This window comes from Neltuma alba, unplaced genomic scaffold, assembly GCF_004799145.2.
Source record: "Neltuma alba isolate B1F8T4 unplaced genomic scaffold, ASM479914v2 tig00002809_pilon, whole genome shotgun sequence".
Lineage (NCBI taxonomy): Eukaryota > Viridiplantae > Streptophyta > Magnoliopsida > Fabales > Fabaceae > Neltuma > Neltuma alba.
The window spans coordinates 99,722-243,900 of NW_021633025.1; the positions used below are offsets into that span (position 1 = coordinate 99,722).

The following is a 144,179-nucleotide window of genomic DNA, read 5'->3' on the forward strand; positions in this document are numbered from 1 at the left end:
CGGCGCCGAAGGGAGCGGAACAAGGCTGCTGTGGCCATGGCAAAGGGACGGAAATTGAAGAGAAATCAACCAAGGAGGAGACCCAGAAGAAAGGAATGCCAGAAGCAAGCAGAGAAAAAGAGAGAGAGCAACTCTTTAAGGAGGGTTTAGGGTTTTAGACTTCGGCAAGGAAATGAACGGAAATGGAGGATTGTTCTAGCAAAAAGGGTGAGAGACAGACGGAGAAATAAAGGGAAGGTTCTAGATGAAGCTCGAAACGGCGCCGTATTTTAGTAAATATTCTCTGAATGCGTTGATGCCAAGTGGTTGTAGGAACGTCTTATATTTGAAAATCCTGTTATTGACCCCAAAAAAAAAAAATCCGTTAAACTTTCGAAATTAGATTATTTAAAAGTAAAAAACTGATAAAAGGGAAAATTGGTAAAAGATCTCTCGTCGCAAAATTTATTATCTAAAAGCATGTGAAATTTATTTAATGACCCAAATACAACTTATGTTGCATCAAATTTAATATATATTACTTATAGTTAAAGGAGAGGTGCAAGTGAGTTGCATTCTTCAATAACCTAGGTGCTTAGATACTTTTAGACAATAAATTTTGTAATAAAGTTTTTTTATCAATTTTCCCATAAATATGTCATGATATGGTAAGTGGGTAAATACAACTTCCGGTTCCAATAATAAGATGTCTAGACTATAAATGAAATTTTATAATTAAAACCGAAAAGCAGTATTATAGAGTTGATATTATTATGAATCTATAAAAAAGATGGCTTATGTTTAAACTGGATTCACTAAGATTATCTTTAGGCACAATGTCTTTCATTTTTAATGTTATTTTTTTGGTTTTGCAGGGTTAATTTAATTTTTTCGAAATATTAATCTCAACTTTTTAAACGTAGTATTCCTTTAATTTTAATATTCTTTTTTTTTCACTTATCAAATAGTTTTTAATTTCGTAGGTAAACAAAAATTAAATCTTTTTCACAATTAAAAAAAAGACATTATATTTCCAGTAAAATATAGAAGATCATACCGACAAGTTATTTGTGGAAATAGTTTTAAAAAAAAAAAACAGAAGTTTAAATCTTGAAAAATGTGCTAGTAGGCGTGACTGAAAGAGCAAACCTGACAAGCTATATATTTACCATCATCTAGTTTTGTTAAAATTACAAAAATTTTCCATCTATTTTTCTAACCTTAAAAATATTTTGTTAAAATTTAGGATTTTTTTTTGGAAAAATGACAAAAAAAGGACTGTTGAAATTTGAAATAACAAAATGGGCATGCAAATAACTGAAATGACCAAATGGGCATGAGATATCAATCTGGAATTTTGTCAATTCGGTAGAAAGACTAAAACGCCCTGAACCTCTCTGAAGATATGAACTGAAAGAAAACACATAATATACTAGAAGAGAGAGAGAGAGTTGAGAAGACGAAGCTGGAACAAGAGTCGAAATGTGGAAAGAGGAAAAAGGTAAGCAATTTTTCCGTTAAAATGCTAGTATCGCTTGATTTCTCGACTCACTTTGTTGCTGCATGCTCGAATGGAAATGGGCTTGTGAGTGTAAAGGATTTAGATAAAGAATTTAACCAGGATGAGAGAGTGACGCGTTGGAAATGAAAAAATGGCGGCAAACAGTAAGCATGAGGTGGTCAATGTTGTTAAATTCATTAGTGAAATTGTAAAATCCTATATTTAAGTTGTTAATGGAGTAAGTGGGTGTGTGTGTGTTTTTTGGGTGTTTCGAAAGATAAATGAAATTGATTATTGGGGAACTAAAATATTGATTTATACTTCTTTGTTACAGGTTAGCAAGCTTTGATGACATCTAACATTGGGTCTAACATTGATGAGTAATTTTTTTGGTATGAATAGAATAACTTTTGAACCCTTAATTTTTTTGGGAGAATAGTTGATATAGGTTATCCTTTTTGTAAATGATGTTAACTGAGTAGGATATATTTTGTAATCTGAATGACAAGAAAACATTAGGTTGTGGTTTAATCTTAATGTTAACTTGTCATTTAAATATAAGTTATGTAACTTCTATCATAGACGTATTGATTTTAGTAAATATTATCACTTCAGTAGTCAATTCTATTATACATGTAGTAAAGTCTGAATATTAATGTAGACATATTATGATGTTCTTCAGGTGTACTTGTATGTTATTTTGTCAACACATTTTACCATTTGCTTAATTCCTCCAAGGGGGATGGTGGAAGTTGCCAATAGGCATGACCGAAGTGGTTAATTTGATTACAAATGTTGTTATTCACATTACAAATATTGTTATTTTCATTATCGGGGTAGTGAGTGGCTATGACATGTCATCTTACAAGCATGTGTGTTTGTTCATTGCTACTGGGGCTATTAATTCTTGAGGTTGCGGGATTCAAGTTTTGGAAATTTAGAAGCTGATATAATGGTGTTCAGAGACTGTTTAATGAATCTGAATTATATATTAGCATATTCTGAAAGTAGAAATAATTTACAGATTATATATTACTGCTAGTTGAAATGTTTTGAAGGTTAAAAGCTGATTCAATACGTGTAAAATATTTGTATATATATGACTATGTGGGTTATTGCTTGTGAATTGATGCTTGTGGAATTAAAGTATCGAGGCATAAAACTGATTTTCCTTTCTTCTTTTTTTTTTTAAATCTACTGGTTTGAGGATTGGAGAGCTAGAGATTAAAAACTGATTTGGACATAATGATTTATGTCTCTAAGTGCTGAATTATGATTGTGCTATTTGAATCAAATTGTTTTATAGCCTATGAGTTCAAAGTAGAAGCTGAAAAATCAGTTTCAAGTTACTGAATTATGCATTCATGTGGTGGCTAGTGAATCATGACCTTAATTCAAGACGTGACGAAGCATTGAGCTTGTTTTCATCAAATGAAGCCACCACACTGACCAAAAGACAGCATTTGTGATAGTAGTAAAGATTACGTAAATTAAACATATAGTACTTGTGAAAGTAGTGTCTAGATATTGTCAAAATACTTGACTTATGGTTGTAGGTTGTAAGTTATAATATTTGTTGGCTTAATTTAAATCTTTTTTGGGATAATCTCACTAAACAAGTAATGATAATTACAGCATGCATAATGAAAGTTGTAACTTTTGTCATGGCATTTGCAACTCAATTATTTGTACCCCAAATTACATCTACTTGGACCCAAATTTCACTACACACATAATGGGATTAACAACATTCGTAATGAAAGTGACCACTTCCATATTGCCATTTGCAACTCGTTTATTTCAAACCCAAGTAACATGTATCTGGAGCCAATTTCACTACTTTGGTAATGATAATGATAACATTTGTGATATGAATTACAATTTTTGTAATGAGAGTTATCATCTCGCTATTGCGGTTTGCAACTCGTTTATTTCAAACCCAAATAATATGTATTTGGAGCTAATTTCACTATCTCGATAATGATAATGACAACATTTGTAATGTGAATTACAACTTTCGTAATGAGAGTTACGATTTCGTTATTGCCATTTGCAACTGGTTAATGTGAAATGAATTTAACATGTATTTGGAATCAATTTCACTACCCTGATAATGATAATGACAACATTTGTAAGGTGAATTACAACTTTTGTAATAAGAGTTACTATCTCGCTATTGCCATTTGTAATTCATTTCTTTCAAACCCAAGTAACATCTATTTTCAGCCAATTTTACTACCACGATAATGATAATAACAATATTTGTAATGTGAATAACAGTATTTGTAATCAAATTAATCATTCCGGTCATGCCCATTGCAACTTCCACCATCTCCCTTGAAGAAATTAAGCAAATGGTAAAATGTGTTGACAAAATAGCATACAAGTACACCTGAAGAACATCATAATATGTCTACATTAACATTCAGACTTTACTACATGTATAATGGAATTGACTACTGAAGTGATAATAGTTACTAAAAACTAGTGCGCATATGATAGAAGTTACATAACTTATATTCAAATGACAAGTTAACATTAAGATTAAGTTACTACCTAATATTTTCTTGTCATTCAGATTATAAAACATACCCTACCCAGTTAACATCATTTACAAAAAGGATAACCTACCTATCAACTATTCTCCCAAAACAATTAGGGGTTCAAAAGTTATTCTATTCATACCAAAAAAATTACTCCTCAATGTTAGACCCAATGTTAGATGTCATCAAAGCTTGCTAACCTGCAACAAAGAAGTATAAATCAATATTTTAGTTCTCCAATAATCAATTTTATTTATCTTTTGAAACACCCAAAAAACACACACACCCACTTACTCCATTAACAACTTAAATATAGGATTTTACAATTTCACTAATGAATTTAACAACACTGACCACCTCATGCTTAATGTTTGCCACCATTTTTCCATTTTCGACGCGTCACTCTATCATCCTGGTCAAATTCTTCATCTAAACCTTCTACACTCACAAGCCCATCCTCATTCGAGCATGCAGCAACAAAACGAGTCAAGAAATCAGGCGATACTAGCATTTTAATGGAAAAATTACTTACCTTTTTTTTCTTTTCAGATTTCGACTCTTGCTCCAGCTTCGTCTTCTCAACTTTCTCTCTTCTGGTATACTATGTGTTTTCTTTCAGTTCATATCTTCAGAGAGGTTTAGGGGCATTTTAATCTTTCTACCGAATTGACAAAATTCTAGATTGATATCTCATGCCCATTTGGTCATTTCAGTTATTTGCATGCCCATTTAGTCATTTCAAATTTCAACAGTCCTTTTTTTGTCATGTTTCCTTTTTTCTTTCTTAAAATTTATGTTGAAATGTCACCGCATGATCAAATTGCCTACTTCATATGATTATTTTATTGTGTCTAAAGGGGTGTTTGGATAGAAACCAAACCATGGTTTCAGAAGTGTTTTCACGGATTACGAAGTAAATATGTGGAGGAGGTTACCTCGTTTTGCGGAAAAGTGATTCTGAAACCGTGGTTTTGGTTTTACCAAACACCCAATCAATCATAAAGCTAACAAGCTATTTCTATTTTCTCTTTGTTAACTGATTCATATCATACTAAATGATACTATCTCAGTCCTTAATATAAGACCCCGTTTGACTTTTAGTTTTGTCCTAATTATAAAATCAAAATCTATTTTGTCTCTCATATTTATATATTTTTTTTCAAAAAAATCCTTCTAATAATAATAGTTTTAGCCAATACACTTAATTAGCAAGAATATTTTAAGAATGATAACACTTATTTATTACAAATAACTAACTTAACTTATTTTCTTAATCCCCTCAAATTAGTCAATTAGATCTTATAATTAATACTGTATCTAAATTATTTGCCGCACCTTAACGCGAAACCAAAATGCATGAATTGAGGGGCAAAAAAGGAAAAAAAAAGGCACAAAAGAGTGAAAGACACATCCTTCACTATAACTAAAAGAATACACGAGGATGACAAGCAACAGATAAATCCCTCAAGGGCAAAATTTCGCTCTTATTAAGAGCTCAGCTCAATGCTCAACAAGTTTTAAACAAATGAAAATGCCTCAATTATGAATGGCCCTATGACGTGTTTAAGAAAAACAAGAACCTTATCCTTTTTCCTTAATTGTTTGAATTATCAGGGAAGAAATTACCCAAAACCAGAACCTACATCTCTCACTTCTTGACCTCCTCATATTCTGCTTCCGGAGGCTGATCACCACCCTGAGAACCGCCAGAAGAGGAGGAATCGCCGCTCGAACCACCTGACATGTGTTGGCCAATCTTGGAGACAGCCTTGTTTGCAGCATCAACCTTGGCCTTAATTTCCTCCACATTGTCCCCTGACATTGCTGTCCTCAAATCTGCAACTGCATCCTCAATCTCCTTGGCCACTTCACTTGGAATCTTGTCTCTATACTCATTCAAGCTCTTCTCAATGCTGTAGACGGTAGTGTCTGCACTGTTCCTGACATCGATCAATGCTTTTCTTTCTTGATCTCTTTGGGCATGCAACTCTGCTTCTTTGACCATCTTCTCAATCTCATCTTCAGAGAGCCCGCCAGATGAGCGAATAGTGATTTGTTGCTCTTTGCCAGTGGACTTGTCTTTGGCAGATACGGTGACAATTCCGTTGGCGTCAATATCAAAAGTGACCTCAATTTGAGGCATGCCTCTGGGAGCCGGGGGAATGCCCATGAGCTCAAATTCTCCAAGCATTTTGTTGTCAGCCGCCATTTCTCGCTCACCTTGCAACACCTTGATACCCACCTGCGTTTGATTATCCGCTGCAGTAGAGAACACCTGTAAAAATAACTTCACCAGTTAGGAATAGATTCCACCACATCTTGAAAAGATTTCAACTGATGTTTAGAAATTATTCCACCAGTCAGCTACAAGAAACACAAAATAGCAAGTTAAGGAGCACATTTGCAACAGTCTTCTTTCTCTCACATTTAATAATACTTGCATGTGCAGTGCCATGGAAGATTTATCTTGCGGAAATTCCATTTAAGCGTATGAAAGGATTAGTTACTTTTGAAACAATATGGTTGACGGAACCCAAGAAACCAAATATGAAATTGACCAATAATAAATCAAGGAGAAAATATAACCAGACACTGATTGATATCATAATTCGAAATAGTCTCCTCTTCATTGATAAGAAAGACAACTTGCAGCAGAAATCTCACACATAACGGAGATAAGCTACTGTAAACAAAAGGAAAATAAATCAGAAGTTCAGCACACTCAAAATCAAATAACTGAACACCCAAAAAAGAAAGGATTGCAATGTAAACCTTTGAAAATCGAAGATTTATCAGAATAATTAGTAATTGGTAGTTTTTATTATAGATGAGTTTGGCATTATAGATAGGACAGTCGTATCAGGAAAAGAGTCCACCACATTTTAACAACTTCAACTCATGTTTAGAAGTCACAACAGTCAGCTACCAGAAATACAAAATAGCAGTTCCCAAGCATATTTGTGACAGTCTTCTTTCTCTCACATTTAATACATGTTAGTACAGTGCAGCGGATGAAATATCTTGTGGAAATTTCATTATCTTATGAAAGGCTTAGTTACTTTCGAAACTATAGTACTTACCTGAAGGCTTGGCGGCTTGAACAATATACTAATAAGCCCGCTTTCTTGGATGTGATAGTTATGATTCATGCATTAAAAGACAATTACTAGCTTTAATATTTACCTGACTCTTTTTCGTAGGAATGGTAGTGTTCCTTGAGATCAGTCTAGTGAAGATGCCACCCAAAGTTTCAATACCCAAGGACAGTGGGGTCACGTCTAGGAGAAGCAACTCTTTAACATCTCCACGAAGGATACCACCTTGGATAGCTGCTCCCATTGCAACTGCCTCATCAGGATTTACACCTTTGCTAGGACTCTTTCCAAAGATCTCAGAAACAACCTCTTGCACTTTAGGCACACGAGTCATCCCACCAACCAGAAGAACCTCATCAACATCTTTAATGGAGATGTTGGCATCCTTCAAGCAGTTCTTACATGGTGCCTTTGTCCTTTCAATCAAGTGATTCACCAAAGTCTCGAACTTGGACCTAGTCAATGTGATATTCAGATGCTTTGCACCAGATGCATCAGCAGTGATGAAAGGCAGGTTGATTTCAGTTTGAGATGTTGAAGACAATTCTATCTTAGCCTTCTCAGCGGCTTCTCTGAGTCTTTGCAAGGCAAGTCTATCCTTTGAAAGATCAATACTCTCAGTTCTCTTGAATTCACTCACTAGAAAGTCCAACAGGGCATTGTCAAAATCTTCTCCTCCCAAGAAAGTGTCACCGTTTGTGGCTTTCACCTACATACATCAAGGAATATTATCACCAATAGCCAAATTAATCCTACAAGTTCCAAAAAGAATAAAAAGAGAGGACATTAAAATAAGAAAGTTTTCATACCTCAAAAACACCATTAGAAATTTCTAATATGGAAACATCAAATGTTCCACCTCCAAGATCAAAAACTGCAATCAGTCCCTCCTTGTTGTTCATCCCATATGAAAGTGCAGCTGCAGTGGGCTCATTTATGATTCTCTGTACATCAAGCCCTGCAATTCTACCAGCATCCTTTGTTGCCTGCCTCTGCGCATCATTGAAGTAAGCTGGCACTGTGACCACAGCTTTTGAGACAGACTTTCCAAGGTATGATTCTGCAGTTTCCTTCATCTTGGTAAGAACGAAAGCCCCGATTTGACTAGGAGAGTACTGCTGCCCATTAGCTTCAACCCATGCATCTCCATTTGGAGCCTTCGTAATCTTGTATGGGACCATCTTCATCTCCTTCTGAGTTTGAGGATCGTCATATCGCCTACCAATCAAACGCTTGGTTCCAAAAACTGTGTTTGTTGGGTTGGTTACAGCCTGCCGTTTGGCTGGCGTACCAACAAGCAGCTCTCCTTTCTGATTGAAGGCAACCACAGATGGTGTTGTACGAGCTCCTTCAGAGTTTTCAATGACTTTAGGATTCTGCAAAGCATGTAATATTAGTCAAGAACACCACATATAAAAAATAAATATGTACACTATTTGAAAAAATCCAAGAGATGAATGAAGAATGTTCTACCTTTCCCTCCATAACAGCAACACACGAATTGGTAGTACCCAAATCAATACCAACAACATCATTACCAGCAGGCCTTGAACTGAAATGCACATGAAACGGTACCATAAGTAGACATTCTTAGAAACTGAAATGATGAACATAGAGCAACTCTAGTAATAATTACTTAAATTAGGACAAGAAATAAAACCTGAATGGCCGAGACAAACTCGTCCAAATTTGACTGACATGTGCTGGTTTAGAGCTACCTGTCAACTGTATAAAGTACAAACATTTGTTTAAGAAAATGTTTTTTTTTCTTCTCTGTGCAACTCAATTACACGATATAGCGGATAAAATTAACTAACGACATAACTAAGACAACGATGCTATGGCATTGACATAAAATCACATTTACATACCCTCAAATTCAGATAATTAATCTATATAGGCTAGCAGAGCCTGACCCAAAATTATAATAATAATAAAAAAAAAAGAGGGCTGGCAGAGGGAATGGCGAGAGGTTCAGATTTGAAGGTATTACAGAGACGCCACTAAGAGGGAAAAAAACAAGTCCTCGGAAATGGATTCAGCACACAAAGATAGGCTAAAATTAAATAAAATACTTCATAACCTCCATAATCTGTAAAACAATAAATGAACAATACATCTATATCCATAGAAGCAAATTTAGCGCTTCCCACAAACAAACCTGTTTTAACTTAGTGTTTAGGAATCCAGCAAATATGAGAAATGAGTCATTTGACAGGGCCCTTTTCCCTTTATGTATTGTGCCAGTGTAAGGCTCAGATATTAAACAGTGACTGTAGGTCAAACTTGCTCAGAATCAGTTAAAGAAAAAAGATGCACTGCCTTCGCAAGACACAAAAATGAGCATCAGAGTAGAAAGTTCTTCATAAGCCCCACATCAATAAAGCCATTGATAAGCTCAAGAAAACAAGATAAAAGGCCAGAAATGGATGAGATTTTACTTGGGTCTGATCATAATAGCTTAAATTATTTAGAGGAACAAAAGATATTCCTGTCGAAAGTCGAAAAGCACCAAAGCCAAGACGAGTGATTCAAATGAATAATAAATAATACCATATCAGGCAAACCATTCATGAACTTCTGAAAACAACACAAACAGCCAATAATATATGAAATGCTACACTGATCAGATCATTGCAGGTTAAATCACTTGCTAGAAAACAATTCATTCGTGGCGAAAAAAAGAAGCTCCTCTCAACAAGAAACCAAACTCCGATAGACTAAAATGTGAATTCCGCATCATAATCAGGGGCACTTAGCAAGAGCAAGTGAGGTAATGGTACCGATCGATAGGTGGCAAAAGAGGCAGAAGCTACATCACGCCTTCGTAGAGAGCGGAGCAGGGATGCGGCAGCCATCACCAGAAGAGAGGGGAGCTTGACGGCAAAGAACCGAAGAAGGCAAATGTTGGAATATGAGGAAGTGAGGCTTTAACTTTGCCGTTAGGGTTTAGTGTCTTTTTTTTTTTTTGGGTTGCCATCGGTCAGGGTTTAGGGTTCTACGGAAATAATAAGGATAAGAATTTCTTTTAAAAATAGTTTTTTTTTTTTTCATTTTGTGAGATACATGTGTGTGCATTCCCTATGTATTTTTGAATAAATATAAGCACAATTAATATTTTACATTTTTGGCCACAAATTAAAATTTTATATTGACACATTAAATCCGGTCAAAAAATATTAACACATTAAAAAGATAAAAATAATCACAGGAAGTTGTACTATTTATAATTATCTCTCTAAACTTTTACTAAATAAAAGTAAAATACTAAAGTTTCTAATCATCCCACGGTAAGATGAACAATACAATGAACAATTGCTTCCACAACAAATAAAACAGAGAACTTTTGTTTGCATTTTAATTTCCGCGGGATGATAAATCATAAGATAAAATAATTTTTTATTTAAATTTTAATATGTATGGAACTATCAATTCTAAAAGAGAATAAGTTGCTTATGTTTCATTTTTACATTTTTTTTTAATAGACAAGAGTAAATACTTTAAAAACAATTTTTTTTTAAAAAACAAAAGTAACATGGGCATAAAACAGAGTGATGGCCATGAATTTAAAAAATAAATAAACAAATAAAACAACAGAGAAGCTTCTAGAACGAGGGGGCGGTGCAGCAGTATAAATGTTCTCCTATCCCAACCGGAGAAATAATAGGCCGGAGGAAAAATGATGTTTAGGCTCACGTTTTGTGTATCGGATTTCTGGCTTTGAAATGGACTTATGTAATAAGTTATTTGAGGCTGTTTTCTTTCGGTTGACAGAGCAATAAGGAATACTGTTAGAGCATTAATTTGGTTTTAAAATTTGTCACCTACTTGACCCTCTCGTATGTATTTATCCATTACATATATTTAATTAAGTATTTTAGTATTTTTCAACTTCCTTATAATAATAAATTTAATTTTTTTTATTTTTAATAATTTTATTTTCAATACTTCTTTTAAAATGGTCACATTATATATATAATTTTTTTATAATAATAAATTTAATTTTTTTATTTTTAATAATTTTACTTTCAATACTTCTTTTAAAATAATCACATTATGTATATAATTTCTTTCTAATAATAAATTAAATTTCTTTATTTTTAATGATTTTATTTTCATTATTTCTTTTAAAATTGTCACATTATATATAATTTCTTTCTAATAATAAATTAAATTTCTTTATTTTTAATAATTTTCTTTTCCTTATTTCTTTTAAAATAGTCACATTATTTATATCTAACATTAGATATGTACTCCACTATTTAATAAAATTCATGTCCTTTTAAGTTATTTTACATTCAAACAAGTTTCAGCTTCTCAAACTGATTTTTTTTACAAAACCTAATCTAAATATAAATCACATTACACTATCTGACTTTTACTCAATCTGACTTCTGTAAAACTCAGCTTGAAAAAAAGTTACTTCTGCTACTACTAATCCAAACACACCTTTTGTTAGGGAGAAAGTTTCAAGAGCAGTGAAAAAGATTCTTTTTGTTGTATTTTCAAAAAAGTTATAAATAAATTAGATTTTGATTTAATAATACAATGGGAAAAGTGACATTTATTTTAATATCATAAATCCCCCATATTATAAACTAATAGTATATACTATCTCTCATTCTAATTATAAGATTTTGTTTATAAATTACAAATGTAGCCTTATAAATAAAATAGAAATAGTATTTTTTATTAGAACATCATATTTGAGAGAATCCAAACTCTCTTGCCAGCGAAAGAAGATAGATACGAGGGCAAAAAAAAAGAAGAAGAGAGATAAGGTCAACAAGTGGCTGCTTCACTGACAGTACCACCCACAACATTTAGAAAATGAAAATTTCTAAATATTTCGTCAAATCCAAAGAATTTTTCTAGTTATATTTCAATAAAACGATTTTTATTAACCATTACATACATTGATTTATTATCATCACCACTGATATAAAATCACTCTAAGTTTGCGATCAAGAACAAGACAACTGATAATGCATTTTTTCAAATAGCTATACGAGATTCAATATCACCGAATCTTGATGAGTATTATTAAATCTAATCAATCAAAACTAATTCTCACAATATAATTTTCTTATTCATAAGATTTAAACATTTAATTTTATCTAAGTACAATCAAGTTTCTTCCACCATTTACACAATAATACATTTTTTACTTTAAAAAAATATACTACCTCCGGTCCTTAATATAAGACCTTGTTTGACTTTTATTTTGCTCCTAAATATAAGACCTCAATCCACTTTGTCTCTCATATTTATGTATTTTTTTCCAAAGTAATCTTTCTAACAATAATAGGTCTAGATAACAAACTTGATTAGTAAGGATATTTCAGGAAAAACAATACCTATTCATTACAAATAACTATCTTAATTAAGTTTCTTAATCTCTCCAAATTAGTTAATTGGGTCTTATAATTAGGACTAGCTCGTATATGACAAACAATATGGATTCTGCTTTTCCAAATATATCTACAAAAATTGTTCCCCTCAAGCCGAACCTTTCCCCGGCTCCATGGCCACTCCTCACTTATCTCACTCTTCATGAGGGAATGCGGCTTACAAAAGAAATTTTTGGACTTCATCCATAAAGTGTGAGAATATACTGACATTACAATGTCCACATCAGGTAGAAACAAAATACTGCATCTGAAAGCATATTTCATTTTCCTGTCATCCTTCAAGTCGCAGAGGAAAATAGCTATAGAGCTTAACAATGGAGAGGCAAACCAGCAGAAGTCACAGAATCACGAAATCACGAATGGTTGTTCTACATCTGCTTGCCAGTTATGAAGTGGGTTCTGTGCAGAGGGTAGAGGAAAGAAGCAACAGAGCTTAAGATGCTAGCAACGGCAGAATGAAGATGACGACAACGTCACTGGGTTTCTTCTTTTTCCTGGCTCTTTCTCTCTTTCTTCCCATCCAAGCAAAGGGTTAATCCACATCTCAAAATCCAATGTATCCCTCATCGCTTCCTTCTTTTTCCATATGAATGGTACATGCAAATCATATAAAAATAGCAACAAGCAATACAGATTAATTACATGAACCACCAGACACATTAAGTTTCAGATTCAGGATGCAATAAGATTGATTTTTTAAACATATGAAAATGACTCCATGTCTGCTGGGTGAAATTTTACCAGACTAGAACCGTAACACCCTGGTTAGACTAACTAATTCACTCTCTTTTGGCTGTGGAGCTGACCAAAGGAACCGTTTTTCAAATAAAAAGGGGTAGGATGGAGGATAGAAGCTAAGTATAAGTTCTGCATTAGTTTGTGGAGTGAGTAAAATGCGACATAAAAAGTAGACAAGGCATCTTCTTTGGCTCTCGAGCCAAAAAGAGAGAACACTCTCAACTTGAGAAAAGGAAATTATTATTCTTATTTGCTTTCAAACAAAACGCACAGGCCTTATTTATACCCGTCCTAGAGGGTACTTTCGTCCAGAAGATCATCAGACGAACCATTAAAACTTACAGAACATAGTATGGAACTCACAAGAGTTACACACACCCAAAAAAAAAAAGAACCATTATGAGTTTGTTCCCTAACTCATGTAACTACTAGGAGCTGTAAATGGAGTTTGTTAATGGGAGGGAGTTATGGATCCGCATCATTCACTGTCACTGTCAATTTGAGTTTCAAAAGGTTGTAAAGAAGTTCATTAAATGGTTCAGTTTGCACCATAGGACAAAAGCTGGCAATATTCAAAGAGCAACTGGCAGAAAAAGGACACACCGACTAATCAAATCATCAGGAACATTGCTTCACAAAACAAACAGTGTGAAGAATGAATCAAATGAAGCCCCTTAGGCAACTGAATTACAGAAATTGTATTCAAGAACACTTCTTATGCAATCTCTATATCAGGTGGAGAAAGTTTGCTCATCAACACAAAAGGATGTTTCCCATCAATATTAAAGTTTAACATTAGACATGTACCTTGAGATGATATTGAATTCATCGAATCCATTGGTTATACTCATCCATCCTTATCATGAAGGAGCTTGAACTTGGGGAACCTCCTCCACCATATGCCTTCAATTTCAATTTTAACAAAACTCAATATATATCAAAATATTGAAAAATCAGAAAGAGATAAGCATGGAACACACTTTTGCAACTTCAGACGTATCTGTGGCATTATCAGTGCTTCTCAGGCACATTTTAAGATTAGTCCGCTGCATGAATATCACAGCTCCTATGGGCCTGCCTTACATACAAGCATTCAATGCATTAAATCATGCATACATATGAATAAACCTTAGGTAGAAAACAAAAGATCTAATCGCAATGAAGCAGGAAGACAATCAGGCTGGAAGGACTTGTTAAAAGACATTTTTCAGATACTTCGCTGCTTACCTTTTTCCGGGCCAAAATTCTTCACTGTTTATAAGAATATGAGTAAACAAAGATGCTTGGACAAAGGTATGTATAGTCAATGCTTAAAATCAGAGAAAGAATCAATATAATTATAGAAACGGCCAAGGATCTTGTTAAATTTTCCCGAGTCCAAGCAAAATATGAAGCCCCTCATCCCTGAGACAGAATTGTTACAATATCTTTTTATATGTATGCTTATGAAATCCCATATCAACATAATTAACATGCTGACACATGATCCATGCCAAAAACCTCGCATCCATGATTGACAAACCAAACCTAAATCAACAACATAAGATGAGAGAAAAGCAGAACTCAATAACTCACGAAGCTGTCATTAGGTAATTGTTTATTCTTTTACTTTATATCTTCATTTTAGATTGCTAGAGTAGAAAGAAGTTGGCGAGAAGATTATGCCATTTTGTTCCACAGAGAAATTAATTGGGGCAAACCAGTTGTGGGTATTATCGTCAAGAACCATTTGCCCACAAGTGTGTTTAATTTAGTTTGGGATAGGTTAACCACATCTGCTATTGTGCCCAACCAGTCCTTCATCCAAATGATCCCAACTCTAAAGAAATAAATGAAAGGAGCCTTGCACTAATGACAAATGGAATTATTGGGTCATAATTCATTGGTAGACCTACATTTATATTTCAGTCATTACCGACTATGGCTTCTGTTTTTTTCCCCGAGCTTTGACTTCCCATGAATAATTTTTTTCCTCCATTTCATGGTCATAAATTTCCAAGTTCCACCTGAGTTAGACATTAAGCATGGATCGAAGTTTATGCTTCTGTCAGCAAACTAATGGAGAATTATTTTTCTAATGAACTAAAAATATTAAGACAAACAAAAACGTAAGGGCATTTTTGTGAATAAATTACCTTAGACCAGCAGCAGCACTCTTTACGCTCAGGAGCTTGCCGATTTCATCACTTAAATTTGAGTTCTCATCTGCCCTGACTCCCTGAAGCAATAGAGAAGGAAACAAAATTTGATTACAAACTTCAATCTCAAAGTTGGGTGTGGGAGCACAATGTTGCAGTCACATGATGATGCCACTGTAATAAAACTCAATGGTGAAAGCTTTTATATGCTAAAAAAAAAAGTAGAGACAAATATGAGTAACAATTATGTAAAGTTAGGTTATGCTAGGACATGGTCAATGAATTAATTACAAATGGCAGTAGAGAATGACAGTATAATGATGATTAAATCTTGGAAGACTACCAGACACTCTCCATAAAATCCTCTACCCAGCCGAACCCTGAAAACTTTTCCCAGCAATTTATTTGCAGCACTCTGGCGGAATGAAAGATGTGAGTTTCCTTTAGCAATTAAATCTTCAGCAGTTAACTCCAGCAACTGTGACAAAGATTTTTTGGAAGTAAGAGAAACGTTTGGCGACAACATGATATCAGGAGTTGAAGTTAGAACTATTTTGGGTAAGAAAAGTAACAAAGCGGATTTCAAAAGTAACATACACCCAGGCTAATCATGCCATAGTCTGAAAAGTTGCAACACTCGTGTAGTGTAAATGAAACATATAACCTCTTGACATTGTGTGTCATGTAACTATAATTCCAATTGTTTGTGAAACACATTTTTCAATAAAGAATTATTCATTGTGCCCACTTCGCTATGAACTAAATTCATATTAAAACCTACTCAAAATTTCTCAGTAATATGAGATCTATAAAGGATCAAACCTGCTCATACATATATGGATTAGCAATGCAATTGAACCTTGAGCGCCATTCACCCAGTCCAAAGTTAAAGGCCCTGATGTTGGGCAAGCTCCACCGACGAAGATCTCCATCCTCAATATATTTAAGAACAAGTTCCACACGGTCTCTTACTTTTGAGTCCAGCAAACGTGGAGCCGCACCCTTTATGATATTCAAACATCTTTCTAACTCAGTAATAACCATATAAGATGCTGGAGAACAAAAGCATGTAGAAGAGCCCTAATTCATACTTACATCAGGAACTGTAATATCTCCATGTTTGGCAGAAAAGTATTCATAAACAGCACTGGAGCTACTCTTCTCAAGGTTTACAAGAATAGTGAGATTCTCAGGGCAATCATTGACATCGGGAATACATGGAAGTACTGATTTCCGGTGATCAAACCCAACAACCCTGAATGAGTAGAGATGTTAAATTAATATGCAATTTATGACACTCGTGTGAGGAAAGGAAAAATGATCAACATAGAGGCAGTCAGAAAGGATGCATGTTATCATAACAGGAGTTCAATCTCCGCTTACTTGCATTCTAATTGCTGTGAAAGTTTCAAAAGAAACTCTTTTGGACAAAGAAAGTCAAGCAGATAACACGTCTCAAGGCCTTCAATGTTCAGATCTTCAACCCTGACGTACATTTGTAACTTCATCAACAGAACACCCCAGACAAAATGTTTCAAGTTCCTATTTCATTCTAAAGAATTTCGAAGAAGAAATAAAGTCAATCGATGAATTATACCTCGGTAGAGGTTCCCATAATAATAACTTTTTAATAGAGCCAGATAGACAACTTTCTGCTTTCAAAACTAATCCGTTGACTACCAGTAGGAAATAAGCACATGAAGGTCCGTTATACTATAAATTAAGAATGTTCTACACGACCGCTGTTTTATTCTTATGCTACATTTCATAAACAAGGAGACAAAGCGTTATAAGGAAAAACAAAAATCTAAAACCCCGTAGTGAAAAATAGAAGCGTCTGATAGCTAAACCTGAGAGGCTCAGCAGAAGAGAAAGGCAAAATAAGGCATGGCATATTATGATAAGTGTGGAAGAGGTGAGCAAAAAGAGCCGAGTAAGCTCCAGAAAAAGAGGGGTAATTGTAGAGCACAACACTGGGAACTCTCTCTTCCGAAGCTTTAGCAATGGCTTCCAAAACAGCATTTGATCGTAAGCTCCGAACCCACAAAGATACCGGATTGCGAGACCAACTCCTCCATTTCCGAACCAGAGACTGACCCACTTCACAGTATCCTTTTAAGCCCATGATTTATTTGAATATGAGGTTGAATGTGATGATTTGAGCAAGTGAACAACATTAGCCCGAAATGATAGCACAAGAAATCGAGAAGATTTACGAAACAAATTTTGGCTTTATCTCCATTCTCAAGGTTCCGGGCTTAACAGGAGGGCCATGAGAATCCGATCGCCTGTGCAGCTTCCCTGAAGTGAGTTGAAGACGATGACTTTCAGCCGTTCGATTGAGTGAACACGGTAAATTGTCTTCGGTGGCACAATTTTACCCTTCTTTTGTGCCAAAAAAGAAAAGAGTTTATTTGAATATGATTAAAAATATTAAAAAAATACAATGAGAACCCATAAAATTATTTATATATACAAAAATGATTTTTTTTTTCGTTTTTTGCATCAAATAATTTAATAGAAATTAAAAAATGACAGAAAAAGAAACTAAAAATTATAAATCCCAATTCAAGTTTACTAACACAACTTTATTTGCTATTAATAAATCTAAATTTACAAATAATAATTAATTTTTGTTGATATTTCTTATTTAGTATTTATAAAATTACAGTTTCTTTTTTTTGTTATTGTCTCTAAAAAAAAAATACAATTAGAACGCATACAATTATTTATATATACAAAAATATGGAGTGCTTGTCACAAAAAAACTGGTTTTCTCCCCATTTGGGCCTTCTAATGGGCCAATGAATTAACTTCAGATCCTTTTTTGGGGCCGGATCTGTTTAATGTTTCCTACGTGGTATTATGTGTTGGCCCAATAAGTGCATTGGAAAATGAAGAAGGACATTTGCCGAATTTGAAAAATTTAGTTTAGGGGCTGTATTGCCAATATTTTTGGACAGAATTGACCGTGTAATTATTTATTTATGAGTTTTTGTTGATCTTATGAAGATTTTTAAAAATTCATTTTAATATTAGGTCAAATTTTTGAGCGCTGCAAAATTATTTTGAGTTATTATTAACCTAAGTTAAACAATTATTTGCCACATAAAATAGTTGGAGAATTCAAATTGAACATATATTGTTAGTTGATTGAATTGATTAATTAAATCATCATAAGTTTTTTGCCTTCGTAATTTTTCTAAAAATATAAGAAGAGAAAACGTTTATTGTCACTTTTCTCTTCTCTCTATTTTTCCTCCTCCCATTTTTTTATACCTATTTTCTCTCTTTATCCTTACAAAGTTTTAGAAAAATATTTGCGTTGCTTTAATCAACATTATTCTATATCTCCACCTCAACCAATAAATAAGTCACAAATCCCACAATTAACATATTACTTGACACAATTTCGTTGTCCTCTAGACACGCATTTTTTATACTCTTACATTGCGTGGAATAGACCCTTGTTCATGGTTATGCACGTGATTTGTTCAATTGTTATTTAATAACTTTGAGGCATATGTGACGCTCAAGTTGTGATATTGAAGATAATGAAGTAAATGCTTAAATGATGAATTAGTAGCACATATTATGAGCTAAAGACTCTTGGATTTAGTAGCACCAATCCCCCCTTTAGGTTGGAGGTCACAAGTTGAAACTCATGCTCTGTGTTTGAGTGTGTTGAAATATGTGTATGCACTCTTCATTTGACTCCTATAAAAAAACCTAGAGAAAATTCTAGAAAAATGATAATTGAATTTAAAACCCCATGAAGCCATTGGATTTTGCAAAATTTCAAATCAGTCATAATGACTAAATTAGAATTTTATAATGTTGGTGACTTTACAATATTGCTCTTTATTTTTTTTAAGAAAAAAATTCAAGTCACTCTCATTGGCCAATGGCCGTCGGCGAACAGCTCAGAGCTCTGGTGGACTGCTGGTTGCAAACTTTTTTTTTTTTGGATTTTTCAACATTTGTAGTATGATTAATAACTCATAATGCTATTTTCTATGTGTTTTTTAGGTTTTTAAAATTGAAATTTTTTCAACATTCGTAATGTGATTAATAATTTTTATAATGATATCCACAACTCCATTAACACTATTTACCATGTGTTTTTAGGTTTTTAAATTGCGATTTTTTCAATATTTATAACGTGATTTATGGCTCTTATAATGATATTTATAACTCTATTAATGTCACAAGGTTAGCCACTAACTAAATTTTTCAAGTTTAAAAGCTTATCATATAAAGTGGTTAATGACATTAATAGAGTTGTGAATATTGTTATAAGAGAGAAAAAAATTCTAGTTTAAAAACCTAAAAAAATACATGGTATATAGAATTAATGGAATTGTGGATATTATTGTGAGAGTTGTTTCACAAATGTTGAAAACCCCCCATTTAAAAGCTTAGAAAACATATGGTAAATAGTGTTAATAGAGTTGTGAATATTATTATTAAAGTTATTATTATAAAAGTTATTAATCACATTATAAATATTTAAAAAAAAAAAAAAAAGAGTTCCTGGCTACCAGAGCTCCAATGCTAGTTGCTGGAAGGTGGCCCACTGGAGCTCTAGATAACATTGGATTTTTGCAAATTCAGTTGACTTTTTGGATTTTGGAAATTCAACTATCATATTTTTTTAAATTTTCCCAAAATCATATATAATGATTAAATATTTATTTTAATAATATCCAAAGTATTTTCATAGTCAAGAAGGTTATTGAAGTTAAAAGATTTCTACGATAACATGATAGTTTAATAATTTATGGCTTATCCACAAACTTGGAGTCACATCTGACCATCAGTCTCCTTACTTCAAGCCACTTAATATGTTTATTAAAACTTAAAAGTAATTACAAACGAATTTGAAACGTGATTCTGATTATTAATAAAGCTAATCCTATGGAGGGAATTAGAGACGTGGAGATGAGAGAAAAATTTTGATGAACTTCGATTTGAAAAATTGAAGCAGTGAGGTTGTAAAATTTTGGTAAAAAAAAGATTTAAGATAAAAAAGTAAGAAAAAATAATTAAAAACTTTTGACCCCACTTCTTCAATTTTTAAAATTGAGCTTATTAAAATTTTCTCCCCCTCATCCCTTTTCCTCATACTCATTAAAGTCAAGGGAGGGGCTTGTAACCATAAAATAATTTTACAGGTTAGTGCTTTGTGATTCGTTTCAATTAAACTCATTTTTATGACCAGTTTTTTGTTTTCCTCCGCCAGAAAAACCAGGAAGAGGTAAATGACAAACCAGTAAAGAACAGTTTGAATCATATAAATTTTTTTTTTGAAAAAACAAATGTTAGGAGAACTACTTTTTTTTGGTTGTCCAGAATATCCTCTCATCTAAACGGTAAGAGACTAATCATCTTTTAGGGTACTGTCAGGCGTCGTAACGGGAACCCTGACAATATTTTTGGGAGATATACCGTTAATTAAGAGACATAACACTTAAATATGATAAAACATGTGTATGGGTGCGTAAAATAATAATTATTTACTCACATGTGTGATATCTACTTATTTTTTTTATTAAATATCCGCTTATTTTTATATATACCTAATTTGATTTCTTAAAGTAATTCAAAGTACGTGCTTCCATAAAGTCACAGGTCCAAAACACCGTCGTTATTATATCCGTTTCGTTTCGTCAGGAAGAAGAAACTCATGCCTCTATTGAAGACACATGCACATCTAGACTTATTCCTCATAATGACTTTTTTTTTTTTTTTGGGTATCTGCTTCTATCATTCATTTTTTAATGAAATTATCTACTTCAAATTTGAGAATGTGTGTGATCCATTTTATAAATTTCAATTTAGATTTGTCTTAATATTTAATGCATATTTTTCAATATTACTCTTAATTATTTCTCTCTTGTCACATTTTTCACACATTTTCTTTTATTTTTTTCTCATTTATTATAAGAGCATATTTGAAAAGAAAAGTATATTTCTAACATATTTATTATTTTTAACTAATGTTAACTAATTATTTGTTATCCATGAATTAATTATTTGAACCTTATAATAAAATATTTTAATCAAAGGATTCTCCTGTTGGGACCTGTAACTCAACATCTCCCTTAAGGTTCTCTTAAATATAAAGTTGTGAGATTAGTTTTTAAAATTTTAAAAACATAAGCTAATTTTAAATGAAATTTGAATTTAAATTACTAATAAATCCTTATAATAAGGACTGGGAAAGTATTTTTTTTTTTTTTTATGTTAGGCACAAGTACTCTTTTTTTAAAAGTAATTCTGTTCGAAATACTATTGAACACTATATGTTGACATTTTTTTAAATAAGAATTCAAATTTTAATTCATATAGGAGATTAACCTTCTTTTAGTAGATCTAAGAACCCCCTTTGGTACCAGGATAGTATATAACTAGTAATTACTAGCAGATTGGTTTAATTTCCATATTCTTAAGTTTTCTTCTTTGCGTTGCAGTTGGACTTGAGGCCTGAGATCAACACTAGAAAAGGTAAATGACAAACCAGTAAAGAAGAGATTATTACATTACACAACAGGACTTTTTGGTAATTAACCAACGTAACTACGTAATACCTTGATGTAATCACCTAAGAAACGTATACATATAGTCTACTTCCTAAAAAGATAATTTCCTATATATTTTACACATTTTGTTTTTGAATTTTTTTGGTTTCATGAAGCCATATTTATCTATTGTATATGGTGGTTACGTTTGATTTATTGTGAATTAGACTAATTATTTAACTGATAATTACTTAAATATCTTTATGTAACATTCTCGATATACAACAACAGTGAATATCCATGTGTTTAAGTTGGCTGGTTCATCAAACTCACTATATGCTGGCAAAAAAGGAAAATCAAACTCACTATATATTTACGTCACTGACCTCTCAACTTCTCCTTTTATTGAGTACAAAAATCTCTTGATTATATTGCTAATTTGACCTAAGATTTTATCCTTTTATTGTGTCATTGTAAGAAAAGTCAACCTCATGATACTTTTCATTTTAATTAAGCACCAGTATTTTTCCATTGAAAACCTATTTAGGGTACTATCTAATACTATATGTTGGCACTGTAAAATTGGAAAATAGGTATTAAATATACTACAAGTGACTCACATTTAGCATCAAAATTTTTTTCCTGTAAGTGACTTACATTTAGAACTAGAGCGACATAAGAAATGATGTGTCTTAAATTTACGTTAGTTAGGAACAAGGACTTGGGAAAAAACACAAAAAAATACCTTTAAATCTCAAAATTTCAAATCAGTCTTATTTCCTATACTTTAATAACAATTGATAACATTTGAAAAGCAAATAATAATGTATTTTTATAATTATTCCTGATTTGGGATTTTAAGCTTTAATATCGAAATAATTTACAGATATATCCAATTAATGTGTCTGATCCACATACATAACACAAATGATTCCTGCTGGAAAATCAACTATGCTTTGATGCTATTCCTGATGCGTTTATTATCTACTAACTAACTAACTATCTTTTTGAATTGAAACATACCTATCTCTTCCCCATAGAAAAAAAGTTGATCTTCCCACAGGAAAGTTGTCGGTAGCAAACGGTGTCTGAAAATCCTAAATGATCAAACAGCTATTGCTAAATTAAAGCAGCTGTAATCTGTAGTCATAGGAATCAAATGCTTAGTTGTAATTTTAAGAATGGACAGAAATATATATATTTATGCGTGTTGAGTGTTTATTATATTAATGAGTTGGAAGGAATATAGCATACCCCAGTTCCATTGCTTTGGTTGGTGGCTCACTAGCTTCATCAGATTGCGGCTGCTGGCTCAACTGCAGGTTGCTAGTGTATGGTGCTTTGAAACTCTCATTGTCGTCATTCATAGCTCTTTCCTCACAAATCTAATTAAAAGAAATAAAACTTTATTTAGACTTTGAAACATAAGTCGAAACATTTAGCTTTTAAACACATATATAGCACAGGCACAATGGATGGTGTGTGTCTATATAGGGTTAATGTTCAATTTTACTTCGAAAGTTTTCATGTAGAAATTGTGGATATCTAAAAGTATTTTCAGCATCAATATCATTCCAGAAGTACTAAAAAAAGAGCCAATTCGCCTTAACCTCAAAAAAAAAAAAACAATGTTGATTGTTAACGTTTTTAATGACCAAGAGTGATATTGCTCCTTTTTCAACATTTTTGGGGCTATATATGTGTGTGTATATATATTGATTCCCAAAAAAAAAGAAATTCAGATATCAACACCTCTTACGTGAAAACATTCATGGCAAAATTGATCTTCAACTCTATATGTGCGCACTCTATTGCGAGACTGAAGTAATTAAATTATATGAATGAGAAGATGAGTGTATGATCTAAGTCGATGACATGCTTTTTCATCAACTTAATCACCTTTTTTAACTGTGCATTTTCCTTCTTGATTACTTGTATCCTTTGACAGAGTTCAACATTTTCTTGACTAATTTGATTTCCCTGCAATAGCATCAATAAATTAGTCAGAATTTGTGGGAATACCTTTCATACATACATGGCAAGATCAGAGGGAGAATTTCTTGAATACCTTTTGTCGTCGCTCTTTAATCTCATCAGTTAATATTTGATCCTGAACATGGGGATAATTTAATGATCAAATTAAGTACTTGTTCTGTAAAATGGTGAGATATATGTTAGATGAACTATCGTACCTTTTTGGTCTGGACACGTTTTAAACTCATCTTCAGTTGATTTTCCAAATTGTTCACTTCGTTAATGCTCAAACCAGAAACTTGTTCACCCATCAATTGCCTACGTTTTCCAAGAGGAAATAAATTACTTGGGATTACTAAATAATAGTTCCAGTTTGTCATATTGCAAAGTGTGTGTGTGTAAAAGGAGTGAAATAATGGCAGTTTTGAATAAACCTCATGATAGTTGAGTGAGTTCAGAAGTAGTGTTAGTGAAATTGCTGCATTTTCTATGTTGAGATCAACATTTTGTTACCAGAATTTAATAATTCTCGTTCCAATGTATCAGTTTTACTTATTATACCTCTGCAACTCCTGCAAATGTTGAAGTTGTTGCCTCAAGACTGTTGCTTCTCTTTGCCAAAACTACCAAGTGCAACCACACACACACATATATCAAACAAATGTTATACTATCTTTGACCTTAATATAAGAGCTAGTTGACTAATTTGAATAAATTAAGAAAATTAGTTAAGTTAGTTATTTGTACTAAATATGTATTGTATTCTCTAAAATACCATTGCTAATCATGTGTATTAGAACTACCATTTGATGAAACATTTAATGTGTGCAACTACTATGAGAAAAAAATAGATAAATATAAAAAACAAAGTGGATTTAGAGTCTTCTATTTAGAACTAAATTGAATGTCAAACTAGCTCTTATATTAAAGATCAAATGTAGTATTGAATAACAAATAAAGCAATTTTATATATTGTGTAAGGAAGAAGAATGAATGAAACAAAGATGATTCATCTTTCATATGGATTGAATTTCCAGGAAGCAAGAAGTCTATGATTATAGCTAGCAGTCCTGAGAGAGTTTACAATGACAAAAATTTACACAGGAATAAAGTTTTGAGAAGGACTGTTGAGAGAAGTTGATGGATAGTTATGTTCATTTAATTTGTTAATAGGTTCAATTCCTATTGGATGCACGCCAATAAGACCTTCTAACAAGTCTATTGGAATTGGTTTTGTATCACTGGAATCTCGTACTGTTGAGAAATGTGTGTGGATAGAAACAAGTAAGGCCTATGCTACCCTTGATATATCTCTGTTTCTCTCTAGATCCACTTTAGTTTCTAATTCATATCATTATATGTGTTTTTTTCCCCCGCTAAACTCAAGTCTTGAATTTCCCCCCTTTTGGTATTTTTTTCTTGCTTCTTCTCTTAATCTAGCCTCTCATTTATCACTCCTTTCTTTTTGTAGTATAACCTTGCTTGGAGTTAAATGTAACACTGACAAGTGCACGTATACATGTATTAATGATTGGAATTATTTACACATAAATTAATTTAGTTAGTTAAAATTAGTTATTTCTTGCAAAATATTAGAATTATCCTCAACAAAAATCATTATTGGAGAATTCTGGTTAATTATTTATGAAGTTTTATACCTAGTTACGGATACTAAGTGGAAAAAAAGTGAATATTTCAGACAAAACATATTATATTATAAAATATAAGGGAAGTCGTTATAACAAGTACCAGAGACATAGGGACTATGATTTATGAATGAATGTCTAGTAACTAAACATGGACTTATGTATGAAGAAATTAAACGTTAAAAAACTATTTGAGGAGTGGTATTAATTCGTCCTCGTACCTTGGCTTCCGAAGCTGGATTCATAAGTGGATGCTGTTCCTCTTTGTGTTTATTGTGGCGGTCAATAATTGACTTAAGACTGCCATATTAAGCAGAGATAAATTCAATCAGTAACATGAAAATCAAGTCAACTTTTTGTCAATGTAAACTAACACTACCTTCGTTCCTTAATAAATGTAAGAGCTAGTTAGAGATTAAATTTGGTTCTAAATATAAGACTTTGATCCAATTTTATTTACCTAAATTTTTAATTCATTCTCTAAAGTATCTCTATTTCTCAAAGGGTTGCTACTAAGAATAGTCATGATTAAAGAAGGTACTTTATCAACATCAACTCCTATTTGCTAGAAATGACTAATTTAACTAATTTTCTCAACTAATTCAAATTAGTTAAGCAACTTTTATATTAATGAAAGACTGGAGGTAGTATTAGATAATCTTGATCAGTAATCAATGCAATAATCCCACCCTGGAAACTCATATATATATAAATGATATAGATTTTTTGTACGTATAAAATACTGCTTAATATAAAATACTACCTTCGGTTCTTAATATAAGAGCAAGTTTGACATTTAATTTGGTTCTAAATATAAGACTCTAATCCACTTTGTGTCTCATATTTATTTATTTTTTTCAAGATAGTTTTTGTAGTAATTGCACATGTTCAAGATTTTATTAAATGGTATTTTTAGGTAAGACACTTCATTAGCAGGGTATTTTAGTAAAGATAACACATATTTATTACAAATAACTAACTTAACTAATTTTTTTATTCTACTCAAATGAGTCAGCTAGCTTTTTGTATTAAGGATCAGAGGTGGTCTTCACCAAAAAAAAAAGAAGGATCAGAGGTGGTATGAAATATAAAATCTACACTAAACTGCATTATTCACTGGTCGTGAATGACATGCATGACTACTTGTTCATTAAATTATGCAATACAGACCGAAACCTGTCCAATCGTAAGCATTTATGCTAAATAAACAATTAGCGAAGTGATGGATACACACACATATCATTTCAGGATTAGATAATACTACTCGGGTTTTAAATATAAGTTTCATTTCACCCTGCAGCACTACCGGAATATTGCTATGTTTAGAGCTAACTCTTGATGTAAAGCTTATTTATACTACAAATAATTTGGCTAATCCTTTTAGAATAATAGACCATACATTTTTTGAACTCATTCATATATATCTAATCAAAGTCGCAGCGCAGCAACTTACTCTAGGAAGCAAACCTATCCTTGGTAATACTAACCCAAACCATGTTTCCACTATGAACAAATCCTTTTTCGTGATTTAAAACCAACCTTAAGATGATACACACACACACAGACACTAACAAGGACGACTAAGCTGCATCAAGTGAAAATTCAGGAACTGGATGATTTTAATCAAATCAAATTATACTTAAGGATCAAATAATCAATTTTCCTTGTATAGTTATGTACAAGAGATATCTTTTTATGTGTGTATGTTTTTGTAGTTTTGAGGATCTATATATGTATATATGAAAGCTAGCTAGCTAAAAGTGCGTCATGACAGTGCAGTTCAGTTTAATCAGGAAGCCAGGTGAAGTTTGGTCTCACTACTTCACCTATATAAGTACATATATTATATATAATTAACATAAGTTATCTTATACATAAAGTCTTAAGTTAAGAGTGACCCACGACAGAAAGAACAAAGGTAGGAGAAAAATGAGAAAAACAAACGTCAAAGATCAAGTCTGTTTACTGATAACTACACTATGCAGACAAGGTAAATTCTGAAAATGACACCATTCAAACACGTATGCACGCATGCTGATCTTGTATATTCTGATATTATGCAGATACATACACATACATCCATACATATGTGTGTATCTAAATATAAAAAAAAATATATATATATATATATATATATATATCAAGCCTAAGCAAGCAAATACAAGAGGAAGAGAGTAGCCCAAAGAAATCACAGAAAACTAAAGCATCAATACAAGATCGCATGATATGCGAAAAGAGGTTGATTTCTTCGAGTACAAAAAAGCTACACAGTATCCGACGGAATATCATCACATTCAAGAAAGTTTAATTATCTCAGAAAGAAAGAAGATCCAAAATATATATTATTTAGATCAAGAGTAAGGGAGAAACACACAGAAAATACTGTGAGCTGGGGGTTCTTCTGAAAAAACAAAGAAAAGAGTAAATTAAGATGGGAAACAAGATACACACACACACCTGGAGCTTCCATATTCATGGAGCTTGCCGGTGCTGGAGAAGACGATGACCCCAACTTGAGCGTCACAGAGGATGGCAAGCTCCTTGGCTTTCTTGAGCAGACCACTTCGTCTCTTTGAGAAAGTGACTTGCCTGTTTGTTAAATTGTCAATCCTCTTTATCGCAATCTTCCCTCTCCCCATTCTTCTGGGGCTTATTCACACCTTCACCTTCCAGATCAACCACGGCTCACAGCGAATCAGTAAAGCTACAAAACTTCATCAGGAAAAAAAAGATAAAAGTAAAAAATCTCAAACAAAAACACCATTCTCAACCAGGAAACACAGATATAAAAATAAGTAAAAAATCGAAATAAAGAGAGCTTATTATATGATCGGCAAGCTGGAAATCATAGAACAATATTATGGGAAGAAGAAGAAGAAAGAGGAGGAGGAGGAGAAGAGGTGGAAGAACCTAATGAGAGAGGCTTTCTGATGAATGATGCACTTTGAATACTTTAGTTGGAAAGCTTCGAGTGGGTTTTGTTTTGTGTGTCTCCATTCTTATCATTTTGAACTATAAAAACAAAAAAACCGGTTCCTGTTTTTCGGGAAATGAAAAACAGCCAGTGGTTTTCTTTCGAAGTAGTTGGCGGGGCGGCGGACCCAAACCACGCGCTCGAGTTTGGCTTAGGTTGACCGTCATTGAAATTCCCAATAGGACGACAAAGATTCCCGGGACAGATGTTGCTCGGATGTGGCGAGTGTTTACCACGTGAAATATCTACGGGTGGCGAAGCCTTTTCTCCTCGGACTCGTTCGGATTCAAGAATGCTGGGGCCCGAGAAAGGGATGAATAAATCCGATTATGTGATGAAGGAGAAGACGACACGTGGAACGTTGAAAACTGAGGGCGCTTATATTTCCGGCTTTGCTGTGAGGGATTGGGGGACAAGCAGCCAACAGCGAATGGGGACATGACTTCTACCACCCACTCGCAAGTCACAACATCGGTGGTATATTTAGATGGCTTGACATGCAAATTTGTTCGGACCTTAAAGGTAGCGTTCAAAAGTACTTATCAAGAAATAAAAAATTAAGCTGGATAGTAAACTGATTGAGATAATAGTTCAAAAGTCAATTAGTCATATTAGGATCAACTTAAGCCAAACCAGTCATATTAAAATAAAATAATTTAATTGAATATAACAAAATACAACAATATTAATAATAATTAATAACAAAATACAAACAAATATAATAATAATGTGATTGTAACAATAATAAAGTACAATAACATTGATAATTTTGATCTTTACAATTTATTAACAACTAAAATTAATAATTATTAATACCGAAATCATCACTAACATTTATTCAAATCTATAGTGACAAAGATATTAGGAGCTGAATAGGAAAAAAAATAAGACCAATAATGTCATAATAAGTCAAACAGGTCTATCACTGGCTCACACTGATTTTTATTGGTTTTCATCAGTTTGGGTCAAACCAGTCATATTAAAATAAAATAATTTAATTGAATATAACAAAATACAACTAAAATTAATAATTATTAATACCAAAATTATCACTAACATTTATTCAAATCTATAGTGACTGAGATATTAGGAGTTGAATAGGAAAAAAAAAAGACCAATAGCATCATCATTATTCAAACCGGTTCATAATTGGCTCACACAGATTTTTATCGGTTTTTACTAGTTCACATCGGTTTGACTTATTCAACTCTTGACCGGTTCAATGCTTAAACCAAAGCAAACCACTGGCTGCTGGTTCGGTTCCATTTTTTGGTTGAATTAGCAGGTTCAGTTTTTTGTTCTGTGGCACCTATAAGCACATTTTACATAAATGGAGATAAAACTCCTCTTGCACCGCAGCAATATCACTTCTTAATATTAAAAAAAGTAACATTGATGGTTAAAATGGTTACATTGACTATTAACACTTTTAATGGTAAGGAGTAATATTATTATGATTTTAAATCTTTAGAAAAATTTATAGTGACCACATTTCATGCCCAATGGTATCTGAAACATGATTGCCTCCAAAGTATAGATGTGCTTAGCTGGGGAGGGGGGGGGAGGGGGAAATACAAGTTGATGCGCAAAACATGTGCTGTGCTGTGGCTTGTTATTCTGGGACCTCCCCATGATAAGTGGCAAACACTATCTTATCATGGCCACTTTGTCCTCCCCCCCCCCCCCGGCGGGGGGATGCTAACTTCTATGAAAGATTCTTAGGAAAAAAACAGGTGAAGTATAAAACAATTGCAACTATCTTTTTAAAAAAACATGCACAAGCAAGAGCATAATAATTAGGAGTATAATATATGTAGAAATCAGTAAAATATTGATTTTAAAAAAAACGGAAATAATTCTAATTAATAATTTCATAGCTCCTCGAGTTCCAAGTTAAATCAAAAGCATTCGGAATTTATAATATTCAATGCATAGAGCGTGCTCCTTTGATTGTGTCCAATAATAAAAGACAGCTAGATGTCATATGCACTAATATGACATCCAAAAATAAGTAATATTATTGAAGGCTAGATCTTTACCCTATGAAACAAAATTTAAGTCTAAAGAAGTTTTAACTTTTCATTAGTGGACGTAACGTGCAATTAGTGGGAAGGAAATTAAAACAGTGGCTTTATAAAAACGTATTGTTATGTGTCAGTTTGGTGTTATCAAAACCTATTAAAATATGTTACCAACCAACAAATTGTTGGTTGAGACAATAAATGGTCTTACCCCTGCAAGGAGAAAAACACACGTTCAAATCCTGAAAGTACATTTGTTGGGAGAGGGTTTTAAACTTAACACTCCTGGCCTGACAGAAATTGGCCTCAAGTCCAAAATAACTTGAGGATACTTTGAGTTATATGGGAAAAAAAGTGTTGTTATGAAATTTAATTTAAAATTTAAAAATTGTAAGCTTCTTTTTTTGTGAGATTCTTCGTTTCATTTATATGTGGGTGAACAATCCAATGGAAATGCAATTACAGGCCTAAAACAATTGATGATGAGTTAGGAATTAAGAACATAAGATTTTAACTTTAAAGCCTCAATATATTTCAGTTGAAGAGTCATTCTACACACATTTATTATTAAGCAGGTGTTTGGATGAAAATTAAATCATAGTTTTAAAAATAATTTTACAGTATATGAAATACATATGTAAAAAAATTTTTATCTCGACTAGAGTGAAAGTATTTTTTTTAAAGTGATTTTGGGGTATCCCAAATACTCCCCAAGTTTGGTTATGTTTTTTACATCAAGCCAAATATGCACTTACACTTAATATTTAATTTGTATCTAATTATTTTTATATTTTTGTAAGGAATTAAATGAAATGGGAGTGAGCAACATGAGCAAAATAGGGGAGGAATACAATTGAGTGATGAGTAAGGCTTTTGAATAGTTTTGTTTTCCAAGAGGCAAGATAAAAACACAATTTCTTGTAATTAATTCTTTTATGAGACGAGATTTTTCTCTTCAAATTTCTTAAACAGAAATCAACATAACCACAAGGTTTGGAATATTTTCCTTCATAAATTTAAAAACAATCAAGGAATTAATATCATGGCGCTAATTACTATTACGGTTCGTTTTTAAAGAAATTTTCGTGGAGACGTAACTATAGATCTAGTCAAATTTTTTTTAAGCAAGTGCCTTCGTGCATCCTTGCTATGGATTCACAATTCTAACCTTCTTGATATTGCTTCAAAAGTCCTATCAATATCTGGCATCTAGAAAAAATTCATCCTCATTCCTACATCCCTACCCTCTTTGGCAAATGTTATTATTGGCAGGAAATTTTATTTCTTTTATTTAATTTCTCTTTTTCTTCTATTCATGTTGTTTCATCGCCCTTTTTTGTTAGTTATTTAAAGTAATTTATCTGCTGGTTATTTTATTATAACCTTGAAACACTTCTTTTGTTATATATTATTTTGTCTTGACTTCAAAAAAAAAAAAGTAAATTAAATTAATCTCTTTCACAGCTCTTATGAGACGTGTGATCCATAAGGTATTCAGGATCCATATGAAGTGACGGAAGATGCTACATCTAGAAGAAATATTCATCATTTTAAGCCTTTGATTCTTTCACGATAATGCCATTGATTAATATTAACTAATCACCCACTACTCTGATCTGAAAAGTCATTTTTATTTCTGATATATTATTTCCTCTTATTTAAAATATAAGTATAGAATCTTTAAAGAGGTCTGATTTTTTAGTAAGCATCACTTTAGATTTATTGGATCATGTAATGCATTTTTTACATTTTTATCCATAATTAACTATATATATGCCTCCCTCATATTTTTTCTATTTATTTTCTTTTTTTCATTCATTTTTTCTTCCATCACCATCTCCATAAATGAGTTAATTTTTTATATATTTAATTAATTTTAACTAATTTTAATTAAATTTTTAGATGGTGTAAATTAATTATTTGATGTTTATGTTTTGAATTTCTAGAGTATTTCTCTTAGCCAGCTATTTCCACCCTATTGTTTTTATTATTGTCCCAATCAATCGCCTGCCAGGCGTGGGAGCCCGTGTTGTGCTTTCTTTTTATAATTCTTAATCCTTAATCTTGGTCAAAACAATTTGATTTGAAAAAGTATACCCGGCTAAGAATGACTCCGTACGAAAATTAGTACATAGCTTGAAGCTTTCCAAATATCTATGTCACAGCATTTTCTATTTCGATTAACGTAATAATATATTGACCAAATATAACATAATTTAGATGAGTTATACTTTTTACAAATTTATGGACGGAATTTTTATATTATATCTAAGAGTGAGTGAATTAATTTGAACAAATTAAAAAAGTTAAACAAATTACTTAATTCTATCAAATATGACTTGACCTTTATAAAGTACAGTATAATATTATATTTTATGCAATTTTATAACTTTAACAACTTAATTTGAAAAAAATGATAAATATAATAAAGAAATGAATTAAGAAACTAGTATCATATTTATGACCAAAAACTAACTCTCTAAATTAGCTCCTATATTTAGGAGAGAAGTGTATATATACATATAATCACTTGTGAACCCAAAAAACAAATATGTAATCTTTTTTATGAAATGATGTACCGCCAAATACCTGCGTTTTAATAGTATACCCATTTGATCCTGCCGTAGTTGCTTAATTATTATGTATTTATATATAAATCATGAAAATGGTATTTTCTTCTTTAAAGAGTGTTCTAAGATAAATCAGAATTATATCTGTTGTTAAGAAAATTATATCTATGAATAATCATGCTCATCATGGCTTCTAATAAGATATAATAATTTCAAGTATTATATTATAAGCTTAGCCTCAAGAGGGAAAAATTGGGTAAAAAAAAGAAGCTCTAATGATTAAATGATTGGGAAAAAAAAGCAACTTCTGTTATTGTTAAAGCAAAAGATGAGGGATTTGATTCTTAATTATTTTTGTGCATGGAGCAAATATGGATTATATGAGATATGCTGTTTTTCCTTAATTAATATTCCGAGCGAGATTAGGCTTAATGGTCAGTGTAAGATTTTCTATCTTGCCTTAAAAAATGAAGAAAAGAATTAAAATCCGAAACACAAACTATTCCAAGCTATCAATCATAAAAAAAAAAAAAAAGATGTCATCATGACATAAAGACAATGGAATTTCACGTTTTTGAAAATTTAGTAGTGATCGAGACAACCTTGGCAAAAAAGTGGAGATTTGGAGATTAATTAAATGCATAGATAAAGAAATATTCATCATATGCATTGGCAGTTAACCTTCTTCACTTGGAGTACGATTAGTTATCAGGAGAATCACATCCTAAAAATTACTTAACTGTTGAAGTTAAAAAACCCAATGCCTGATATGACTATTAGCAAAAGAGGACGAAATAGACAAATGGAAAAGCAAAGAAATAATAAACAGGTGCTTTTTATTGCTTCTCACTTAGTGTATAATGACAGCATCATAGGCATCTATATATGGGCTAAGGACGAACTGAACACCCCATATATCTCAGTCTTATAACCCATTAAGTTGTACATTATCACCTTACTTGAGAAACTAAAGGACTCTTGGAGAAAATAAAGAACTCTTGGAGAAAATAAAAGACCACTAAACGCATTGCTAACAGCCTTGAGAATAAAATAAAAAATGAATTAAACAACTAAAAACTTGGAGAAAAATAAGGCCATCAATTTTGAATTATTCTTCAACACTTTCCCTTAATTCAAAACTACAAACACCAAGTGATTTTCTGAAGTAGCAAAACTTCACTTTTAATAAAGCCTTCGTCAAAACATCAACCAATTGCTCTTGTGTGTTGCAATATTCCAATGCTATCTCCTTCTTTGCTACCAGATCACGAATGAAATGATAACGAATATCAATATAGTTGGTTTTGATGTGAATTGTTGGATTCTTTGTCATGGAGATAGTTGCCTTATATTCACAAAATATCTCTGTTGGTCCCTTTTGTTCTTGTTGAAGATCCACAAGTACTCTTCTTAGCCAAATAGCTTGACAAGCTGCTGAAGTTGCTGCATAAACCTAAACTTCTAAGGTTAACAATGCTACAGTAGCTTGTTTTTTTGAACTCTAGGTGGTCACTCTTGAGCCAGGGTGAAAACATTTGTTGAAATACTTTTTCTATCATTTAGTGAGCTTGCCCAATCACTATCTGTGTACCCACATAGCCTGAAATTAGGGACTTTCAAGTACCACATGCCATACTCCAAAGTTCCAGCAATATAGCGTAGGACCCTCTTTGCAGCTTCATAATGAACTATTGAAGCTTGCTGCATAAATCTAGAAATAATACTAACAGGAAATGCAATATCAGGTCTAGTGCGGCTTAGATAAATTAGACCTCCAACCAAGCTCTTGAATCTCCTTACACCTGCTATCTCTCCTCCATCTTCTTGCTGCAATTTTTCATTTATATTCATTGGAGTAGTTGTAAGTTTGCAATCAAGCATGCGAAATTTATTGAGAATGTCCTTGGCATATTTCTTTTGTGAAAGAAATATTTCATCTTTAGCTTGATAAACTTCAAGACAAAGGAAGTAATGTAGTAAGCCCATATCTGACATTTCAAACTCATTCATCATTTAAGACTTAAATTCATCTGCAAGAGCAGCAGAGGAGCTACTATAAATAATATCATCACCATAAAGACAAATAATGATGAAATCATTACCTTCCTTCTTTACAAACAAGGTGGATTCATTTTCACATCTCATATACCCCCTTTTCTGAAAATATCCATCAATTCTACTGTATCAAGCTCGAGGAGCTTGCTTCAAACCATACGATGCCGTTTTCAACTTTTACACCTTTGTTTCACTTCCTTCTTTTATAAAACCTTCTGGTTGTACCACATAGACTTCTTTTTGTAAGTCTCTATTGAGGAACACCAACTTGACATCAAATTGATAAACTGGCCATTGTAGTTGTGCAACTATTGCTAGAACTAATCTCACAGTTTCAAACCGGACTACTGAAGAAAAGGTTTCTTTAAAATCAACACTATATTGTTGTGCATAGCCTTTTGCCACAAGACGAGCTTTGTACTTTTGTAGGCTTCCATCTGCAACAAACCTTGTCTTGAACACCCACCTTAAGCCAATTGCATTTTTACCAGATGATAAGTCCATCATCTCCCATGTTCCATTTTTTTTTTCAATAGACTTCATCTCTTCCACCATTGCTTTTTGCCATTCTTCCTTTTCAGCTACTTCTTCATAGCTTAATAGATTTGAAACAACAAGAGAAAATTGACAATTAATTATATATGTAAGTATTATATTTGGGATTTGGCTTTTTAACTCTTGTTGATCTTCTCAATAGAATCGATGCAACAAAAGACTCTTCAAGAGTTGTTGAGGAAGAGTTTCTACTAGATGAATTTGTTGTAAGTGGCTCTTGCCCTTCCTCTTGAGAAACTTCTACTTACTGCACTTGTTTAGCACTCCAATCCCACGTAGCAACTTCATTGAATACTACCTCTCTGCTGATGGTAATTTTGCCACTTATGGGATTATATGGCTTATATGCTTTGGATTCAGAGTAATAGCCAACAAAAATATGTTTTTCAGATTTCTCATCAAATTTTTGATAATGAGTTTTAATTAAAGCATAAGCTATACAACCAAAAATTTTGAAGTGGCTTACCGTTGGCTTTCTACCAATCCAAGCTTCATATGGTGTTTGATTATGAACAGCTTTTGTGTGAGATAAATTGAGAAGGTAAACACTTGTTGCAACTGCTTCTGTCCAAAAAATAAGTAGGAAGTTTTCTCTTGCATCATACTTATGGCCATCTCTACTATAGTATGATTTTTCCTTTTTACCACACCATTTTGTTCTGGTGTATATGGTGGCGCAAGCTCCCTACAAAATCCATTTTCATCACATAAATTCTTAAAACTAGTTGAGATCAATTCATCTCCTCTATCTGTTCGAAGTGTCTTTATTAAAAGACCACTTTTTCTTTCCATAAAATCTTTCAACTTCTTAGACCTATCAAAAGCTTTAGACTGTTTTCTTTGAAGTAAACCCAAGACATGTGACTGTAATCATCTATAAACAGTAAAAAAAAATATCTACTGCCACTAAGAGATCCTATGCTCATAGGTCCACACAAATTAGTATATACTAATTCAAGACATTCAGAGGCTCTCTAAGTCTTACCAACAGGAAAAGATCTTTTACTTTGCTTTCCATAGACACATCCTTCACAAAAGTCAAGAGAATCAAGTTTTGGTAAACCATAAATCATTTCTTTTTGATTCAACAACTTCAAACCACTGATATTTAGATGCCTGTATTGTAAATACCACAGTCTAGTTTCATTATCACCACTAGCAGCTAAAGCATATTTTTCAAGCATTAAAACATCCAATGGAAACATTCTATTTTTGGCTATAGGAACTCTAACAATGATTTGCCCAGATTTCTTATCTCTAATAGTGCAACAATCATCATCAAACAAAATTGAATATCCACTAGCCATTAATTGTCCAATACTAAGCAAATTATGAGATAGACTAGGAACATGCATCACATCCTAGACAATCTTAGCATTACCTTGATTGGTTTTAATGCTAATAGTACCTCTATCTTCAACTTGAATATGCTTGTTATCACCAAGGGTCACGTTTGATTTCTGAGACTTGTCAAGCTCCTTAAGTAGAGACTTTGTTCCTGTCATATGATTGGAACAACTGCTATCCACAAACCATACATCATTAGTTTTTTCTTTTTAACAAAATAAGACCATGCATAGCTTACTTTTGACATCTGCATTGTCTGCAAAATTGGCTTGATTGTTCTCATCTTTTTGCTTTTTGCAGTAGATAGCTTCTTTGTGACCTATCTTTTTACAGTAATGGCATTGAAAGGTTTTCTTCTCTTCATTTGAACCTCCCCCTGTCTTGTCCACTCTGCCACGACCACGACTAGCAGAGTTTTCTGGTATCTTTTCCTTCACCTGAAAAACCTTTTTCTCATGCTTTTCATTAGACCTAAGCAACCTTTCTTCATGGGCTTGCAAAGAGCTCATTAGTTCATCAAATGAGTAATCAGAAAAATCATGAGCTTCCTCAATCACAGCAACAATATGTCCAAACTTTAGAGTGAACTCCTTAAAACTTTTGCAACAACAGTTTCTTTAGAGATATTTTCTCCATAAGACATAATCACTTTTGAAGAACTTTGAAACTCCTTCAAAATTTGCCAAGCCTCTAATGATGTTGCTGCTGCTGCAGTTTTTGAAAAAATCGTCTCATGAACAGCTTGTTGAATAAAGAACAAAGCTTTGGCATCCCTCTTTTTGGTTTCTTTCAATCTTTCCTTTGCCTCTTCATTTGAATCAATGTGATCCACAAAGCCAAATTCCACCAAGTCCCAAAGGTCTTGAGACATAAACATTGTTTTCATCTTGATACTCCAAAACTCATACTTTTCACCTGTGAAAATGGGTATAAGTGGTTGTGAATAAGAAGAACTAGCACTCGCAATGAAAGCCACTTCACTTTTCATCCTTTCTCCCTCCTCTTGTGTTTCCCTTGCTCATAGATGCTCAAAAAATAGAGAAGTGTTCTGCTTAAACCCAAAAAGTCTTTCATACTAACATCCAATGGCCCCAAACCTTACTCTATTGCCTGTAGAACCAAACCGTGCTCTGATGCCACTTTTGTTAGCAAAAGAGGACGAAATAGACAAATAGAAAAGCAAATAAATAATAAACAAATGCTTTTTATTGCTTCTGACTTGGTATATAATGACAGCATCACAGGCCTTTATATATAGGCTAAGGACGAACTGAACATCCCATATATTTTAGTCCTATAACCCACTAAGCTGTACACTATCACCTTACTTGAGAAAATAAAGGACCACTAAATACATTACTAATAGCCTTGAGGATAAAATAAAAAATGAATTAAACAAATGAGAACATGGAGAAAAATACAGGCATCAGTTTTTTTTTTTGGGTGTACAAGAGACAAGCTGGTTGCTTGAATAAAACTAACAGAGTCTAAATAGACTAGTCACTATGTGGCAAGACATCATTCCTCCGACGCTGATTATGTACCACAGTAGCTCTGCATTCTTGTGGTATCTCCCCAAGGAGGACAAGTTGATATGTACCTATATGGGCTGCTAGTGCAAGAATGTCTACACATTCTAGAACTTCACGTCTTGCATAGGTAATTTGAACATCCCTATCCGCATAAAAAAGTTGTCTGGTGTCTTCAATTTCCTACCTAAATGGATGATCTGGTCTACTATCTCTTAGTAGAATATTTATAGCTTTCTTAGAATTCGAGTAGGCCTGAATATCTTTGATATTGAGAGCCTGACAGAGTTGCTGTCTAGTTTTAAATGCCAATACCTTTGCAATTGATATAAAAAATGAGCCTAAGTTCTGTTTAAAACCCATAATCCAATGCCCATGTTCATTCCTTACTATTCCTCCACAGGCCGCCTGATTGAGTTCTTTGACCGAGGCATTAACATCCAGCCATACTGTCCCAAGTGGTGGGGGTTCCCATATGTCTCTCTTCAAGTCCCATGCTTTGAATATCTGATGCTTGTATAATCTATTAGCGCTATCCTCTCGAAGATGGAAAGCACACTATTGGATTACTTCATTTGGTGATGCAACTAGTCTGTCAAAGGTCTGGGTACACCTAGCTTTCTAGAGAAGCCAACATGTATGAGCAAAGACAATGGTCCATGGCCATTTGCTAAGAGGAGCCCGTGTTGGATTGTTCCTAGAGTTCCAAGCTAGCCAGTCCTGAAAATCACAAGAAAAGAATATAGAAAATACGAGCATCAGTTTTGAATTATTCTTCAACAATGACTTTCTTTTCATGGTGACCCTCCCAATTCAAGACTCATGAGACAAACATACTACCTTCGATCCTTAATATAAAAACTAGTTTGATAATAAATATAAGACACCATTTCATTTTGTCTTCAATATTTATCGATCTATTTTGCCTTGAAGTAATCTCTATAATAGTTACATATATTAAGAAGTTACTATCAATAGGTAATTCAAACACATAAACATGATTAATAAAGCTATTTTAGAGAAGACAACATCTATTTACGATAAATAATTAACTTAATTAATTTTCTTAATATTTTTAAATTAGTCAACTAAATTTTATATTAAGAACCAAAGATAGTATTTGAAAATTTTATAATTTGTTTTTCATGTTCTGCATCTTTTCTATTCCATGCATCATCTGCATGTGTTCTTTAATCCAGGTCCTTTTCCCCAAATATATTTGTCAATAAGTTCTGAATCTCAATTTCTCCAATTAATTATTCTCTACAAAGCAAAGCATGTGGTTCCGTACGCATGCTCTTCTTATAAGGTCATCAATACCAAAGAGGGAGGTTGCAATTTTCAAGACAATAATGTTTACTTTAATTTCACAGCTTTATCTAAAATCTAATTCTGATAAATGACCGCATCACGTTTAAAAGTTGATAGGTGCTTAGCCCATTAATACATTTCTTTAAAATAACTGACTAAATTAATGTTTTTATTTGCATGAATTAGTTCTTTAACTCTTATCTTTAAAACAGCAAAAATAATAAAAGTTGAGATTTTCCTTTGATAATATGGTAGCCAGAGCTAAATGAAAGATTTAAGATCGATCTGGAGCAGTGTGACAAAAAAAAAGAAGAAAGGAGCGGAGAGCTGGAAACTAATCAAATATAATAAAATATTCATCATATTGTTCAGAAGAAGAATGGGGCGAGAGAATGATTCTTGCTCACTTAAATTACAAACCAAAACCCTAAAAGTTAAATCAAATAAATTATTCTTGAACAATGCAAAAGCCTGTGAAGTTGCAGTGGGGAGGTTCCAATTTTAAGACGATAGGTTAACTTTCAGTTTGTCAAAAAAACTAATTCTGATAACTGACTGTACCATGTTCATTTGTGGATGATAAGTGCTTAGCCCATCTTTTTAATTGAATATGCTCTCTGTTGGATTTATGTCTTATTGCCCGTAGTTGCTCCCCATAGCACTCCCACGAAGATGTGTAATAATGTTTTTTTAACTAAGAATAACCAAATGTAAATCATCAGCAAGTGATGAGATAAAGTGGTCATAGTGAAAATGAGTCACACTAATTTCTTTTTGATATGACTATCTGACTTGATAGATTCGAGCATTATCAGGCTCAACTAAAAATAGTTTTCTCAAAAATATTTTCTGTATTCATACACAAACTTAAATTCAGGATCTTATATTTAAGTAGATTAGTAGCTTGCCCTATTTCTTTTATTTAATTAATTGGTGAAAAGTAGATTGGCTATTAACTTGACTTTTTTGTTTGTTGACATAAGAATTAGATAAACAAATTATTTCTTCGATGAAGTAGATAAACAATCCTCAATTTAGTATTTTGGTTATGATCTACATTTCTAGTACATATATTTGATATGCTCCTACAATAATATATTGAATTTTAATTTAAAAACTTCAAATCTTTGTACACTATTTGGTGTGTATATATTTTTTTTATATTTATTTATCAATATTGACATCAATTCTTAAGTACTTATGTCATTAATTTGACGAATTTCCATTTTTATCATGTTCTTGAGAGTATATCGAATTCTTTACGTGTTCAAACGGTTTAGATACAGAAAAATAGAACCACCCCTGCCTTGGTGATTTTCCCATTTGGGCTTTCTAATGGGCCGATTTGAGGTTAAAATCTGAAATTTGTTTATTTAGGCTTCACTTTGAGGTTAAAGTTCATTTCAAGCCCATTAACGACATTTTCCAGATTTGGAAAAATTTGGTTTGGGGGCTGTATTGCTAAAATTGATTTTTATTTTGCACCGAATTAATCATGTATTTATTGAATTATGAGTTTTTTTAATTCTCTGAAAATTTGCGTTTATATAAATGTTTAAATATTGGTATAGTAAAAAAAGGGTAATTAGGTGAAGACAAAAGTTAATATTTTACATAAAATCTGGGGAAAAATTGTTTAGTTTGAAGAGGTGGGAAATTAAAGCAAGGAAAGAAATAAAAAGCAACGCTGCGCTTTTGCCATTGCACCGAGGATAGGAACTGTTAAAAAGGAAGAAACTTTAAGAATCATATTTAACCATCAACTAATAATATGTGAATGAAAATTCAATTTCAAATACACAAGAAAAGTTTGTGTAACATACATTTTAATTTTAAAAATTTATATATGTTTTTAAAATAGATGAGATGCCTTGTAATTTAAATAAAATAAAGACTATTATTAGTATATTTTACTCTAATATATATACATATATACATATAGTCTCCCTAGTTCTCATTATAAGAACCCTTTAACTAATTCATACATATCAATAAAAACGTTAAAAGCATTAAATTTGTTATAAAATATATTTCTATATTATTCTCATTAATTATACTAAATTTCACCATCACATTAGTTTCTACTCTCTCACTATGCCCTTATTAAATGTGGGCATATATAAAAAAAATATTTAATACTCATTAAAACTAACAAAGATTCTTATAAAAAGGACAAAAAATTTCTTCTAATCAAAAGAGCTACTATAATAAGAACTAGAAAGCGGGGGTACATGTGTGTATGTGTATACTATAAATGTAATCTTACATAGTGCATCATTTCACGCATTCATAAATCATGAACGTTAACCAATGTCCAATACCAACATCCACAGTACAATTATAGAAGTAATCATGACTTCATTGGATACAACCTCCCTTATATATAGTATCATCTGTCTAACTTAAAAGACCATGGCCTAATCCCCTCATCGGATTAAACAAAGCTCTCAGGTGCAATTGGGATGTACCCAACTAAAAGTATAGAGCATAAAATTAAACTATATACATGACTCACCTCTTTAAAGAAGCACATTAGAATGTGTCACCACATTTTCCCTGCTACCACCAAGCCACTGTTCGTGGAGTTGGTTGCATACTACGCGGTCTAGTTTTTACAAGTCTTCATCACACTTTTAATCACTCACTAAAGTTTTATAGGTCCTAAAATATAGGAGCTAGTTGTGGATTTATTTTGGTCTTAAATATAAAATTTCAATCCACTTTGTCTGCTATATTTGTTCATTTTTTCCAAAATAATCTTTATGGTGATTGCACATATTGAAATGTTTTTCATTATGATATACATATAATTTAACAAGGATATTTTGAGAAAGACAACATCCATTTATTACAAATAACTAACTTAACTAATTTTTTTTAATATTTATAAGTTAGTTATCCAACTTTTATATTAAGAATCCGTAAGAAGCTTGACTAAGGGATAACGATTCAACGCTTTCACATCTCCATTGGCATTTACAATCCAGCGGCCTTAGCAATTTATGAAATTATATAAATAGACACACGCACAAATATGTGTTGTATCCATTTATAACATTTATAAAACAAATTAAATTATATAAGTCACTGTTAAGTTTGATTTCTAATTTTTTTTTTGACAGCATCAGAATTAATCAAACATTTATATTTGTAAAAAAAATATATTTCTAACACATATTTTCAAACTTTTAATAATGTTAGAAAACATTAATTTTGATTATACTATAAAATTTTATGATTTTAATTTTTTATCACATTTGTTGAAACTTATTTATTTAGATTTCTTTTGAATCGATAAAAACACAGTTTAAATTCATCATATACTATAAATGATGTGAGTTAGAGACGCTTATTTATCTCGCCTGAACTCTTTATCGAAGATTAAGAAAGATAAAAACAAAAAGATATATAAACGAAAAGATTTCTGTGTTCAAACTCCATCCATTTGATCATAACAGACGTAGAAGCTACAAGATTCCACATGATTACAACACATTTGATATGTCTATGATATAAATTACAGGGATATATCCAATATATGTGATCCGCATGCGTTTATTATCTAATATCTTGTTGAGTCGAACATTTCTGCCCCATAGAAATTGTTGTCTGAAAACCCAAGAACATGGTCAGAGCTATTGCTAAAGCAGCTGTAATCTGTCATAGGAATTTAATGCTTAATTAGTTGGATGTTTAAGAATAAACAACATATCCACATACAGGAATATAATATACCCCAGTTCCATTGCTTTGGTTGATGGCTCATTAGATTGAGATTGTGACTGCTGGCTCAGCTGCAGATTGGTACATGGAGCATTGAAACTCCCATTTCCTTCATTCAGAACGACTACTTCACAAATCTAATTGAGAAGATAAAAATTTATTAAGGCTTTGAAAGAAAACTTGAAACACTTGGCTTATCAACTTAAATAGTACCTTTTTTAACTCTGCATTTTGTTTACTAATGAGTTGTATCCTTTCATGAAGTTCAAAATTTTCTTGACAAATTTGATTTCCCTGCATGAGCATCAATAAATTAGTTAGAATTTGTGGGAACACCTTTCATATATACATGGTAAGATCAGAAACACAATTTCTCGAATACCTTTTGTTGTATCTCTTTAATCTCATCAGTTAAGATTTGATCCTGCGGACAATTTAATGATCAAGTACGCTACATGTCCTGTAAAATGGTGAGATGTTAAATTGAATGAAAATTTGAGCTGAGTTGAGCTATCATACCTTTTTGATCTGCACACATTTTAAACTCATCTTCAGTTGACTTTCCAACTTCTTCATTTCGTTGATGCCCAAACCCGAAAGTTGCTCACCCATCAATTGCCTGCATTTTCCAAAAGGAAATAAATTATTTGGGGTTCATTGCTACATAGTTCCAGTTTATTATATTCAAAAGGGAATATAATGAACAATTTTGAAAAAAAGCTCATGATAGTTGTGTGTGTTGAGATCAACATTTTGTTACCAGAATTTAATAATTCTCGTTCCAATGTATCAGTTTTACTTATTCTACCTGTGTAGTTCCTGCAAATGTTGAAGTTCTTGCCTCAAGATCGTTGCTTCTCTTTGCCAAAACTACCAAGCACAAAAGTGTAATATTGAATGTAAGGAAGAAGGAACGAATCTCTAGCTTATAAGCATAAAGATGATTCTGGCTAGCCATGCATGGAAGCAAGCAGACTATGATTTAGCAGTCCTGAGAAAGTTTACAATCACATCTATAAAACTTGGTAATCATGACGAAAAGGACCGTTGAGAGTAATGGTAGTTATATTCGTCTAGTTTGTTATACTACTTCTAGTCTTTAATATAACAGTTAGTTTTATTTTCAATTTGATTCTAAATATAAAACCCCAATCCACTTTATCTCTCATATTTATCTTTTTTTTTCCAAAATAGTCCTTATAGTAATTGAACATGTTAAAGGTTCCTTCAAATGGTAGTTCTACCTAACACCTATGATTAGCAAGGGTATTTTAGAAAAGACAATGTCTATTTATCACAGAAAACTAACTTAACAAACGTTCTTAATCTATTCAAATTAGTCAACTACATCTTATATTAAGAATCAGGGGTAGTATATAGTTGTACTGTGTTGACAAATATCTATGTGCGTGTGTAATTAAGAATGGCCTGTGACAATATGCAGATGTGGAACGTAGGATCAATATGTAGTATGTGGTTCTCCACGTCTTCTCCCATCTTGATCTTATTTATTGTTCTCTTTCTGTAGTAAAATCTTGCTTAGGACAAGTATATATACACTAATAACCATTGGAATTATATATATATGACTTGTGAATGTCTAGTAACTAAATATGACTTGCATATGAAAAAACCTTAGAAGTATTAGAGGAATGAGGTATTTGGTGTCGTACCTTGGCTTCTGAAGCTGCATTCATAAGCGGATGTTCCTCTTTCTGGTTATTGTAGCGCTCAATAATTGACTTCAGGCTGCCCATAAGCAGAGGATTTAATCAATAAGATGAAAATCAAATCAAGTTTTAAATATGCAAATGGGGAGGCTTTAGGACTGAAATAGAGGAGAACTGATGTTACATATGAGCTGCTAATTAAAGAACAAAACATATGCACAGGTATAGAAAGAAAAGGAGAAATCAAAATTCATGGACATGTTCATTATATGTATGGCTAGACACAGACCAATTACACACACATCCCAGCGGGAATTAAAATGCATCTTGATGACTTATTCAAGTATTTCAATTCTTACAAAAGCAAAATACTTTTACATTACCAACAAAAGTGGGTTCATCAAGTGATTTAAGGCTTGTTTACCTTGATAGAGTCTTGGGTTGAAGTATTATGTATGGACCAAAACTGTTTGTCCGTAGAAACTAGTGTAACCATTTTGTCAACTTTTACACGACCAATTCAATTTCAATTCAAATTAAGAGTTGCAAGGATACACTTGATAATTTTATATCTATATGTTTCTCTTTCAAGGATATACATAATTTTAGAATCACATCATTATTTAATTTGAATTTGTAAGTTGTTTTTATTTAAAACAGGTTAACCTACACGATGCTCAGGCCTCTATTCTAGATAGTTAGATATGGGTCATATTATGAACGGTTTTATTAAATTTTCAGATGTATTATAATTCTACATGATATCTTTAGAGCTAACTCTTTATGTAAAGCTTATTTGTACTACAAATAACATTGTTTATCCTTTTGGAACAATACACCATACATTGTTTTAAAACACAACACTCAAGTCAAATTCATGAATTTACAAGTGCACATATGTGTTTTAACAACCAACAATAACAGCAGAACAAGTGTCCATATTTTATAAGTGAATTTAATTACAATTGCGCATACATATAACAATTAATAATAACGAAATAACATGTGTCTAAATTTACATTATAAGATCCTGTACAAAAATTTATAACAAGCGTGTGAATTTGCAAATACAAATATAAATTTTAACAACTAACAATAACATAATAACCCAATCATACATAAGTTTTGTCTTTTATTAAAACTCAATCATACCTGTCAAAGTGGAAGCATTTAGATCTTTAAGTATTACTCTAGAAACCAAACCTATCTTTGTTAATACTAACCCTAACCATGTTTCCGCTATCAGCAAACCCTTAGCTTCTCACAATTCACAACCAACGCCTTATGTAAGTATGTATACCAAGTGAAAGTTCGAAAGATGGAGTTTTAATTAAGTCAAAACTATAAGTACTAAATGATTAATTTTTCCTGTATAGTTATATGCAAAAGATATCTTTATATGTGTGTATGAATTTGAATTTTTGCGGATCTATGTAATGTATATAAGTTATCTAAATCCTTAATACAAAGAGAATATAAATGATAGGCTCAAATCAAGAGTGATCTGCAATAGAAAGAACAAAGGTATGTGGGAGAAAAGGAGAAAAAACAAGCGTCAAAGGTCAACTCTAGATTCAGAGAAGGTAATTCTGAAAATAACACAACACAAACGCGCGCGCGCGGACATATATATCAAGCCAAAGCAGTCGTGTAAAAGAGGAAATTAGAGAATCAATTACAAGCTCGCATGATACACTTAGGTATATGCAAAAACCTAGAGAGTTTGTCTTAGAAAGAAACAATATCTAAAGGCATGTTATATAGACGAAAAGAGAGAAACGCAGAGAAAATGCTGTGAGCTGGGCTTCTTCCGAGAAAACAAAGTAAATGAAGCTGGGGACAAGGGGGGTGTGTGTGTGTGTGGACATATATATACCCACATACCTGGAGCTTCCATATTCGTAGAGCTTGTCGGTGTTAGAGAACACGATAACCCCAACTTGTGCGTCACAGAGGATCGCAAGCTCCTTTGCTTTCTTGAACAAACCACTTCGTCTCTTTGAGAAAGTCACTTGCCTGTTGGTCATATCATCAATCCTCTTAATCGCAATCTTCCTTTTTCCCATTACTTCGTCTCCCAGATCAACTACACAAGAAATCTGTAAAGCTACGAAAATTCATCAGAAGAAAAACAAAAACGCCATTCTTAAAGGAATCGGAGAATAATTCGTTCCAAAACCTCACATATGACACTAAAAAAGAAAGAAACAAAAATACAAAATCGAAATAAACAGTGCTTATATGCTCGACAAGCTGGAGGAACTCACGGAAGAATAGCGGGAGGAAGAAGAAGATGGAGAAACAGGTTCGTCTGGGAAGGTCCTAATGAGAGAGGCTTTTTGGTGAATGATGCCCTTCGAATGCTTAATCTCGAAGGCTTGGGATAATAATTAAAAAAATAGTCCCATAGCTAAGCATAGGAGATGAAATAGAGCATAGAGGTTGGGCTGTTGACTAACTGTAACGGCCGGGCAGTGGCCGTTAAATCATATGATGGGTGATCTGAGCGATGTGATGTTACATATGTAATCTTAGATGGTCTATAGTTGGTTCATTCTTATCCCATTGACTGAAGCCATAGGCTAAACATAAGGTCTACAGTGATGCAACCCACGCACCCAATTAAGCAAGCTCTCTAGTATACTCAAGATGTATATAGGTAAAGGCATAGAATCCAAGATCAGACTATGGCTGAAGCCATAGGCTAAACAGACATTCATAAATCATTGTTATCATGTTCGCTGAAGCCATAGGCTAAACTTAAAGTTGGCAAAGCATACTGGTGCTCGAGATATACCTAGCTAAAGGCATGGAGTCTATGATCATATTATGGTTCTCCTTCTTAATTAAAGAAGCAAACTAGGTCTTGCAGTCCCGTGTTTCTCCCGTAATGACCATGTAAGTATAATGGAAGGAAGTCATACAAAATGGCCAACTAGTATGCACTGAGTAGTGGCATACCACACGGTCAGGCTAATTAAAAGAGTTCATCTCACCTTAGCCCACCAACACTGCACGTGTCATTTATCAAATCGTACGGACAAATACGTTTATATAAGTATGCTTGAAAAGGATAAATTCTGTTTTGGAAAGAAAATAAGCTACATTAAACTTTTATAATATCAATAATATCATTATGGGGGAACAAGCTTGGTTAAGAAGCTTTAAGTAAGGTCGAACGATTCAATATTTAACATATTTTTAAAATTCAGCTGCTTCAGCAATTTATGAAATTATATATAGACACAGACAAACATATATGTGGTTTCCATCTACATAATTGAATTAAGAGATATATAATATTTTATCAAACTAGGAGCTATGGATTCATGGATTCATGTTTATGATTAATATATGTTGATTTGATTGAATAATAATTAAAAAAAACTATTAATTTCCATGTTTACTTTAACAATGGTTTTATACATATGAATATATAACCACCCCACCTATCAATATATATAATAAAATCTATATAACGTTTTTTGGCGGGTCTTTTTACCCTCAAGACATGCAGAGCCTATAACCTTATTCTTCCTCCTTCATACCATAAGGGAAATATATGGCTAGTTTTTATATATTCTTTTTTTTTTTGGGAACAAATAGTTTTTATATATTCTCATCGCAAGAATGTATCAATAAATTATAAAACAAAACCCTAAAACGTAAATCCAATAAATTAGGGAAAAAATGAGATTGAGATTGGCAAACACATTTGAAACTAAAGCCCTAGGCAAAAAATTCTACAGTTTATCTTTAATTTTCTGTATCTTTTCTTCCATCGGCTGCCTGAATGTTTTCTTCCATATTTTATAATTCAACTTATTATTTTTAAAATATGTTTGCAAGTAAGTTCTTAATCTTAATTTCTCCAATAAATTATTAAATACACAATGCAAAGCCCTGTGATAACGTACGCATGCTCTTCACAAGGTCATCAATACCCAAGAGGGAGGTTGCAATTTTTAAGACCGTAGGGTTCACTCTTACTTTGTCTAAACTCTGATGATAAAAAAAAGAAAAGACCGCACCATGTTTAATTATATTGTTGATAATTGATTTTAAAAATTATTTACTTATTTATTTATTATAAAACGACAGGACGGATCGAATAGTAAATACTCTTGTAAGTTCTTAACTTGCCTCATTCCCCTGTTTCATTAATTGGTAAAAAGCAGACTGGCAATAACGTGACTGCTCCATATAATTTATTATGCGTTCACATTGACAACCTGACAGTTTGTTTCTTGGGGTGGGTAAAGTAGTTTGAAAAAAATCGACAATTTCGTATTTTAATTATCTACATTTTTATTTCATATACTTGATACGTCCCTATAAATTTTATTGAAGTTCAATTTATTAAACTTCCGCTGTACGTCCTTTGATTGGTATATTATTTTTAATTTACTTATCAATATTGTTTACCGAAAATTTTTGGCAGAAAGTAGGTAGACTGGTTATAGATTCACTGCTACATATAATTTGTTATTCGTTCACACTTGCGTTCACATTGACAATTTGTTTCTTGGGAAAAGTAATAATTGAAGAATCCTCGATTTATTATTTTGATTATGTGCATTTCTAGTGCATATGTTTTGTACGTTCCTCCCAAATTCTTTTGCTTTCTTAATCTTTCAAGCAATATTTCAATTTTCAAGGATCAGGCATTCGCCAGTTACGTACTTTGGTGCATCTGAAAGTTGAATGAGGCCATCATTCCACGCTGCATTTAAAATCAGTCGGTAAATCGTAAAGGCCATTGATATAAATTTGAGCGATTTTCTTTTGGTTTTGGGTAGATTTTTATGTCTTGCCCCACCTGATGGCTTGAGGGAGATGAAGTGTGAAACCAGAGTTTTGATATCTGAAAGACTTGAAATTTCTGTGAGTGAAGGAGGAAGCAACTTTGTGTCAAATGGAAGGAAATAAATAAAAACCAACAAAGGGATCTATATGTAAACATAGAGACATTTAAATCAAGAACTGGAACATAATTAATAACCAATTAGTCCAATTCGTCTAATGATTCTAGCTGACTTTGTCTTTCAATGCTTATATCGGGCACTAGCAGAGAATCCACCTATGTATCCTCACCAGTTCTTCCGCAAGCTACTTGATTTGGCATCTGAAAGGTCCTCCAAATGAGAATTTCTGCACAGTTCTTGTCAAAATGCTTGGTATCTGTTACTGTGTGTATTGTGGCGTACAGATAATTATTCTAGCCTTCAACAATGGTGGTTTAGTGAATGTTGACGTTATTTTGTAAAAATTATAAAATGCATGACGGTGGTTTGATTCATGGGCTATAACTGCCTAACTGGCGCCGTCTTGAACTGAAAAGTTTGCTGTTTTTCTATATAATTATATTGTGAAAACAATAATACAACGTTAAGAGTTGTGAAAAATTGTGTAAGGTCCTTAACATAAGACATGTTTAACTAATTTAATTAGATTAAAAAAGTTTAGTAAGTTAGTTAATCACAAGAAATATGACATATTTTTCCTAAAACACTATAATCATCTTTCTTAATATTTTCCTTCTCTCTCCTACTTAATTATGGTTGAGAGAATATCATTAAGAATAATTTAGAAAAATTGATAAATATGATAAATAAATTTTATATTCAGAACCGAAATTAACTGAATAATTAAATCCTACATTTAGGATAGGAAGAGTATTTTATTAAGAGAACCTTAAATAAATACCTAAAAAGTTTTTATTTTAAGGTATGTTCGCGATGTTAAAAGGGAAGGGAAGATTTGGTCATCGTTTTTTCCCTTTATTTGGAAGTTAACAAATAAGAAGGGATAATGAAGGCGATTTTTCACTTGGCCTTTAAAATTCTTCTTTTATGTGTCTTTTTCTTCCTAAATTTCAAGCATGTCCTAGATCTTGTCCTTCACGGACACCTGTAAGAATGTTAATGAACGAAGATCAAGCAGTCCCCCAACAAAACTTGGCTTGTTTAAGAAATTAGTTGTTCATCCTCCACTTGTAATGTTAATTAAATGATTTCATGGATGCTTTTAAGCTATTGTAGGATTCAAATGGTTAACCGCATTTTTTTATGTGTAATATTAAATCTAAAAGAACAAGTAGCTCACGGTTCATGGTTTATTTAACATTTAATATATTAATATTAATATTAATAAATTGTCAATTTATGGTCAACGACAACAACCTTGAAGATTACGGAACCAGTATTCGAATTTAAGATATATCATCAAATACACCAATTATAACATTGCGTGTGTTGAAGAGAAACAGAGATTAGGATATGCTTAGCCTCTCATTAATTAGGAGGGGGTTGTTCTTGTGGCCGTCTTAAGAAATATACCTTTTTTATTAGAATCCTTTCTTGAGCAAAATGTTAAAATCCCTAGCTACTTGCTTGATTAATTGTTTTCTTTTATTTATGCTCACTGGGCAGTTAAATTAAGGGCCAAGCACACATCTAACACCATATTATTTATTTAGGCGCAAAAGTTCCCTAAGATTCTAAAATGGCGCAAAAACACTATGACAGTTAATTTAAGCTAGTATCCATTAATTTATAAAATATAAATGGACATGTGGCCCACCACTAAAAAGTAACCAACGTTCGCTTAAATAAACAGTTTTGAATATTACTCTCGTTTTGGCATTTTTTTATAACCAACAACTACTATTTTTTTTAATTCCTAAATATAGAAAAATTCTTACATATACCTAGTGTGCCACCTCATTTATGTACTGGCCAATAAAATTTTGACAGCTCAACCAATTCTTATCCTAAGTGTCTGCCCTCATGTCACTACTCCTTTTTTTTTTTAATTATTTTAATTATTTTAAAAAAAACCTGCTTCTTTATCCTCTCCTCCCCTCTCTCTCTCATCTGCAATTTTTTTTTCAAAAACTTTCACTCTCCCTCCCTCAATTTCCGCCACTCCTACTTTCTCTCTTCCTCTGCCACGTTACTCTCTCTCTTCCCCACTCCCTCCCATCTTTCTGGCCGGCGAGTTTAGTCCTGGGCCAACCCAAGAGAACTATTGTCCGTTGTTTCATTAGCCAGTAATCTCCTCTTGCGATGGGTTTGATCTAAAGCGCAACATAATGTTGATGGCACTTGTGTTTTTTCTTCTTCCTCCCTCCTCCAGTTGTTGGTCCAGAGCCTCAGATTTTTTAGAGAGACACAGAGGAAGAGGACCGGGGGGGAAGCGAGGGTGAAAATGAAGGACAAGAAGCACTATTCAAGTGGAAGAAATGCAAAGAAAACAGAGCACTTGCTTTTGTAATTTGCAGAGCTCCTGGGGATAAAGTATCAAGATCACGTATAAAAGAGGGAGAGAGATGGTGCCATGGAGGGGTGAGAGGGGGTGGGGGAAGAGAGAAGGGAAGAGTAGCAGAAATTGAGGGAGGGAGAGTGAAAGTTTTTGAAAAAAATTTTGCAAATGAGAAAAGAGGGGGAGAGGATAAAGAAGCAGATTTTAAAAAGAAAAATTAAAATAATAGCAACAGGAGCAGTTACATGTCGGCGAGAAATTCTTGTATGCTCTGGGAGTACCAGCTCACATCAACTCTGGCCAAACAAAAAATAACATCTCGTTCAATTTTAATCCTAGTTGGCTCGACACCTCAACAGACCACAGACGGCGCCACAGGAAACGTGATTCCCATCCCTTTCCTTAACTTCTCCAGTCACCGTCGTTATTTACTCTTCCCTCCTGCTGCATTTCTCTTCAATCACCCATGAAACCTTGTTCCTCCATCTTGCATTTGCATCGTACACGCTTGCCCATAATTTCAACCTTAAAAATTCCTTTTCCCACAAAAACTCCTAGACCACACAGAACCAAACCCACACAAATATGCATGCCTTGTGCCCCCGTTACTATGAAGAGTGAGACAGTAGAAACCTTTGGCCCTCCAAGCAGTTACCCACAAACCCAAAAAGCCAAGGCCCTGAAGGAATCAATTAAACAATGTCTAAAATTTGTAAAGTTCAGAATCTGGGAATCGCCTTGAGAAGAAAATGAAAGGGAAGGAAGGGAAAAAGAGATGAATCTGATGACTTGGTGATGACCTTTCCAATAACGCTGCAATCTGCGGTCGATGAGAGAAACCACTTGATTTTTTATTGGGGGTGAAGGGGGTAATCATAGGAAAAACCAATTCGTGGTCAGTGTAGTGAAAAAAGAAGGAAGAGGTAGTGTAGGAGAGTGAGCGACCGTGTTAGAGAGAGAGAGAGAGAAGAAGAAGAATGGGTTCCCTGGAAGGAGGAGGACAAGAAGGTAGGAGGAGGGAAGAACGATGGTGACTAGAGAAGTCAAGTAAAGAGATGAAAATCATGTTCCTATAGCGTAGCGCCGTCAATCCTCTGTTGATGAGGAGAGCCAGCTAGGATTAAAATTGAATGAGATGTTATTTTTTGATTGGTCAGAGTTGATGTGAGCTGGTTCTCCTGGAGCATGCAAGAATTTCTCCATGTCGGCAGACACCTAAAATAAAAATTGGTTGAGCTGTCAAAATTTTATTGGCTAGTGCATAAATGAGGTGGCACACTGGGTGTATGTAAAAATTTCTTCTAAATATAAGCAGCATTTGCAATTGTTTTAAAAACTTGTAGCAAATTTCCTATTTTACCTAATTAATTGCATATTTTAATACTCAATATATTTATTATCTCATTTTCTAAACCACTATCTCTCCCCATCACGTATTCTATCTTTTTTACACTTCTCTTTATTATAATATTTTTTATTTTATTTCTTATACTCTCTCTCTCTATAAATAAGGGTATTTTAGAAAATTTTTTTCAATATTTATCTATTTATTATCTTTAACTAACTTTTTAATCCACATAATGGAATTCAAAGTTGCTTGTAAAAAGGGATGGAGGGAGTATTACAGTGTCAGGCATCCATTCGCAAATACTTTACGGACAGATTTATGCCTCAATTCTTAATTAAATACAAGTGCAAATGATTTATTCCATATGTATGTGTGTCTGTAGACGCTGACATACTACTCATCTGGTTCTTAATATAAGACCCAATTATTAAGTTGGTTTTGGTCCTAAATATAAGACCCATTTCTCATATTTATTAATTTTCTCTAAATTACCCCTATGTATACTCCCTCAACCATAATCAAGTAGAAGAGAGAGAGGGGATATTAAGAAAGATGATTATGGTGTTTTAGAAAAAAACGTGTCACATTTCTTATAATTAACTAACTTATCTAACTTTCTTAGTCTAATCAAATTAGTTAAATGGATCTTATATTAAGGACTGGAGGAGTATTTATTTAATTATTCATTATAGAGTCATATGGCCAAGCTACTCACTACATTACACGCTGCGAACGCCCTCAGCCTACCCAAAATTTTTATCAAAGTTCTTTTTTTTTTTGCATAAAGTTCTTTATTGTTATTAGCATAAAAACCAAGCTAAACAGTTGCAAGTGAGATCAAATCTATAATATTTAACCCAAAAAACCGAACTTCTTACGACTCAGTCATAAATGCTTGGGTGTTATTTGTTTTTTCCTTTTTAAATGCACACATATTCCTTTAAGTCAAACACTATGAAACCTCTACATTTGACATTTAACATGTTTCAAATATGAGTTTATAAGAATCTGGTTCCTCTTTTGGGGTCAATCCCCTTGTAAGAGAGGGTGCATCTAATGGGATGATGGATCCTCTAAACTAAGAAAGCTAATTCACGATAAATGACTTCACTCTTTCCACAATAATCCAAAAAAGGCCCTTCCAAATAAGAAGCAAGACACAAGGAAAAGGAAGGTAAATTAAACATTTAAAAAAACAAGAAGATATATTCCATGTCTGCTACGGTATATGCTTCTTCAAGCCTCTTTATTCTTCATAGTTTCTCTCCCTCTTTTTCTGACACAATCATTATTGTTGTTTTCTCTCAAATTTATTTTCTCGAACACTTGACGGTTTGACCCACATCTGCCCAACAAAGTACTGAACTCACAATGCTTCACGCTATTTGTTGAGTTTTTGAAAATCAAAGTGTTATTACATGCTAAGTACAACTTTTTTTGGTTTATAAAAAGATCAAAATGATGATATTATTGTGGCTAAATGGCTAAGAGTAATCCCGGAAGGGATCGGCGATAGAGATCACGAGGCTGACTCTGCCACAACGTCATCTTCTCCACCTGCTTTTGATCTTCCACCCACGCCACTGGTGCCGCCGGAGTTGCCCTCAGATCCCTCACGACCAGCCAAGTGTTGAAGTACTCTCTGAACTTTGTGATCAACCCACTCTTCAACGTCCAAACGTGCACCCAATACGCCTGTCCTTCCCAGCCCTCCGTGATAACGCAGTCGCTGATGGCCGTCACTCTCCTTGGCTCGAACTGGAAGCCGGCCTTGTTCAGCACTGTTTCGCCGGTCAGAATCCTCATCATATGCTGTCTCCCCGGTGGACCATGGAACCAATACTCCAGGTCATTTGCTATCAACTTGGCCACTTTGTCCATGTGCCCTTGTCCCAGCAACGCCCTGTACAGTGCCTCCACCGTTGCCCTGTTATGCACCGCCACGTCTAACCTCTGGTTCATCCCCGGCGCAGCCTTCACCGGAGTGGTCAGCTCCACATCGCCGTTGGCTGGCATTTCTTGGGCTATGATTATTGGGAAGTCGCTTACTCTTTCTTAGTGCATGGGCATGCTGGTCAAGTGCTTAATTATATTGGATGTATTTATAGGACTATAAGAGGGAGGAACGGGTCAAAGAATGCATAGACGGTGGAGATTGGTTCGACCATGAGATTGGAGATCGGACGGTGTGGATTTTCTCCCAGATGACAAATTAAGTTAAACATCCAAAAAAGCATTGATCATTATTATTAAGCTTCTCGGCCGAATTTATGTGCAAACCAAACATGGGAATACCCAGTACGTAGATACCCCCAATATTTTGTCACAGTATTATTTTGAAAGCAACAAAACAAAATGGAACCCTCAAATATTCATCATCACATTGTTAATTAAATGATTATTTAAATTAAAATATGCTTTAATTGGATGGGATGTTTTAGGTATAATCTAAAAAGGTTAATTATAATTAGGACTTCAGTTTTGGAATATGAAGGATCGATGTTCTCATTGTTTTGTCCAGTACATGTTACCTATTTGATGCCAAAGGTAGTCTGGAAATGAGTGAAAGAGATAAATCCGTTGCTTTCAATATCCTTTTTTCATTAAGTATGAATTCTTAGGTTTGGGTCCTAATAATAATATTAGGACTCTTGTCCATCATAGTCATAGACAACGTACAGTTTCCCAATATGATATCTGTTAATTTAGTTAGTTATTTGTTGATATTGCACTCTTGTCCATCATATTACCAAAGAGGATATTTTAGAGAAACTAATAATATAGTAATTATAAATAATTAATTTTACTAATTTTCTTAATATTTAAAAAATAAAAAGTAGTAATATGTAGTAGGGGAGTTTGGGAACCCTTTAAAAACTCTTAAAAAAGTGCTTTTATGCAAGTCAAAATTAAACTTCTCTCACATATTTACCTCCAACACAGCAAAATCATTTTTAAAAAAATTAATCCCAACACCAAATCAAACTGTGAAGTGCATTTCCTTGGTCAGGAATACAGAGGAAGCAAAAAGAGAGAGTGGAAAATATTTTGTAGCCAATGATTTGGTCTGGTACGTGTATGAATTAAATAATGAAGGGGCCACATATAGATATATGTGGAAGAAATTCAAGCCTCCTATAATTGAATCACTCACATCGAAATCAACATGATTGTAGTGGAGCCCTTGTAAATGTTTCTCTTTACACCAAAACAATAACTTTAGTGTTATTCACTGCATTTCACTTCAAAATAAAAGTCCCATGCGCATCCCACAGATTTAACGCCCGTATGGATCTGCTTATATAACTACTTATAAATACATTTTATATAAGTCAAGATAAAATCTCTCTTACATACTTACATCGTATTTCACAAATCATAATTAAAAGCTGCTTATAAAATATTTCAAATAAGTTAGACAAGTTTATGCTAGGTGATGTGTGTGCATTAAAAAAAAAATCGAATGCTTAACATAAGATAATGTTCGTTTTATAGAAGAAGAATCCATATATACAAGGTGTTATATGCTATCTTCGGTCCTTAATATAAAACCAGCATAAGATAATGGTATATTATATTGTTGATAATTGATTTTAAAAATTATTTACTTATTTATTTATTATAAAACAACAGGACGAATCGAATCGTAATTACTCTTGTAAGTTCTTAACTTGTCTCATTGCCCTGTTTCGTTAATTGGTAAAAAGCAGACTGGCAATAACGTGACTGCTCCATATAATTTATTATGCGTTCACATTGACAACCCGACAGTTTGTTTCTTGGGGTGGGTAAAGTAGTTTTAAAAAAATCCACAATTTCGTATTTTAATTATCTACATTTTTATTTCATATACTTGATACGTCCCTATAAATTTTATTGAAGTTCAATTTATTAAACTTCCGCTGTACGCACGTTGGTAGGTATATTATTGTTTATTTGCTTATCAATATTGTTTACTGAAAATTTTTGGCAGAAAGTAGGTAGACTGGTTATAGCTTCACTGCTACATATAATTTGTTATTCGTTCACACTTGCGTTCACATTGACAATTTGTTTCTTGGGAAAAGTAATAATTGAACAATCCTCGATTTATTATTTTGATTATGTAGATTTCTCGTACATATGTTTTGTACGTTCCTACGAAAATATTGAATTTTATTTTGAACGTCGAACGTACATTTGGCATATTGTTCATTTACTCATAAATATTTGTCGATTCTTAAGTACTCTTGTTGCGTTGTTTGAAAATTTTTTTATTATACTTGTATATGATTATTTGCATGGTCAAATTTGATGAGATAATTTGTCCATTAGTAGGTATGAGACGTTATTATGTTCTTTGAGAAGCTAATAAAGAAAGAATTAAGTCAAGAACTCATTGATAATTTCCATTATTTTCTTATGTTTTTCTTTCGTATGTTGGGCTTTTCACCCTATAAATTAGTTGTTAATTTAGTCTTAATTGTGCAAGGGTATTTTAGAAATTTCAGTGCTTAAATGCATATTTTTCTTGAATTTTAGTTCCTAATATTTTCATTTCCTTCGATTATGATCTTACATGATATTGTTTCTATGTGTAGGTGACAATTGCATCTATGACACAACTTAAATCAATTGGAGAATGGAGATTAATCTAAGGGCTTATATTGCACAAGAGGAAAGAGACTAACCTCTCGGACACACACGTCAATTCCCCTATAGTTGTCATTTAATTTCCCTTTTACATATATTTTTAAACTTTATTAGTTGTCAATTTGATTTTTCTTTTAGGTTTTATTAACTATAGTAAGGACTGGAAAGAGTAATTTCGGATATTTTACCCCTTTTTTATTTTTTGGTTTGCTATGGCAATTTGTATATATTGTATGGTGGTTATTATGCCATACAATATAATGTTGATTTGGAAAGAAAAAAATCCATTGTTTCGGTGTAAATAATGCTGTTATTACTATGCCATGCATATTGATAAATACGAATTAGACTAATTATTTAACTAATAATTAGTTAAATATCTTTATGTAAGATTCTCCATATATAAGACGAGTGAATATAAAATTGAAGAGTTTCTTTTTTCCAGTTTGGACTTGCGGCCTCTAATGTGCTTTTTTCTAATGAATCTCATAGTGTCTCCAATCTTCCAAACATGTTTTTCCTTTTTTCTTTATTAAGGAACCCAAGCCCGACTTGATATTGAGCTCTTCCACAAAGATATTGCTCTGTTCTTATATGCAAGTCGCCTGTATCTCATTTTTGTATATCAAGACATGCATTAAATTGATAATATTTTTCACATCTGCCCCTATTAAAGAAAGGGTGTTAAAAATACGTTGTACATTATCTCTCACCTGTTTTCATTACATTATTCAATAGGAGTAAAATTGCCCCCAAAAAAAAAAAATGTCATTAGTTACCCTGTAAGTGACTTATTTAAAAACAAACTCTTTTCCTATAAGAGACTTGCATATATGAACAGAGTGGTATATGTAAACAAAGATTCTTCGGTGTCCGAATTCCATCCATTTGATCACAACAGATGTAGAAGCTACGTGCATAATACCAGACTAGAAACATTCGATGGCTTTAATATATCTATATAATTTACAGAGATATATCGAATGTGTCTGATCCATTTATAACAGAAACATTTGATCAAATTTGCACCGATGCTATTCCTGATGAGCTTATTATCTAATAACTATCTTTTTGAATTAAAACATCTATCTCCCACATAGAAATTAAAACCTGATCTTCCCACGGCAAAGGTGTTGTCTGACAACCCTGGACGGTCAAAGTACTGCTAAAGCAGCTGTAATCTGTCGTATATAGAATCGAGGGCTCAAATGTAATTTTAAGGATGAACAACACAAAAATATTTATGTGTGTGTGTGTTCAAGCTGCATATTTATTCGGCAGTTTGAAGGAATATAATATACCCCTGTTCCATTGCTTTGGTGAGTGGCTCACTAGATTGAGATTCTGGCTGGCTCAGCTGCAGATTGAATCTCTCATTTTCTTCATTCATAACCCTTGCTTCATAAATCTATCTAGATAAAAACACTTCATTAAGCTTGTTCATTGGACACACACACACACACACACACACAAGCGCACTTGCGAGAGGAGTAAATTATTTGAATGAAAAGATGAATATATGGTCTAACTCGATAAATTTGTTTTTATCAACTTAATCACCTTTTTTAACTCCGCATTTTCTTTAGTAATAACTTGTATCCTTTGATAGAGTTCAACATTTTCTTGACTAATTTGATTTCCCTGCAATATAGGATCAATAAATTAGTGAGGATTTGTGGAAATACATTTGATTTGTACACGGCAAGATCAGAAACAGGATTTCTTGAATACCTTTTGCTGTAGCTCTTTAATCTCATCAATTAAGATTTGATCCTGCGGATAACTTAATGGTCTGAGTTGTTCAATTGAATGGTGAGATGTTAAATTGAATGAAGATCTGAGTTGAACTGAACTATCATACCCTTTTGATCTGCACACGTTTTAAACTCATCTCCAGTTGATTTTCCAAATTCTTCACTTCATTAATGCCTAAACCAGAAAGTTGTTCACCCATCAATTGCCTGCATTTTCCAAAAGGGAATAAATTACTTGGGGTTTATTGCTAAATAGTTCCTGTTTATTATATTCAAAAGGGAATGAAATAGTTTTGCAGTTTTGAAGAAAGCTCATGATAGTTGAGTGGGTTGAAAAGTAATACCTCCGGTTCTAGTTATAAGAGCCAGTTGACTAATTTGAGGAGATTAAGAAAGTAAGTTGAGTTAGTTATTTGTCTTAAATAGATGTTGTCTTTCCTAAAATGTCCTTACTGATCAAGTGTATTGACTAGAACTATTATTGTTAGAAGGGCTACATTAGAAAAAATATATATAAATATAAGAGAAAAAGTGGATTGGGGTCTTATATTTAGGATCAAACTAAAAGTCAAACAGGGTCTTATATTAAGGACCGGAAGTAGTAGTGTGTATTGAGATCAACATTTTGTTAGCAAAATGTAACAATTCTCGTTCCAATGTATCTAATTTTCTTCTTCTTACCTGTGCAATTCCTGCAATTGTTGAAGTTCTTGCCTCAGGACCGTTGCTTCTCTTTGCCAAAACTACCAAGTGCAACAACAGATACATATCAAATAAATACAGCACAAAAATGTTATATTGAATGTAAGGAAGAAGATCAACTGGGGATGCTTAAGGCGGTAGGTACTTTGGCCGCTTCTAGAAGTATCGGGTTTAATCCCTGGCTACAAGAAAAACCCTTGGTAGGAGATTCTTACCCCCTAACTGTCCGTTTGGTATGAGCTAGGGAAATAGAGGGAAGGAAAAATTTTAATGATCTTGATTTAAAACATTAGAGAAGTGGATTTAAAAGCTTTTAATTAATTTTTATTACTCTTTTATGTTACATCTTCTCTTTATTAAAATCTCAAAACCCCTCTTTTTAAATTTTTTAAATTGAGCTCATTAAAATTTTTTCTCCCTTCTCCTCCCCTTCCCTCCATTTCCCTCACACCAAATATAGGGTAAGGGACTTTAGTCATGTCCAGCAGAATTAGTTTCACTTTAGATAATAGGATCCAGATACTAACGGCTCCACTGTAGCCCAAAAAAAAAAAACAAAGAAAGAAAAGAAAGAAAGAACATAAGGAAGAAGTACTGAATATCTTACTCATAAGCATGAAGATGATTCTAGCGAGCCATGCGTAGATTACATGGTCCACATACTCACATTGGCCAGATATATAATTCCCAGAAAGCAAGCAGACTATGATTTAGGTGGCAATCATGAGAGAACGTTTACAATCACACACATAAAACTTGATAATAATGACGAAGACGGGTGTTGAGAGTAATATGGTAGTTATGTTCGTTTAGTCTGTTACAGATATTAAGAGTAATATGTTAGTTATGTTCGTTTAGTCTGTTATATATAGTTACCTTGAGAAATGTTATAGATTACCTCCAATTCTCAATATAAGAGTTAGTTGGAAATTAAATTTGATCCCAACTATAGACCTCAATCCATTTTATCTCTTAAATTTATAATGTTTTATCTAAACTAACCCTATTGATTGTAACTTGTAAAGGGTTGTCACCAATGGATAGTTCTAATATACAAAATTAAAAAGGGTAGTTCGCCAAGTAACACATATTTGTTATAATTACCCAACTTAACTAATTTTTTTGATTTTCCCAGATTAGTTATCTAGTTTAAAGACCACAGGTGGTATATAAGTAAGGCCTATGGCTGTAGATGTACAAGGTACGTAGAATAAATACATAGACGGAAGTTCTTCACCTCCTCTCCCATTTTCCCTTGACAAGTGCAAGAATACACAACCAAACTTACATTCGGAATTATATATGATTTATGGATATCATTACTTGAACAGGACTTATAAATACTCTAAGATTATACATTTTTATATTTTTTTTAAAAATTATTAAAAAAATTGAAAATTACACTATTTCGTCGCCTGAGATATCAACATTTGGGAATATAATTGAAGTTGGGTTAAGGGCACTAGAGAACATTAGAGGGAGAAAAATATTAGAGGAACAAGGCATTTGGTCTTGTACCTTGGCTTCTGAGTCAGCATTCATGAGCGGATGATGATGTTCCTCTATTCGTTTATTGTAGCGCTCAATAATTGACTTCAGGCTGCCAATATTAAGCAGAGGATTCAATCAACCAAATTAAAATTAAATCAAGTTTCTGTCAATGTATAGTACATTCATGAACAAATTAAATGATACAGGGTCTTTGCAAATATTATCTTCTGTCCTTAATATAAGAGTTGCAATATGCTTAAGCCATGAATAATATGCATGCGTGACTCATTCATTAATTACGCGATACACAGAGAGAAATCTATCTAATTGTAAGCATTTGTGGTAAATAAACGATTGGCTGTGTTGGATATACATAATTTTAGAATTACATCATATTTAATTTGAATCTAAAGGTAACGTTTCTTTTTCTTTTTTTACTTAAAAGATGATAAGGTCTCTATACTATATACATATATATGCGTCATATTATATAAATAAATACGGCTTTATTGAATTTTCAGACGTACTATAATTTTACATTTATATTAGATTCGTCATCTTTATGCAAAGCTTATTTGTACGACAAATAATATTGCATATCCTTTCAGAATAATGGACCATATATTTTATTGAACTCACTCATATCTCAAAACTTGTTTCAATTTAAAACCAGCCTTAAGGTGACACACACACTAATAAAGAATGAGCTGCATCAAGTGAAAATTCGGTGAGTTTTAATCAAGTTAAATATAAGAATTAAATGGTTAATTTTCCTTATATAGATATAAAAGAGGTATCTTTTTATGTGTGTATGTATTTGTAGTTTTGTGGATCTATGTATGTATATATGAACGCTAGCTAGCTAAAAGTGCGTCATGGCAGTGCAGTTCAATTTAACCAGAAAAGTTTGCCAGTCTAGTGAGGGATTAATTTGGATGGTTATTTTACAGGAAGCCAAGCGCAGTTTGGCCTCACTACTTTACCTATAAGTGTGTCTATATATATGTGTGTGTGTGTGTGTGTATAATTAACACAAATTATCTTACATAATGTCTTAAATTAAAAGCGACCCGCAATAGAAAGAACAAAGGTAGGAGAAAAGGAGAAAATCAAGCGTCTGTTACTGATAACATCGCGATTCAGAGAAGGTGATTCTGAAAATAACACCGTTCAAACACAAATGCATGGATGTTGATCATATATATATATATATATATATATATACACACACATATATAAAAGCAAGGATATATGAGGAGAAAAACGCGAAAAAACAGAGAAAACTAAAGCACCAATTACAAGATCGCATTATATACACTTGAATATACGAAAGTGGGAAAACATACTAATAAAAAAGGTTAATTTCATTGAGTACGAACAACCACACAGTATCTGACAGAATATCATCACATTCAAGAAAGTTTATCTCACAAAGAAACAAGATCTAAAGGCATATAATCGAAGATAATTAAGCTGGGAGAAGAAAGAGGAACCTGGAGCTTCCATATTCATAGAGCTTGTGGGTGCTGGAGAACACAATAACCCCAACTTGTGCGTCACAGAGGATCGCAAGCTCTCTTGCTTTCTTGAACAGACCACTTCGTCTCTTTGAGAAAGTGACTTGTCTGTTGGTTGAATTGTCAATCCTCTCAATCGCAATCTTGGCTTTCCCCATTCCTCTAGGGTTTCTTCACTACTTCCCCTTCCAGATCAACCACACAAAAATTCATCAGAAAAAAAATCTCAAACAAAAACACGATTCTCAAAGGAATCAGAATACATATAATACGTCCCAAAACCAAAGATATTACTGAAAAAGAAAGAAGCCAAAAAAAAAAAAAAAAGAAGATCATAATCAAGAGTGCATATATGCTCGATGGTACTCACTGAACAATTGTGAGAGTAAGAAGACGAAGAAACAGACGAAGAAGGAGAAATAGAAGACAGGTTTGTTTGAGAAGGTCTTAATGAGATAGGCTCCCCCCCCCCCCCGGGTTAATGAATGATGCACTTTGAATACTTATATTTGCAAAGCTCAAGTGGATTTTGTTTTGTCCGTCTCGATTCCTGTTCCTCTTGTGGTATTTTTAGGGCATTTCTAATGTATTATGAATAGATTAAAAAAAATTTAAAACTGCAATAGTTATTTCGGTATTAAAATATGACAATTTTTAACCCAAAAAAATATAACAATTTTTGGACTTTAATCATGTTTAATATATATACTTTTCATTAAAAAAAAGCTAACAATAAATGAAGCACAAAATCATATATTCATACTAAAATTATTGATTTGGCTTATAAATAGAATGAAGAAAAACATAAAATTTTCTTGCTGCTTTATAAATAGGATTAGATGAATATTATTTTTTAGCTAAAAATACGTTTTTAATATTTGGATAGAGTACCTTGACTTTCTTTTTCAGGTGCACCCAGCATCTTGATCTTTTGTATGGTGCACCCAATACTCCAATCTTATTTTTCTGGTGCATCTTGCATCCTGATCTAATTGGGGTGTTGGATATAACTAAAACAATAATATGGGGATGCTGGATGCACCAAAAAAATAAGATCAGGGCGTTAAATACACCATACAAAAGATCAGATGCTGAATGCACCTAAAAAATAAGATCAGAGTGTTAGATGTATCTTAATCCTTAATATTTTCTTGTTTTTCATAGGCTTCTTGCCATGAGACACTCTTATTGAACTTGTATTTTAAATGTTTTATCTTATAATATAGCACTCTAGTTATTTTTTGTCACTTGTATCCTTTCTAATGCTTCATTTTTAATTCTGCCCTTACTACTCATAGCAAAGGTGAAGAGAAGGAGAATGGGTGAGAAAAAATAAATTAGTATTTAATACTCTCATTAATAAGGACAAAAGTAGAAGATTTTACCTATTTAATACTCTCTTTGGTATGTGAGAAACACTTACAAATGACAAATAATAAAGATCATAGTAGTATTCCTCTACTTCTAATTACAAGTGAGAGAGAAATTTTTGTTGGTTCCATTCATAAGTCACATTATTAAATATTTAACATTATTGTGCTACTCTGGTATTTAACACAAGTCAACTGTAAGTTGTAACACATTTTTACATACGAAGAACTGTATTAAATTAATAAAGAATTTTAATTTTACCTTTATTAAAAGTTTTTTCCCCCTCTATTTACATTTAGAAATCATTTTCATCTCTTCTTTCTTTCTCTCTTTTCAGTGAGGATTAAATAAGGATGAAGTATAAAACAAATTTTAAACATATTAAAATATATTACTAATGATTCAGATTAAGGACCAAAATTTTTCTCCACAAATGACTTTTTTTAGGACTAGAGTGATATTATTTTACTCTTTATGTATTATTATTAACTATGGCAATAAAACAATAAAATTCTCAAATTTTAAGACAGAAAAATTGAAAAACCGCAAGTCGTTGTCACGTGAAATATCTGCCAGTGGAGAAGCACTTTTTCCTCGGACTAGTTCATTCGGGAAATTGTGGGGGCCCTAGAAAGAGATAAACAAATGGAAACGAATGGGAAGGTGACACGTAGAATATTGAAAACTGAGGGCGCTTATATTTTCCGGCCGTTAGGTGAGGGACTACGCAGGCGATAAGCAGCAAGCACGGACATGACTCTGACCGGACAACTCACAATATTTAATATAGAAATTCGGAAGTCGCTTTCTAGATCCGTCGATCCCCCCCGGGAGCTTAAGATATTGATCGCCTGTAACAATAACTACTCCCTTCACAGCATTGATATGTTAATATATTTATCTTCTCTTCTACTATTACACAAGCTTAAAAAGTAGATTCAACACATTGATTTTTCTTTTTTGGGTTCGCTTAATATTATTTGTAGTGCACCTCTTAGCATGGTTGATGTAATTAAAAGCATAACATTAGAATGTTGGTTGTAATGGGAAGATAAGATCAAGATATATGATACATTTAAAAAATAAGATTATGATACTACTAGATAGGTATCTTTACCCTTTTTATATAATTATTCAATATTTAACGTTACTATGTTAACATTAAGAATTGTTGAATCCAATTAAAGATAATTTTTCTAAAGCTAAGGTTCATCCAACACTTTCAAATACTATATTCGATTCTTAATATAAGAGCTAGTTGACTAATTTAAGTAGAGTAAAGAAGCTTGTTAAATTAGTTATTTATAATAAATATGTGCTATTTCCTCCAGAATACCTTTGCTAATCGAATATACTCCCTCTGTTCCTAATTATAAGATCTCCTTTTTTGAATGGATTTGTCCCTTTTTATAAGGTTCCCTTTGAGTTTGTCTGAATATTTAATGCATTGTTACCTATTTTACCCCTAATAAATTTCATATATTGCATTGAAGATAACATTCTTTCTCTATTTATCTCATTATTACTCTCTTACGTTTATTAGGGGTATATTTGGAAAAAATTACATTTGTGACATATTAATTGCTTTTAACTAATTTTAATTGTTTTTCTTAAAAAGTGCAATTTGGCCAAAAGGTTCTTATAATTAGGGACGGAGTAGTATTAGTTAGAACTATCATTACTATAAGGACTATCTTGAGAAAAAGTAGATAAATATGAGAGACAAAATAGATTGATGTATTATATTTAGGACCAAAATAAAAATCAAACGAGCTTTTATAGTAAAGACCGGAGGTAGTAGTTTTTTAAATGCATTCAGATATATTATGGCTCGTTGAGCACCCTAAAATATTTTGCTGTTCATCCAACACTCTAAAACATTTTTTTAGGTACATTAAGCATCTTAATTTAGGATTTAGACTTTAGGTTTTGCGGTATTTATAGTGTTTGATGAACTTAAAAAAATATTTCAGAATACTAGATATATCACAAAATACTTTGAATTACTGGATGCATTTGGAAAAAAAATCCCAAAACATTGGATAAACCGCTAAATATTTTAAGGCATCAAACACACTTAGAAAAATATTTTTAAGGTACTCAAGAAGTCTCAGCTGATGTTTCTACTATGATCGTTTTCTAAGAAATTTTTCTTGCCAGCCGTTTTCTAAGAAAATTATAGAAATAGATATGTGTAAAGATATCAAATTGACATGGTAAGAAGATTAAAAATCCTTTTATTGATTGTATACAAAGAAACAACCAGCCCTTCTTTGACCAAGTTCCCTTTCCCAACCTGTTGTTTGGTTCAAGGGAATTAGAGGGAAAATTAAATTAAAAAAAAAACGTTAGCGAGTTTAATTTTTTAAAAATGAAGTGAGGTTGACAATTTAATTAAATTTTATAATCTCAGTTTTCTATATATTTTTTGAAACTGAACTCATTAATATTTTTTTCTGCTCTTTCTCCCCCCTTTGACCAAAAAAGGGTAAATGGGTGATAATGTAATTATGACAAATTAACCTACCATACAGGTATAATCCTCCATCCCTTATTATAATATCTAATTTTTTGAATTGGTTTGTCCTTATTTTTAAGATTTCTTTTTGGTTTGTCTAAACAATAAATGTATTTTTATTCACTTCACCATTAATTAATTTACTCTCTCATTATCTCTTTCCCATACATTCTGTCATTTTTTTCCTTACTCACACCTACTCCTCTGGTCCTATTTATAAGGCACTTTCAGTATATTTTGCACAGACCAAGAAAAACCTTAAAATGCCTTAACTCTCCATTAAAATATAACAATTTTCTAACTTTACCCATATTTAATATATACATCTTTCAAAAAGAAATAACTACGTATACTATAATAAATAAAGGACAAAATAGTACATTCACATTGAAAATTTAATAAAGCAACTTATAAATAGGACCAAAAAAATTTCTCTCTATCCTATAAATAGGACCAAAGGAGTATCTCTTTATAAATAAGGACATATCTGAGAAAAAAAAAGCATATTTATAATATATTTATTACTTTTAACTAATTTTAACAGTTATCCTAAACTATGTACTCATAGTTACGTGGATCTTATAATAAGGGACGGAGGGAGTATCATGGAGGTGAGCTATAATCATACTCATGTTTACTAAAATTACTTTTAGAAATAAAACTAATAAAAAATATTTTAGGATATTGAACATATTAACACTCATTTTAAAACATTGGATACTACTAGAGAATTATTTTAGAATGCCGGGTGTACTAACAATTACTTTATGATATTAAATATTATTAAAAAAATATTTTAGAGTACTGGATGAGTATCCAAAAGGAAGCAGTTTTGGGGTTAAAACAAGGGCAGCAAACTAGAAGGGAAAAGAAGAGTAGCGAGATTCAAATTGCTCACGTCAATGAACATATTTTATTATAACTACCACAATCCAAAAAGTCAAGGAAATACACAATTCAGAATTCTAGTTCAAAACTAATAAAGGACGACACCAAAACTTCAGTCCAAGTTCCCAAAATATTGAAAACAACAAGTAGTTCCTAGCCAGAGTTACTTTTAAAGCCACCATAATTAGAGCATAGAGCTATAATTAATCTATACAGTTCCAATTCCTCCTTTAAACCAGTATCCCTTCAATCTATGGTTTAATCAACTCATTGGAGATATGAATTAATTAACCAATGGGGGTTGGACTTAATGAAAAGGACTAGTCTCTTACAATGTAGCGAGCCGATGTTCAAGTTCATGCTAGGAGAGATTCCACATTTAGTGCACCTAACAGTGCCTCAAAAAAATTACCGAATATTTGTGTCTAGGAAAAAGAGAGAGAGAGAGATGAATTAATTACTTAACAAATCCCCGTTAATTCACCGAAGGTTCCCAATCCCTTATCCTAGGGTTCATGGGCTTACATGGTTGGGTAGTATTATTCAGTAAGCAAGTTTATCTGATCAGATCAATTAAATTGCATATGTATATAAATAGATAAATACAAGTTGATCTGCAAATCATGTGCTGGCCCGAAGATGGCTTATTATATTCCTGAACCTTCCTCTGATAAGTCACCAAAATTATCTTATCATGGCCAGATTGTAACCCTCTCTCTCCCCCCCCCCCTGCCAGCTTTATAAGAGATTCGTTCTTGGGTAAAAAATTAAGTACACAAGAAAAAAGCATCATATATTTGTCGTAAACAGTAAAATATTGATTTTTAAGAATACCGAACTAAATTTTAGTACTGAATGTAAGTTTATGAATTATTCTACATCTATACGTATTATTAAGCTTTATTCTGTTTGATGTGAGACTTTTCACATAAAGGCAAGTCCGCATTTATACTTGATATCCTAGCATTTTGATATGATTTTAATGGTCAGATTTGGACAGTATTGAGATCTAATAAAAAGGAGTTAGTTTGCCAAGCTAGCATTGTTCTTATATTCTTGCCTACTTTAGAAATAAAGTTCCCCACTGCACAAGCCTTTGGATTTTTTTTAATTGAAGTAAAAGTTTTTTTAAAAGACCAAAAGGGTCAGGTTAGCAGAAGGAGCTATTCACACACAACTTTTTGAATCAATGCTTGAATCTTCATTAGGAGATATGCTCACATTTAGCACCCAACAATTTCTTAAACCAGATTGCTATCAATAAGAGGATACCATAAAAGTATCTATCTGCATTTTGCTAAATAAAAATGAATGCCAGGAGACAATCTAAATATTATGTCATCAGGGCTTCTTTGCAAAAATGACATTAAGTTTTATTAAGCGTGTGGTTGTGAGTCCGCGTGATGAGTGTGTAATATAATTTATGGCGAAGAGAAAGAAAAGATTCTTATATATGATGTCATCGAAAAAATGTATCAGTAAAATATATTATCACTAACATCGTTATTAATATTACTAATTACCACTTCTCTCCTGAAAAGTCCTTTTGATTCCACTACATTATTTATTTTGGCCAACTATTTCCACTACACACATAAAACACACACACACACACACACACACACACACACACACATTACTACTGCATTTAATAGCCTGCAATGCGTGTGAACCCATGTTGTGCTTTCTTTCTATAATTATTAATTCTTAGTCTTAGTTAAAGCAGTTTGATATTTAAAATAGGATACACGGCTACGAATGATTCCGCACGAAATTATGCTACAGCCTGAAGATTTGCGAATATCTATGTTACAGGATTAATTTTTTATTCAGTAACGCGGTATGTTGATGAAATATAGCATAATACAGATAGCTTATACTCCTCCGGTCCTGAAGATAAGGCTCATTTTGTAGTGTAATTACACTACAAAATGGGTTTTATATTTAGGAGTGAAACAGTATTATATATGGCTTTATTGATAGAATTTTTATATTATATAAACATTTATTTGACACAAACACACATGTGAACCCAAGAAACAAAGAATGCAATTTCATTACCCAAGAAACAAATAATGCAATTTTTTTTTTAATGAAATTGCATTCTTTGTTTCTTGGGTTCACATGTATGTTTGGATATGAAATGATGTATTACGAAATACCTGCGTTTTAATTGTAGAGAGGAGTAGGTAATCAAGACTTCATTCATGTAAGAGTTCAAAATAATTCTAGAATCAAAGCTTTGGCCCTACATATTCAGAATACCAATAAGAAAATGCATATAATTCAACACAAACATTAAACAAGAGGGAGAGAGGAGAATGGAAGAAGAACCAAGACGCGAAGCCAAATCTTCAAACTCCAACTCAATCTCCACCAAAATTCCTACTCTACGTGAACAAAAGACTTCCAAATGCACCCAAAAAGACCAGAACGATGGCCAAGTCAAAGCGAAAGGATATATATGTTTCAAACCCTAAAATTTTTCAGTTTAGTGAAAAGCACATCGTTTTGCTATGAGCGACAGAGCACCCAGGCCCTCATTCCAATGCCTAGGTGCTCTTGCTCTCTGCCTCTATTTTCTCATGATCATGGCCCAAGCGGGTCAACTCCATGGCCTAGGCTCTAAAATAAGAGGTTATAGTTGTGCTTTCTCGTCTCATTAAATTTGGAATAGTTTTTCTTAAATGATTTTGTACTATATGTGAAATAATGTAGAGGAAGAATTTTATCTTCGCTTATAAGCTATAAAAAAATCCTTTTTATTTGAATATAGGGTTTCTCAAACACCGGTAACTATGCTATGACTATGGCAGTCTTTTTCTTAACCTTACAATAATCCTCGTTCAACGCAAGGGGATGTTAAAAATAAAATCAGCTAAAATTTTCAATAGAAAAAGAATATACATGGCTAAGACTGGTTCCGTACGAAAATATAGTGCATAGCCTATGTCATAGGCTCATAGCATTTTTATTTTTGCTGACGTGGGTCTCTAGTAGACCTAACATATATAATAAAAATAAATTATTTATAAATAAGTCTTGAAAATTTGCAAAGCTAAATTCAAATCTTATAGGACTTAGTTACAATTAATTTTCACTATGTGAAATAACATAAAACTCCTTAGCCTTACTCACGATATGGAAACTAATCAAACAATATAGAATAAATGGTTAATATTCTTGCCCACTTAAATTACAAACCAAAACCCTAAAAATTAAACCAAATAAATTATTCTTAACACTGCAAAAGCCTGTGAGGTTGCGGAGTCCAGAACATGGAAGGTTGCAATTTTTAAGACGATAGTTGATAGGTTAACTTGCAATTAGTGAAAAACTAATTCTGATAACTGCCGTCCCATGTTCATTTGTGGATGATAAGTGCTTAGCCCATCTTTTCAATTGGATATGAACTTTTTCGTACCCATGTGATAATGTTCTTATATCACGACGAAGATGTCGTTCCTGAAACAATCAAAGCCCTCAAATATTTTAACTTACAGAAAAGACAAATCAGAAAATTAACAATTCAAGTATAATGATTTAAATAAGAATAGCCGACAATGGCCAGCTCTTTCCATTTCATTTATTTAATTAATTAGCTAAAAGTAGATTGGCAATAACTTGACTGCTACGCATAATTTTTTATTTGCTCACATGTGCATTCACATTGACACTCCGAAAATTTATTTCTCGGGTGAAGTAAACAATGCTCATTTTAGTATTATGATGATCTACATTTCTAGTACATATATTTAGTTTGATATGTTACTACAAAAATATAATTAAGTTTAATTTAAACTTCAAGTCTTTGTACATTATCAGTTGGTATATTGTTTATATTGTCACCAATTCTTAAGTACTCATGTTATTAATTTGACGAAATTCAATTTCCATTATGTTTTTGAGAGTATATATATCGAATTATTTCCATACATGGTCAAATGGTTTGAATATAGGAAAATAGAACCATAAGCAATAAAGATAGAAAATTATGCCATTTACTAAAAATATAAATAAATTAGGGATGGAGGGAATGTGAATAGAGATTTACGCTAATTCAGCTTATTCACTTAGTTTACACTCAGTTCTGAAGTAAACACTTGAAATTTTTACATATCACCAAAAAGGGAAGGGGGGGGGGGGAACAAAAAAAGGTAGGAGAAAACGGGAGGTTTGTGTTTATGGCTATTTCATTGAAAGATCGACAGATCATATTCCATCATTTGATCACAACAAATCTGGATACTAAATAATTCAACACTTGGCACGTTTGGTAGTGTTATTGTCTAAAATTTACAGAGACACATCCGATATAATATGTTTGATCCTTAACAATGACAGCAATGATTCCTGATGAAACACCTCTTACAGGAAAGTTGGTGGCAGCATGGCGTTGAGAATCCTAGATTGTCAAAGAGGTTGTGCCAAAGCAGCTGTAATCTGTCATAAAAATCAAGAGCTCAATTATTTGTAATTCTAAAGAATAAGCAATATATGTTTACTCAGTTTCAAGGGATATATAAGATATACCCCAGCTCCATTGCTTTGGTTGGTGATTCACTAGATTGAGACTGTGGTTGGCTCAGCTGGAGATGAATAGTGCATGTAGGATTATTAGGATTCCCGTATTCCTCATTCACAACCCTTGCTTCAGAAATCTAAGGAAAGTGGCCAAAAAAAACAAACCAAGTCTATGAAAGCTTTGAAAGAAAACTTGAAACATTTAGCTTTTGAATAAATAGTACAGGCTCACTAGAGATGATGTCTTCATCTTCCCTCCTTGATTGCTGTGTAATTGAAGGCAAACTTCTTCGTCTGTAGCACATTAATTACATGACCTATAATTCACTAAAATGGTTTTTTATCAACTTACCTTCGCCTGTAATTTTCTTTACTAATGACTTCTATGGTTTTGTAGAGTTGTACATTTTCTTGGCGAATTTGATGTTCTTGCAATAGCATTAATAAATTAGTCGGAATATGTGGGAAGTCCTTTCTTACATGGCAATATCAGAAGCAGACTTCTTGAGTACCTTACCTTGTGTTGTAACTCTTTAATCTTGTCAGCTAAAATTTGCTCCTACAGACGAATTAATGATCAAGTTCAGGTTACCTTATTTGCTTGTATATATAAATGGTGACATGTTAAATGGAGTGTAGATATGAGTTGAAATGATCTATCATACCTTCTTGATCTGGACATTTTTTAAACTCATCTCCAGTTGATTTTCCAAAGTTTTCAACTCGATGATTCCCAGACCAGAAATCTGTTCACCCATGAATTGCCTTCCTTTTCAAAAGGAAATAAGTTACTTGTGGTTTGCCAAATTTTCCCATTTATTTTCAGAATATATTCTAGGGAAAAAATCAGAACATATTGCACTTTAATTTTGAAACCATTGTGTTGCACTGCTTTGTTCATAGCACTTTCCTGTGAGATTAACCTTTTGTACCTGTGCAATTCCTGCAAGTGTTGCAGTTGTTGCTTCAAGACCGTTGCTTCTCTCCGCCAAAACTAACAAGTGAAATCACACATATAACAATAGCATTCAATAAGGAGTGATGCAATTGTAAGGAAGAAGTTGTGAGTTCTAACTAATGATGCTATCTCCTATCCTTAATACAAGAGCTAGTTGATAATTCAATTTGATTGAAAATATAAGATTCCAATCCACTTTGTCCCTTATATTTATCCATTTTTTCATGAAGTAGTCTCTATGATGATTGCATATGTTAAAGGTTCCATGAAAGAGAGGTTCCAATACACATGATTAACAAGAGTATTTTAGAAAAGAAATACCTATTTATTTCAAATCACTAACTTAACTAATTTATTTACAAATAAGTTATCTAGCTTTTGTATTAAGGACTATAAATAATATAGACTTCAATCCATTTTGTCCCTAAAATTTATAATGTTTTCTCTAAACTATCCCTATTGATTGTAACTTGTAAGAGATTTTCACTAATAGATAGTTAATAATACACATAGTTAAAGAGGATAGTTTAGAGAAGTCAACACATTTTTGTTACAATTACCCAATCTAACTAAACTTTTTAATCTCCCCATATTAATTGTCTAGCTCTTATATTAAAGACTAAAGGCAGTATATAAGTAAGGCCTATAACTACAGATGTGCAATGTATGTAGAATCAACATATGGACTGCGGTTCTTCACCTCCTCTCCCATTTTCCCTTGACAGGTGCAAGAATATACAACCACACTTACATTCGCAATTATATATGATTTATGGATATCATTACTTGCACAGGACTTATAAATACTCTAAAATTATGCATTTTTTTAAAAGCTATTAAAAAATTGAAAATTACACTATTTGATCGCCGTGAGATATCAACATTTGGGAATATAATTGAAGTTGGCTTTAGGGCATTGGAGAACAAGAGAGGGAGAAAAATATTTGAGGAACAGCATTTGGTCTTGTACCTTGGCTTCTGAGTCGGAATTCATGAGTGGATGATGATGTTCCTCTATTTGCTTAGTGTATCGCTCAATAATTGACTTCAGGCTGCCAATATTAAGCAAAGAATTCAATCAACCAAATGAAAATTAAATTAAGTTTTTGTCAATATACATTACGTTTGTGAACAAATCAAATGATACAGAGTCTTTGCAAATATTATCTTCTGTCCTTAATATAAGAGTTGCATTATGCACAAGCCATGAATAATATGCATGCATGACTCATTCATTAAATTACGCAATACACAGAAATGTATCTAACTGTAAGCAACAATTGGCTGTCTTGGATATACATAATTTTAGAATTACATCATATTTCATTTGAATTTAAAGGTTACGTTTCATTCTTCTTTTTTTTTTTAACTTAAAAGATAATAAGGTCTCTATACTATATACATATATATATATATATATATATATGCGTCTTATTATATAAATAAATACGGCTTTATTGACTTTCTAGATGTACTATAATTTTACATTTATACTAGATTCCTCATCTTTATGCAAAACTTGTTTGTACTACAACTAATATTGCATATCCTTTCAGAACAGCGGACCACACGTTTTATTGAACTCACTCATATCTCAAACCATGTTTCAATTTAAAACCAACCTTAGGTTGATACACACACACATACCCACATTAATAAAAATGAGTTGCATCAAGTAAAAATTCAGCGAGTTCTAATCAAGTTAACTATAAGAACCAAATGGTTAATTTTCCTTATATAGATATAAAAGAGATATCTTTTTATGTGTGCATGTATTTGTAGCTTTGTGGATCTATACATGTATATATGAAAGCTAGCTAGCTACAAGTGCGCCATGGCAGTGCAGATCAATTTAACCAGAAAAGTTTGCCAGTCTGGTGAGGGATTAATTTGGATAGTTATTTTACAGGAAGCCAAGTGAAGTTTGTTCTCACTAATTTACCTATAAGTATGTCTATATATATACTAGCTCCTGTCCTAAAATATATAATTAGGACAGGAGCTAGTATATATATAAATAATTTACACGAGTTATCTTACATAATGTCTTAAACTAAAGGAGACCCACAATAGAAAGAACAAAGGTAGGAGAAAATCAAGCGTCTGTTACTGGTAACATCACAATTCAGACAAGGGATTCTGAAAATAACACCATTCAAACGCAAATGCATGGATGTTGATCACACACACACACACACACACAAGCAAGGATATATGAGGAGAAAAAGGGAGGAAAAAAACAGAGAAAACTAAAGCATCAATTACAAGATCTCATGATACACACTTGAATATATGAAAGTGGGAAAATACACAAATAAAAAAGGTTAACTTCATCGAGTACGAACAACCACACACAGTATCTGACAGAATATCATCACATTCACGAAAGTTTAATTATCTCAGAAAGAAACAAGATCTAAAGGCATATAATCGAAGATAATTAAGCTGGGAGAAGAAAGAGGAACCTGGAGCTTCCATATTCATAGAGCTTGTGGGTGCTGGAGAACACAATAACACCAACCTGTGCGTCACAGAGGATCGCAAGCTCTCTTGCTTTCTTGAACAGACCACTTCGTCTCTTTGAGAAAGTGACTTGTCTGTTGGTTGAATTGTCAATCCTCTCAATCGCAATCTTGGCTTTCCCCATTCCTCTAGGGTTTCTTCTATACTTCCCCTTCCAGATCAACCACACAAAATTCATCAGAAAAAAAAAATCTCAAACAAAAACACCATTCTCAAAGGAATCGGAATATATATAATATGTTCCAAAACCAAAGATATTACTTAAAAAGGAAAAAGCCAAAAAAAAGAAAGATCGTAATAAAGAGTGCATATATGGTCGATGGTACTCACAGAACAGTTGTAAGAGTAAGAAGACGAAGAAACAGAAGAAGAAGGAGAAGGAGAAGACAGGTTTGTTAGAGAAGGTCCTAATGAGAGAGGCTTTTTTCCCCTTTTAATGAATGATGCACTTTGAATACTTCTATTTGCAAAGCTCAAGTGGGTTTTGTTTTGTCCGCCTCGGTTCCTGTTTTTCTTGTGGTATTTTTAGGGCATTTCTAATGTATCATGAGTAGATTAAGAAATATTTTAAACAGCAATAGTTACTCCAGTATTAAAATAAAACAATTTTTCTTTTACCAAAAAAAATATAACAATTTTTTTAACTTTAATCATGTTTAATATTTATACTTTTCATAACAAAACTAACGATAAATGAAGCACAAAATGATACATTCATACTAAAATTATTGATGTGGCTTATAAATAGAATGAAGAAAAACATAAAATTTTTCTTGCTGCCCTATAAATAGGATCATATGAGTATTATTTTTAACCTAAAAAACGTTTTTAGTATTTGAATAGAGGTGCATTCAGTACCCTGACCTTATTTTTGAGGTGCACCCAGCATCCTGATCTATTGTATGATGCATCTAACATCCAAATATTATTTTTTTTGGTACATCTAGCACTCTGATCTAATTGGGATGTTGGCTATAACTAAAAAAAAATAATATCAGGGTGCTGGACGTACCAGAAAAATAAGATTAGGTGTTAGATGTATGGTACAAAAGAGTAGAATGCTGTATGCACCTAGAAAATAAGATTAGTGCGTTGATCCTTAATATATTCTTGTTTTTCATAGGCTTCTCCCCATGAGACACTCTTATTGAACTCGTATTTTAAACGTTTTATCTTATGATGTACCACTCTGGTTATTATTATTTGTCATTTGTAGTAAGGGATTTTGGTCATTTTTATTTGTCACCTGTACCTTTTTTAATACTTATTTCCAATTCTGTTCCGATTAATTATAGTAAAGGTGAAGAAAAAGGAAATGAGTGAAAGAAAATATATTAGTACAAAAGTAGAAGATTTTATCTATTTAATACTTTCTTTGATATGTGATAAAAACTTACAAGTAACAAATAATAAATACCAGAGTGGTATTCCTCTACTTCTAATTACAAGAGAGAGAGGAATTTTGGTTGATTCCATTCATAAGTCACATTGTTAAATGTTTAACATGACTATTCTACAGTGGCATTTAATACAAGTCATTTGCAAGTTGTAACACATTTTTACGTACTAGGAAATACATTAAATTAATAAAAAATTTAATTTTTATTAAATTTATTTTGTCTATTTATATTTAGAAATCATTCTTATCTCTTTTTTATCTCTTTTAAGTGAGAATTAAATAAAGGTGAAATTGAAAACAAATCTTAAACATATTAAGATATATAACAAATGATTTAGATTAAGGACCAAATTTTTTCCCCACAAATGACTTATTTTAGGACTAGAGTGATATTATTTTACTCTCTATCTATTAGTGTGTACATATATATATATATAATGGCTATAAAACTATAAAATTCTCAAATTTTAAGACAGAACAATTGAAAAACCGCAAGTGGTTGTCACGTGAAATATCTGCGAGTGGAGAAGCTTTTTTCCTCGGACTAGTTCGGATTCAGGAAATTGTGGGGACCCTAGAAAGAGACAAAGAAATGGAAACGAATGGGAAGGTGACACGTAGGATGTTGAAAAACAGAGGGCGCTTATATTTTCCAGCCTTCAGGTGAGGGACGAGGCGAGCGATAAGTAGCTAGCATGGACATGACTCTGACCAGACAACTCACAATATTGAATATAGAAAAACTATCCTAAGACCTAGAAATTGTTAAACAATTATTGGACAGAAAATTAAAGTAACTAAAACTCCCCTTTGATGATCCGAGCTCCTGCCATTGTTGTTGAATTAGAGAATTATGAAACTAGCCACGGTTTGTCATCAAAATTGCTGTTATCAAAACTCTGTTGCGGTCTGCCATGGAGGAGATGACAGAAAGTGGTCCTCACTGGTTCTGTGCGCCGGCAAGGAGAAGACGGTGGTGATGGTGTATATGGATTGGGTTGATAGAAGAGGAGATGGATGATTTCGAGTTGATGGAAGTGAAGAAATGGAGTCAAACGAATGGGATTGAAGAACACAGTGACTTCTGTTGAGCTCACGCCGTCAACACCTCCGGTCCTCACTCTCTCACTCCTCCTGTCGCTCTACGCTGCCACCAGCAAGAAGATGACGATGATGATGGTGGTGAACGGAGAGAATGTCGGACTGTGATTGTGCCGTCTCCCCCTTCGTTCTGCTGTTCACTCTTGTCTTCCTCCCCTATTTTTCCTAGCAGCCCCTCAGCTCGCTCAGTCTCCCCCGTGTGTGTGTTGCTCTCTGAAGATGATGATGATTAATTGGGTATTAGGTTGGGGGAGCAAAACGCAATTATTATATATATTTTTTATCTTTTATCTTTTTCTTTTTTCATTTTTATTTTAAATCTTTTAAAAACCTACAAACAAAATTCAAGGATAAGGTAGCATTAATTGTTCTTAAAAATCAATTAATCATAATTAAATCAAAATATGACAATTTTGCCCCTATAAAATAATAATTCAAAATAAAATATATTAAATCAATTAATAATCAATTAAGGCCAAAAAGACTAATTAAGTTGACAAAACCAATATAAAAGATATCAAAATATATAAAAATAATTGAGTTTGTCATTGAGCTTAGGATATTAATGTACTCCTTCAATCCTTAATATAACACCTATTTAACTAATTTGATTAGATTAAAAAATTTAGGTAAGTTAGTTAATTACAAAAAATATGACATGTTTTTCTTAAAACACCATAATCATCTTTTTAATATCCTCTTCCCTCTTCTACTTGTTTGAGGGAGTATCATAGAGATAATTTAAAAAATATTAATAAATATGAGAAATAAGTCTTATTTTTAGGACCAAAATTAACTTAACAATTAGATCCTATATTAAGAACTAGAGGAGTATCTATTTTCCCTGCTACTATTGTACAAGCTTAAAAATTAGATTCAACACATTGATTTTTCTTTTTCGGGTTCCCCTAATATTATTTGTAGTGCACCTCTTAGGATGGTTAATGTAATTAAAAACATAACATTAGAATGTTGGTTGTACTAGGAAGATAAGATTAAGATACTGGATACATGTGAAATACTACTAGATACTCCCTCTTTTCCTTTTTATAAGCAACATTGAAACTCATCATGTAGAGCAAAATGTTAGTTAACATTAGTTAAAGACAGTAAGTATGTAGAAATTAAAAGTTCATTCACTAAAATGCCCTTATTTATGGGGAAAAAAGGTATAAGAGAGAGAATAAAAAATTATTATAATAGAGAGAATTATGGAAGAGAGAGAAGGATGATGGAGAGATGATGAGTTGAGAAATAAGATAACAAATATATTGAGTATTAAAATAAGTAATTAATGAGGGAAAAATAGAAAATTTGTTACAAAAATTGAAGACAACTTGCAAATATTGCTTATATTTAGAAACAAGAGAAAGATGGTAGTTGTTGATTATAAAATGGGACAGAGGGAGTATGTATCTTTACCCTTTTTATATAATTATTCAATATTTAATGTTATCATGTTAACCCTAAGAATTGTTGAATTCAATTAAAGATAATTCTTCTAAGGTTAAGGTTCATCAACACTTTCAAATATTTTTTTTAAATGCATCCAGATGTACTATAGCTCATCCAACACTTCAAAATATTTTGTTATTCATCCAACACTCAAGCATTTTTTTAGGTACATTGAGCACCTTAATTTAGGATTTAGACTTTAGGTTTCATGGTATTTATAGTGTTTGATACACTTAAAAAAATATTTCTGAGAGTTAGGTATGTCACAAAATACTTTGAATTACTGGATATATTTGACAAAAATACTTTACAATGTTGGATAAACCACTAAATATTTTAAGGTATTGAACACAATTAGAAAAATATTTTAAGGTACTCAAGAAGTCTGAACCGATGTTTGTACTATGATCCTTTTCTAAGAAATTTTTCTCGCCAGCCGTTTTCTAAGCATATTGTAGAAATAGATACGTGTAAAGAAATCTAATTGACATGGTAAGAAGATTAAAAGTCCTTTTATTGGTTGTCTACAAAGAAATAACCGGTCCTTCTTTGACCAAGTTCCCTTTTCCACCCAGTTGTTTGGTTCGAGGGAATTGGAGGGAAAATTTTTCCAAAAAAAAAAAGTTAGTGAGTTTAATTTTTAAAAATGAGGTGAGGTGGACAATTTAATTAAATTTTTATAATCTCAGTTTTCTATATATTTTTGAAAATGAACTCATTAATATTTTTGTCTGCTCGCTCTCCCTCCCTCTGACCAAAAAAGGGTAAATGGGTGATAACGTAATTATGGCAAATTAACCTATTATACAGGTATACTTCTCCATCCCTTATTAGAAGATTTAATTTTTCAAATTGGTTTGTTCCTATTTATAAGATTCTTTTTAGGTTTATCTAAACAATAAATATATTTTTACCTACTTTACCCTTAATTAATATACTCTTTCCCATTATTTTTTTTCCATACATTCTGTCACATTTTGTTTTTTCTTACTCACACTTATCCACTTATAAATAAGGACATATTTGGGAACAAAGGTACATTTTTGATATATTTATTATTTTTAACTAATTTTAATAATTGTCTTAAACTACGTAATATAGTTAAGTAGATCTTATAATAAGGGACAGAAGGAGTATCATGGAGCTGAGCTATCATCATACTCGTGTTTACTAAAATTCCTTTTAGAAATAGAGCTAATGAAAAAAAATATTTTGAGATATTGAAAGTATTAAAAATCATTTTAAGATATTGGATATTACTAGAAAATTATTTTAAAATGCTGGACGCACTAATAATTACTTTATGATATTAAATACTATTAAAAAAATATTTTAGAATACTGGATGAGTATCCAAACGAGGTAGTTTTGGGGTCAAAAGTGGCAGCAACCTAGAAGGGAAAAGGAGAGTAGCGAGATTCAAATTACTCACGTCAATGAAAATATTTTATAGTAACTACCACAATCCAACAAGTCAAGGAAATAGACAATTCAGAATTCTAGTTCAAAACCAATAAAGGACAACTCCAAAATTTCAGTTCAAATTCCCAAAATATTGAAAACAACAAATAGGTCCTAGCCAGAGTTACTTTTGAAGTCACCTTAATTAGAGCATAGAGCTATAATTAATCTATACAGTTCCAATCCCTCCTTTAAACCAGTATCCCTTCAATTTATGGTTTAATCAACTCATTAGAGATATGAATTAATTAACCAATGGAATTAGACTTAGCAGAAGGGCCAATCCTCTACAATGTAGCGAACTAATGTTCAAATCCCTAATAAGAGATATTCTACATTTAGGGTGCTTGATAATGCCTCAAAAGGAAGGGGCCAATCCCTTATAATGTAGCGAACCAATATTCAAATTTCTATTGGAAAAGATTCCACATTTAGTGTGCCTGATAATGCTTTAAATAAGATTACCTTTAATAGGAGAATATTTGTACTTAGCAAAAAAAAAAAGAGAGATATGAATTAATCACTTAACAAATCCCCGTTAATTCACCAAAGGCTCCCAATCCGTTGTGCTAGGGTTCATGGGCCGACATGGTTGGGTAGTATTATTCAGTAAGCAAGTTAACCTGATCAGATCAATTAAATTGCAAATGTACATAAATAGATAAATACAAGTTGATCTGCAAATCATGTGCTGGGCCGAAGATGGCTTATTATATTCCTGAACCTTCCTCTGATAAGTCACCAAAATTATCTTATCATGGCCAGTTTGTGACCCTCTCTCTGCCAACTTTATAAAAGATTCGTTCTTGGGAAAAAAAAAAATTAAGTATGAACACAAGAGAGAAAAAGTATCATACATATGCAGTAAACAGTAAAATATTGATTTTTAAGAATAGCGAACTAAATTTTAGTACTGAATGTAAGTTTATGAGTTCTTCTACACCTATGCGTATTATTAAGCTTTATTCTATTTGATGTGAGACTTCTCACATAAAGGCAGGTCCGCATTTGTACTTAATATCCTAACATTTTGATATGATTTTAATGATCAGATTTGGACATAATTGAGGTCTAATAAAAAGCAGCTAGTTTGCCAAGCTAGCATTGTTCTTATTTTCTTGCCTACTTTAGAAATAACCTTCCCCACTGCACAAGCCTTTGGATTTTTTTTTTTATTGAAGTAAAAAATTTTTTAAAAGACCAAAAGAGCCGGGTTTAGTAGAAGGAGCTATTCACCCACAACTTTTGAATCAATGCTTGAACCTTCACTAGCAGAGATACCCACATTTAGTATCCAACAATTTCTCGAACCGAATTGCTTTCAACGGGAGGATACCACAAAAGCATCTATCTGCATTGTGCGAATTAAAAATGAATGTGAACCCATTTTGTGCTTTCTTTCTGATAATTATTAATTCTTAGTTAAAGCAGTTTGATATTTAAAATAGCATACACGGCTGCGAACGACTCCGTACGAAATTATAATATAGCCTGAAGCTTTGCAAATATCTATGTTACAGGATTAATTTCTTATTCAGCTAACGCGGTATGTTGATCAAATATAACATAATATAGATAGATTATACTCCTCAGGTCTTAAATATAAGACCCATTTTGTGATGTACCTAAATTAGTGTAATTATATTGTAAAATGAGTTTTGTATTTAGGATCAAAGGAGTATTATGTATTGTTTTATTGATAGAATTTTTATATTAGATAAGTTATATTATTTATGACCTTATTGATGAAATTTTTATATTATATAAACATTTATTTGACACAAACATACATGTGAACCCAAGAAACGAAAAAATGTGATTTTTTTCATATGAAATGATGTATTACGAAATACCTGCGTTTTAATTGGAGAGAGGAGTAGGTAATCAAGAGTTCATTCATTAAGAGTTCAAAATAATCCTAGAATCAAAGCTTGAGCTCTGCATATTCAGAATACCAATAAGAACATGCATATACTTCAACACAAACATTGAACAAGAGGAAGGGAAACGGGAATGGAGTAAAAACCAAGACACGAAACCAAATTCTCTTTCAATCTTCAAACTCCAACTCAATCTCTACAACAATCCTCACTCTAGCTCAACAAAAGACTTCCAAATGCAACCAAAAAGACCAGAACGATGGCCAAGTCAAAGCAAAAGGATATATATGTTTCAAACAATAAAATTTTTTAGTTTAGTGAAGCACATCGTTTTGCTATGAGCGACAGAGCACCCAGGCCCTCATTCCAATGCCTTGGTGCTCGTGCTCTCTGCCTCTATTTTCTTTTCTCATTAAATTTGGATTAGTTTTTCTTAAACGATTTTGTACTACATATGAGATAATATAGAAGAAGAATTTTATCTTCGCTTTATAAACTATAAAAGAATCCTTTTTATTTGATTATAAGGTTTTCCAGACACCGGTAACTATGCTATGACTATGACAGTCTTTTTCTTAACCTTACAATGATCCTCGTTCAACGCAAGGGGATGTTAAAAATAAAATCAACTAAAATTTTCATTAGAAAAAGAATATACATGGCTAAGTGCCTAAGACTGATTCCGCACGAAAATATAGTGCATAGCCTATGTCATAGGCTCATAGCATTTATAAATAAGTCTTGAAAATTTGTAAAGATACATTCAAATCTTATAGGACTTACTTATCATTAATTTTTACTATGTGAAATAACATAAAACTCCTTAGCCTCACTCACGATATGGAAACTAATCAAACATTATAGAATAAATGAATAATATTCTTGCCCACTTAAATTACAAACCAAAAACCCTAAAAATTAAACCAAATAAATTATTCTTAACACTGCAAAAGCCTGTGAGGTTGCGGGGTCCAGAATAAGGAAGGTTGCAATTTTTAAGACGATAGTTGATAGGTTAACTTGCAATTTTGTCGAAAAACTAATTCTGATAACCGCCGCCCCATGTTCATTGTGGATGATAAGTGCTTAGCCCATCTTTTTTGAATTCGATATGAACTTTTTCGTACCCTTGTGATAATGTTCTTATGTCTCGATGAAGATGTGGTTCCTGAAACAATCAAAGCCCTCAAATAGTTTAACTCATAGAAAAGACAAATCAGAAAATTAACAATTCAGGTATAATGATTTAAATAAGAATAGCCGACAATGGCCAGCTTGCTCCATTTCATTTATTTAATTAATTAGCTAAAAGTAGATTGGCAATAACTTGACTGCTATGCATAATTTTTTATTTGCTCACATATGCATTCACATTGACACTCCAAAAATTTATTTCTCGGGTGAAGTAAACAATGCTCAATTTACTATTCTGATGATCTACATTTCTAGTGCATATATTTAGTTTGATATGTTCCTGCAAAAAATATAATTAACTTTGATTTAAACTTCAAGTCTTTGTACATTATCACTCGGTATATTGTTTATATTGCCACCAATTCTTAAGTACTCATGTATTAACTTGACGAAATTCAATTTCCATTATGTTTTTGAGAGTATATTTATCGAATTATTTACACACATGGTCAAATGGTTTGAATATAGGAAAATAGAACCATAAGCAATAAATATAGAACATTATGCCATTTACTAGAAATGTAAATAAAGTAGGGATGGGGGGAATAGAGATTTATCCTAATTCAGCTTATTCACTAAGTTTACACTCAGTTCTGAAGTGAACACTTGAAGTTTTTACATATCACCAAAAAGGGAAGGGGGAAAAAGAACAAAGGTAGGATAAAACGGGAGGTTCATGTTTATGGCTATTTCATTGAAAGGTAGACAGGTCAAATTCCATTCATTTGATCACAACAAATCTGGATACTATATAATTCAACACTTGGCACATTTGGTAGTATTATTGTCTAAAATTTACAGAGACACAGCCGATATAATACGTTTGATCCTTATTTTATAACAATGACAGAAATGATTCCTGAGGAAACACCTCTAACAGGAAAGTTGGTGGCAGCGTGGCGTTAAGAATCCTAGATTGTCCAAGAGCTTGTGCTAAGGCAGCTGTAATCTGTCATAAAAATCAAGTATTTAACTAGTTGTTATTCTAAAGAATGAGCAATATATATTTACTCAGTTTCAAGGGATATATAAGATATACCCCAGCTCCATTGCTTTGGTTGGTGATTCACTAGATTGAGACTGTGATTGGCTCAGCTGGAGATTAATAGTGCATGTAGGGTTATTAGGATTCCCATATTCTTCATTCACAACCCTTGCTTCAGAAATCTAAGGAAAGTGGCCAAAAAAAAACAAACCAAGTCTATGAACACTTTGAAAGAAAACTTGAAACATTTAGCTTTTGAATAAATAGTACAGGCTCACTAGAGATGATGTCTTCATCTTCCCTCCTTTGTTGTTGTGTAATTGGAGGCAAACTTCTTCGTCTGTAGCACATTTATTACATGGCCTATAATTCGATAAAATGTTTTTATCAACTTACCTTCGTCTGTAATTCTGCATTTTCTTTACTAATGACTTCCATTGTTTTGTAGAGTTGTACATTTTCTTGGCGAATTTGATGTCCCTGCAATAGCATTATATGGGAAGTCAGAATATGTGGGAAGTCCTTTCTTACATGGCAAGATCAGAAGCTGACTTCTTGAGTACCTTGTGTTGTAACTCTTTAATCTCATCAGCTAAAATTTGCTCCTACAGACGAATTAATGATCAAGTTCAGGTTAACATATTCGCTTGTATATATAAGTGGTGACATGTTACATTGAATGCAGGATATAAGTTGAAATGATCTATCATACCTTCTTGATCTGGACCTTTTTCAAACTCATCTCCAGTTGATTTTCCAAACTTTTTAATTCGTTGATTCCCAGACCAGAGAGTTGTTCACCCGTGAATTGCCTACATTTTCAAAAGGAAATAAGTTACTTGTGGTTTACTAAATTTTTCCATTTATTTTCAGAATATATTCTGGGGAAAAAAATCAGAACATATTGCACTTTAATTTTGAAGCGAGTTCAAAACCAATGTGTTGCAGTGCTTTGTTCATAGCATTTTCGTGTTAGATTAACATTTCGTACCTGTGCAGTTCCTGCAAGTGTTGTAGTTGTTGCCTTAAGACTGTTGCTTCTCTCCGCCAAAACTAACAAGTGCAACCACACATATAACGATAGCATTCAATATAATAAGGAGTGATGCAATTGTAAGGAAGAAGTTGTAAGTTCTAACTAATGATACTATCTCCTATTCTTATTTGGTCCAAAATATAATAGCCTAATCTATTTGTCTCTCGTATTTATTTATTTTTTTATGAAATAATCCCTATGGTGATTGCACATGTTAAAGGTTCCATGAAAGAGTTTGGTTCTAAGACACATGATTAACAAGGGTATTTTAGAAAAGAAATACCTATTTATTTCAAATACCTAGCTTAACTAATTTTCTTAATATTTACAGATGAGTTATCTAGCTTTTGTATTGAAGACCAGAAATAGTATAAGCATTTCTAGGTCCAAATCTCTTCATAGCATTTTGTACAAATTACTTGTAATTGCTCTTTATTAGTTAATCTATATATGAGACCCTACTTTCATTCTCCAGATAACTTGTTATAAATTTATTTACAAATCAATATATATTTTTTAAAAAAAACAAAGGCCTTAAATGCATTTTTTGCAATTTATATATGATGTTTTGGGAAAATTCATATGTCAATGAAGGAAGTAAAAAGTTGAACAACTCATTAAATTTGTCAAAAACATAACATTCCTCTTGAGTGAACCCCCTACCCCTCTTGAGTGAAAGAAAATATAGGGCATAACATTAATTACAAAAGTGAAGGAAAATTTTAAAAAAAATCATTAGTACACCAAGCAAAACTTAATTAATCATGGCTTATATTTTGGATTAGGATCATGCATGACTTTATGTACGTTGAACTTGAGGCAGTGCATGCGCAGATAAACCCTGTTAAAATTTAAGCCTTTTACGGATAAATAATGAACAAAATTAATAGTATGAGAGTATAATGCAAAGGTTCATGAATGTTTATTGTAAAGTTTCAGAAGTCTGGGAGGTTGTTCACATATGAGGTTAATAAAACTGGCAGAGGTTAGTTTAATCTCGCCATTAATTAAGGGGTGACTCCATTTAATGATTTCGTAAGGGCTACTTTTGAGAAAAAACAAATTGTAGAATATTTAAAGTATATGGTTATGGGATTTAATGCAATTAATAGGGGTAATATTGAAAAATAATGAAGTTTTATGACAATTTCATGCTTTAATTAGCCTTTGACTACTTTTTTTTAAGGAAAATACTTGCACCAAGTTCCTCATATTCATTATATGAAGTTCTACAATTACAAGTGGTCATGTGTCCTACTTTTAATGAATATAAGAAACTTGACATAAGTATTATTTTTTTTAATACATGCAAATGAAATAAAAGTGACTTATATTATATCTAGACTCGAAGGAATACACTAAAGGGCCATAAAATCCTTGTAGGAGTGACTTATAATACTCCCTTCATAACTTTGTCCCCCCCCCCCAATTAAGTATATGTATCTTCTGTTGGAAGTTTGTTTGAGGCACTATAAGGTCACTTGTATCTATCATAAGACATATTAATAGAAATGGAGGGAGTAGATACCAAAGGAAGCACAAAAGTTATTGAAGGGTCATAACAATGGCCGCATCTCAATACGTGCGTGCGTGCGTTTTAAAAATTTTTCTATCCAATATCCTCCCTCTAGTTTTATGCATCAACCGCGCATAACGTGCTAACCAGAACTAGGAAAAGGTAGTTAGATCATTGGTATTGTCTAAACGAGTTAATCTTTCCAATTGACCCTCATCATATGCATCATCTTTAGCAACACTCATCTCTTTCATATGCAATCTTTGACTAGAATCAATGTTTCTATTTTTCTGTGGTTTTCCTTGTTTTTAAATCCTCCCGTCCCTTTTATCGCTCTCTTTCTGTTGCCTAATCTTGCTTGGAGTTAAATATAAAATGCGCTGAAAATTGCAAATATATATTAACAATGAGAATTATATATGCTTTACGAATTTCAGGTGACTAGACATGACTTTTATGTATCCTAGTACCTTGGCTTCTGAAGCTGGATTCATAAGCGGATGTTGTTCCTCATCTTTGTGTTTATTGTAGCGGTCAATAATTGACTTCAAGCTGCCATAATAAGCAGAGAGAATTCAATCAATAAGATGAAAGTCAAGTTTAAGCAAATCTATATAATTCATTTATCTCTAAGCAATACTAATCGATTAACCCAGACCATGTTCATATGCACTCCCACGCATATCGTTATAATGCGTTCTTCCTAGTTTTCTGCACATATATCTATATATGTATGAAAATACTAGCTCAAACTGCCTCATGCACAGCTTTTGAAAGTTTTATTTAGAATGGAAGCTAGGTTTGATCAGCTCTCAGTAAAGTGTGGCCCGTAAACAATAGTAATTAATTAAAGATCAGCTAGCAAAAGGAGGAGTAGTTTCTGATATTTTATATGCAAGCATATAATTAAGAGGAGAAAAAGAATATTTAAACATACAAATCTGAAGCATCAATTGCAAGCGTGTAGAAACTCTTCCGTGTATGTGTGTGGGTGCAAGTGGGCAGATATAACCCAAAAAAAAAAAAAAAGAGTAAATTTCTAGATATCTCATCCAATATCATCACATTTTATCTTGGGATGATTAAAAAAGACTAGAATTGAAAAGGATCCAAAGGAATATTAATCACTTAGATCAAGGGAGAGAAAAGCACAGAGAAATTGCTGCTGTGATGGCTTCTGATAAATCAGAGAAAGGAAAAGAGTCAAATGAAGGTGGAAAGAAGAGGAACCTGGAGCTTCCATATTCATAGAGCTTGCCGGTGCTGGAGAAGAAGATGACCCCAACTTGTGCGTCACAGAGGATCCCAAGCTCTCTTGCTTTCTTGAGCAACCCAGTTCTTCTCTTTGAGAAAGTCACTTGCCTGTTTGCTGAATCGTCTATCCTCTTTATCGCAATCTTTGCTTTCCCCATTATTCAGATCAGCCACACAACAATATATTCGTCAAATTAAAGGAGTCCTTTACTGTAGATAGAACGCAAAAATAAAAAAATAAATGATAAGAAGAAGAAGAAGAATTGTAATAAAGATTGCTTATATGATCGACAAGCTCGAACTCACAGAACAATTATGGAAGTGGGCAGACGAAGAAACAGAAGAAGAAGAAGAAGGAGAAGACAGGTTTGTTTGGGAAGGTCCTAATAAGAGAGGCTTTTTTATGAACGATGCCCTTTGAGGCTTTCACTACTTCTATTTGCAAAGCTTCAAGTGGGTTTATATATGAGCTTTAGGGAAAAAAATTCGGTTTCCGGTTTTTTGGGGAATGGAAAAACCGCTGGCTGTTTTCTTTTAAAGTAGTTGGATGACGGATCCAAACCAAATGCTCCAGTTGGGCTACCGTCTGAGAAATCGCCAGAAGTCGATCCTTTTTTTTTTTTTTTTTAATCTCCTCTCATGCGCACTTATATATGATATTCATATTTTCATATAATTATTCAATATAAAATCTCATCGGGTTAACTTTTATGAATTGGTAAATTCAATTAAGGATAATTTTTCTACTGCGATTGTTTTCCAGGAAATTTATGGAAAAAGATATCTAGTGAAGTCAAATTGAGAAATCTTAAGAAGATTATATAAGACCCATTTTATAGTATAAATTAAAATATAAAATGGGTCTTATTTACGATCGGAGGAATAATAAATAACAGGGCTAGGGTGTCAATTATGTCCCCTTAGCTGCACCCCAGCTCCGTTTCATTTTGGATTCCTTCCAAATATTTTTTTATGTCTTTTTACCATTAGATTTTATATAAAATAAGTGACATTTTGATATCTTATAAAAAAATAGTTTAGTTCTTTATTTTTTTATTTTTTTTCAAAGATTTGATACTCTAAATTAAAAAGAATTGAAACATTTGAAGTATTAAATCTTTGAAAATCATAAAAAAATTAAAAACTGAATCATTTTTTGCCCTTAAGGTATCAAAATGTCAAAAGCCACGGAAAAAAAAAACATTTGGGAATGACCCCAAAAATGAGGCGCAGTTGAGGAGGCATAGTTGACACCCTAGTCCCAAATAATAAATATGATGGAAACTTTTCACCAGAAAACAAATGATAGCAAAACTTAGCCAAACTCAAAAAGAGGCAAACTTAGCCGTGCAGTTGCTAATAGCAAAACACACAATAGTACTAACTCAGAAAAATTGAGGGTTTTGAGCAATTTGAGGCCCCAAGTTGTCTTTGGCCATCATTCTGACCTTCTTGGGAGCATTTTGTAGCTTGGGGGTACTCGAGTTTGGTTCTTGAAGTAGAGATTGAGCTAGGATTTAAAGATTTTAATAGATTTGAGCTTCTTCTCCTTGTTCATCTTCTCCATCTTCCTTTTCCTTTCTCCTGTTCAATGTTTATGCTGAATTTTGTGTTTTATCTCATTGGTCTTCTGAACATGTGTGGCTAAAGTTTTGATTCTAGGGTTATTTTGAGCTCTTTTATGGATTGAATACCCTTTTTCCCCTTTATATTTGTGATTAATGATATGATTTTGCTAATTTTACTTGATGCTTAATTCTTCTTATTGATTGCCTCCTAATGAGATTGTCAAGTTCACTTGATTGATGTTTGAAAGAGCTTGGTTAAGTGTAAAATTTAATCGAGTGAAAACTTATAATTTGCTAGTTGAATGGGGTTTAATTAATTAATTAAAATATTAATGAATCAATTGAACTAAACACCTATTAAGGATGAAGGACTTGAGAGGTTAGTCTGAAAGAAGAATGGAGTAAGAGAAGAAGAAGAAGAAAGAAACTAATTAATGCCTGTGGTGCTTGTAAATGATGCTTGTACACACTTAAATTATAAATCCAATAAATTTGAAAAAAATTGGGATTAATGACCTACAATTGGCAAACTAGAACAAGCACCTAATGAATCTTCACTCAGTCTTCTACCAATTAACCCTTCCAATCAGAACCCTCCACAGATAGCTAGTCTTCTCTGGTTAGCCAATTCTCAATGAAAGTATCATTGCAACAGGTGCAGTAGACCACATCTTAGAAGCTAGTTATTGAAGTTGGAGAACACAAAACCTTATAACACTCATCTTTAAAAGTAACTCTCCTATGTGAGACTCATGATATTAGCATATTTAAAATAAAAATAGGCATGGACAAAAATCTACAGTTTATCTATACATGTTCTGTGTCTTTCTATTCCATCATCTGCGTGTGCTTTTGTAATTCAGGTCCTTTTCTCCAAGTATATTTGTCAACAAGTTCTTAACCTCAATTTCTCCAATAAACTATTCTTTAGAATGCAAAGCATGTGATACCGTACGCACGCTCTTCATAAATGTCATCAATACCAAAGAGGGAGTTTGCAATAAGACAACGGTGTTTACTTTAATTTCACAGCTTTGTCTAAAATCTAATTATGATAAATGACCGTGCCATAATGTTTAATTGTTGATAAGTGCTTAGACCATTAACAAGATGCAGCTTTATCTTTCAATTAAATAAGACTCTTTTGGATATACTTTGTGTAATTTGTCCAGTCCACATGTTCTTGCATCTCGACGACAATTTGTTTCCTGAAACAATCAAAGCCATCAAATATCTCAATTAACACACAAACGAGAAAACAGAAAATTAACAATTTATGTATAATGTTCTTAACTAGGAATAGCGAAGGTTCAATCATTAAAAAAAATGATGGATACATTGGTCATGGTGAAAATGTGTCGCCCAAATTTCATAACATTAATATCTTTTATGTTATTCCATCAACGGAAATTGACCCATTCTATATACCCCCTATAATTCAGAGGAGAGTTTTAGGAGAAATCTCTTAATCCTTTATTAAGAAACAATCATCTTTTATTTAAAATATTTATTATAGTTTTTTATCTCATTATAGTGTGAATATTTATAAGAAACACCAACGAATTTTTTTAATAAAAATGTGAATTTTATTTAAAACCAAATAAAAAATTACATAAACATGCCAGCCAGTTACATTAGTTCAATTTGAGCAATGTCCAAATGTACTAAAAGAGAAAGGCCAATCCAGGACGACAAAAATAAGAAAAATGAACAGACCAACAATAAAGACAACAGAAGAAACTAACGTAACAATAGCTAAAAAGAACCATGCAGCATCAAAAAACTAAAGCAGACTTGAAAACAGATCTGAGACAACCGAAAGCAAGTATCTTGTTGTGCTAACCATTTCTCTTCCACACATGGACGCTCAACAGCACGCACCTATTTCCTTAAAGCTGCAGCTTAAAGTGTTTATTACACATTAGAAACTTACCATTGATTAAAATTATTTTTAATTATTTTTTCTGTTGATAAATTAGTTATTTATTTATTATAAAAGGACAGGAGGCAGAGTTACTGTTGCATGCATGTTGTCCTCCAACTTGCCTCATTCCCCTTTTTAATAATTGGCAAAAAAGTGGACTGACAATAACTTGACTGCTACAAGTAATTTATTATTCGCTCACACCGCGTTCACACCGTGTTCGCACCGTGTTCGCATTGAGAATCTCACAATTTGTTAGTAAAACAATCCTCGGTTTATATTATACATTGGATTATCTACATTTCTAGCACATCTCTAGGAAAACATACTATAATTTAAGAGAGAGCCGCCGTGATGGGACTGTGAAAAATATAGCCAGAACCCGTTATAGCGGGTTTCCTAGCAAAAGCACACAGCTTTTTGCTGGTTTTGGCCGTACGTAATTTAAAGGTAGGTTGGAGCTTTGAATGGAGGAGGCTGAAGTTGAGTTGGGATGGCTGCTGCCCTGCGTCTCTAGCCGTCTCTTAATTTTTGGGCTCTTTTCAAATGTTTTTTTAGATTTTTTTAATATTGGATTCTAAATAAAATTAGTGACATTTTGATATCTTATTTACAAAAAATTGTTTAGTTTTCAATTTTTTTACAATTTTTAAAGATTTAATACTCTAAGTTAAAAAGAAACTGAGCCATTTAGAGTATTGAATCTTTGAAAGTCGTAAAAAATTGAAAACTAAATCATTTTTTTTGTAAATAAAATATCAAAATATCACTTATTTTATGTAGAATTTGATGATGAAAAGCATCTCAGAACAAATATTTGAGAAGAGCCCCAAAAAGCAGCACCTGGGGGCAGCAACTAATACCCGAGCCCGTTGAAGCTTGGGGATGCAGAAGATTCACAACATGAGCAAAACATCGGTACTTATTACTAGCTAGTTTTCTCTTTCTTTCCTCTTCTTTTTAATATGTTTTGTACTCCTCTGGTCCAAAATATAAGAAGTCTTTTAGAAGAAAATTTTAATCCAAAATATAAGAGATTGCTAGGTTGACAGGACCCCTTGTTATAATGAGCATAGGGATGATAGAATTTTTCAATCACATTCTTTAGTAAGGATAAAATTGGTAATATTTATCAATTTAAAACACATTTAATGATTTAATTAATAGCTTGAATTGTGAGAAAACTTAACTGACACTTTATGTTATGAATCAGAGGCAGTATTATGGTTGGTTGTCAGACATGAAAAGTCACTACTACAAGAAGGGTAATTAATGTTAGCTAGGGACAGGTTTTAACGACAGTTAAATGAGGGATGTATATATATACCGGGAACATAGTTTTGATGCTTCTATATGACGGTTAAAAGGCGATTTGGAGTAGAATATTCTATGATAGTTAACACGTATAACCATCGTAGAATATATTTTAAATGTCGGTAATCAGGTTTAATCACCATAGTATGTTTGAACTAATTCGTTTAGCTGAACTAAACGTCGTTGATATGGTTTTCTATGACGGTTATCCTTAAGACTAACGTAGAAATTATATTTTTTTAATATTAAACCTACCTATAATTGCAAATTATATCACAGAACCAACTAGCAATTATATGTCCAGAACCAACAATCACACACACACCCACACACACACAGAGAACCAATACTAATGCTTCCTAATGAAAATTCCAATTGAAACTCATTACAAAGTAAAGTTCTAAAAATATAACTTAATGCAAAATCCTAAAAATTCTACAAGTAATGTATGTAATGATTCATCACTTGTTGTGCTCATCAAGTAAGAAGCGGGACAACAGATCTCATATGTAATCCATTTCTTCACTTGTATATGTAGATTTGCTCTTCAAACACCTGAAAATTAACTTGGAAGCAAAACAAACTATTGGTTACCGTAATTTTCAATCACAGTGGTAAAATTATATATATTGCATATTTAATTACCTGGTGAAAGTTAGTAACTGTTTTTGTTACAATTATTTCATACATATAGTGAATGACATAGTATAACAATCAACGGCTATGAGTATAACATTATTAAAGGTCAAGTAGTGACTTTTCCATTCCATTTTTTTACCACATTGTAGCATTTTTCGTGATGGTTATTTGTACGACCAACGTGGAAAGTTTAAATTTATTTATAAAATTGTTATGTAGTTCTAAGTTAAGGATTTAAGAAGGAATATATGAGCTAAATGAGATGTTAGAGTTTAAGTGAGTCCAAGTATGAGAGAGAAGTCAAGTTAGAGCACAGGCATAATTTCGTAAATTTTCCAGCTTAAAAAGATAATCATGGAAAATTTGTTAGAAAATTCAGAACAGTACAAAGTTCCATTAGATTAAGAAAATTAGTAAACAGGTCTTCAAGATAATTTTGACGCCTAAAAGGAGCATCTATAATGAGGGTGCCTCAAAAAGTGGAAAAGTCAATAAAAAGCCTATTTTTTTTACTAATTAAGCAGTATTTAGCCAAAAATTCATAATTAGAAAATTACGTAAAGATCCCAAATAATCAGAGAAATTTGTGAAATAATAATTAAGGTACTTGTTTATGATTTTTGGTTCTTTAGCTGAAATGGACAGTTTAATGTATCAATGAATGAACAACTCTTGAAATGGTTTATGGATGATATATCCTAGCTTATTTGATATGAGTAACACCTTTCATTAGGATAATTGAGTTCAATTGTTAATCAACCAAACTAGTGCCAACCGACTCTTTCAGAAACTTGAACTCATGTGTTTGCTGAGCCATGTTTATTTTTTTTTCCCTTTCTTTCTTTCATATGATACTGTGTTTGTTTAAGGTGGGAATTGCTATGAAGTCCCTAAAAAGGAATATAATTACTAAAAAGTCTTGATAATAACATAGCAGCATGCAATAACAAGTTCAAATATAAAGAATGACAACTTCTCACTTGTCATTAAATATTCTGATAATTTTCTTTCCTAGGAACATTATAGTAATTCTTCCTTGATTAAGTCTCACAAATACATAATATTTTTGAAATGAAATGCATTCTAAATATTAGAGTAAAACAGCATTCTCACAAAAGGTCATAATATAAATATCAAAATTGAATTTGAAAAGCGATAGATTTGCCTTTAATTTCCTTTTTTAGTCAAAAGATAGACATGCTTACTGTGAAGTAACTTTCATCTCTGTTCAACAACCAACAGGGCATGCCCAAGTCAAGATGACTTCTATGGATTCAGTTGAACAGTTTTAATCCCAAACAACTAGATTTTATAATGAGCTATATAACACTTGACGTTAGGGTCGCTTATCAGAGTTGCTTAACCATTTCAGAGCCACTAGTAACCCAAGAAGTAAACTTGGAAACTGAAATTTAAATCTTTGCCTAGTACGTTGGGTACTATTCACTTTATTAGAATGAGATTTTTGAAAAAAAACTTTGAAAATCCATAACTAATTCAATTTGTTGGCTCCAAATTGGTGGTTCAAAGCTCTATATTGAGCTCTTGAAAAGCACTTTCGAGGAAAAACAAGTTTCAATCAAACTTTTGACCATTTCTGCCAAATACTCGCTTTACTCAAATCTGGACAGCACATTTTTTACAGAATTTTTCTCATGTCAAGTTTGAAAAAGTATATATATTTTTATGTACATATCCAAAAAATTATGAATTAAGACTTGTTTTAAAAATTTGATGTGTATTATTTCACTGAAAATTTTAACCCTGCCTTTAAGCTTACACAAAACAGTGGCTCAATCAAGCGCATGTACGAACTACCCACTAATTCTTTGATTTGGAATGTCTCCTGCCCCTTAAATTTCCTCCACTTCCCAAATGTTTTTTTCTTGCTTCTTTCGATCATAGATTTTATATGAAAAGAGTAACATTTTAATATCTCATGGGTAAAAAATGGTGCATATTTCTTCTTCTTTTTTGTACAAAATTTTCAAAAAATTTGTATCTAAATTAAAATGAAAGTACTCCAATTTTAGAGTATTTTTCTTTGAAAATTCATAAAAACATTGAAAACTGCACCATTTTTTTGGTCCATGAGATATCATTTAGAACCTAATGATCAAGGGAAACCAAAAAAAAAAAAAAAAGGAAAGTGGGGAAAATTTAAGGGACATCAGACGACCCAAATCCATAATTCTCTTGCATCATTTGCCATGTTCTTATCATGGCACTTACCTTTGGCTAAGAAAGTCGGTAATTCGTGAGAATCTTAATAGCAACCAATTTCTCAATGTAATTCATGCGAAGTTATAACTAAGCATGCAAGATAAGTCACACAAAGGATAATACCTCACTACAAAAAAAAATCAAATTAACGACAGAATATAGTGACGGAATTTCCGTCACTAATAAAAATTAGTGACAGAATTTGGTTAGCAATAGAATTAGCGATGGAATTTTTCCGTCACTAATCAGGGATGGATTAGCAACAGAAATTAGTGACGGAAATTTTTCGTCACTAATCCATCGCTAATTAGTGTCGGATATCCTACAAAAATTCTATCAGAAAATAGTGACGGATTTGCGACAGAAAATTCTGTCACAAATTGGTGACAGAAATTTCCATCAGAAATCCATCACTAAATTTTTTTATTTTGTAAATTTCAAAATGCTACATGGCAACCATTGATTGTTGCTGTGTGTCATGCATGTCTATGACTACCACCTCATCACTGGTTGCCACCTCACATTCTTCTCTCTCTCCCATACCACCATGTCATCCCTTCATCACCATATCATCGCCCTGTGTCTATCACTATGAGCCACCACGTCATCAATGGCTACCACCTCACCAACTCGTCTCTCTCCTATGCAACCACGTCATCACCACGTGTCCATTATTACGATCTACCATGTCATCATTGGACGCCATCTCAACTCCTCCTCTCTTCCTTGCAGCCACACCATCATAGCATCCACATCATTGCCACGTGTTCATCATTATGAGCCACCACGTCATCGCTTCAAATAAAGCCCTTAATTTGTCGCTTTGGGTTACTCTAAAAATTAATCGAATTAATGTAATATAGTGCATAATCCGGGTCGTATTCACTTTAAGGAGTTGAAAACGAAATTAAATCCTAGTAAATAAATGCAAGTAACCTAAACTATAAAAAGAATTTTTGATTTGATAATTGCTAATTAAATACCATGAATTAAATTGAAATTAAAATACTTTTTTTATTTTTATGTAAAAATAATTGAAATGAATGAAGATGAAAGAAGTGAAAATGAAACACGTGAGTAAACAATGATAATAATCAATCCTCTAATTCAACAACGCAGGCAATCCCCAATTCAATAGATGCGGAAGTTAAAACAATGAATTAAGAATTATAATTAAGCTTTTAATCCAACAATCGAGCCATCTTGGATTGCTATAAAATATTTTCCAAAATCCTAACTTACTAATTGCAACAAGAATAGTAAAATAGGATTAAGGATGCTAAAAACCAATGCTTAATTACAACTCTTAAATCCAAAACAATAGAATTAAAGCTAGCAAGAGATAATATGATCTAAGATTCCAATCTATCTCAGAAATTCACAATATATTAACTCTAAATTCAATGCAAATGTCGTAACCACAACATTATAATTGAACTTAAAGCTATAAATCGCCCAATGTCAAATACTAAACAGTAATCTAGCCATAATAATTTCCAAATATAATCAGATTAAATAATACAATTATCCCAATAATCAGAGAAACTATCCTAAAACCTAAGAATTGTTAAACAACCATTGGTCAGGAAATTAAAGCAACTAAAACTTTCCTGTGAAGATCCAAGCTCCTGCCGTTGCTGTTGAATTGGAGAATGATGAAGCTCTAGCCACAGTTAGTCATGAAAAACGCTGCCTCCAGCAAAATCACACACTCAACCATGAAGAACAATAAAGAAACCGATAGGAAAATCAGAGAAGTGTTGAAGACGATGACAATTGTGGACTTGAATGGAGGTGGGAGAGAATGATGATGCTGGATGGAACTGGACCAATGGAAGATGAAATCTGGAGGTGTGAGTTCACCATTCAAGCTCTATTTTCTGGTTCGGTCACATCAAGAAGAAGAAGACGATGATGATGGTGATGATGGTGGATTCGAATATTTGGGTTCATGGGAGATGATGGAATTGGCCGAGAGCGAAGTGTGTAGAGAATGAAGAATGATTCAAGGTCCCTCCCACGCACACTGGACGTCTCTGGTTTTTCTCGCCATCACTCCTCTCCTCTACTCCTGTTTTCTGCCTCGCGAATCAAAGATGATGATAATGAATATGAATATTTTAGGGTAGGAACAAAAAGTTTTAATTTATTTTTTAATTATATATTTTTCTCTCTTTTTTGCCTTTTTTTTTTTTACTTTCAAAAAACCTGCAATCAAAATTCAAGAATAAGGTAGTATTAATTGTCCTTGAAAATAATTAATCACAATTAAATCAAAATATAACAATTTTGCCCCTGTAAAATGATAATTCAAAACAAAACATATTGAATCAATTAATAATCAAATAATGCCAAAAGGACTAATTAAGTTGACAAAAACCCACTAAAAAGATATCAAAATATATAAAAATAATTTACTCTGAGACCTCCTACACGTGTGATGAAGCCTTTGCCAATTGAGCTGAGAAGCACTTGCCAACTTTTTATGCAAAAATAAATATATAATATTTCTAATAACAAATACACACATATATAATAAATATTATAAGTAAAAAATTTCTAATAATTTATGTTTTTATTCAAATATTTAACAAAATAATAAGTATATTATTTATTTTTATTTTCTTTTATAATATTGTATTTTTAATTTTTATATAATATATTATTTAAAAATTATGATATTTTATATTTTTATTTTAATAATAAGTTTAAAAATAATTATTATATATTTATATTATATTATTTTGTGACGGATTAGTGACGGAATTGCGACAGAAATTAGTAATGGAATTTTCAATAAAGACCCAAAATTTCCAATAATAAACAAAAATCCCCTACCCGATTAGTTACAAATACTTTTTGACAAGCATTTGCATTGTTGTGGAATAAGAAGCCTTCATATCTTAATGCATGTATTTAATTTATTCGGAGCTATTAGAGTGGGATCTACTTTTTGGGGAATATGAGTCGAGACAAATCTATTGCTTCATAAAAATGTGTAAAAATTGGAGTCGCACTTAAAAGCTGAGTACTCTACCATTGAGTTAGCAACTCTAAAGAGAGATCAAGAATTCTCACTATTTCTTAGATTCATGGATCCTATTCAATTTAGTGGGTGATGAGAACCTTTGTCGTTTGCCTTAGGGTTCCCAATCAAAAATAAATCCAAGCAATACAATATAGTGCAAAACTCAGGTCGTTTCACTTTGAGGAGCCTTTATTTGGAATCCTAAGCAAACTAAGTATCAAAAATAAAGAACTAACTTGAAAAGGAATTGATTTTCTTTTTAACTAACTAATTGGCAAAATTTAAAAGGATGTAAAATGAGTAAATAATTTTTGGATTTTTAGTTTATAAAATGGATATGAATGAAATAAGCAAAGTGAATTAACAAGTGACAGCAAATGGAAAAGCAATCCTCTAGTACAATGATTAAGGCTATCATCACTTCAATTAATTTGGGAGTTAGCTAAATTCAAAAGACTCTAAGGGCTACCCTTTAGACTCGGTTTAATTAGAATAATCAACACTAAGCCATCTTGTATATTAATTATTTACAATTAAACTGTTTCAGCACAATTAGCCAAAAAGAAAATCAAAGAAAAGCAATTAACATTTTTAGTCCAATAACCAAGCCACCTTGAATTACCACTGAATATTCACAATAATTTCAAAACACAGTCTGACCCAGTACAATGTAAAGAAATTAAAGCTAATCACAACATAATGGTAAATGCTAATAAAAAATTCCAACAACTACAACCAATCTCAATACAAATATAAACCATCACAACCCATTCAAACATTATAAAATTCATTCTAAGACCTAGAAATCACAATTATAATGAAAGAAGTAAAGATTGGAAGAGCTGAAACTCCCCTTTAAAGCTTTAAGTTCAAGCCATAACCATTGCTCTAGAGAATTGGAAGGATTTAGCTAAGTTCCTTGTATCACTGAAGCTCCATTGTATGCTTCAATAATCACAACCATAGCAGAACAACAGTGAAGGAGCCAATGGAAGATGAAAGCTGGAGGTATCATTTCGCCGTTCAAGCTCTCTGTTATGTTTCTGTCATGCTGTCACAGTCCTCTGGTCCTCGCTGGTTCTGTTGATGCCGAGAAGAAGAAGAAGATGAAGGCGCTGTTGTCGTTCACGCTGAATCCCTCTATTCTACTCCTCCAGTCCTTAATATAGGACCCAATTGGTGAGTTGGTTTTGGTCCTAAATATAAGACCCATTTATCATATTTATCAATTATCTCTAAATTACCCCTATGGATATCCTTGCAACCATAATCAAGTAGAAGAGAAAGATGAGGTATAAGAAATATGATTATGGTATTTTAGGAAAAACGTGTCATATTTTTTATAATTAACTAACTTACCTAACTTCCTTAATCTAATCAAATTAGTTGAATGGGTCTTATATTAAGGACCGGAGGAGTATTTTTTTTTTCTTTTCGCCGACCGTTTTCAACCAGCGCCCGCCTCCTTCGTTTTCTCCCTTTTCTTTCTCTCAGCGCCGTCCACTCTTCTCTTTTACGAAGATGATGGTAATATTAGATATTTGGGGTGGGAGCAAAACGCAGCGTTTTGCTCCCCCCTTTTATTATTATTTTTTTTTTCTTTTATTTATTTATTTATTTATTTTCAAAATCTTTCAAAAACCTGCAAGCAAAAATTCAAAGATAAGGTAGCATTAATTGTCCTCAAAAATCAATTAGTCACAATTAAACCAAAATATAATAATTTTGCCCCTATAAAATAATAATTCAAAATAAAATAAAATAAGTCAAAGAACAATCAATTAAGGCAAAAAGGGACCAATTAAGTTGACAAAACCCATATAAAAGATACCAAAATATATAAAAATAATTGAGTTTGTCAGTGAGATCTTTCATTCACATTTTTTTCCCATCAAGATCTTCTTTTTTTTCTGTCAATGAACAATCTGTCACGAAAATTAGTGACGGAACTTTTTCTGTTACTAATTTCCGTCACTAATCATTTAAAATAAAATTAGCGACTGACTTGTGATAGAATTTAGTGACGGAATAAAATTTAGTGATGGAATTTTTTCGCCACTAATCCATCTCTAATTTAGTGACGGAATTAATCCTTCAATAATTTAGTTATAGAAATTTTTTGTCATTAAATTCCATCACTAATTTTAGTGATAGAATTTGTGAGGGATTAGCGATAGAATAAAATTCCATCACTAATGCCATGCATGTTTTTTGGTAGTGCCTTGCGATTTTGATGAACTAAACAATGCACATTGCCTGGCAACAACTTGAGCAAGGAATTTACGTATTCTTATGCCTAACTACAGCAACTATGGGACAAATAATAAAGATGCAACCTATGCATAAAAAAAAAAGAAAAGAAATAAAAGATCAACTACGAACTTCCGCCCTCTTGCTTGCTTCTCTTGCACTTGCTTAATGCCCTGTGGGGCTTGGACACAAGTCAAGTCCTAGGAATTAGGTAGATAGGGATAGATTAATTCACACACTTTGGTATATTTTAATAACATAATTAATCTCTCCCTGTGCCCCAAATTCTTACTTTTCGTTTAGCTCTATAACTTTGTCCCTTTTTACTTCAACTTTTAACGTTCCTTATCTATTCTCTTACTTGGTAATTCCTCTCCCATCCTCATCCTACATAATTTGGCACAACCAACTCATTTTTGAGCTTGGAATTGCAAAATTCCAGCTCCTTCTTACTCAAACAGCGGCTGAACAAAAACAGGGGAACATGGGAAATTCGTTCGGCACTAATTCCTTTAGCATTGAAGTTCTTAAACACTCTTAAATAGAACTGCATCTTTCCAAGCACTTAAAGCTTCCGATTTTCGAGCTAACCGTGCTCTCAAAGATCAAACTTGTAATAATTTTCCTATTATACAACTTCCCTTGCTTTTAATCAATTTACCCCCTTAAAAATTTCGAACAGCCCCTGTTAGAAATTTGAAAATTTTGGAGCTTCAAGAAAATGGTTTTAACCATCATATTGGTGTCCCTAAAGATAGTTTAACATACAATTTAGAATACTTATTCAGCATTTTTGTTTTGTTAAACCATTAGTATCTGGCCTAATATCTAAACGTTGGACTTCTTTGCCCTAGTATTTTGTCCGCACAACCAACTAGTCTAAGGCTAGTCTAAGGCTCAAGTGCATTAAATTATTCGCTTCTCTCAACAAGTGCAGTGTGCTTATGGATTTCTTCCTTACGGCTTACTACCATCTCAACCAAACTACTTATTGGTACTTATTCAACATTTTGAGATACCAAGAGAGTGGAGCAACACAAAATCCTATCCAAGTTACAGTTCCTGAAAATCGATGAACATGCATCACCAGCATACATCATAGCTTATCCATTTAGGAATTTTAACACACTTGGCACATACCACTGAAAAAAAAGAAAAGAAAAATCAAACAACACACCCCCGCAACAAAATTCCAGATTTCTATCATCTTCACTTTCTCTCTCTAACTGATGCAGGAACAGAAGAAAATAAAGATGGGATGATGTTTAGGGGACTCAGCTCGATCTAGATTCAAGCTTGCATGTGAGATTTCTCCCTCTCTTCCACCTCTTCTTCCCCCATCGTTGCCTCTCGTTCTATCCGTCTCCACCTCTCACTCTCTCACAGGTTTATGATACAGGGACGAAGAGTGGGATGAGGGGAGGCGCTGAGGTGTTTGAGTACTTGGGGGAAAGGGTTATTTTACTCACCGACGTCCCACCACCCGGAGAGAGAGAGGGGAGGATTTGAATGTCTTCTTTTTCCGAAATAATGGATCAGACTCTGGGATTTGCATTGGATGCTCATCAGTTTTGATAAGCACCCAATGCTCATCAGATCTGGACCGTCCAGATTTGATCTGGACCGTCTAGATTTAATTTTAATTTTATTTTTTAAAATAATTATTTTAATAGGTATAGGATAAAAAATAAAGATAATCTTTTAACTATTATTCTTTAAAAATATAATATTTTCTATTTTTAAATAATTATTTAAAAATATTAATTTTGGACCGTCTAGATTAGATCTGGACGGCCCAGATTGCTCATCAGGTGATGAGCACTGAATGCGGACGCCAGACTCTCTACCCCCCAGATCAGATTGAACACGTTTTGGGCTCTACAAATGGGCCTGGGCATGGCCCAATTTCCTTTTGGGGCTTCAGATAGTGAATTTACCATTTTACCCTTCTATTGTTACCGATTTCCATTTTCAGAAGTCAATTTAGACAGTTTTCAACAATTTCCCTTCTTAATTAACTTCCTTCCATTATATAATAATTTATTTAAAATTTTCAAGTCAAACGATAACATCTAACCATTTTTCATTGGATTTATAGGAGGCCCTAAATTATTAAAAATAAATTTAAAAACCATTTAAGTCACTTATGGGAAATTAAAATTTCTCATGAACTTCATAAACTCCCAATTAAAACTATAATTTTTCCTTAATTTTTATATGCCTTTACATAATTTAATGATTATATTGTCATTAAAATTCTTAAAATTTCACCTGAAAATAAGTTTTTTGGGTAAATTAATTGTTTTTGAGGGCTCATTATATTACCTTAAAATAATTTTTCGAGGCGTCTTTGGAGGGAAAAAATAATTTCTCTAGGGCTCAAAATGCCATAGAAACCTCTTTTTTTATCTTTTAGGATTTTTCTCTAATTTCTTAGCAGTTTTTATCATGATACTTTGGCTCAATAGTTTTGCTTATTTATACTTTTGCCTCTAAACTTCACTTTTCAACTTTTAACCCAAATCAGCTTATTTAACCTGTAATTCAAAATTTAGAACGTGACGGGTTAAATATGACCTGTTAAAGTTGTATTTACTAATGGCAAAAAGGTCAGAAAGTGATCAGATGAGTTCATGAGTTTCAAGGATACATCAAATCATTTTGAAGCCAAAACTAATGAAATCTCTGTCATTTCATCTGGTGTGAGTGAGTATGTTCTTTCAGAAACATCATTCTTGTATGATTATTGTCTTAATTATTGTAAGACAAGGGTAAAAGTGAAGAAGCTCTTTGAGAGATTGTTTTAACTAACTTAAAATTGTTGACATAAATGCTGTGTTTTTGGGCATAGAGGCGTGTGCTTCATGCCCCAAATATATAACCGTTCATGTCTTCACTCTTCATCAAGAAAACACCAGATGAAATGACACAGAAAAATTGAAAATGGAAGCTTTACAAATTGATGGTTAAAAACTTCTCTAATTTTTTTCCCATGATCATGCTTTAATTATATCCAAAAAAAATTGAGATGTTATAATTTGTATTGATTCAAAGTTCAGAAATCAGATTATGATCAAATTAAAAGTATAAGAATTGAGTTACACCAAGTTAAAGTTAGAATTAAATTATACAAATCAAAAGATTAATTTTCTAAAAAAAAAATATTGGATTCTTTCTTAACACCTTATTATGAGTCCCATGATAAGAAGGTTATCTTACTTGCCTAGGACTCCAACTCCAACTGCGTACTAGCGCTTTTGGAAGGTTTGAGGCTATATTGGAATCAATGATATAATAAGATCAACCTCCCGTGACTCGATAATATCATTCACTTATAAGAAAATGGGAGATTTTATCAGGGGGGATGGGATGGTTAGTATTTTTGATCATGTCCATAAAGAAACAAACGCACACAATGTGTTGGCTCATCAAACTCACAATGTTTGACGTCACTATATCTACTTAAAATATCCATTTTGGGCATCCAAAAAAAACCTTTTGACTCATAATTTAACCAACATTTTTTTGTTTTCTCTTCTTGCATGATTTTTTTTGTGTTCTTGTAAGAAAAGTCACATAGTACTTCAATTTAATCATGTGTTTGAGTCCCAAAAAAATAGCCTTATTTTGCTTCTTCATTGAATTAGTGATACTTTTGACATAAATAGATTAAAAAAAATATAAAGACACTCAGAAATGTGAATTGCAAAAAAAAAAAAAAATCAAATTTTCTCTCCCCATCAAATATTAAGAAGGATAGAAAATAAAGACAGTAAGAGCAGTTTTATTTTGATGGTTATTTCGCCAAAGATAATACAAACGAAGGTTTCCGTGTCCAAATTTTATCCATTTGATCATAACACAGATCGATCTGGACAAATTTGATAGCTTTATTTTCTATAACTTACAGAGATATACCCAATAGGTCTGATCCATATAATAGGAATGATTCCTGATGGAACATCAAATGTGTCTGATCCTTGGTGAATCGAAACATGTCCCCCATAGAAAACTTGATGATCTTCCCACATCAAATGTGGCCAAAGAGCTGTAATCTGTGATACGAATCAAGGGTTTAATTGTAATTTTAAGCAAGGAACAACATATGTATATTCACACAAAAATATTTAACAAAGTTTATTCACGAGTTTGAAGGAGTAATATACCCCAGTTCTATTCCTTTGGTTGGTGGCTTACTAGATTGAGGTTGTGGCTGGCTCAGCTGCAGATTGGTAGTGTATGGAGGATTGAAACTCTCATTTTCTTCATTAATAACCCTTGATCGACAGATCTAATTAAGAAAAAAAAAACTTCATTTAAACTTTGAAAGAAAACTTGAAATTGAAAACATTTAGCTTTTAAACATATATAAATATAGCTGACGAAGCCATATTTTATTTGTGTTTTCGTGGTTTATTTTGTGAGTTTTAGGTCATCATTATTATTTGGCTTAATTGAGTGCTAATGCTATTTGAGGAATGATGTGCTTAATAGCTATTAATTGATGATAATTATGTGATATTTAATTCCTAAATAATTTTTTTCTTGAAATTATATGACTATCCATTTGGTTAAATTATTTTTCTGGCGATAATTAGAGGTTTGGGCCAGTTAAATCACTTTATGTAAAAAGAAAAAGAGCTTCTAGCAGAACAAAAATTCTATGGACTTTTCATTCAACAGAGGGTTGCAATTTCTTTTCAATTCACTTAGGCCCATTACCAAACACCCCTTTAGCTAACTATTCCCTTAACCAAACATGGCCTAATCTCAACTCTCTCAAATCCATTTGGCCGAACGCTGAGTGAAAAAGAGGAGGGGAAAAACGCAGGTCATCCCCCTTATTCGTCTTCATCTTCGCAACTTCTATCTCCAATCCGGTCATCCATCTTCATCTTCTCCCTTCACCCATACTCGACTTCCTCCCACTCACTCTTACCTCCAGAATCGCGACCTCCAGCTTCGTTTTGCAGAGTGAAAAACCTGCAGAACCAGTCGGCCAGCACTATCATCTTCCTCATCCATACTCTCGTCTTCTCTCCTTCAATCCGCCATTCTCCTTCACTCCTCATCAATTTCACATCTCACTCTACATTTTTCCATGGCTGAATCGAACTGGAGTGGTGGTGATGGTTAGGAGTAGCTAAATTCTTCAATCCACTAGAGCATAGTGATGGCTTGAACTTGAAGCTTGAAGAGGAGTTTCAGCTTTTCCATTCTTTATGCCTTTCACTGTATTAATGATTTCCAGGTCTTAGGATGAGCTTTATAATGTTTGGGTATGTATATCTTGGAGTTTGGATATATAGCTTCTCAACCATTGAATTGTATTCTGATATTGGGTTGTTAGCATCTTTAATTTTCATTGCGTTCTTTTGGTGGTAGTTAACGTATTGAGATTATTGAGAATATTTTACAGTAATTTAACGTGACTTGGTTATTAGATTATGAGTTTGAATACATTTCTTTGATTCTCTTTTGCTAATTTGTGTCAAACAGTTTAATCTAACCGTGAGTAATTAATTTACAAGGTGTCCCGATTTTAATTATTCTAATTAAATTGAGTCTAATGGGTGCTTTTTGGAGTCTTTTGAAGTTAGCTAACTTCCAAATTATTTGGAAGTAATGCTAGCCTAAACCATTTGTGCTAGAGGATCACCATCTCATTCTTGTCACTTGTTAGTTTTCATATTTTATTTCACTCATACCATTTTTATAGACTAAAAACCCAAAAATATCTTACCCTTTTTGTATTTTATAATTTTTGCAAAAAAGTTAGTTAAAAAGAAAATAATTCTTTTCCATGTCGACTTTTATATCTTGCATACTTAGTTACTTAAGAATTATTTAGAGCTCCCTAAAATGAATATATATGACCCAGATCGTATATTGTATTGCATTAATTCGGTTTATTTTAAAATGGACTTATGGCGACTAATAATTCGTTATTATTCAATAGCAAAGGCACAATAGATGGTAATTGAGCGCAAGCTTGTTGATTGTATATGCATATGTGCGTGTGTGTGGGTGGCTATATGCATGCTTGGGAGAGAGGAGTAAATTATATGAATGAAAAGATGAATAAAAGATCGAATTCGATAAGATTTTTTTTTCCATTAACTTAAAATACCTTTCTTAACTCTTCATTTTCTTTACTAATGACTTGTATCCTTTGATAAAATTCAACATTTTCCTGACTAATTTGATTTCCCTGCAATAGCATCAATAAATTAGTCAGAATTTGCGGGACTACCTTTAATCATATATACATGGCAAGATCAGAAACAGTATTTCTTAAATACCTTTTGTTGTAGCTCTTTAATCTCATCAGTTAAAATTTGATCCTGCGGATAACTCAATGTTCAAGTACACTACTTGTCCTGTAAAATTGTGAGATGTTAAATTGAACGAAGATCTGAGTTGAACTGAATTATCATACCTTTCTGATCTGGACACGTTTTAAACTCATCTCCAGTTGATTTTCCAAATTGTTCACTTCGTTAATGCCCAAACCAGAAAGTTGTTCACCCGTCAATTGCCTGCACTTTCCAAAAAGGAAATCAATTACTTGGGGTTATTATAATTGAGTGGGTTCAGAATTCAGATCAGAAGTAGTTTGTGTTGAACTGCTGCTAGTTGATTTGCATTTTTTTTTTTTATGTTGAGATCAACATTCTGTTACCAGAATATAATAATTCTGGTTCCAAAGTATCTGGTTTTCCTTATTATACCTGTGCAATTCCTGCAACTGTTGAAGTTCTTGCCTCAAGACCGTTGCCTCTCTTTGCCAAAACTACCAAGTGCAACAACAGATATATGTATCTAATAAATAATATAGCACATATAAAAATGTGATATTGAATATTTAAGGAAGAAGGAATGAATCTCTAACTTATAAGCATGAACATGATTCTTCTAACTAGCCTTGCATAATGGAATATTACATTGTCCACTTACATATTTTCCTGTTGTTGAGAAAACCATTGCCTCGATTTGATGTACATGGATCCTATAATTTCTGGAAATAATAGGGCGTTCGGAAGCACGTTTCATATAGATTGAATTCCCATGAAGCAAGCAGACTATGGTTTAGCTAGCTGTCGTGAGAAATTTTACAATCACATGCCCAAAATTTTGTGATCATGTACGAGAGGGGCTGTTGAGAGTACGCAGTGATGGTTATGTTCGTTTATAAATTCTGTTATATATAGTTACCGTAGAGAAGTGTGTATGTGTGTGTGTGTGTGTGTCTCGCTCTCTCTCTCTCTCCATATATATATGCATATACATATATGTTATGTATATATGTGCAAGGCTTATGACTATTGATGCGTAACATAGAATCAATAAATAGAATGCAGTTCTTCACCTTTTCTTCCATCTTCCCCTTATCATTAGACTATATATATATATATATATATATATATATTGTGACTTGGTGTTTTGTGAGCTCAAGTCTTGTATTTTTCCCCCCTGCCTGAGCCAGGTGTTCTCCAAATTAGAAATTTTTTCCCCCTTTTTTCTTTGTATGATCTTTCTTGGAGTGAAATATAACGCTGACAAGTGCAAGTACATGCAAACACATACTAATGAATCGAATTATATATTCTTTATTTACAAATTATATACTCTTTCTAGTTCTAAAGGTAGAAACTAGTTGAGAGGTTTGTTTTAATTTTATATGTAGTTTTTCCTGAGACAATCCTATTAATTGCACATAATAAAAGGGATTTTTATCAACAAGGGTAGCTTCCAATTCAAACAATTAAAATGAATATTTTTAGAAAAACCAATATACATTTATTACAAATAAATAATTTAATTAATTTTCTTATCTCAGTAAATTTATTATCTATCTCCGACAATTAAGACTTTAGGGGGTTTAGGATTTTTGAATGTCTTGTAACTAAACATGACTTGTATATGAAGAAAACTTTAAAAAATTATTTTAGGAATGGTATTTGGTCTCATACCTTGGCTTCTATAGCTGGATTCATAAGCAAATGATTTTCCTCTCTTTTTTTGTTGTAGCGCTCAATAACTGACTTCATGCTGCTATAAGCAGAGAATTCCATCAATAAGATGAAAATCAAGCTTTTATCCATGTAAATTACATTCATGAATATGGGACACACACACACACACACACACACACACACAGAGTCTTTCTACTTCGTCTCTTATTGTTGCACATATTTTCTTTTGTGTGTTTTTTTCCTATATTGTGTTGCGCATATTTTCTAGTTTGATTTAAAATGCAAGTTTATGACCAACAAGCTGTTAGCTAAGATGACAAGCGGTCTTACTTCATAAGTTATACAAAAAAAAAAATGCAAGTTTATGACTTGAAGACACTCTGAATAATGCAAAAAAAAAAAAAAGAAGCAAGTTTATGACTTATTCAACCAAAATTTTAAGTTCGATTTAAAAAACAAATTGGAGAAGTGGAGTTAAAATTTTTTTACTCTTTTATCTTACATTTTTTCTTTATTAAAATTTTATAATCCTAATTTTTTAATTATTTCAAATCAAACTTATTAAAATTTTTCGTCCATCCTTCTTCCTACGATTTTCCTCATACCAAGAGACTAAGAGTGTCAAGTTAAGGCATTGCGTAGTTTATCGGGATAACTTTATGTCCATTCATGTGGCTTATTAACCCAACTCGATGTGCACTAGTTAAGGCCCAACATAACTCCTGGATGCTAGTTGGTTTATCCAGAATAATATTTTTGAATTTGAAATTATGCATTTTATAAATTTTCACATGACTAATTCAATTTTAATTAAAATTGATAACAAAAATACGCATTGTGAATCAATATAAAAAATATAATCTATACTAAGCTGTATTATTCATAAGATGTGATAATTTTATGAACAATTACCTAAGAGTTGGACGGATTACACTTGGTACTCTTATAAGGGAAAATGAGGGGAGAAAACCCATTAAAATTTTATTGATGATGAGGACCCGATAAATTTTTCATACACAGAAAGTATTGGTACTATAGAATAAAAAAAACTCTTCTTATTTAGGTCATTTTTCTCACTAACAAAATTTTCAATGAGGGATTTTTCTCAATTTTTCCAATTTTAAATTTACATTGCATTCTTCTCTATAATTTTAGAGTCACTTCATTATTTCAATTCAATTTGTAAGTTTTTTAAATAAGGGATTTCTCCCCAGTTTTTATCCAAGGTCTCTCTTCTATCTAGTTAGATATATGGGTCATGTTATAAATACATCTTTATTAAATTTCACCTATGAATCACTGCTTATTTGTAAAGGTTATTGTACTGCAAATGTTACATTTTATTTAGACCATACATTTAGTTAAACTCAATCAAACCTATCAAATGAAACCAAATTAAACCTACCCTTGTTAATACTGACGTAGACCATGCTTCCACTACCACCAAACCCTTAATTTGAACTCTTTTAAACAAATAAGATTACAAGAATTCAATCACACTGGGTGAAAGTTCAAGTGTTGAGTTCTAATCGAGTCAGAATTATTGGGACCAAATGTTTAATTTTCTATATATAGTTACATATAAGAGATATATTGTGTATGTATGTATAGTTTTGTGCTTCTATATCTATGCATTACGGTCTCAATACAAAGAATCTTAGGAATGACCTACGATAGAAAGAACCAAGGTAGGAGAGAAAGGGAGAAAAACAAGCGTCAAATATCAAGTCCGTTATTGATAACATCATGATTCACAGAAAGTAATTCTGAAAATAACACACATGCATATTGATACACACACACACACATATACATATATACATATATATATATATATATCTCAATTCTCAAGCCTAAGCAAACATATATAAGAGGAGAAAGAGAATAACAAAAGAAAAACATGGAAAACTAACGACTTAATTACAAGATCGCATGATACACTTGAATATGTGCAAAAACTCAGAAAGTTTTACCTTAAAAAGAAGCAAGATCTAGAGGCATATTGTATGAGTATACGAAAAGAGAGAAGCTCAAAGAAAATTCTGTGAGCTGGGTTTCTTCTAAGAAAACAAAGTAAATGAAGCCAGGAACAATATATATACTATTTAACAATAAATTAGATCTCATATTAAGAATCGGAGGTAATATATACACACACCTGGGGCTACCATATTCATAGAGCTTGTCAGTGCTAGAGAACACGATGACCCCAACTTGTGAGTCACAGAGGATCGCAAGCTCCCTTGCCTTCTTGAACAAACCACTTCGTCTCTTTGAGAAAGTAACTTGCCTGTTTGGTATATCATCGATCCTCTCAATCGCAATCTTCCTTTTTCCCATTAATTACTCTAGGGTTTCTTCGCTACTTCGCCCTCAACAAATCTGTAGAGCTACAAAAATTCATCAAAAGAGAAAAAAAAAAAACTCAAACAAAAACGCCATTCTTAAAGGAATCGGAGAATAATTTGTTCCAAAACCACACATATAACTTAAAAAAAAAAAAGAAACAAAAATACAAAATCGAAAGGAACAGTTTATATGCTCGATAAGCCAAAGGAACTCACAGAAGAATAGTGGGAGGAAGAAGAAGACAAAGAAACAGGTTTGTTTGGGAAGTTCTTATGAGAGACGCTTTTTGGTGAATGATGCCCTTTGAATACTTAATCTCGAAGGCTTGGAATAATAATAATAAAAAAGGCATAGCTGAGCAATTAAAAAAAAACACAAGGAGAAGGCTTTCAATGAAGATGACGAGTGGCCTGGAGCTATGTAATGTTATGTATGCAAACCACAATCACACACAATATACTAGATTAATATATATATATATATATATAATATACTAGATACAGTTATGCAAGTAATTATGAGATGCAACCTCCACTATCTAAATCCTCTGTCCAAGGCCTAAGCACTTGGTGCATTGCATGCATAAGGGAGGCAGAGGGTTCTAGCCCCAAAAGTTTACGGCCTAACCAACACATTGGATCGACCAATTAATCTCTTTAGTACTTGAAGTGTATGTATCAGGCTAAAGGCATAGAGTCTAAGATCAACTATATGGCTCCCCTTCTTAGTCAAAGAAGCAAATTAGGTGTCTCTTCATCATGTGGTGAGAGTGTTGAAAAGTCTTTAACGTCACCACCAGAGATTAGATCTAGTGGAAGGAGCTAGTTTCTCACAACATGACAAACTAATATTATTGCCTTTAATAGAAGGATACATGTGTCTAGCAAAAAAATAAAAAAAAAAAAAAGTCCTAATCATCTCATCTTAATTAGCCCATCAACAATGCATGTGTTATTTGTGGGATCACACAATATACCATCACAACAAGCATGCTTGAAAAGAAACAAGCTACATTGAAGTTCATAATATCAATAATTTTGCAACAAGCATGCTAAATTAAGAAGCTTTAACTAAGGTCCAACGGTTCAATAGTTAACACGTCCATTTCCAATCCAGCCGCTTCAGCAATTTATGAAATTATGCTAAATGAGAACAGTTTGTTACGCTAGCATTGTTCTCTTTTTCTTGCCAATTTTTTTAACCTGAATTTTCTTGCCAAGTTTACAAGTAAACTGGAATAAACCTCCGTACACTGCACAGGCTTTTGAATTTTTTTTAATGAAAATAAATAATGTTAAAACCGCGAGGAAAAAAAATGAAATTATAAAATCTATTCACATTGGCAAAAGAAAGGGGCTATAATTTCGTGGATTCATGTTTATTATTAATATATACTGATTTGATTGAGTAATTATCAAAAACTGTTAATTCCCATGTTAACTTTAACAAATTGACTTGTACATATGAATATAGCCAACCAATCAATCAATATATATAGTAAAATCTGTATAAAGTTTTTGGGCTCGTTTTACCTTTAAATACGAGCATTTTGCTAACACAGAAGCACTTATCTGCGTTCTGCTAAGAAAACGAATTTTTTGGGGGGGGGGGGGGGAATCTAAACTTGCGGAGTCTATAACCTTATTCTTTATCCTTCATATGATGTGAGGAAAATATATGACCAGTTTTTATACGTGGTCAATTCTTTTATAATGTCATCGCAAGAATGTATCAATAAATTATAGAAGAAAATTCTAAAAGTTAAATCCAATAAATTAGGGAAAATAGGATTAAGATTGGCGTACAATTTTTTTAAAAAAAAAGACCTAGGCAAAAATTCTACAGTTTATCTTTAGTTTTCTGTATTTTTTTTCCTTCCATCGATTGTCTGCAAGCATTTTTTCCTTCCATGTTTTGTAATTCAAGTTCTAATTCTTAAAGTATGTTTCTCCGATAAATTATTCTTTACAGTGCAAAGCCTGTGATACCCTACGCAAGCTCTTCCAAAATTCATCAATACCAAAGAGGTAGGTTTATTTCAATTTTTAAAACAATAGGGTTCACTTTCACTTTGTCTAAAAACAAATTCTGACTAGTGACCGGTCCTTGTTTGATTGTTGATAATTTATTTTAATGAATTTATTTTTGATTTATTATAATAAGACAGGATTGCTTAGTTGCTCTTGGACGTTCTTGCCCATATTGTCTTATTCCCCTATTTAATTAATTGGCAAAAAGCAGACTGGCAATAACTTGACTGTTCCATATAATTTACTATGCGTTCACACATGCGTTCACACTGACGATCTGACGATTTGTTTCTTGGGTGAAGTAAATAAACAATCCACAATTTAGTGTTTTAATTATCTACGTTTCTATTACATATGCTTTATTATGTTCCTTTAAAATTATTGAAGTTTAGTTTAACCTTCCAATGTACATTGATTGTTATGTGTGTGTGTGTGTGTGTGTTTATTTACTTATCAATATTATTAATTCTTAAGTACTCTTTTTTAGTAGTTCGGTGACCTAAAAGGAGAGTGAATTGAGTGATAGAAAATTTTTCCGCTTTACGTGTACATACCGAATGAGTTGAAAAGAGCATCCAAAGCAAGGATGACTAAAAGGATAGAGTGAAGATGAAGAAGGGCAATGCACAACAGTAAATTTATCCTAGTTCGGTTTAATCTGCATGACCCACGTCCAATCTCTACGAATGTCTGGAGGTTTTCAGCCACTATTTCCACAAATTCGACGAAGACACTTATGAAGCAACAACACAATAATTTTAGACTCCCCTTACATGGGTGATCAAGAAACCCACTCAAAATTCTCACACATCTTACTCAAAGGATATAAAAATGATTTTCACCGAAGGGGTTGGATAGAGATTTCCTCACTTAATGAGTTGATACATATATTGAAGCTAAGTGTAGTTGAGATTGTTTGAGCGGAAGTTTTAGAGCAATTGAATAGTTGTAATACTCGTAGTTTTAGAAAGTTCGTCTCACTCTGTTTTAACATAAATGATTCTTTATTTATAAATGGAGAATGTTAACTAGTCGTTAAACATAATTAACTTTCCGTTACTCAAAAGAAACTAACAATTGAACTGGCCGTCGTAAGAGCTGAAGCTTTTATTGAGTTCGACAAGTTGTTCTTTATAATTTAATCCACAATATATAAGTGACTCAACGTGTTTTCATTAAGGGGAAAACACTGAAAAGGGATTTGTAAGTCACACGTATTGAAATAAGAAGGATTATATTGGATCGCCAGAGCGAAATGAAAAAAAAAAAACAAAAGAAAGAAAAGAAAAGAAAATAGAGTATGACAAAGTACATCACAGGGACGAAAACTCAGGTTTTAATGAGGGAAAACTCGAGGTTTGCACAGAAGAAGCACGGACAAAGATCATAACTCGAGTTTTGCTGAAGGAAACTTGAGTTTAAGAAAGACAATACAAAGATCAACTTCGAGTGGACATAATTCTCTTAATTTAATTTCAAATTGAGCCAATGACCTTGTATATCTCTAAGATTTCATGTCATTTCAACATATTTCTCGAGTTTCATGCACTCTTTGATACATTAATTTGTGCATATTTTGGACACGCAAGATAGAAAAATTTACATTTGTTTTCCGGCCTGGTTGCACATCATGGTTCAATATGCATATTTTATCATCATATTTGTTAGTTTCTTATAATTTTAATGTTATTCATCTGTAGGAATATTCTGCTATAACGATCAAGCAATTATAGCCACTTCGCAAAGCTTGAAAGACTTGTAGCTGAAGTCTGTCATAGGAATCAATAAAGATATATTAATGCTTGTTCAAACTGTATGTTTATCCATGAGTTTGGAGGAATATAATATACGCCATCTCCATAGCTTTGGTTGGTGGCTCACTAGATTGAGATCGTGGCTGGCTCAACTGCAGGTTGCTAGTGTATGGAGGATTGAAACTCTCATTTTCATCATTTATAACCCTTGCTTCACAAATCTAGTTAATTAAAAAATAAGACTTTATTTAGACTATGAAAAAAAACTTGAAACACTTAGCTTTTAATCATATATAGCACAGGCACAATATATAGATGGGAATTAAGGGCAAGCTTAGCTTGTTGATTGTATATGCATGTGTATGTGCTTATGAGACTGGAGCAACTTATATGGATGAAACTTAAATACTTTTTCAACTCTGCATTTTCTTTACTAATGAATTGTATCCTTTCATGAAGTTCAACATTTTCTTGACAAACTTGATTTCCCTGCATTAGCAACAATAAATTATTCAGAATTTGTGGGAATACTTTTTCAAATATAATTGCCAAGATCAGAAACAGAATTTCTTGAATACCTTTTGCTCTAGCTTTAATCTCATCAGTTAAGATTTGCTCCTGCGGACAAATTAATGATAAGTACACTACTTGCCCTGTAAAATTGTGAGATGTTAAATTGAATGAAGATTCGAGTTGAACTGAACTATCATACCTTTCTGATCTGGACACGTTTTAAACTCATCTTCAGTTGGTTTTCCAAATCGTTCACTTCGTTAATTCCCAAACCAGAAAGTTGTTCACCCATCAATTGCCTGCATTTTCGACAAAGTAGCGCTTGTTGAACTGCTGCTTGTTCATTTGCATTTTCCATGCTGATGTCAACATTTTGTCACCAGAATGTAATAATTCTTATTTCAATGTACGGTCTTTAGTCTTAATATAAGATCCAGTTTGTAGTTCAATTTAAACTACAAACTAGATCTTATACTCCTCCGGTCCTTAATAAATTCTTGGCTGTTTACCTAAGAATATGAGTAAATAAATATGCTTGGACAAAGGTGTGTATAGTCAATGCTTAAAATCAGAGAAAGAATCAATATAATTACAGAAACGGCCAAGGATCTTGTTAAATTTTCCCGAGCCCAAGCAAAATATGAAGCCCCTCATCCCTGATACAGAGTTGTTACAATATCTCTTTACATGTATGCTTATTAAATCTCATATCAACATAATTAACATGCTGACACATGATCCATGCCAAAAAACTCGCATCCATGATTGACACACCAAACCTGAGTCAACAACACAAGACGAGAGAGAAGCAGAACTCAATAACTCATGAAGCTGTCATTAGGTAATTGTTTATTCTTTTACTTTATATCTTCATTTTAGATTGCTAGAGTAGAAAGAAGTTGGCGAGAACAGTGTGCCATTTTGTTCCACAAAGAAATTAAGTGGGGGAAACCAGTTGTGGGTATTATCGTCAAGAACCATTTACCCAAAAGTGTGTTTAATTTAGTTTGGGATAGGTTAACCACATCTGCTATTGTGTCCAACCAGTCCTTGATCCAAATGATCCCAACTTTAAAGAAATAAATGAAAGGAGCCTTGCACTAATGACCAATGGAATTCTTGGGTCAAATTTCATTGGTAGACCTGCATTTATATTTCAGTCATTACCGACTGTGGCTTCCGTTTTTTCCCCCTAGTTTTTACTTCCCATGAATAATTTTTTTTCTCCATTTCATGGTCATAAATTTCCAAGGTCCATCTGAGTTAGACATTAAGCACGGATTGAACTTCATGTTTCTGTCAGCAAACTAATGGAGAATTATTTTTCTAATGAATTAAAAATATTAAGACAAACAAAACATAAGGGCATTTTTGTGAATAAATTACCTTAGACCAGCAGCAGCACTCTTGACGCTCAGGAGCTTGCCGATTTCTTCACTTAAATTTGAGTTCTCATCTGCCCTGACTCCCCTGAAGCAACAGAGAAGGAAACAAAATTTGATTACAAACTTCAATCTCAAAGTTGGGTGTGGGAGCACAATGTTGCAGTCACATGATGATGCCACGGTAATAAAATTCAATGGTGAAAGCTTTTATAAATATATACTTAAAAAAAAAAAAAGTAGACGGACAAATATGAATAACAATTATGTAAAGTTAGGTTATGCTTGGACATGGTCAACGAATTAATTACAAACGGCAGTAGAGAATGACAGTATAATGATGATTAAATCTTGGAAGACTACCAGACACTCTCCATAAAATCCTCTACCCAGCCGAACCCTGAAAAATTTTCCCAGTAACTTATTTGCAGCACTCTGGCGGGATGACAGATGTGAGTTTCCTTTAGCAACTAAATCTTCAGCAGTTAACTCCAGCAACTGTGACAAAGATTTTTTTGGAAGTAAGAGAAACGTTTGGCAACAACATGATATCAGGAGTTGAAGTTAGAACTATTTTGGGTAAGAAAAGTAACAAAGCGGATTTCAGAAGTAACATACACCCAGGCTAATCATGCCATAGTCTGAAAAGTTGCAACACTTGTGTAGAGTAAATGAAACATATAACCTCTTGACATTGTGTGTCAAGCAAGTATAATTCCAATTGTTCGTGAGACACATCTTTAAATAAAGAATTACTCATTGTGCCCACTTCTCTATGAACTAAATTCATATTAAAACCGACTCAAAATTTCTCAGTAATATGAGATCCATAAAGGATCAAACCTGCTCATACATGTATGGATTAGCAATGCAATTGAATCTTGAGCGCCATTCACCCATTCCAAAGTTAAAGGCCCTGATGTTGGGCAAGCTCCACCGACGAAGGTCTCCATCCTCAATATATTTGAGAACAAGTTCCACACGATCTCTTACTTTTGAGTCCTGCAAACTTGGAGCCGCATGCTTTATGATATTCAAACATCTTTCTATCTCAGCAATTACTATACTAAGATGCTGGAGAACAAAAGCATGTAGAAGAGCCCTAATTCCTACTTACATCAGGAACTGTAATATCTCCATGTTTGGCAGAAAAGTATTCATAAACAGCACTGGAGCTACTCTTTTCAAGGTTTACATGAAGAGTGAGATTCCCAGGGCAATCATTGACATCGGGAATACATGGAAGTACTGATTTCTGGTGATCAAACCCAATAACCCTGAACGAGTAGAGATGTTTAAATTAATATGCAATTTATGACACTCGGGAGAAGAAAGGAAAAATGATCAACATAGAGACAGTCAGAAAGGATTCATGTTATCATAACAGAAGTACAGTCTCCGCTTACTTGCATTCTAATTGCTGTGAAAGTTTCAAAAGAAACTCTTTTGGACAAAGAAAGTCAAGTAGATAACATGTCTCAAGGCCTTCAATGTTCAGATCTTCAACCCTGACATACATTTGTAACTTCATCAACAGAAAACCCCAGACATAATGTTTCAAGTTCTTATTTCATTCTAAAGAATTTCGAACAAGAAATAAAGTCAATCGATGAATTATATCTCCGTAGAGGTTCCCATAATAATAACTTTTTAATAATGAACCTCGATAGATAACTTTCTGCTTTCAAAACTAATCCGTTCACTACAACTAGGAAACAAGTACAGGAAGGTCCGTTATACTATAAATTAAGAATGTTATACACGGCCGCTGTTTTGTTCTTATGCTACATTTCATAAACAAGGAGACAAAGCATTATAGGGAAAAACGAAAATCTAAAACCCCGTAGTGAAAAATAGAAGCGTCTGATAGCTTAACCTGAGAGGCTCAACAGAAGAGAAAGGCAAAATAAGGCACGGGATATTATGATAAGTGCGGAAGAGGTGAGCAAAAAGAGCCGAGTAAGCTCCAGAAAAAGAGGGATAATTGTAGAGCGCAACACCGGGAACTCTCTCTTCCGAAGCTTTAGCAATGGCTTCCAAAGCAGCCTTTGATCGTAAGCTCCGAACCCACAAAGATACCGGATTGCGAGACCAAGTCCTCCATTTCCGAACCAGAGACTGACCGACTAAACAGCATACTTTTAAGCCCATGATTTATTTGGTCGACTCTTCGATATTAGTAGCTTAAATAGTTTGAATATGAGGTTGAATGTGACGATATGAGCAAGTGAACAACATTAGCCCGAAATGATAGCACAAGAAATCGAGAAGATTTATGAAACAAAAATTGGTTTTATCTTCATTCTTGGTTCCGGGCTTAACAAGAGGGTCTTGAGAATCCGATCGCCTGTGTAGCTTCTCCGAAGTGAATGGGTAAAATTTTTTATACAACTTTACCCATTACTGTTAAATTCTACCTCTGATCCTTAATATAAGATTTTGTTTGATTTTTATTTGGTCATAAATATAGAACCCCAATCCATTTTGTTTTACATATTTATGCTTTTTTTTTCAAGATAGTCCTTCTAGTAATGGTAATTCTAGCCAATACATTTGATTAGCAAGGATATTTTAGAAAAAACATCTATTTATGACAAATAACTAACTTAACTTGTTTTTTTAATCTCCTCAAATTAGTCAACTAGTTCTTATAATTAGGATCGGAGGTAGTGTATACATAAACAGATTATGAACACATGATTGCCCCAAAAATTAAAAAAAAATGATAAATAGAATTGAGATAAAAATTGTACGTTTATCCCTCTTTTTGTGCCCAAAAAAAAAAAAAGACTTTATTTGATTATGATTAATTAATGTTTATATTACTAAAAGGTCGCATGTTTGAGTCAAAAATATATATGCTGCTTTTCTCCTTTATTAAGTCAAGGTTTTTCAGTTTTGCATCAAATAATTTAAGAGAAATACAAAAAAAAAACAATTAGAACCGATACAATTATTTATATGTGCTAAAATATGATTTTTTTTTTTCAGTTTTGCATCAAATAATTTAGGAAAAATTAATATAGAGGTCCTTATAGTTTATCTTAATTTTTAATTAGATCCTTAGAATTTTTTTTCTCTTTTGTTGGGTCCTTTAAGTTTTCACAGTTAAATCAGTTAGTTCCTCTTGTTTAAAATGATTAAATCAGAACTAATAGGGTCCAAAATTCTATTAGAAAAGAGTGAGGTGGCAACAACTGTAAAAAGTTTCAACAACTAGATTGCCACTAAACATCAATTGAGTTCCATCGTTTTCTTTGGCTAGGTGAGCTTCATTGTATTTAATTCTACTTTTTGCTAGTGCCTTTTTTCTCTGTTGAATGTTTGTGTGCTCTCTTCTTTTGCATTTAGTTTTGTGCCCTCTTTCTTCTCTTTCTTCCTCTTGTGTGATTGCATTCAATTCATGCTTCTGCTTGTGTACTCTCCCGCCATTGTTTATCTTTTGGTGTGTTTCAGTTCTCCTCGTTTTGCATAAAAGTACTTATGAGAAGTACTTTTGGGTGTTTTCAAACACGCCCTAAAGTCTCCTCTGATTGGATTCCACTTCTGTATGTCTGTTGGAAAAGAAAAGTTTCATGCATATTTAGCCTAACTTATTCCAAGTTTAGAATTTTATCATATTTTTGTTTGACTGGACTTGTAATTCAAAATTTGCCATATAAAAAATCAAAAGGAAAACCTTCCCATACAAATATATTCGGTGCCTTGGGGTACAAGTTTATTTCAAGTTCATTAATGATTTTTCTAAATAATTTAAGAGAAATATAAAGAAAAATACAATTAGAACCCATACAATTATTTATCTATACAAAAATACGATTTTTCTCCCCATTTGGGCCTCCTATTGGGCCAGTGGATTAACTTTAGATCCTTTTTTGGGGCCGGAATAGATCTGTTTAATGTTCCCCACGTTGTACTGTCTGTTGGCCCAATAAGTGAATTGGAAGAAAAAAGAACGAAGACCGAGTTCTAGTATCTAACAGTGACGAACTGGGGTTACTGATAGTAGGCCGTAGGATGTTTTTTAAGTCTTAAAGGTGTTCATTTGAGCTTCATTGAGGTGGAAGTTAATTTTAAGCCCATTAATGACATTTTCCAGATTTGAAAATTTTAGTTTAGAGGTCAAATTTTTGAGCGCTGCAAAATTATTTTGAGTTATTATAAACCTAAAGTTAAACAATTATTTGCCACATAAAATAGTTGGAGAATTCAATTGATCATATATTGTTAGTTGATTGAATTGATTAATTAAATCATCATAAGTTTTTGGCCTTTTTAATTTTTCTCAAAATATAAGAAGGGAAAACATTTATTCTCACTTTTCTCTTCTCTCTATTTTTCCTCCTCCCACTTTTTTACACCTATTTTCTCTCTTTATCCTTACAAAGTTTTAGAAAAATATTTGCGTTGCTTCTCCACTTCAACTAATAAATAAATCACAAATCCCACAATTAACATATTACTTGCCGTAATTTCGTTGTCCTCTAGACACATATTTTTAATAATCATACATTGCATGGAATAGACCCTTGTTCATGGTTATGCATAAGATTTGTTCAATTGTTATTTACTAACTTTACGGCACATGTGACACTCAAGTTTTGATATTGAAGATAATGAAGTAAATGTTTAGCTGATGAATTAATAACACATTATGAGCTAAAGACTCTTGGATTTAGTAGCACCGACCCGGCAACCCCCTATTTAGGAGGGAGGTCACTAGTTGAAACTCGTGCTTTATGTTTGAGTGTGTTGAACTATCTATACGTACTATTTCATTTGACTCCTATAAAAGACATTGAGAAAATTCTTTAAAAAATGATAATTAAATTTTCAAAACTCTAACAAGTGACTTGATTTTGCAAAATTTCAAATCAGTTATAGTAACTAAATTAGAATTTTAAAATATTGATGAATTTACAATATTGCTCTTTGATTTTTTTTTTTTTCCAAAACTCAAAGTCACTCTCTCATTGGCCACCAGCCACCAGAGAATAATAGCGTTAGAGCGGCCACAAGCTTTTTTTTTTTTTTTTTTGGGATTTTTTTTTTCATTATTTGTAATATTATTAACAAGTCATGATGCTATTCACAAATCTTTTAATGCTATGTTTCACGTATCTATTATGTTTTTAAAATTGGATTTTTTTTAACATTCATAACATGATTAACAACTCTTATAATGGTATTCACTTCTCCATTAACTCTATTTACCATGTGTTTTTAGGTTTTTAAATTGTGATTTTTCTAACATTTGTAATGTGATTGATAGCTTTTATAATAATGTTCACAACTCCATTAATATCCTAAGGTTAGCCACTTGCCAACTTTTCCAAGTTTAAAAACCTATCATATAAAATAGTTGATATGACATTAGTGAAGTTGTGAATATCATTATAAAATCTAACAACCATATGATAAATATTGAAAAAATTTTCAATTTAAAAACCTAAAAAATACATGATAAATATAGTTAACCAAATTATGAATATTATTATAAGAGTTGTTTTACAAATGTTGAAAAACCCAATTTAAAAATTTAGCAAAATGTGTGGTAAATAGTGTTAATAAAATTATAAATATTATTATAAAAATTGTTAATCACGTTATGAATGTTAAAAAAATTATATAAAAAAAAGAGTTCCTAATTGCTGGAGCTTCGACCCATTGGAGTTCTAGATAACATTGTAAATTCACTAATATTTTAAAAATTCAAATTTAGTCATAATGATTGATTGATTTGGAATTTTACAAATTCAGGTGACTTCTCTGATTTCAAAAATTCAACTACCGTTTTTTTAAATTTTTCCAAAAACATATATAATGGTTAAACATTTATTTTAATAATATCCAAAGTATTTTCATAGTCGAGGTTATTGAAATTAAGAGATTTCTACGATAAAATGATTAGTTTAATAATTTATGGCTTATCCACAAACTTAGAGTCACATTCCCATCAGTCTCCCTACTTCAGGCCATTTAGAGGGTGTTTGGATGGAAACTAAATCATGGTTTTAAAAGTATTTTTACAGCATATAAAATAAATGTGGAAAAGTTTGTCTCATTTTGTGTTGGGTATTCCCAAACATCCATTTAATACATTGATTAAAACTTAAAAGTAATTACAAACGTATTTGAAATTTGATTCGGATTATTAATACAGGGGCAAGGAAAAAAAATTAAATAAACTTGATTTGAAAATTGAATAAGTAAGATTATAAAATTTTAATAAAGAAAATATTTAAGATAAAAAAATAAGAAAAATAATTAAAAACTTTTGACTCCACTTATTTAATTTTTAAAATTAAACTCATTAAAAAAATTTTCCCCTCATCTCTTTCCCACCTGCTCATCCCTCGTACTCATTTGGGGGGGGGGGGGTTGCAACCATAAATAGTTTTATAGGTTTTTGTTTTCCCCGCCAGAAAACCAGGAAGAGATAAATGACGAACCAGTAAAGAAGATATTATTGCATCACATAACAGGACTTTTTGGTAATTAACCAACGTAACTATGTTATACCTTGATGTAATCACCTGAGAAAGGTATATATGTAGTCTACTTCCTAAAAAGATAATTCCCCATATACTACCTCTTGTTTTTAATATAAGAGCTAGTTTGATTTTCAATTTGTTCCTAAATATAAAATCCTAATCCATTTTGCCTATCATATTTAATGACTTTTTTCAAAATAGTCTTATAGTAGTTGCATATATTAAATATTTCATCAAATGATAATGTTAACTAATACACATGATTAACAAAGATATCCTATGAAAGACAATACTTATTTATTACAAATTATTAATTTAAAAAACTTTTTAATTAAATCTACTCAAATTAGTCAACTAACTTTTATACTACCGCCAGTTCTTAATAGCTAGTTGGATTTTTAATTTGGTCCTAAATATAAGACCTTAGTCCACTTTGTCTATACTATTTCTCTATTTTTTCTAAGATAGTTGTTGTATTTGTAGCACATGTCAAAGATTGCATCAATTGGCAGTTTTAACTAATACACTTAATTAGCAGTGTATTTTAGGGAAGGAAACACATTTGTATTATAAGGAACTAACTTAACTAATTTTTTTAATCTATTCAAATTAGTCAACTAGTTTTTATATTAAGTACCGGAGGTAATATTTTACACATTTTGTTTATGAATTTTTTGGTTTAATAAAGCCATATGTATCTATTGTATATAGTGGTTACGATTGATTTATTGTGAAAAATTCACTGTTTGGGTGTGGTGTAAGTAATGTTGTTCCATATTGATAAATATGAATTAGACTAATTATTTAACTAATAATTAGTTAAGTATCTTTATGTAACATTTTCGATATACAACAACAGTGAATATTCATGTATTTATATTGGTTGGTTCATCAAACTCACTGTATGTTGGCCAAAAAAAGAAAGTCAAACTCACGACATATTTACGTCACTAACCTTTTATCGAGCTAATTTGACCTAAGATTTCACCCTTTTATTTTGTCCTTGTAAGAAAACTCAATTTCATGATACTTTTCATTTTAATTAAGCACAAGTATTTTTCTATTGAAAATCTATTCAGGACACTATCTAACACTAAATGTTGGCAATATAAAATTGCAAAACTGGTTTTAAATATACTGCAAGTGATTCACATTTAGCATCAAAAATTTTCCTACAAGTGACTGACATTTAGGACTGGAATGGCACATAAGAAATAATGTGTCTTAAATTTATGTTGGTTAGGAATAAGGACTTGGGAGAAACCCAAAACAATACTTTTGAATTTCAAATTTTCAAATCAGTTTTATTTACTACACTTCAATAACAATTGACAATATTTGAAAAGCAAATAATAATACTTTTTTGTAGTTATACCTGATTTGTGATTTTAAAATTTTAGAAGCATTTTTTTGGGACTTTTTCTGAGGAATTTTCACATTTGATAGCTTTAATATCGAAATAATTGACAGATAATATCCAATTAATGTGTTTGATCCCCATACATATAACATAAATGATTCCTGATGCGTTTATTATCTAATAACTAACTAACTATCTTTTTGAATTGAAACATACCTATCTCTTCCCCATAGAAGAAAACTTGATCTTCCCACAGGAAAGTTGTTGGTCGCAAACGGCGTCTCAAAATCCCAAATGATCAAACAGCTATTGCTAATTAAAGCAGCTGTAATCTGTAGTCATAGGAATCAAATGCTTAGTTGTAATTTTAAGAATGAACAGAAATATATATATTTATACGTGTTGTGTGTTTATTATATTAATGAGTTTGAAGGAATATAATATACCCCAGTTCCATTGCTTTGGTCGGTGGCTCACTAGCTTCATCAGATTGTGGCTGCTGGCTCAACTGCAGGTTGCCACTGTATGGTGCATTGAAACTCTTATTTTCTTCATTCATAGCTCTTTCCTCACAAATCTAATTAAAAGAAATAAAACTTTATTAAGACTTTGAACCATAAGTCGAAGCATTTAGCTGTTAAACACATATATAGCACAGGCACAACAGATGGTGTGTGTCTATATAGGGTTAATATTCAATTTTACTTCAAAAGTTTTCATGTGGAAATTGTGGATATTTAAAAGCTTTTTTAGCATCAATATCATTCCAGAAGTATTAAAAAAAGAGCAAATTCTCCTTAACCTAACAAAAAAAAAACCAACATTGATTGTTTAACATTTTTAATGACTAAGAGTGATATTGCTCCTTTTTCAACATTTTTGGGGCTACATATATATATATATATATATATATATTAATCCCAAAAAAAAAATTCAGATATCCACAGCTCTTACTGAAAACTTTCATGGCAAAATTGAACTTTAACTCTATTTGCACACACTCTATTGCGAGACTAAAGCTATTAAATTATATGAACGAGAAGATAAGTATATGATCTAATTCGATAACATGTTTTTTCATCAACTTAATCACCTTTTTTAACTCTGCATTTTCCTTCTTGATGACGTGTATCCTTTGAGAGAGTTCAACATTTTCTTGACTAATTTGATCCCCCTGCAATAGCATCAATAAATTAGTCAGAATTTGTGGGAATACCTTTCATATACACATGGCAAGATCAAAAAGGGAGAGTTTCTTGAATACCTTTTGTTGTAGCTCTTTAATCTCATCAGTTAAGATTTGATCCTGAAAATGGGGATAATTTGATGATCAAGTTAAGTACTTGTTCTGTAAAAATGTGAGATATATGTTAAATGGACTATCGTACCTTTTTGATCTGGACACGTTTTAAACTCATCTTCAGTTGATTTTCCAAATTGTTCACTTGGTTAATGCCCAAACCAGAAACTTGTTCACCCATCAATTGCCTGCATTTTCCAAAAGGAAATAAATTACTTGGGATTACTAAATAGATAGTTCCAGTTTGTTATACTGTAAAGTTGTGTGTGTATGTGTGTAAAAGGAGTGAAATAATTGCAGTTTTGAATAAACCTCATGGTAGTTGAGTGAGTTCAGAAGTAGTGTTAGTGAAATTGCTGCATTTTCTATGTTGAGATCAACATTTTGTTACCAGAATTTAATAATTCTCGTTCCAATGTATCAGTTTTACTTATTATACCTGTGCAATTCCTGCAAACGTTGAAGTTGTTGCCTCAAGACCGTTGCTTCTCTTTGCCAAAACTACCAAGTGCAACCATACACACACATATATCAAATAAATGTTATACTAACTTCGGTCCTTAATATAAAGAATTAGTTGACTAATTTGAGTAGATTAAAAAAATTAGTTAAGTTTGTTATTTGTAATAAATTGGTATTGTCTTCTCTAAAATAACATTGCTAATCATGTGTATTAGCTAGAAGTCTAGAATTACCATTTGATAAAACATTTAACATGTGCAACTACTATAAGAAAAAAATAGATAAATATAAGAGATAGAGTGGATTTAGGGTATTCTATTTAAAACCAAATTGAATGTTAAACTAGCTCTTATATTGAGGACCAAAAGCAGTATTGAATGACAAATAAAGCAATTTTATATATTGTGCAAGGGGAAGAATGAATGAAACGAAGATGATTCATCTTTCATATGGATTGAATTTCCAGGAAGCAAGAAGTCTATGATTATATATAGCTAGCAGTCTTGAGAAAGTTTACAACCACATATATAAAATTTACACAGGAATAAAGCTTTGAGAGGGACTGTTGAAGAAGTTGATAGATAGTTATGTTCATTTAATGTGCTAATATGTTCAATTCCTACTGGATGCACACCAATGAGACCCTCCAATAAGTCTATTAGAATTGGCTCTATATCAATAGAATCTCATGCCGTCGAGAAATTTGTGTGGATAGAAACAAGCAAGGCCTATGCTACCCTTGATATATCTCCGTTTCTCTCTAGATCCACTTTAGTTTCCAATAGTGTTCATACCATTAAATGTGTTTTTGCCCCCGGAAAACTGAAGTCTTGAATTTCCCCCTTTTGGTTTTTTTTTCCTTGCTTCTTCTCTTAATCTAGCCTCTCATTTATCACTCTTTCTTTTTGTAGTATAATCTTGCACTGACAAGTGCAGGTATATGTGTATTAATGATTGGCATTATTTACACGAAAATTTAGTTAGTTAAAATTAGTTATGTCTTGCAAAATGTTAAAATTATCCTCAATAAAAATCATTATTGGAGAAGTTTGGTTAATTAGCTATGAAGTTTTATAACTAGTTAGGGAGACTAAGCGGGAAAAATAAATATTTCGGACAAAACATATTATATTATAAAATACTCCTCCGGTCTTAAATATAAGACCTATATATACACTACAAAATGGGTCTTAGGACCGGAGGAGTATAATGGAAGTGTTTGTAACAAGTACCAGAAACAAAGGGACTATAATTAAAGAATGTCTAGTAACTAAACATGGACTTATATATGAAGAAATTAAACCTCAAGAAAATATTTGAGGAGTGGTATTAATTCGTCCTCGTACCTTGGCTTCTGAAGCTGGATTCATAAGTTGATGCTGTTCCTCTTTGCATTTATTATAGCGGTCAATAATTGATTTAAGACTGCCATGTTAAGCAGAGATCAATTCAATCAATAAGATGAAAATCAAGTCAACTTTTTGTCAGTGTAAACTAATACCACCTCTGTTCCTTAACAAATGTAAGAGCTAGTTAGAGATTAAATTTGATCATAAATATAAGAATTTGATCCAATTTTATCTCCCTAAATTTGTGATTCATTCTCTAAAATATCTCTATTGATTGCACATGTCAAAATTGCTATTAAAAATAGTCATAATTAAAGAGGGTACTTCATCAAAATCAACTCATATTTGTTAGAAATGACTAACTTAATTAATTTTCTTAACTAATTCAAATCAGTTAAGTAGCTTTTTATATTAATGAATGATAGGAGGTAGTATTAGATAATCTGGATCAATAATCAATGCAGTAATCCCACCTTGGAAACTCATGATCACACACACACACACACACGATATAGATTTTTTGTGCCCATAAAGTACTGCTTAATATAAAATACTGCCTTTGATTTTTGATATAAGAGCTAATTTGACATTTAATTTGGTCCTAAATATAAGACCTCAATTTACTTTGTCTGTCATATTTATCCATTTTTCTCAAGATAGTTTTTGTAATAATTGCACATATTAAAGATTTTATCAAATGGTATTTTTAGTTAATTAATACATTTGATTAGCAGGCTATTTTGGTGAAGATAATATCTATTTATTATAATAATAACTTAATTAATTTTTTTAATCTATTCAAATTAGTTAGCTAACTCTTATGCTAAGCTAAGGATCAGAGCTAGTATGAAATATAAAATCTATACTAAATTGCATTATTCACTGGCGATGAATGACATGCATGACTACTTATACATTAAATTATGCAATAGACACCGAAAACTATCCAATTGTAAGCATTTACACTAAATAAACAATTAGCGAAGTGATGGGTACACACACATATCATTTTAGAATTAGACAGTACTCCTCCGGTTTTTAATGTATGTCCCATTTCACCATGCAGAACTACTGGAATATTGCCATGTTTAGGGCTAACTCCTGATGTAAAGCTTATTTATACTACAAATAATTTGGCTAATCCTTTTAGAATAATAGACCATACATTTTTTTGAACTCATTCATATATCTAATCGCAGCAACTTACTCTAGGAACCAAACCTATCCTTGTTAATACTAGTCCAAACCATGTTTCCACTATGAACAAATCCTTTTTGATAGGGGAGCATGGCATGATCAAGCATCAAAGGAAGACCAAAACACGGAGCGTGGAGCCCAAGCTAAAAGATGGAAGTCCAATATTCTAAAAGACCCATTACAAGGCATTGTAGGCCCAATGACAAGAGCAAGGACCAAATCTATGAAAGAGGCGCTGAATTGTTTGATAAAAGATCTTAAAGAGTTAGAGCCCATTTATTTGGAAGAAGCATCCCTCAATCAGCCCATCAAGGGTCCAAACATGGTGATTACATTGCTAGAAGCCAAACAAGATGATGTACAAGGCCCATGTGCAGTCCAGATTAAAGAATTCACTCAAAATACCATGTGACAAGCATGTGCCTTGGAGGAGGAGCATAAGTGACGTCCAAGAATATTCAAGAAGCATCAAGAAGGCGTCTTTATGTATTAGTTATGGTTTAATTTCGTTTTTTTAAGTTTCCATTTTTATTTGCATTAAATAAGGCCTTTTGGTCAAAGATTGCATAAGAATATTTTAGGTTAGTTTCCTATTTTTAGGTAGAAGCCTTTTTCTTCAAGAAAAGGTAATTTCCTATTTCCTTTAGCCTTAATTGGTGCCAACCAAGATAGTCAATCATCATTAAGGCACATTTATGGCATTTATGACCTAGGGTTTTTTGATTCTAGATTGTTCTTTTGCTGCCTATATAAGGCTACGTTTTTTGTAATTGGGATCAGATTTGAATGAATGAATTTTAGAGAATTTTATTTCTCTTGAGTGAGCTTTGCTTGCCGCCTCGTATTCTCGTGGGAATACTCGACTGTATCAAGGACTGATCATCCTTGTGGTGTCTCCATGGCTAGGGTTGTAAGAGACAGGTTCTCTTAAGGTCCTACCTTCGATCGTTCGTCTAGTTTCCTAACTTGTTTCTAGCCGATCCATATCCGTCCCTTATATCATTTGGCATCAGAGCTAAGGTTTGCTAGAATTCAAGTTCTATCCTTTTATCTATTATTTCTGTTTTCTTGTTTCATCTTCTTAATTCTATCATTCGTTCTTCATCCCTTGCTTCCATCAATTTGTTTCTTTGCCTTTCCACCTCCTATTTGTGTTTTTTTTTTGTGACTTTCTGTGTTCCTTTGAGCAGCAAAAAAGAAAAAAAAAGAGAAAAAATTCGTGCACCAAAAAAAAGCAAAAAAAAAAAGTGTTGTGTTGTGAAAAAAAAAAGGAGTACTAGAAAAAAAAAATCCGAAAATTCAAAAAAAAAAAAAAAGAAAGAGAAGAAGCTGCAGATTTGAGAATTGCAATGTTAAAGATGAGTTTCCTAAAATTGAGAAGAGCTTCCATTACAAGTCACAACTAGTTTCCTAAATCGTTAAACTTGGGTGGTAAGAGTTCTTATTTCCTCTCTTTGCATGTTTCCTAATTTCTTCTTGTTTCCTATTTTTTTTCCTTTCCTTTTTTTTTCCGTATTGCTTAATTTGAGTTTCTTTCCTTTTCCTTCAAGTTTCCTATTTGCTTCCTTCCTTCCATATCTCACCTTCCTAACTTGATTTGCTTTTCTTGCAAGGTGCCCAATTTCCTAAATTATTTTCAAGGTAGCACCTTTCCTAAATATTTTCTTCCTTTTTTTTTCCTTTCTTTTCTAATTCATAGCTTTCCATATTCTCCTTTCTTTTCTTTTTTTTTTCCTTTTTACGTTTCCCTCCTCTTTTCCTTCCTTTGACGTTTTTGGTACCTATCCTTCTTCTTTTATCACATATTCCTTTCTTATCTCTTATATTTTCTGGTTCTTGCAATTCTGGTTGTGGAGATTACCATTTACTAACATTGTCTCTTGATTTTGTTGAGTTTCAATCAAGAATACTATAGGAGGCAAGTTTGAGTGGTAAAAGGCGAGAGTGTTATTACATCAATTTAAAAGCCAGATTTGAGTTAAACACGAGTGACACTACAATTTCTCGAGTGAAACACGCGAGTAGAGTGGTAAGGTCCCTTCTTACTATTTCATTTCTCTTTGATCACACTAACGTTTCAATTTCAAGATGAGTGACAAAGAAGCCAATATGGAAGAATTCAACACAGATCCTAAGCTGTTCATGAGAGCCATGAGAGATGAATTTCTCAAACTCAAGTTGGAGCTAGAGGAGCTAAAAGCATCCAAAGCAAGTAGTGGTGATGAGGAGGTGATTAGATCTGGTTCTTCATCCTCAAAGAATAGGAGCAGACCTGAAAAACGTGATTTGGACACCTATGACCCAAAGATCAAGTACCCTACCTTCAAGGGTAATATAAATCCAGATGCATACCTTGATTGGGAGATGAAGTTTGAGCAAATCTTCAGGATGAATGACTGGCCAGAAGAAAAGAAGGTAAAAATTGCTTCATATCAATTTTCTGACTATGCTATTGTTTGGTGGGAAGATTTACAGCTTAAAAGGCGCCTTAAGGGCAAAGGACCACCTCATACATGGTCAAAGCTAAAGAAACTCATGCGCAACAAATATGTCCCTAGTTACTACTACCGAGAGCTAAATAGAAAGTTACGACTGTTTGGCCAAGGCTCTATGACTGTAGATGAATATGTGCATGAACTTGACCTTCTTAAAATGCGAGCTGGAGTACAAGAAGGAGAAGAAGCAAGCATGACCAGAATCATTGATGGGTTAAGGCCTGAAATTAGAGACAAAGTTGAGATGTACACTTTTGTTGATAAAGAAGAGCTAGTGCATAAAGCCATCAAAGTTGAGAAGCGGTATAAAGAAAAACACTCCAAATCCTCATCTCATGGTTGGAGGGACTCTAGATCAGCATCCAAGTGGAAGGATTCTAAGGCTAAAGATGTTGCAAAATTCACACCAAAAGCCAAGGAGGAATCCAAGCCCAAGATTGATGGCGGTAAGAAACTTGACTCTAAAACTTCTTCTACTGATAGAACCTCTTCTCTTCAATGTTTTAGATGTCATGGAAAAGGGCATATTGCTTCCCAATGTCCCAATAAGAGGGCCATGATTCTCAAAGATAATGGCGAGTATGACAGTGTGCATTCTAGCGATGAAAGTGATGATGACATGCCTTCTTTGGTGACTGATTCTGAATTGGAGATTGATGAAGCTGAACCTGTTAAGGGAGAAGCATTAGTGGCTAGAAGAGCCCTAAACATGCAACCAAAGGAAGATAAAGAGCAAGAGCAGCGAGAGCTCATCTTCCACACTAGGTGCTTCATAAAGAATAAGGTATGTAGCATGGTTATTGATAGTGGTAGTGTTACCAATGTTGCTAGTACCTTACTTGTTGAAAAGTTGGATTTACCTACTATGAAGCATCCTAAGCCTTATAAATTGCAATGGTTGAATGATAGTGCTGAAGCTAAGGTCACTAAGCAAGTTTTGGTTTCTTTTTCTGTTGGCAACTACCATGCTGAAGTTTTATGTGATGTAGTCCCAATGCTTGCTGGACATCTCTTGCTTGGAAGACCATGGCAGTTTGATAGTAGAGCTCACCATGATGGTTACAAAAATTGTTATTCTGTACCTTTCAATGGAAAAATCATTGTATTGAAGCCTCTTAGGCCTAAAGAAGCTTATGATGACCAAGTGAGGATTGAGAAGGAATGCAAAAAAATAAGTGAGTGGAGTAAAAAGAGAGAGTACAGAAAAAAAGAAAAGAAGAGGAATGAATATGAGAAAAATGAACAAAAGAAAGAGAGTCTATTTGCTGGAAAAAGTGAGGTTAAGAGAGCATTAGTGAGTGAGCGAGTCTTGGTGCTTGTGTGCAAGGATGCTTATTTTTCTACTAACGAACTTAACCCCTCTTTGCCTTCTAGTGTTGTGGCTTTGTTGCAGGAATTTGGTGACCTATTCCCTGATGAAGTTCCCGATGGGCTTCCTCCCTTAAGAGGAATTGAGCATAGGATTGATTTCATCCCTGGAGCTTCTATACCTAATAGACCAGCTTATAGAGCCAATCCCGAAGAAACTAAAGAGATTCAACGCCAAGTTGATGAACTCATGAGGAAAGGCTTTGTAAGGGAAAGTTTGAGCCCATGTGCTGTTCCAGTACTTCTAGTGCCCAAGAAAGATGGTTCATGGCGAATGTGCATTGATTGTAGAGCCATCAACAAAATAACAGTTAAGTATCGCTACCCCATTCCTAGATTAGATGACATGTTGGATGAGTTGCATGGTGCTACTTTATTCTCTAAAATTGACCTAAGGAGTGGTTATCATCAAATTCGCATGAAAGAGGGAGATGAATGGAAAACAGCATTTAAAACTAAATTTGGATTGTATGAATGGTTAGTTATGCCTTTTGGGTTAACTAATGCACCTAGCACCTTCATGAGCTTGATGAATCATGTTTTTCGTTCATTTATTGGGAAGTTTGTGGTTGTCTACTTTGATGATATTCTTGTCTATAGTAAACAATAGATGACCATGTTATTCACTTGCATGAGGTGTTTCGAACTCTTAGGGAGAATAGCTTATATGCTAATTTTCAGAAATGCTCCTTTTGCATGGATTCTGTTGTGTTTCTTGGTTTTGTTGTAGGTGCTCAAGGGATCCATGTGGATGAGGAAAAGGTAAAAGCTATAAGAGATTGGCCAACCCCAAAGAATGCCAATGAAGTCAGGAGTTTTCATGGACTAGCAAGTTTCTATAGGAGGTTTGTGAAAGATTTTTCAACTATTGCTGCACCTCTAAATGAGCTTGTTAAGAAGCATGTGACATTTAAATGGGGTGAAACACAAGAAACAGCTTTTAATACCTTGAAAGAGAAATTAACCAATGCACCACTTTTGTGTTTACCTGATTTTAATAAAGTTTTTGAAATTGAATGTGATGCTTCTGGGATTGGTATTGGTGCTGTTCTAATGCAAGAGTCTAGGCCTATTGCCTACTTCAGTGAGAAATTAAGTGGAGCTTCTTTGAATTACTCTACTTATGACAAGGAACTCTATGCTTTAAAACGAACTTTAGAAACATGGCAGCATTATTTATGGCCCAAGGAATTCATTATTCACTCTGATCATGAAAGTTTGAAGTTTCTAAAGTCTCAAGGTAAGCTTAACAAGAGGCATGCTCGCTGGTTGGAATTCATAGAGACGTTTCCTTATGTGATCAAGCATAAGCAAGGTAAAGAGAATGTTGTTGCTGATGCTCTTTCTAGGAGGTATTCTCTTATCACTTCTCTTCATGCTAGATTACTTGGATTTGAATTATTGAAAGGGTTGTATGACTCTGATTGTGATTTTTCCAAAATTTGGCTTTCTTGTGAAAAGCATGGGGTGAATGACTTTTATAGATCTGATGGGTTTCTTTTTAAGAAAGATAAATTGTGCATTCCCAATTGCTCTATGCGCGAGCTGCTTGTAAAAGAAACTCATGGTGGTGGTTTGATGGGTCACTTTGGTGTTGACAAAACATTAGCTCTTTTGCATGAACACTTTTATTGGCCTGGTATGCGCAAAGATGTTGTGTCTGTTTGTGCTAAATGTGTGACATGTAGGCATGCAAAGTCTAAGGTTCAACCTCATGGTTTATATTCCCCTCTACCTGTGCCTTCCCAACCTTGGGTAGATATTTCTATGGATTTTGTGTTGGGCTTGCCTAGGTCTCAATCTGGGAAAGATAGTATCTTTGTTGTAGTGGATAGATTTAGTAAAATGGCTCATTTTATTGCTTGTTCTAAAACAAATGATGCTGTGCATATTGCTGACTTGTTCTTCAAAGAAATTGTTAGATTGCATGGATTGCCTAAAACCATTGTGAGTGATAGGGATGTAAAGTTTCTTAGCCATTTTTGGAGGACCTTGTGGAGTAAGCTTGGAACTAAGTTGCTGTTTTCTACTGTGGCACATCCCCAAACGGATGGGCAAACTGAGGTCGTCAATAGAACACTCACTACCTTGTTACGTGCAATAATTCAAAAGAACTTGAAGAATTGGGTCAACTGCTTGCCTCATATTGAATTTGCATATAACAGGGCTATTCACTCTTCCACTTCTTTCTCTCCATTTGAGATTGTTTATGGCTTTAATCCTCTATCTCCTTTGGATATTCTGCCTTTGCCTTCTAGTGAACGAGCTAACCTTGATGGCAAGAAAAAGGCTGAGTTTGTGCAGGAATTACATGCTAAGGTGAGGGCCAACATCGAGAGAAAGAATGAGCAATATACAAAGCAAGCTAACAAAGGTCGTAGGAAGCTTGTCTTTCAGCCTGGAGACTGGGTTTGGATACACTTGCGAAAGGAGAGGTTTCCAGAACAACGAAAGTCTAAGTTGCAGCCAAGAGGAGATGGCCCTTTTCAAGTCTTGGAGCGAATCAATGATAATGCTTATAAAATAGATTTGCCTAGCTCCTACGGTAATGTAAGTGCTACATTTAATGTGACTGATTTATCTCTCTTTGATGCTGTAGATTCGAGGACGAATCCTTTTGAGCAGGGAGGGAATGATAGGGGAGCATGGCATGATCAAGCATCAAAGGAAGACCAAAACACGGAGCGTGGAGCCCAAGCTAAAAGATGGAAGTCCAATATTCTAAAAGACCCATTACAAGGCATTGTAGGCCCAATGACAAGAGCAAGGACCAAATCTATGAAAGAGGCGCTGAATTGTTTGATAAAAGATCTTAAAGAGTTAGAGCCCATTTATTTGGAAGAAGCATCCCTCAATCAGCCCATCAAGGGTCCAAACATGGTGATTACATTGCTAGAAGCCAAACAAGATGATGTACAAGGCCCATGTGCAGTCCAGATTAAAGAATTCACTCAAAATACCATGTGACAAGCATGTGCCTTGAGGAGGAGCATAAGTGACGTCCAAGAATATTCAAGAAGAATCAAGAAGGCGTCTTTATGTATTAGTTATGGTTTAATTTCGTTTTTTTTAAGTTTCCATTTTTATTTGCATTAAATAAGGCCTTTTGGTCAAAGATTGCATAAGAATATTTTAGGTTAGTTTCCTATTTTTAGGTAGAAGCCTTTTTCTTCAAGAAAAGGTAATTTCCTATTTCCTTTAGCCTTAATTGGTGCCAACCAAGATAGTCAATCATCATTAAGGCACATTTATGGCATTTATGACCTAGGGTTTTTTGATTCTAGAGTGTTCTTTTGCTGCCTATATAAGGCTACGTTTTTTGTAATTGAGGATCAGATTTGAATGAATGAATTTTAGAGAATTTTATTTCTCTTGAGTGAGCTTTGCTTGCCGCCTCGTATTCTCGTGGGAATACTCGACTGTATCAAGGACTGATCATCCTTGTGGTGTCTCCATGGCTAGGGTTGTAAGAGACATGTTCTCTTAAGGTCCTACCTTCGATTGTTCGTCCAGTTTCCTAACTTGTTTCTAGCCGATCCATATCCGTCCCTTATATCACTTTTTCATGATTTAAAACCAACCTTAAGATGATATATACACACAGACACTAACAAGGACAACTAAGCTGCGTCAAGTGAAAATTCAGGAACTGGATGATTTTAATCAAATCAAATTATAATTAAGGATCAAATGATCAATTTTCCGTATATTTCTATATACAAGAGATATCTTTTTATGTGTGTATGTATTTGCAGTTTTATGGATCTATATATGTATGTATGAAAGCTAGCTAGCTAAAAGTGCGTCATGGCAGTGCAGTTCAGTTTAACCAGAGAAGTTTGCCAGTCTGGTGAGGGATTAATTTGTATAGTTATTTTAGAGGAAGCCAGGTGAAGTTTGGTCTCACTACTTTACCTATACATATAATATATATAATTAACATAAGTTTTCTTATATAAAGTCTTAAATTGAGAGTGACCCGCAATATATAGAACAAAGTTAAGAGAAAAAGGAGAAAAACAAGTTTCAAAGATCAAGTCTGTTTACTGATAACTTCACGATACAGACAAAATTCTGAAAATGACGCCATTCAAACCCAAGTGCATGCATGTTGATCATGTGTATTATGATATTATGCACATACATACGTACATACGTATATATCTATATCAAGCCTAAGCAAGCAAATATAAGAGAAAAAGAATAGCCCCAAAAAAAAAAAACATAGAAAACTAAAGCATCAATTACAAGATCGCATGATATACAAGAAAAGGTTATTAATTTCTTCGAGTGCAAAACAGCCACACAGTATCCGACAGAATATCATCACATTCAAGAAAGTTTAATTATCTCAGAAAGAAACAAGATCCAAAATATATTAATTAGATCAAGATTAAGAAAGAAACACAGAGAAAATGCTGTGAATAAATACCTGGAGCTTCCATATTCATGGAGCTTGCCGGTGCTGGAGAAGACGATGACCCCAACTTGAGCGTCACAGAGGATGGCAAGCTCCTTGGCTTTCTTGAGCAAACCACTTCTTCTCTTCGAGAAAGTGACTTGCCTGTTCGTTGAATTGTCAATCCTCTTTATCGCAATCTTCCCTCTCCCCATTCTTCTAGGGCTTCTTAACACCTTCACCTTCCAGATCAACCACAGCTCATAGCAAATCAGTAAAGCTACAAAATTTCATCAGAAAAAAATATATATAAAAGTAAGAAATCTCAAACAAAAACACCATTCTCAACCAGGAACCACAGGCATAACTGATATAAAAATTTAAAAAAATCGAAATAAAGAGAGCTTATTATATGATCGGCAAGCTGGAAATCACAGAACAATATTATGGAAAGAAGAAGAAGAAGGAGAAGAGGAGGAAGAACCTAATGAGAGGCTTTCTGATGAATGATGCACTATGAATACTTCAGTTGGAAAGCTTCAAGTGGGTTTTGTTTTGCGTGTCTCCATTCTTATCATTTTGAACTATAAAAACAAAAAAACCGGTTTCTGTTTTTCGGGAAATGAAAAACCGCCAGTGGTTTTCTTTAGAAGTAGTTGGCTGGGCGGCGGACCCATACCACGCGCTCGAGTTTGGTTTAGGGTGACCGTCATAGAAATTCCCAATAGCAGGACAAGAAAGATTCCGGGGGACAGATGTTGTTTGGATGTGGCGAGTGTTTACCACGAGAAATATCTACGAGTGGGGAAGCCTTTTCTCCTCGGACTCGTTGGGATTCAGGAATGGTGGGGCCTGAGAAAGAGATGAATAAATCCCATCATGTGATGAAGGAGAAGACGACACGTGGAACGTTGAAAACTGAGGGCGCTTATATTTCCGGCTTTGCTGTGAGGGATTAGGAGACAAGCAGCCAACAGCGAATGGGGATATGACTGTTGCCTCCCACTCGCGAGTCACAACATCGGTGGTATATTTGGATGGGGATTTTTTTTTTGGGGCTTGAGTATATTTAGATGGGTTAACATGCAAATTTGTTCAGGCCTTAAATATGACGTTTAAAAGTACTTATCAAGAAATAAAAAATTAGACTGGATATTAAACTGGTTAAGATAGTATTTTAAGAGTTAGTTGATTAGATTGGAGTCAATTTAGATCAAACCAGTCATATTAAAATAAAATAATTTAATTGAATATAACAAAATACAACAATATTAATAATAACTAATAATAAAATGCAAAAAAATATAACAATAATTTGATTATAACAATAACAAAGTACAATAAAATTAAGAATTTTGATCTTTACAATTTATTAACAATTAAAATTAATAATCATTGATATCAAAATTATTACTAACATTCATTTAAATCTATAGTGACTGAGATATTAGGAGCTGAATTTAAAAAAAAAAAGACCAATAGTATCATAATCATTCAAATAGGTTTATCACTAACTCACACCAATTTTTATCAGTTTTCACCAATTCATACTGGTTTGACTGATTCAACTCTTGACTGATTCTATGCTTAAACCAAACCAAGACCATTGGCTCTAGTTCGGTCCCTTTTTTTGGTTGAATTAGCAGGTTCAGTCCAATTTTTTTTGTTCTGTGGCACTTGTAAGCATATTTTATATAAGTGGAGACAAAACTCCTCACACCGCAGCAATATTACTCTTTATTGTTGATGGTTAAAATAGTTACATTTTTTGTTAACATTTTTAATGGTAAGGAGTAATATTATTATGATTTTAAATATTTAGAAAAAATTTATAGTTACCACATTTCATGCCCAACGGTATGTGCCTCCAAAGTACAGCTGTGCTTAACTAGGGGGAAAAAAGGGGGAAATACAACTTGATGCGCAAAACATGTGCTGTGCTGTGGCTTATTATTCTGGGACCTCCCCATGATAAGCGGCAAAAACTATCTTACCATGGCCACATTGTTGCCCCCCCTCCTGCTATGCTAACTTCTATAAAAGATTCTTAGGGGGAAAAAACAGGTGAAGTATAAAACAATTGCAACTATCTTCCAAAAAAAATTGCACAAGCAAGAGCATAATAATTAGAAGGAGTATAATATATGTAGTAATCAGTAAAATATTGATTTTAAAAAAACGGAAATAATTCTAATTAATAATTTCATAGCTCCTCGAGTTTCAAGTTAAATCAAAAGCATTCGGAATTTATAATATTCAATGCATAGAGCGTGCTCCTTTGATTGTGTCCAATAATAAAAGACAGCTAGATGTCATATGCACTAATATGACATCCAAAAATAAGTAATATTATTCAAGGCTAGATCTTTACCCTATATATGAAACAAAATTTAAGTCTAAAAAAGTTTTAACTTTTAATTAGTGGACGTAACGTGCAATTAGTGGGAAGGAAGTTAAAACAGTGGCTCATCCAAGATGTCAGGTAGCCAAATATTATTTTTATATTTTTTTTAAAAAAATTATATCTATAGATTTAGAGAGAATCCCACAAAGGAAAAAAAGCTTGAAATTACAAAATCTCAAGTAAGAAAGTTTTATAAAAATGTATTGTTATTTGTCAGTTTAGTGTTATCAAAACCTATTAAAGTATTATTGATTGAGATGGTAAACGGTCTTATCCTGTAAGAAGAAGAATACATGTTTGAATCATAAAAGTGTATTTGTTGGGAGGCTTTAATTTTAACGCTTTTGGCTCGACAGAGATTACCCTCAAACCCAAAATAAATATTCTGTTATACAAAAAAAGTGTTGTTACAAAATTTAATTATAAATTTAATAATTTTAAGCTTTGTTTTCTGAGATTCTTCCTTTCATTTATATGCGGGTAAACAATCCAATGGAAATGCAATTACCGGCCCAACACAATTGATGATGAGTAAGGAATTACGAACATAAGATTTTAACTTTAAAACCTCAATATATTTCAGTTAAAGAGTCATTCTACATGCATATTTATTATTAAGCGAGTGTTTGGATGAAAACCAAATCATAATTTTAAAAATAATTTTTCAATATACGAAATTAATATGTGAAATTTTTTTTTAATCTCGACTAATGTGAAAGCAGTTGTTTCAGTGATTTTGGGGTATCCCAAATACTCCCCAGGTATCCCAAATACTCCCCAAGTCTAATTATTTTTATATTTTTGTAAGGAATTAAATGAAATGGGAATGAGCAACATGAGCAAAATAGGGGAGGAATACTATTGAGTGATGAGTAAGTCTTTTTAATAGTTTTGTTTTTCAAGAGGTAAGATAAAAACACAATTTCTTGTAATTAATTCTTTTATGAGAAGAGATTTTTCTCTTCAAATTCCTTAAACAGAAATCAATATAACCACAAGGTTTGGAATATTTTCCTTCATAAATTTAAAAACAATCAAGGAATTAACACAGTCATGGAGCTAATTACTATTAAGGTTCGTTTTTAAAGAAACTTTCGTGGAGATTTTACTATAGAGCTAGTCCAATTTTTTTAAGCAAGTGTCTTCGTGCATCCTTGCTATGGATTCACAATCTAACGTTCTTGATATGGCTTCAAAAGTCCTATCAATCTCTGGCATCTAGAAAAAAATTCATCCTCATTCCTAAACATCCCTACCCTCTTTGGCAAATGTTATTATTGGCGGGAAATTTTATTTCTTTTATTTAATTTTTCTTTTTATTCTTATGATGCTGTTTCATCTCCCTCTTTTGTCAGTTATTTAAAGCAGTTTATCTGCTCGTTATTTTATGGGGAAATTTCACTGTAGGACCGCAGAAGGCAAATAATTTCAAAGAGCCCCCAAAACTTTCTGAAACCTCACTGCAGGACCAAGGGACCAATCTGATATTAATTCTTAGAGTGAGATTACAATAATACCCCTCCATTTTTATTTTATTAAAAAATAAATATTTACCGGAGTTACTGTTCCGGCCACCGGTGCTCAGGTGGCCGCCGTCGGGGTCCGGTCACCGGTGGCCGGAACAGTAACTCCGACGGGACCTCCGGTGGCCGGAGTTTTTTTGTTTAAAACAAAGTGGCCAAGGGAGGGTTTGAACCCAGGACCCCTTGGCACACCAAAAGAGTTGTAACCACCAAGCCAAGCAACCCATTCAATCATAAAATGCAAATAAAACTACATATAACAAAATAAACGCAACAGTCCAAATGTAAGTGAACAAGTGAAATTAGACGATTTACAAGTGGAATTCAGAAATTTGCAACAAAAGTTAGGCAATTTACAAATAACTTAATAGAAGTCATAACCCAAAATGCAAGTGTTTAGGTGCAAATGAACAAGTAAAATTTGAAGATTTACAATAAAAGTTTATGGATTTACAACCTAAATTTGGCAAACACAAGAGAATTCACAACCTAAAATGTAAGTGTTTGAATGTAAGTGAACAAGTGAAATTAGACGATTTACAAGTGTAATTCAGCAATTTACAATAAAAATTAGACAATTTACAAATAACATAATAGAAGTCATAACCCAAAATGCAAGTGTTTAGGTGCAAATGAGCAAGTAAAATTTGAAGATTTACAATAAAAGTTTATGGATTTACAACCCAAATTTGGCAAACACAAGAGAATTCACAACCTAAAATGTAAGTGTTTGAATGTAAGTGAACAAGTGAAATTAGACGATTTACAAGTGTAATTCAGCAATTTACAACAAAAATTAGACAATTTA

The 144,179-nt window shown here is 32.7% G+C and overlaps 8 protein-coding genes across 13 annotated transcripts in view; all 8 read right to left on the reverse strand.

Moving 5' to 3' along the window:
- LOC114738161 (heat shock 70 kDa protein, mitochondrial) overlaps positions 1-161 on the reverse strand; it is a 4,191-nt gene extending 4,030 nt beyond the window's left edge. Inside the window, exon 1 of the mRNA XM_028926187.1 lies at positions 1-161. This exon is cut by the window's left edge and continues 37 nt beyond it. Coding sequence (XP_028782020.1) covers positions 1-38 — 38 coding nt within the window. The 5' untranslated portion in view covers positions 39-161.
- A 5,258-nt stretch (positions 162-5,419) lies between these two features.
- Positions 5,420-10,024, reverse strand: LOC114738172 (heat shock 70 kDa protein, mitochondrial-like). The gene is made up of 6 exons (XM_028926196.1): positions 9,902-10,024; positions 8,779-8,843; positions 8,592-8,670; positions 7,928-8,494; positions 7,207-7,827; positions 5,420-6,298 (listed from the first exon to the last, which is right to left on the reverse strand). Exons 1-6 carry the CDS (start codon positions 9,974-9,976, stop codon positions 5,672-5,674), a joined length of 2,034 nt encoding a protein of 677 aa, XP_028782029.1. The 5' UTR covers positions 9,977-10,024; the 3' UTR covers positions 5,420-5,671.
- A 2,537-nt stretch (positions 10,025-12,561) lies between these two features.
- On the reverse strand, positions 12,562-17,712 carry LOC114738140 (uncharacterized). Of its 3 annotated transcripts, none has more exons than XM_028926176.1 (9): positions 17,256-17,712; positions 16,789-16,890; positions 16,501-16,660; positions 16,228-16,407; positions 15,749-15,883; positions 15,403-15,485; positions 14,248-14,341; positions 14,075-14,170; positions 12,562-13,102 (listed from the first exon to the last, which is right to left on the reverse strand). In XM_028926176.1, exons 1-8 carry the CDS (start codon positions 17,528-17,530, stop codon positions 14,093-14,095), a joined length of 1,107 nt encoding a protein of 368 aa, XP_028782009.1. In that variant the 5' UTR covers positions 17,531-17,712; the 3' UTR covers positions 12,562-13,102; positions 14,075-14,092. The 3 variants fall into 3 exon arrangements, with proteins under 3 accessions (XP_028782009.1, XP_028782001.1, XP_028781992.1); XM_028926168.1 differs by having other exon boundaries at positions 12,562-13,105; XM_028926159.1 differs by having other exon boundaries at positions 12,562-13,125.
- A 5,070-nt stretch (positions 17,713-22,782) lies between these two features.
- LOC114738248 (agamous-like MADS-box protein AGL21) lies at positions 22,783-90,463 on the reverse strand. Of its 3 annotated transcripts, none has more exons than XM_028926287.1 (9): positions 90,377-90,463; positions 90,047-90,280; positions 89,287-89,368; positions 24,462-24,523; positions 24,119-24,218; positions 23,995-24,036; positions 23,826-23,906; positions 23,181-23,311; positions 22,783-23,023 (listed from the first exon to the last, which is right to left on the reverse strand). In XM_028926287.1, the coding sequence occupies exons 2-9, from the start codon at positions 90,226-90,228 to the stop codon at positions 22,918-22,920; spliced, it is 786 nt and encodes a 261-aa protein (XP_028782120.1). In that variant the 5' UTR covers positions 90,229-90,280; positions 90,377-90,463; the 3' UTR covers positions 22,783-22,917. The 3 variants fall into 3 exon arrangements, with proteins under 3 accessions (XP_028782120.1, XP_028782129.1, XP_028782138.1); XM_028926296.1 differs by lacking the exons at positions 89,287-89,368; positions 90,047-90,280; positions 90,377-90,463 and adding exons at positions 25,768-25,846; positions 28,004-28,250; positions 28,457-28,498; XM_028926305.1 differs by lacking the exons at positions 22,783-23,023; positions 23,181-23,311; positions 23,826-23,906; ... (1 more) ...; positions 24,119-24,218; positions 24,462-24,523 and adding exons at positions 72,869-73,228; positions 73,827-73,868; positions 73,975-74,074; positions 74,242-74,303 and having other exon boundaries at positions 90,047-90,463.
- LOC114738278 (MADS-box transcription factor 23-like) lies at positions 59,497-64,178 on the reverse strand. 2 transcript variants are annotated; one of them, XM_028926324.1, is made up of 7 exons: positions 63,985-64,178; positions 62,519-62,600; positions 60,980-61,041; positions 60,406-60,505; positions 60,276-60,317; positions 60,105-60,185; positions 59,497-59,952 (listed from the first exon to the last, which is right to left on the reverse strand). In XM_028926324.1, the coding sequence occupies exons 1-7, from the start codon at positions 64,164-64,166 to the stop codon at positions 59,815-59,817; spliced, it is 687 nt and encodes a 228-aa protein (XP_028782157.1). In that variant the 5' UTR covers positions 64,167-64,178; the 3' UTR covers positions 59,497-59,814. The 2 variants fall into 2 exon arrangements, with proteins under 2 accessions (XP_028782157.1, XP_028782162.1); XM_028926329.1 differs by having other exon boundaries at positions 59,887-59,956.
- A 16,694-nt stretch (positions 90,464-107,157) lies between the features above and the next one.
- On the reverse strand, positions 107,158-113,332 carry LOC114738232 (MADS-box transcription factor 23-like). Its single transcript, XM_028926271.1, has 7 exons — positions 113,151-113,332; positions 110,990-111,071; positions 109,748-109,809; positions 109,456-109,555; positions 109,319-109,360; positions 109,147-109,227; positions 107,158-107,307 (listed from the first exon to the last, which is right to left on the reverse strand). Exons 1-7 carry the CDS (start codon positions 113,330-113,332, stop codon positions 107,158-107,160), a joined length of 699 nt encoding a protein of 232 aa, XP_028782104.1.
- A 5,688-nt stretch (positions 113,333-119,020) lies between these two features.
- LOC114738238 (uncharacterized) lies at positions 119,021-121,171 on the reverse strand. Its single transcript, XM_028926279.1, has 6 exons — positions 120,897-121,171; positions 120,427-120,528; positions 120,138-120,297; positions 119,864-120,043; positions 119,385-119,518; positions 119,021-119,108 (listed from the first exon to the last, which is right to left on the reverse strand). The coding sequence occupies exons 1-6, from the start codon at positions 121,169-121,171 to the stop codon at positions 119,021-119,023; spliced, it is 939 nt and encodes a 312-aa protein (XP_028782112.1).
- A 5,823-nt stretch (positions 121,172-126,994) lies between these two features.
- Positions 126,995-139,933, reverse strand: LOC114738269 (MADS-box transcription factor 23-like). The gene is made up of 9 exons (XM_028926313.1): positions 139,929-139,933; positions 139,478-139,724; positions 129,983-130,061; positions 128,614-128,675; positions 128,263-128,362; positions 128,139-128,180; positions 127,968-128,048; positions 127,321-127,451; positions 126,995-127,206 (listed from the first exon to the last, which is right to left on the reverse strand). Exons 2-9 carry the CDS (start codon positions 139,657-139,659, stop codon positions 127,191-127,193), a joined length of 693 nt encoding a protein of 230 aa, XP_028782146.1. The 5' UTR covers positions 139,660-139,724; positions 139,929-139,933; the 3' UTR covers positions 126,995-127,190.
- Positions 139,934-144,179: the final 4,246 nt, after the last annotated feature.

What these genes read in the sequence shown, in the direction of transcription:
- LOC114738248 (XM_028926287.1), bottom strand. Translation starts at nt 90,228, where the DNA reads ATGGGGAAAGCAAAGATTGCGATAAAGAGGATAGACGATTCAGCAAAC. An exon ending in ATCCAGCTTCAGAAGCCAAG is followed by an intron (nt 24,524 to 89,286) that starts GTACTAGGATAC and finishes TGCACTTGGTAG; the next exon opens with TTTTGGCAAAGAGAAGCAAC. An exon ending in AAAATGCACAGTTAAAAAAG is followed by an intron (nt 23,312 to 23,825) that starts GTGATTAAGTTG and finishes TCTTTTAATTAG; the next exon opens with ATTTGTGAGGAAAGAGCTAT.
- LOC114738140 (XM_028926176.1), bottom strand. Translation starts at nt 17,530, where the DNA reads ATGGGCTTAAAAGGATACTGTGAAGTGGGTCAGTCTCTGGTTCGGAAA. An exon ending in GAGATATTACAGTTCCTGAT is followed by an intron (nt 16,408 to 16,500) that starts GTAAGTATGAAT and finishes AATATCATAAAG; the next exon opens with GGTGCGGCTCCACGTTTGCT. An exon ending in GATTTTATGGAGAGTGTCTG is followed by an intron (nt 15,486 to 15,748) that starts GTAGTCTTCCAA and finishes CTATTGCTTCAG; the next exon opens with GGAGTCAGGGCAGATGAGAA.
- LOC114738232 (XM_028926271.1), bottom strand. Translation starts at nt 113,332, where the DNA reads ATGGGAAAAAGGAAGATTGCGATTGAGAGGATCGATGATATACCAAAC. An exon ending in AACGTGTCCAGATCAGAAAG is followed by an intron (nt 109,361 to 109,455) that starts GTATGATAATTC and finishes AGTTATCCGCAG; the next exon opens with GATCAAATTTTAACTGATGA. An exon ending in TTAAAGAGCTACAACAAAAG is followed by an intron (nt 109,228 to 109,318) that starts GTATTTAAGAAA and finishes ATGCTATTGCAG; the next exon opens with GGAAATCAAATTAGTCAGGA.
- LOC114738278 (XM_028926324.1), bottom strand. Translation starts at nt 64,166, where the DNA reads ATGGGGAAAGCCAAGATTGCGATTGAGAGGATTGACAATTCAACCAAC. An exon ending in CAATTGCAGGAATTGCACAG is followed by an intron (nt 60,506 to 60,979) that starts GTAAGAAGAAGA and finishes TGGAAAATGCAG; the next exon opens with GCAATTGATGGGTGAACAAC. An exon ending in AAAATGCGGAGTTAAAAAAG is followed by an intron (nt 59,953 to 60,104) that starts GTGATTAAGTTG and finishes TTATCTAGATAG; the next exon opens with ATTTATGAAGCAAGGGTTAT.
- LOC114738238 (XM_028926279.1), bottom strand. Translation starts at nt 121,171, where the DNA reads ATGGGCTTAAAAGTATGCTGTTTAGTCGGTCAGTCTCTGGTTCGGAAA. An exon ending in TCTTCTGTTGAGCCTCTCAG is followed by an intron (nt 120,529 to 120,896) that starts GTTAAGCTATCA and finishes AATGTATGTCAG; the next exon opens with GGTTGAAGATCTGAACATTG. An exon ending in TCACAGCAATTAGAATGCAA is followed by an intron (nt 120,298 to 120,426) that starts GTAAGCGGAGAC and finishes CTACTCGTTCAG; the next exon opens with GGTTATTGGGTTTGATCACC.
- LOC114738269 (XM_028926313.1), bottom strand. Translation starts at nt 139,659, where the DNA reads ATGGGGAGAGGGAAGATTGCGATAAAGAGGATTGACAATTCAACGAAC. An exon ending in CATGAATATGGAAGCTCCAG is followed by an intron (nt 130,062 to 139,477) that starts GTATTTATTCAC and finishes TTAACATGGCAG; the next exon opens with TCTTAAATCAATTATTGACC. An exon ending in TTAAAGAGCTACAACAAAAG is followed by an intron (nt 128,049 to 128,138) that starts GTATTCAAGAAA and finishes ATGCTATTGCAG; the next exon opens with GGGGATCAAATTAGTCAAGA.
- LOC114738172 (XM_028926196.1), bottom strand. Translation starts at nt 9,976, where the DNA reads ATGGCTGCCGCATCCCTGCTCCGCTCTCTACGAAGGCGTGATGTAGCT. An exon ending in CTTTTGCCACCTATCGATCG is followed by an intron (nt 8,844 to 9,901) that starts GTACCATTACCT and finishes TACTTTATACAG; the next exon opens with TTGACAGGTAGCTCTAAACC. An exon ending in TTTCTAATGGTGTTTTTGAG is followed by an intron (nt 7,828 to 7,927) that starts GTATGAAAACTT and finishes TGATGTATGTAG; the next exon opens with GTGAAAGCCACAAACGGTGA.